The sequence below is a fragment of the Rhinoraja longicauda genome, chromosome 29, assembly GCF_053455715.1.
Source record: "Rhinoraja longicauda isolate Sanriku21f chromosome 29, sRhiLon1.1, whole genome shotgun sequence".
Lineage (NCBI taxonomy): Eukaryota > Metazoa > Chordata > Chondrichthyes > Rajiformes > Arhynchobatidae > Rhinoraja > Rhinoraja longicauda.
The window spans coordinates 16,713,189-16,830,581 of record NC_135981.1 but is presented as its reverse complement, the minus strand read 5'-3'; the positions used below and the strand labels follow the sequence as shown (position 1 = coordinate 16,830,581).

General features: G+C 43.6%; 1 protein-coding gene across 1 annotated transcript; it reads right to left on the bottom strand.

Annotated features, from left to right (window-relative positions):
• Positions 1-13,030: 13,030 nt before the first annotated feature.
• LOC144607472 (G protein-activated inward rectifier potassium channel 1-like) lies at positions 13,031-75,939 on the bottom strand. The gene is made up of 3 exons (XM_078424332.1): positions 74,997-75,939; positions 39,149-39,365; positions 13,031-18,736 (listed from the first exon to the last, which is right to left on the bottom strand). The coding sequence occupies exons 1-3, from the start codon at positions 75,660-75,662 to the stop codon at positions 18,138-18,140; spliced, it is 1,482 nt and encodes a 493-aa protein (XP_078280458.1). The 5' UTR covers positions 75,663-75,939; the 3' UTR covers positions 13,031-18,137.
• Between the last annotated feature and the right edge of the window lie 41,454 nt (positions 75,940-117,393).

The window sequence follows — 117,393 nt, the reverse complement described above, 5'->3', positions numbered from 1 at the left end:
GTTTAACCCCTTGACCGAGTTTAGTCACTAAATGAGAATTGAACTGATATACGACTTACCGATCTCTTAATATCCATGCTTAATGACGATCGTTACAGGTTCAAGAACAGCTTCTTCCCAGCAATCATTAGCCTCTTGAACTCTGCACAACATTAACCTCAGCAACTGTGGCGCAGCGGTAGATGCTGCCTGTCCCGCTGAGTTACTTCAGCATTTTGTTTCTACCTTCGTTCCTGCAGTTCTTTCCTGCACTTCACTTCTTCCCATCTCTGCTTATCCGACATGCTTTTGCCTCCTTTTCACCGCCAGTCATTCTCACTTCTTCCACCCATCTGCTGTCAAACTCCCTTAGCCTGTGTGGTGCATACAGCACTTGCTAGGCTTTGTCCCACCCCCACCTCAATTGTCCAGCTTTCTGCCCCCAACTACAATCAGTCTTAAGATGCGTGCTGACCCAGAAACAGTGCCTGTCCACTCCCTCCACGGATGCTGCCTGACCTATTGAGCTCCTCCAGCACTTTATTTTTTATTTCGAATAGAAAGCCTCTTCTCGGGGTTTGGCAATAACATTCACACAAGAAATTAGATTCAATTAATTCAAACCAACTAATTACCAGCCCATCAGTGTACAATCAGTCATTAGTAAAGTGAAGGATGATTTCATCAACTGTGCCAAAATGAATTTTTAAAGTTTTGTTTGTTAGCTGCTATTGATCCCAGCTGTTTAGGGAGCTTTAATCAACTTTAATCACATTCTTCCACAATTATTTTTGGACTTTTTCCATTTATCTTCAGAATTTTACGCTATTTCACCTCTCGAGCAATACATCTCTTTCTTCACCTTAACCCATGCTAATGCCGGGTGTACTGAGTATTTCCAATTATTTTGCAGTGTATTGTGTCCTTTAATTAATGGTGACTGGTGACTGGTGACCCGAAAAAGGGACCACATCACGCCGATTCTGGCCTCTCTCCACTGGCTCCCTGTACAGTACAGAATCAACTTCAAGCTCCTCCTATTCACATATAAAGCCCTAAATGGACATTCCCCCCCACATCAAAAATCTTCTAACCCACCTCTCTAACTCCAGGTCCCTCAGGTCGGCCGACTTGGGGCTACTCACTATCCCGCGGTCTAGGCTTAAGCTCAGGGGTGACCGCGCTTTTGCGGTTGCAGCTCCTAGACTGTGGAACAGCATCCCTCTCCCCATCAGAACTGCCCCCTCCATCGACTCCTTTAAGTCCAGGCTCAAAACCTATTTCTACTCCCTAGCGTTTGAGGCCCATTGAGGAGGCGCTGTGAACTGTTTTGTATGTGCTGATATGTTTGCGTGCTACTGTATGTTTCATTTTTTTCCTTAGTACCTAAACAGATGTACAGCACTTTGGTCAACGTGGGTTGTTTTTAAATGTGCTATACAAATAAAATTGACTTGACTTGACTTGACTTGACTTGACATAAATAGTAACATCTGTCAGACACAGACTTGTTAAACTGTGAACATTTATTAATAATTTCAGTGAAATTCAGAAAATGTAACAAAAAAGTCCATAGAATGAGGGCAAGCCCATCAGATGGTACTGGCCTAGGTTAAGATCAAGGCTGTGTAGGGAGGAACTGCAGGTGCTGGTTTACACCGAAGATAGACACAAAATACTGGAGTAACTCAGCGGATCAGGCAGCATCTCTGGAGAGGAATGGATGACATTTTGGGTCGAGACTGAAGAAGGGTTTCAACCCGAAACATCACCGATTCCTTCTCTGCAATCCCGCTGAGTTACTCTAGCATTTTGTGTCTATCTAAGATCAAGGCTAATCTGTTAACTAACTACACATCCAGATAATGTCTCTATACTCACTGACTTGCAGCAATTCAACTCGTATCTCAGGTCCAAAATTAATCACTATTTATTTTGGATGAGATATTCAGACATTATCTATCATTAGCATGAAGAAGTGTTGCTTAATTTCAGTCTTGAGTGTCTTGGCTTTGATTTAAGAGTCAAGAGTGTTTAATTATCATATGTACCAGCAATGGAACAATTACATTCGTACTTGCTGCAGCATAACAGGCCTGTTAACGCAATAGCACATAGATAAACATATAATAATCAACAATACAATATCACGGTAATACTAGACAACTATAATAGTGCAAAACTGAAGTCTATAGTACAACCAAATGCACAGTCCTTAGAAGATCATAATTGTTCAGATTGGTGTTGTGTTGTGATCAAGAGCCTGATGGTTGCTAGGAAGAAGCTGTTCTTGAACCTGGTGGTTATGGTTTTTAGGGGCACCTGTAGCTACTTCCCAATGGTAGCAGCAAAATGAGAACATGGCCAGGGGGGTGTGGGACTTTGATGACATTTGCGGCAACACTTCCTATGGATCCATTTGATGGTGGGAGGTCAGTGCCCTGATGGACCAGGTAATGTCTCCCCATCCCTGTAGTCTCATTCATCCCTCACCATGATGCAATCGGGCAGTCTGCTCTCTACGGCACACCGATAGCAGTTCGATAGACTATTTGTCGACATACCAAATCTCTTCAATCTTCTAAGGAACTAAAGATATTGATGGGCTTTCTTTATGATTGCATCGATGTGCTGGGCCCAGGACAGATGTTCAGAGATGTGTACACCCAGGAACTTAAAGCTGCCGTCTCTTTCCACTGCCATCACGACAATTACAGAGAGTGTCACAGGTCAATGATTCTTCATTAGAACTTGTCCTGATGATAGGTCATTGTCCTGTTTTTCTGACCACAAATGCTGCCTGACATGCTGCGCATTTCCATCATAGGACGGCACGGTGGCGCAGCGGTAGAGCTGCTGCCTTACAGCGCCAGGGGCCCAGGTTTGATCCTGACTACGGGTGCTGTCTGCACGGAGTTTGTACGTTCTCCCTGTGACCGTTGTACGTTCTCCCTTTGGGTTTTCTCCGAATGCTCCGGTTTCCTCCCACACTCCAAAGATGTACAGGTTTGTAGGTTAATTGGCTTCTGTAAATTGTGAATTGTCCCCAGTGTGTAGGATTGTGCCAGTGTACAGAGTGACCACTGGTCGGTGTGGACTCGATGGGCCAAAGGGCCAGTTGTCACGCTGTATCTTTAAAGTCTAAGGTCTTTCTTTTTATTCCAGATTTCCAATAACTGCAATTGTACATTTTAATGAACTTTGCTCATGGCATGTTTCACTGTTGCAGTTATTAAACAAAATCATTACGAGAATGATTAAATTCTCTGGAACAACGGAGGCTGAGGGGTGTGTTGATAGAAGTATATAAAATTATGAGTAGGCTAGACAGGGTAGACAGGCAGAACCTTTTCCCCAGGGCGATAATGTCAAAGACTAGAGTACAGAGCTTTAAGGTGAGAGGAGCAAAGTTCGGAGAAGATGTGTGGAGCAAGTTTATTTTTACACAGAAAGTGCCTGGAACGCGCTGCCATGGGTGGTGATGAAGACAGATATGATACTGGCAATTAAGAGGCTTTCAGATAGGCACAAGGATATGCAGGGAATGGAGGGATACGGATCATGTGCAGGCAGAGGAGGTTAATTAAATTGGCATCATGTTCAGCACGGACATTGCGGGCCGAAGAGACTGCTCCTGTGCTGTACTGTTTGTTCAATGTATTACAGCAGGCACATGTGGTTTTGTGAACGATTTCTGTTAAGAAGGCTTTGCCTGTCTAAATATCCAAAATCTTGAGGTCACCAGATTACCTCTTAATCCTTGCTTTAAAAACTCATCTCATAAAAACAAATGAATCTGATTTGACATGATTGGGCGATGACAGCTTTAAGCAAAATGATGCCATTTGTATTCCAGATGTATGTTAACATTTTAATAACGAAGGAAGAAAGACAAGGCAGAATATTAATCTTTCATCTGCATTTTGAAAATCTAATGGTTAAAACTGGGAAGAAATAATCTGATTTATTTACTTTCATTGATATGATACAGATCAAATTAAAGTTGATCACAGCGCTAAAGTTGTTGCCTTACAGATCCAGAGACCGGGGTTCGATTCTAACTACGGGAGCTGTCTGTACGGAGTTTGTATTGTGATAATCTCTTCATTTTACAGTGATTATTGTTGGAGCATTTGACATTCCCTTTTGCAGCCTCACTGTTGATCATATCAAAACCTAATGGCCTGGTCAAGCAATGAAGTCCCGTAACAGTGAGGCACATAGATTTCCCAACGACTCTTGTGGATGTTAAAATATCTAAAGCTGGAGCACAAGACAACTTATTATGACAGAAACTGATTAATATTTGAAATTAAAATGTTCACTAGCATAACATAAAGAAAGAAAAATATAGTAAAAGTGCAAAAAAACAAGATTAAAAAACCCAAAGCTGGTGAAATTTGTCATTTGCAAAAGACAGGTATCGTCTATTTTTATACATTGTTTGTTTGCCACAAAATTGCGCTTCCCCTCCAGTAAGATTGCCGTCTGAGCGAGGCTGATTTGCAGAACAAATGGAAACACTTCAGTCTATGTTGCTTCTATTCTTGAACCAAGATCATCCCAACCTGTCATCAAGCTGCAGTAAGCAGTGATGCTCCATGCATGTGTGCATATGGAGAGTGAGCTCCAAGCTATAAGTGAGCTGTTCACAGAAGCACATGAGAAAATGGGCCTTACAGTCAGCAAAACAGAAGGTCCTTGATCAACTTAACTCTTCCTTACCACACCTCTCCCATACAATAAAGGTCTTTCACAAGACTCGAGGAAACTTGGATCACTTCCTATGGACCAAATATAAATGTCTTGGCAGCATTGATCTCTACTGAAATAGTGTATGAAGAAGAGTCCTGACCCGAAATAGAAACATAGAAACATAGAAAATAGGTGCAGGAGTAGGCCATTCGGCCCTTCGAGCCTGCACCGCCATTCAATATGATCATGGCACCTGTCCATTCCCTCCACAAATGCTGCAAGACCCACTGAGTTCATCTAGCACTTTGTTTCTTTGCTCAAGATTCCAGTTCCTTGCATCTCTCTTGATCTTAGTTTAGATTAGTTTAGAGATACAGCATAGAAACAGGCCCATCAGCCCACCGAGTCCATGCCGACCAGCAATCCCCACACACCAACACTATCCTTTATACTCTGGGAACAATTTATAATTTTACCAAGCCAATTAACCTACAAACCTGTACATCTTTGGAGTGTGGAGGAAACCGGAGCACCTAGAGAAACCCACACGGTCACAGGGAGAACGCACAAACTCCATACAAACAGCGCCCATAGTCAGGTTCAAACCCGGGTTTCTGGCGCTGTAAGACAGCAACTCTACCGCTGCACCACCTCTCTTCTCTTTTTTGCTTCTGAGACCTGCTCTACTTTCAGCAGGCTGTCAAAGTACTGTGGAGTGAAGGAACTATTCTACTGATTAAGCTAAGAGCCATCCCTTGCAATTGAATTAGAACACATTTCTGAATTAGATTCATCAAATGCCTGCAGCTGAAACAGACCATTCAAATGGGATCCAACTTGCAATTCATTCATGACCTTCTAATTTATTAGTTCACCTCTGCATCTTTTGATACTCTTACCCAGAATGGTTTTGGCATCTTGCATTTAGTGCCTACTCTGTTTCCATGCTGTATTTCTAAACTCCAAACTATACGGCCATTTCAGTGCATGACCATTGACATAGAGCAGGTACTGTTACCCAGACTTCCACTGGACTTGCAAACAGATGACAGAAACGAAGGGATAATTTTTCCGTCTACAATGCTACAATGACATGGAGATCCTCAACAAGAAAATATCATCAAACCAGCAATTTTCATCACAAATATATGTCTAAGGGTGAGAAATGGTAACTCAAGATGTTGCTAAAATAGATCATAATAAGTCTCTTTCAAATGATTGCATGACGCATAATCACAAAATCTGTCCTCACAAGAGAGAGAAAAAAATCTTCTGACATCAACGTGCCTGGGGACTGCAAATATCAGAAATAGCAAGAATGACAATTGTGACACTCGGAAGCTAGAAAACAAACAGCTCAATTGTTAAGAGTGAAAAGTGTTTAATTGTCACATGTACTGGCAGTGAAACAATGAAATTCTTACTTGCTGCATCTTCACAGACCGTTAATGAAATGCCACACAAATAATTATACAATAATCAATTCTACAATAAATCAATAATCAGTAGTACTAGATAACCAAACCATAATAGTGCGAAACCTAAGTATGTAGCGCAACAAAAAAAGTCCACAGTAGATTAGAGTTGCTGAGGTTAGTGCTGGGCAGTGGGCAGTGCGGTGTTGGCTCAAATGGCCTACTCCTGCACCTATTGTCTATTGTCTATTGTCAAGAGCCTGATAGTTGCTGGAAAGAAGCTGTTCTTGAAACTGGAAGTCCCGTTTTTCAGCTTCCTGTACCTTCTTTCAGATGGTAGCAGCAGTATGAGAGGGTGGCCAGGGTTTTGTGGTCTTTGATGCTATTAGCAGCCTAATTGAGGCCGCACTTTCTCTAGATCGCTTTGATGGCGGGGAAGTCAGTCAGTGCCTGTGATGCACCAGACATTGTCTCTCTGTAGCCTCCTTTGTTCCTGGGCGTTCGAGTTATCAAAGCAGGATGCGATGCAATCAGTCATTATGCTCTCCTCTGCACTGTACAACCTGGAGATCACGACTCTTGGGCTCTTGTGCCTTATTCCCGATGGTAGTAGCTAGGCGAGAGAATGACCGGGATGGTGTGGGCTTCAATGACGCTGGCTGCCTTTCTGAGGCAGTGATTCCTGTAGATCTCTTTGATGGTGGGGAGGTCAGCACCTGTGATGGACCAGGCAAAGCCTACCACTCTCTGCAGCCTCCTTTGCCTGAGTTACTGAACCTGCCATCTCAATTTTATAAATCAGAATATTTTTATAGACAATCTGTCTTTAAAAAAAAACACCAGTCAAAAGTGTTTGATTGTCATATGCAAAACCTCACCGAACCTGTCCTTGATTACAGATGGTCAAAGCGGATGGGTCCAGAACTAACCTGATATTTTCTTTATTCTTTTACTTTGCAAGGCAACTTTAATTAGTCTTATACACCTAAATTTGACGGTGAAAATCAATTCAGTTTAGAGATACAGGGCGGAAACAGGCCCTTCGGCCCACCTAGTCCGCACCGACCAGTGATCCCCACACATTACCACTATCCTACACACACACACACACACACACACACACACACACACAAGGGACAATTTACACTTATACCAAGCCAATTAACCTACAAAACCTGTACGCCTTTAGAATGTGGGAGATCTCGGTCATGGGGAAAACGTATAAATTACGTGCAGACAGCACCCGTAGTCAGGATGGAACCCGGGTCTACTGCTGCTGTAAGGCAGCAACTCTACCGCTGTGCCACCATGCCTTCCTGTTGAGAACAAAGTAACCAGACATTTGGTGAGGATATTCTTCTGACTTGAATGAGTTTCTCCAGCACTGTGTGAATTCATACAAAAGACACAAAGTTATCTACAAGAATCACGAACAGTACTTCTTTTTTAACAGTATGCACTGGCACTCCTTACCAGGACCTTTAAAAAGTTAAACGTCTTTATTTTGTTTTACAGCTACATGACACGTATGTTTATTAAAGATGTGTACTGACATCTTTCTGTCTATAAAAAAAAGCACGAGTCAAGAGTGTTTGATTGTCATGTGCATCAGGACCGGAACAATGAAATTCTTACTTGCAGCAGCTTTACAGGCACATTAAATGCAAGAACACAGCAAATAAACGCACAATAAATGATCAGCTATTCTCAGTAAAGCAGACAACTTTGCCTGTCTGCTTTACTATGACAATGACTGTCAGACTCTGTCCAGGAGAGAAAGCCATGCAGAAATGGCAATAAACTCATTCGGAATAACTCTTGAATAAAATTCAATGGCAAGTTGGCAATTTCATTCACATCCCTCCTACTTATTCTTCGTGAAGTTGATGATACGATCCATTTACTGGCACTGCTGTGACAAGCTGTACTCTGCAGTACACTTAATGCAGGAAAAAGGTGGCTGAATGTTGGGGGAGTCCAAAACAAGGGGCCACAGTTTAAGAATAAGGGGTAGGCCATTTAGAACGGAGACGAGGAAAAACTTTTTCAGTCAGAGAGTTGTGAATCTGTGAAAATTCTCTGCCTCAGAAGGCAGTGGAGGCCAATTCTCTGAATGCATTCAAGAGAGAGATAGATAGAGCTCTTAAGGATAGCGGAGTCAGGGGGTATGGGGAGAAGGCAGGAACGGGGTACTGATTGAGAATGATCAGCCATGATCACATTGAATGGCGGTGCTGGCTCGAAGGGCCGAATGGCCTCCTCCTGCACCGATTGTCTAAGGTGTTTTATCGAACAGTATCTGACATTGAACTAACAAAGAGAGAGAGAGAAAAATAACAACAGTATTAGGGAGGGCTGGGGCAAAGTTCTCACAAAAGTGGAAACATGCAGAAACAAGGAGCTGCAGTCCTGGTTTATTATTGAAAGCATGAATGCTGAAGTAACGCAGTGGGCAGGCAGCATCTCTGGAGGACATGGATAAGTGATATTTCAGATCGGAATCCTTATTCAGACTCAGAATGACTCCAGCATTTTGGGTGTTTCTCATAAGTGTGAACATTTTCAAGGCCAGAAAGCAATTGTGAGAATTTTACAGCTGAGACGTGTTAAACCAAAAGATAATGCTGCAAAACATTAAAAGATGAACAGGAGACAGAAGAAACTGCAGATGCTGGAATCTTGCACAAAACACAAAGTGCTGGAGAAACTCAACGGGTCAGGCAGTTTCTGTAGAGGGAAGGAATAGGCGCTGTTTTGGGTCAGGACTCTTCAAATTAATTATAGTAGGGGGTAGAAAGGGGGATAAAGAGGTGGCAAGTGAAATGTGGATAGAGGTGGGGGGGGGGGGTTATTGGCAGATGGGTGAATTAGACAGAGGCTAGATATGAAAAGGAGACTGTCAGATAAGGAGAGAAGAGGAGTGAAATCTAAAGCCAAAGGGAGGGATATCAGTGGAAGGGGATGGGGAAGGGGGGGATAGTGGGAGAAATGGTATGCACTGGGGTGAGGGGGCAATAGGAAAGGGAGACGGGATAGGTGGGTACAAAATGCTGGAGTAACTCAGACAGCATCTATGGAGAGAAGGAATGGGTGACGTTTCGGGTCGAGACCCTTCTTCAGATTGAAAGTCGCGGGAAAGGGAAATGAGAGATATAGACGATGATGTAGAGAGATATAGAACAATGAATGGAAGATACGCAAATAGTAATGATGATAAAGGAAAAACAGGCCATTGTTAGCTGTTTGTTGGGTGAAAATGAGAAGCTGGTGCGACTTGGGTGGGGGAGGGATGAAGAGAGAGGGAATGCCGGGGTTACAGGTGGTGGGTGTTACTTAAACTTTTTTTAAAAATTATACTTTTTTTGAAACTTTTAAGTTTTTGATTATTTTGATCTAAATTGGGATAGAATTAAGGATGGAATCAAGAGGTGGCTGTGAGTATATCAGGATTGCCATCATTGTACATTAGAATTGTCTTCAGTAACTGGACGAGAAGGACGAAATCTTCTTAGCAGATAAATACGAAAAGGCAAGATCTGTCCCGGTACCTGATGAAAAGGATAGTTTGAATAATTAAGCAAAAATGCAAGTCTCTTTTAGCCTGAATTCTAACATTAAAGTGTAATGTGCTGTGTAATATAATTTAGGTGTTAGATATAAATCGATTTAATATGGGTGACTGTTTACTTGTAGAGTTGTCATTTTAATATAATTTTATGCATAAACAGATTATCAAAATTGAAATAATATTGAACAGTCTGATCGAATGTAGTTAATCGGGCTTCATGGTAACTTTGAAAATGTAACCTTGGGGCTGTGGAAAATAATAAGTTTACTACCAAACCAATGTGCCAAGGTTGGTAATATCTGCCTTTTATTGGCAGAAAATGTCATTCAGGCAGCTATTTATTTTGTTCAGGGTCCCTAAGGTTTTAAATCAAATACTCAGGCAGCTGCTCCAGCTGGTTCAGTCGCAAGAAAAAGGTTTTATTTTGGCAGCGTTTCCTCATTAAGATTTCATTGTTTCAGTATCAATGCTAATTAAACTTTTAAATGTCCGAAATTACTTCTGGGAGATGCGGGGACCTGTTAAGTCGGTGACTGCATTTAATCAAAACAGCTCATCGTTCCACGAGGTGCAAGAGGATGAACAACAAAAATCACTTCAGAAGCGTTTACCATTGGGAGATTTCTATACACATTTCCTAACATAACTTTAAGATGAAATGGGCAAAAATGTAAAGGTGTTGTGTGGGGCAAGTGTTTTTTTGCACAGAGAATGGTGGGTGCCTGGAATGCAGAGCAAAGAAACTTTGAGAAACAATAATGAGAGAGAGATAAATAGGCACTTTTAGACAGTTGAGCCATGGTGGACTCGGTAAAAGAAAATTATGGATAGACACATCAAGCTGGAGTAACTCAGCAGGACAGGCAGCATCTCTGGAGAGAGGGAATGGGTGACGTTTCGGGTCGAGACCTTTCTTCAGACTGAAGAAGTGTCTCGGCCTGAAACGTCACCCGTTCCTTCTCTCCAGAGATGCTGCCTGTCCCGCTGAATTACTTCAGCTTTTTGCATCTGCGGTTTAAACCAGCGTCTGCAGTTCCTTCCGACACAAAAGCAAATTGTACTTGTTTTCATTCATTTCGATTTTCAGAAGACATTTGATGAAGTCCCAGGAAAGATTGGTTAACAATATTGAGGCAGTAACAGCCTGAATTAAAAAAACCTAACAAAAGAAGCAGAGAGCGACAGAGCTTGTGATTGGTTCTTGGGTAACATTGTGTGCGTAATATTAGATATATGAATAGGAAAGGTTAGAGACTTATGGGCAAAATGCAGGCAAATAGGACTAGCCCAATATGCCAACATGGAAACGCTGCCATGGTGGACCTGTTTCCATGCTGTACACCTCCAAGACTAGGATTCTAATAGACAGTTGTGTTCCCCAGAGGTTGATGCTCAGACCATTATATTCTTTGCACATCAATGATTTGATTGAGGCATGCAGGTAAAATTTTAAAATTTGCTGATGACACTAAACGTAGAAGCATTGTGACTAGTGTGGAGCTGAATAATAGATGTGACGTGGACATAGATTGACTGACAGGATCAGGCAGATACATGGCAAAATAAGCCATTAATTGGGGATTTGACACACTGGACAAGCAACTGGACAAGCAGTCAGCTTGAGTCTGAAGAAGGGTCCCAACCTGAAACCTCTTCTGTCCATCCCTCCACAGCTGCTGCCTGACCTGTTAAGTTCCTCCAGCACTCTATATTTTGCTCAAGATTCCAGCATCTGCAGTCTCTTGTGGCTCCATTTTACTGCCTCTACAAAATCTCCTCAAAGTTTACCAACGTTCTCCTCTCTCCGACGGATGTGCTCCAAGACCCTCTCTCACTGCCCCCTCTCTGTGGTCCCTGCTGCCCAGACTGAAGAACGGTCACGTCCCAAATGGTCATCTGTTCGTTCCCTCCACGGATGCTAACTGACCCATTGAGTTCCTCCAGCACTTTGTGTTTTGGACACCAGCCAGACTGGTTCGCCTTTATTAACATAAATTACTCCAAGAACATATTTAATTTCCTGATTATTATTTCTAAAAGCTTTCCTGCCACCAAAATTAAACTATAAGGCTTACAGTTGCCAAAATAGTTATTTACACTCCTTCTGCATAAGGTTATCATATCGGTTATTTTCCAATCCTCTGCTGTATCCAGAGTGGATAAGAAGGTTATGACAAACGCCTCTACTATCAATGGGCTATTGATCCAGAAGCAAGAATCTCAATCCCACTAAGGCAGCTGGACAACTTAAGCTCAAATAATTAAATAAACCTGGATTTTTTTTAATGGCTTTTAATAAAAGGAGCCATGAAACAACCAACATGTTATATAAACTATGTGGATAAAGGAACTGCAGATGCTGGTTTACACCAAAGATAGACAAAAGATGCTGGAGTAACTCAACGGGACAGGCAGCATCTCTGGAGAGAAGGAATGAGTGACCTTTCTGTTCCAGACCCTTTTTCAGACTGAAGAAGTGTCTCAACCCAAAACTTCACCCATTCCTTCTCTCCAGAGATGCGGCCTGTCCTGCTGAGTTACTCCAGCATTTTGTGTCTACCTTCGGTGTAAACCAGCATCTGCAGTTCCTTCCCACACATTTCCCTGCATGAACAGAGAGCCCTGGATACATTTGCACCTAAATCACTGAAAGTGGCAGGTCCTGTTCAGAGTAGTTAATACAAAAGTAAGGAGTTTATTTGACCCTTTTAAAAACACTGTTTAGAAGCAATTTTAGTGTTACATCCTTCTGTAATTTAGTATTGCATCTTGCTGTAATAGTGCACGTAGTCAAAGGTGGTCATCTCACCGAACTCAGAACAACACTGAGGCGGCCACTCTGTGGATATGTGTTTGCTAAATAATAATTGACAATATTGCATTAATATGGGGATATTGCGTGCATTTCAAAACCAAACAAAAACGTGATTTCTTTTCCAGTAAGTAATTCATCTTTTTATTACCGTATTTTTTTTCCATTGTCACAATTTTGCTGCCATGCATTCATATATTCAAGTGAGCTTATAGTCTACTTAAACGCTGTTCCAGTGATCGAAGATTGAACAAAGCACGAATCCCCAATGATATCATAACAACGCGACTATATAGCAGATAGTCATAGAGAAGTTCAAGTTCAAGGAGACCGCAGTTTCTAATGACACATTTGGTTTGCCAACCGGATTACTAGAGTACTAGAGGAATTGTGTCGTCACTTTGTTCAGGGCTTGGATATTTCTGAAAAGTTTTATGATCAGTTCTTGAAACATTCCAATCATCCCCAAGGTCCATATTTCCCATTATCGTCTCTTTCCCCTCCCTCCCCCCCCCCCTCCCTCCCTCCCTCCCTCCCCCCCACCACTCATATATCTCTTCTCTTTCTTCAGCTTTACATTTAACTCCTTCTTTCACTATTTCCTTATCTAACACCATTTTGTTTCCTTCTCACCTCTCGCCTTTGTCACTTACTCCACCATCTGCCAATCCCTCACCTGTACCTACCTATCACTTGCCATGCTTTCTCACCCTGCCTCATCAGTCCGAAGAAGGGTCCCGACCAAAAACGTCACCTATCCATTCCCACTGTAGATGTTTCCTGACTTGCTGAGTTCCTCCAACAGTTTGTTATCTACAAGGAAGGGTGGGGATACAATTTATATTTATATGTATGTTTGAGTTAATTGTGTTTCATTGAGCTAATTTAAATGCATTCAACTGTTTTAAATCATTACTTCTCAATTCCGTTTTTTTCATTTTACATTACTTTTAAATGCAAACATCCCTTGTTTGATATTTAACGGCCTTCCAATGTTAGAGAAAAGATGATTCCATGGTGAGGTTTTCCACTTCTGATTGGAAAGGCTCTATAGTTCCCTGGGCCTTGCTATCATTGGGTTTGGATCTGTAGACTGACTCCAACAACAAAAAAAACCTAGATTAGAAAATAACCGAACAGCAATTTTAGGAGGATTTTTATTTAATAGAAGCTTTTTAAAAAATGTATTCCGTTTCCAAGATCTGGGCATTGTTGACAAGGCCAGTATTTATTGTGCATCTCTAAAAGCTCTGGAGACGTGGTGGTAAACTACCACCTTGATATATTGCGGTCCCTCTGGTAAAGGTGCTCCCATATTGGTGTTGGGTACGGAGTTTGGGCCACAGTTTAAATCAAATGAGCACTTCACTCAACATAACCATAAATGAAATATTGCTGAAAAGACATAAGTAAATTCAACAAAATGAATCGATGTAACGTTTCTTTTGTAAAATGCTGCTTTAATCCTTTCAGTTTCCAGCAAGAACTAATTGTCTCTTCAATGGCAAACTAATGGATATTTAGTTTAGTTTAGAGATACAGCGTGGAAACAGGCCCTTCGGCCCACCGAGTCTGCACCGACCAGCAATCCCTGCAGAATAACACTATCCTACACACACTCGGGACAATTTACACATACACCAAGCCAATTAGCCTACATACCTGTACGTCTTTGGAATGTGTGAGGAAACCGACGATCTCGGAGAAAACCCATGTGGTCACGGGGAGAACGTACAAACTCCGTACAGATAACACCTGTAGTCGGGATCGAACCTGTGTCTCCGGCGCTGCCTTCGCTGTAAGGCAGCAACTCTACCGCTGCACCACCAAGCTTACAGCTTCATTCCATTTCTTTGTGTGTTATTCAAATATATCGCAGGCATCTTTTTCTGATGAGATTGTTCAAACATTCACCTCTTTGTGAAGAAGGTCATTTGGTTTTCCTCTCCGAACCTCAATAAGAAGTGTTTCAATAGCTTAACTTGGTAGCTGGCACTCTGTCAAATTCCCCTGATTGTTTTAGAATGTAAACCATAGCAACAGAACGTCCCTGTGGTGTGCCCTGCCATTCAAAAAGGTCATGGTTGATCACCTCAAGAACACCATCCCTTCAGATCTTCACACACATTGATTCCCAATGTTCAAAACCTTATCCATCTCAGCCTTGAAGACACTCAGTGACCAAACACTACTGCACTCAGGAGGTGAGAAATGCAACGGCACACAACCTTTTGCAAACCTTTTGTTTTCCTCATCTTTATCCTACATCTTTTGCGGAAAGACAATACATGACTACAATCGAGCGTGATAAAGGAAATAATGTGAATAACGTGAACAGTTATCCCACTTTCGCATCCCGACACTCAAGGGACAATTTACAGACACCAATTAGCTTACAAATCCCTCATGTTTTGGGGATGTGGGAGGAAACCGGAGCACCGTGATGAAACCCACTGGACCAGAATGATTATCCGTCCAGAGGAAATGATATCCACACCAACCTAGACTTTTGATAGAATTAAGTGCTGCTAACAACTTAAAATGAAGCCAAAAAAAAAATCTCTCAGAGAGTCAGGCTATGAGTTTGATTCCTCAAAGGGTGTAAGAAGCAGGAAGGGGATGAGAAGTGATCAATGATAGATGGACAGTTATAGAGTCATACCATGGAAATAGGTCACTTGGCCAATTCCTCCATGCCAACCAAGATGACCATCCAAGCTACTCTAATTTAGCCGCATTTGACCTATATCCCCACAGCTTTCCTATCTATGTACCTGTCCAAATGTCTTTTAAATGTTGCTATTTTACCCAACTCAACTACTACCCTGGCAGCTTTTCCATGTATCCAACATCCTCTGTGAGATAAAGTTGCATAGAAATCTTCATCATCCCCTCTCACCTTAAACCTATTCCCTCAGTTCTTGATTTCCCCTATCCTGGGAAATAACTGTGCATTCCACCCATCTATTCCACTCATAATTTTATGCATCCTTATACTGAGATGTATCTTATGCATCTTAACCTCGTGTGCTCTGAGAAATAAAGTCTTAGTCTGCCCATCCTCTTCCAATAGCTAAAGCCCTCGAGTCCTGGGTGATTGGAGGGACTCAGCGGGTCAGGCACCATTGGTGAAGAGAAAGGACAAATGATGTTTCAATCGGGACCCTCTTCAGTCTGTCCAATCCCTCCACAGATAGACACAAAAAGCTGGAGAAATGCAGCGGGACAGGCAGCGTCTCTGGAGAGAAGGAATGGGTGACGTTTCGGGTTGAGACCCTTCTTCAGACTGGTTTTCTTCGGCCTGTCCTTCGGCCAGTCTGAAGAAGGGTCTCGACCCAAAACATCGAACCAGAACCAGGGGTCACAGCTTAAGGATAAGGGGGAAGTCTTTTAGGACCGAGTTGAGAAAACATTTCTTCACACAGAGAGTGGTGAGTCTGTGGAATTCTCTGCCACAGAAGGTAGTTGAGGCCAGTTCATTGGCTATATTTAAGAGGGAGTTAGATGTGGCCCTTGTGGCTAAAGGGATCAGGGGGTATGGAGAGAAGGCAGGTACAGGTTACTGAGCTGGATGATCAGCCATGATCATATTGAATGGTGGTGCAGGCTCGAAGGGCCGAATGGCCTACTCCTGCACCTATTTTCTATGTTTCTATGTTTCTATCACCCATTCCTTCGCTCCACAGAAGCTGCCTGACCCGCTGAGTTCCTCTAGCACTTTGTGTTTTGCTCACGATTCCAGCATCAGCAGATCATGGTGTCGTGATTCAAATTACACTGTGTAACTACAGGATTTAAAAAAAAATTCAGCTAAGATCTTTAAAAATATATTTAGTCTCGAATATTCTCACCTGTGGTCACAGATCACTGAAGCTGACTGAGAGTTGTTAACTTGTCTATCCTGAACACAATGCAGACCTGTTACTTGCTCTTGCTGCAGCAGAGCTAACACTTATCTGATCACTTGTCACCCTTGTGACTTGTTCATTGCATTACAACCTCATCAACCTCATTGCAACCAAATTAGTTGAAGTTTTCAAGAGTTAGATTTAGCTCTCAGGGCTAAAAGAATCAAGGGATATGGGGAAAAAGCAGGAACGGGATACTGAGTTTAGATGATCAGCCATGATCATATTGAATGACGGTGCTGGCTCGAAGGGCCAAATGGTCTACTCCTGCACCTATTTTCTATGTTTCTATATTTCATCACCTCCATCCCAACCCCAAACTCCTGCTCTTGCTTCAAATCCGTTTTAAAACATTTTAAAATCTGTCTTGACAGCTTTTTCTACAATCGTATTCCAATTGTAAAGGTATTCAATACCTTTAAAATCAAGTTGCCCTTCTGGTTCGTTGCTAATTACTATGAAGTTGCATCCTTTATTTATCAAGCCTTGCACAAGTGGCAGGTTTCTTTGTGTTTAGTCCAGTAACAACCTTCATAAAAGCTTCAAGGCTTTGAAAACTTCAAATTGTTACAAACTCTTTTAGTTTCCTTTAAATGTTGAAATCGTTATTTTATTCTTGACACCATTGTAATAAATCTGCTCAACACTGTCTCTGAGAACTTGGCATTCTTGTTAAAGATCAGTAGATCGGGTAGACGCACAGAGTCTCGTGCCCAGAGTAGGGGAATCGAGAACTAGAGGACATAGGTGTAGGGCGAGGGGGGGAAAGAATTAATAGGAATCTGAAGGGGAACTTTTTCGCTCAAAGGGTGATGAGTGTATGGAACGTGCTGCCCGAGGAGGTAGTTGAGGCAGGTACTATCGCAATGTTTAAGAAACATTTAGACAGTTACAGGTATAGGGCAGGTTTAGAGGGATATGGGCCAAACGCAGGCAAGTGTCCTAATCTTTCTAACACGAACATTGATGACTGAACAAGTTCCAGTGTTTCTGTTACTTTCAGTATGAAATTTAAATGTTTGCTTACCTATTTATTTTGATAAAGCTTCATTTCCTTGACCGACTAAGAAAAAGTATAGCTTTAGGTAGGACACAACGTGGAGATGGTTTGACATGGTGGAATTGCTGCAGTAACCAGTCAGTTTAAAAAATCTTTTCACTTTACCTCAGTTCACTAATGTCGTTGAATCTAGTCAATAGTAAGAACACTACATTAAAAATGAGAGACCTCAATTGGAAGTGAAGATCGGGCTGATTTTTCTCTTCCTTAGCCATAGGATGGTAAAATCAGTTTTAAGCTTCCACTTTCATGTAGTTGAGATAGGTTAACTTGGCACAGGTTAGATATCAACCTTAGGGCCCTGCTCACCAGTGTGACTCAGACTGATGATAGATGATTATAGGTTATCAATCTATCCACAAGAAGAGCTAGACAAATTAGTTTTACTCAAGATTTTAACCCAAAGTAAACTTGGCTCAATATAGCTCAATTGGGCTGCTCTAGAAAAACAACACATTCCTCTTTCATATTTATCCTTACGTTAGGCTAACTGGGTATTCTGACTATGAAGCGTATACAACACATACTTTCATATTGTCCTTCAAGTTAAAACATTGTAGTCACGTGATTTTACAAGCCAACATTAACTAGGTGTATTTAAATCAGAAAGCAGCTCGATCCATTTCAATGCGAGTCTTAAATCTCTGAGGTTTTGCAGATCACCTCCAAGAAAGATTGTGCCTTTTTCCATTGTCCGCTTCTAAATGAGGCAATCAGAATTCATTTTTCTCAGCTTGCCAGATAAATTGCCCTCCATTCGTGACCCTGTAGGCTGTAAGGCATCCGCCCTCTGGGCCAGATCGCCCGTCGATTGGGTGATGGATTCGGAATTGGCATGGAAGGGCTTCAGGGGGAGTCTTTCCTCAACATCAGCGATGTCGGCAATTAAACTTATCTGCTGCACTTTTAGAGGGAGATCCCCCGTGCTGCATGTTTTCTCTCCTATATCTGCAGTCATTCTCAGGACCCTCAACTGCATCTCTTCCTTGCAGGAGCTCATTTTCTGCAGCTTGGCTGGCAGTCTAGTCTCCTCCAGGGTACTGACGCAATCCAGGGAGAAGAGTCTCTCCTTTCTGTACCTGTGGTTGCCGATGGAAGGGGTGGCGCTGAGCGATGTCACGGAAAGCTTCTCCGCTTGTTCCTTTACGCTGTACGGAGAAGTGGGCACCTCGAACGTGGAATGGAACTGGGAATAGTCCACGCGGAAAAAGCCATCTTCCAAGGACATGACCGGAAGGAATCTATGGCCCCAAAGAACTTCGTCTTCCGTGTACGATGTCCTTGCTTGACACGTCATTCCTGCAAAGCAGAATGACAGAGGTTTTAAAATGCTCCAAGCAGATTTGAATTTCAAAAATGACCTTTTATTTTACTGGTGTAGGAAAATAACTGCAGATGCTGGTTTAAATCGAAGGTAGACACAAAATGCTGGAGTAACTCAGCGGGTCAGGCAGCATCTCAGGAGAGAAGGAATGGGTGACCTTTCTGGTCGAGACCCTACTTCAGACTGAATTTTACTTATTTTACTTAATAAGTACCGAAACATGTTAATGTTAGACACATTTGAACATCATAAATGTGCAGTAAATTGGTACAGTTGACCCTAATGACTGATACTGTCTCCTTATTGATCCCATTATAAAAACAAGACATGTCGATTAGGTGACGGCACATAAGTGGCCACACAATGGTGCGACCGGTAGAGGCGCTACCTCACAGCCGTAGGGACCCAGGTTCGAACCTGACCTCAGGTGCTCTCTGTGTGGAGTTTGCACATTCTCCCTGTGACCAAATGTGTTTCCTCCAGGTGCTCTGGTTCCCTCCCACATACCAAAGACATGCGGGTTTGAAGGATAATTGGCCTCTGTGAAATAGTGTGTAGGGAGTGGATGAGAATGTGGGATAACAGAACTAGTGTGAATAGGTGATCAGTGGCCAGCGTGGACTCGGAGGGGAGTGGGGGGGGGGGGGGGGGGGGGGGGTTGGTGAAGAGCTTGTTTCAATGCTGTATCTTTCAATCAATCAATCAAATACCGAGTACTGTTAATTCTGCATTGTTATCAGCTGATCACTACACCAATCGACTAATAAATGTATTCGTTTGGCACGGTCTGAAATTCGACTCAAGATACCCAGCAATTTGCTCATGTATTTATGAATTGCAAATAAGTCGAAAGATAAGATACTTTGGAAAACCTTGGATTGTATTAACTCAAAATTCATCCAAAATTATGAGCAGCTGTGTGAGAATGAACAGTGCACAGATGATTACCAGTGACTGATGAACCAGTAACAGAGCATGTATTTAACTTCAGGATTAGTCTAAGAAGCTTAAAGAGGAGATTAGAAGAAATCCATTCATACATAATCCTCAGAATATAGAATGCATTACTGAAGTTAATTGTAAATTAACTCAATCATAACATTTAGAAGGGAATTAGCTAAATACACGAAGCAGAAAGATATTAAAAGGGAGCAGGAAAAGAGCAGAAAAGTGAGATTGTTTTTTCTGTCTATTCAAGTCGACTGTTTGATTCAAACAACCAGGGTGATGCTTATGCATCACTGCCAATTCTTGAGCAGAAAACATAGTGCTGGAAGAACTCAGCGGGTCAGGCAGCATCTGTGGAAGGAAATGGACAAATGGCGATGTGGTTCCGGACCTTTTAGACTGAAGAAGGGTCAAGACACAAAATGACGTCTGTTAATCAGACTAACGAAGGGTCTTGAGCTGAAACATCGTCTGTCCATTCTCCTCCTTAGATCATAAGACATAGGAGAAGTATCAGACCATTTGCCCCATCGAGTCTGCTCCCCATTCAATCAGTTTTTCCCTATCAACCCCATTCTCCTGCCTTCTCCCAGTAATCTTTGACACCCCTACTAATCAACTAGATCCAGGGACAGGTTCTTCCCAGCCGCTATCAGGCAACTGAACCATCCTATCACCAACTACAGAGCAGTCCTGACCAACCATTACCTAAATGGAGACCCTTGGACTATCTTTAATCGGACGTTACTGGACTTTATCTTCACTGAGCGTTATTCACTTTATCCTGGATTGCACACAACAAAAAAAACTGTTCACTCTACCTCAGTAAACGTGAAAATAATAAACCAAACTAACCCATCAATCTCCACTTTACAAATATCCAATGACTTGGCCTCCACCGCCATCCATTGCAATGAATTCCGTAGATTCACCACCTCTGGCTAAATAAATCTGCCTGCGCTGCCTGACATGCCGAGTTCCTCCAGCAGTTTTTTTGCACAAGATACCAGCATCTGCAGTCTCTTGTGTCTCCATTTTACTGCCAATTCTTGATGCTTTATCACAATCCCACACTGTGAGATCACAACTGAAGGGCCAGATCTCATGGTGACAGAGAATGCTGCAGGAGACCAATTTAACCCAATCATTCCTTTGTTAATTACATAATTACTTCTGTTCAAGCAAAGGATGAAAGGCACACCACCAATATTCCCTCTTAGAAAGCCATATCCATCATAGAAACTGCTGAAGATTAAATGGTAAATCTTTCTTGCCTGTGATTGAGGAGGTTATGGTTTTGCGATGCACACCTGATATCTGGGCTGAGATATACAACAGACATTCCACTGAGGTGATTAAAGAACATGGTTTTGAATAAGGTGATGATTTGCTTGTAGGAGAAGTGCACAACATGACCCAAAACCCAGTGGGACATGTGATGGTACAAGCCGGTTTCAAGGATTCAGATCAATAATGGAGAGAGAACACTTGGAGAGAGAGAGAATATGAAATTTTAAATGAAACATTTATTAAAACAGTGTAATAGCAACAAAACAACCAAACAGTGAGCCTCACGCTTGTCTGTGGCACACTGGGGACTCCTTAACAGTGGGCTGACCTGGAGAGATCAATGGTTTTGCTACCATTCCCCATCCCAGTTGGTGTCCAGTGAGCAGCATGCACTTATATACTCAATAAGTCCTTCACTTCTTCTTAAATCTACAAACAAGAGTCAACCACATTTTCTGAAACTAGGCATGGGAATAGGGGTTTTATAGTTGAGCTAAATCTCGGATGTCACAGGGATTGAAGCTCTGCCTTGTTGTAGCACCACTTTTGGTCCTTGAGGCTGCTTGATCTGAGACCTGATGATTTACCAGTTCCTTCATGTGGGTGAAACTGTTTCGCCGAGCACCTAATTGTTTTTTCTTAACCAGCCTGCTTGCTTGATGTGTGCTAAAAGCAGGCAACTCCATTTCAGCTGAGAAGCCTGTTTTAATACTTACATTGCACATGTGCGATTGTACCCAAGATCACAGAACAGCTTCACATCACATACTTCACATCGAAGGTGTATGGGATCTGTGATGTTAATATGGAGGTACAAGGAAGGATAGAGTTGCTGCCTTACAGTGCCAGAGACCTGGGTTCGATCCTGGCTACACGTGGTGTCTGTACGGTGTTCGTATGTTCTCCCTGTGACCACATGGGTTTTCTCCGGAGGCTCCGGCTTCAAAGACGTACAGGCTTGTGTATTAATTGGCTTCTGTAAATTGTCCCTGGCATCAAGGATAGAACTAGTGTATGGGTGATCGCTGGTCGACACAGACTCTGTGGGCCGAAGGGCCTGTTTCCGTGCTGTATCTCTAAAACTAAATGATGAGTCATGATACATCATTCCTTCTTTTTACTAAAGAAGATGGTCATGACAGCGTGCCAAAAGTGAATCAAAACTTCTTTGGAATTGTACAATAAAGCAGATATCTGCAGACTCTTTTCAAAAAATGATTGATACAGGCATCAGTATACCTGGCATGACACGCAAACACAACAGATGGTGCAGCAATCAATAAGCTCAGAAGGAAATCCTGGTAATATGGATTAAAGATGGAAACTTGAATAATTCCACAGCAGATATGTATATGTCCATTTGATAAAAGGAAAAGATGAGTTATAAACTAGACATGGATCCTTTGAGCCCTGAATACATTGCTGACAGAGTTAAAACAACCAAGTGTAAGTAAAGTGCTGTACATAATCCTAACAAATGTCTTATTTTTGTAAAACTCCATTGCTATATGTTCACAACTCCAACTTTGCACTGAACCAAAATTTGAGCCTGCCAGATTTTGCATATGGGGCTGCTATAAAAATTGCTGAAATGTGAACACTACATTTAAAATGAAGGACAGAAGGAGCATCCGAAACTAATTTGAAATCCGGGTAATTAAGAGCCCCAACCTGCTCTGAAATTGTTGTCCGAGCTAAATATCTACAGGTTGATATGACATTGCAGCAATATCCACATATCCAGCCACCATCTTTCCTTGCAATACTAATGTCCTTTTTAATTATATTCCTGAACGCGACCCCTCTCTGAGACTTACTTTATTTAACAGTGCATCTTCTTTAAACCATGTCCCACTGTTCCCTTCCTTCTGCTGAAGCGGCGGGGTGCTCTGCGGTACTTTATAACCCACATCAGTGCAATTTGCTGTCACCAGCTGCCTCTCTGACTGGTCGTGATAGGATTAATACCCCATGCAGGATGAAACACTCCCCTCCAACACCAGTAAAATGGCAAACAACTAATGAAACCAGTCAGGTAAGAATTGAGACTTGGGGGTGGAGGGGGGAAGGAGATTCACATAGTAAAACTGTCAACAACAATCACCTCATGTCATTTCCAAACAAGAGGCATATTTGATCTTCATGGAGATACCAACAGAAGTCTAATTGCCAACACCTATTAGCTGCATTATACAGGAAAGACCAGAAATTCGTATGCTCTTTTACCTTATAAGTACATGATAGATGGCCACATAAAGGTATTAAATGAAGCAACAAAAATGCAAGGAAACAGCCTAATGTTAAGTCAAAAAGTAAATGTAGAACAAGGGACATGAAGAATAATGTTTCAATATCACTGATGTCAATAAATTTACCTAAATGTGCTTGTCAGGCAGTGCCTTTAAAGAGGGATTGCAACATCAAATGTGAATTCTCTTGTGAATTATTCTACAGACAAGCAGATACTGTCAAGAGGAGACCATTGGCTTAATGGATTGATGATTTCGAAGGGCCATTTTAGAACTAGGTTAACAAATGTGAGAAATTCTACAGCGTATAGAATTTCTCTGATTTGCATTATTCAAGGTTTGCATATCATAATTCAGATTAGGGGGAAACATACAGATAGTTATTTCATCCCTTTGTCTTGTTCAGTACTAAGCAGCCCACAAAGCACTTTAAAACAAAATCCACGTATCAGCAGAATGTTTTGCCGAGCCACCTGGCGAATCTGAATCTGCTGTAAAAGAACATGGTGAATGATCCATTATCATTGCGTTGTGCTGTTACAAGATCAGACACCTGTCTGGAGCAGGGCACCCTGCAACTTTACCATTACTGGTCAATACATTTTAGACCTGTACGGCACTGAAATAGCCCCTTCATCCCAGCTTGTCGGTGGCACAGTGGCACAGCAGTAACGTTGCTGCCTTACAGCGCCAGAGTCCCGGGTTCGGTCCTGACAATGAATCCCGTCTGTATGGAGTTTTAACGTTCTCCCTGTGACCACGTGGGTTTTCTTCGGGTGCTCCAGTTTCCTCCCACACTCCAAAGGCGTACAGGTTTATTGGTTAATTGGCTTTGGTAAGTTGTAAGTAGTGTCCCTTGTGTGTGTAGGTTAATGTACGGAGTGATCGCTGGTAGGCACGGGCTCAGTGAGCTGAAGAGCCTGTTTCCGCGCTGTATCTCTAAAGTCTAAAAAGTAAAGAAAAGTCTAAAAGTATTGGCCATGCCAACCAATTTGGCTTCCTGGGTCAGTCCCATTTGCCTGCATTTGGCTCATTGGCTCTAAATCGTATAATGGCCATGGGAGGAATGTATTTTGGCCTTAGAGACAATTTAAACAGTCCAAGGCTTTTGCAAGTGCTCCTGAACAGAGTTTGTCAGTGAGAACATGGTCTGTCTCTGAAAGCCTGCGCCCTACGAAGTTTAAAGTTCAAGCAAACCAGAGAATTTGATGTTCATACTGCTGGGTTGCTCAGACAGCTTAAAACCTAATGGAATGAACATTGAATCCCCAATGTGCTGGAAAGACCTGCAGATGTTGGTGTAAATCGAAGATAGACACAAATGCTGGAGTAACTCAGCTGGACAGGCAGCATCTCTGGAGAAAAGGAATGGGTCGAGACCTTTCTTCAGACTGATGTCAGGGGAGTGGGCAGTACAGAGATAAAATGTAGTCGGAGACAGTAAGACTGGTCAGAAAACTGGGAAGGGGGAGGGAATGGAGAGAGAGAGGGAAAGCAAGGGCTACTTGAAGTTAGAGAAATCAATGTTCATACCGCTGGGGTGTAAGCTACCCAAGCGAAATATGAGGTGCTGTTCCTCCAATTTGCACTGGGCCTCACTCTGACAATGGAGGAGGCCCAGGACAGAAATGTCTGTGTGGGAATGGGAGGGGGAGTTAAAGTGTTGAGCAATCGGGAGATCAGGTAGGTTTAGGCGGACTGCGCGGAGGTGTTCAGCGAAACGATCGCCAGGCCTGCGCTTAGTCTCGCCGATATACAGGAGTCCACACCTGGAACAGCGGATACAGTAGATGAGGTTGGAGGAGGTGCAAGTGAACCCCTGCCTCACCTGAAAAGACTGCCGGGTCCTTGGACGGAGTTGAGGGGGGAGGTATAGGGGCATGTGTTGCATCTCTTGCAGTTGCTAGGGAAAGTACCTGGGGTCCAATTTTAAGTAACACCCCTCCCCCTTCCCCCTCTCTCTTTTGTCCCCACCTTGGAGTGCACACATTCCCTCATTGTGCCACCCCTCTTCTCCCCCAACCCTCCCTGTCCCCATCCACCGAAATGCCACCCTTTATATTTACATACGGGTGTTTCCGTAAATAAGGGTACCGACCTGTAACATGGGTGGCCAAATTTGAAATGTATTAAATCGTAATGAAATACCACAGGATGAAAAATGGGCCTTCCTATGATCCTTTTGAGCTAATCTGTGATCAGAATCGACCAAAACTTTGGCCATGTCAGGTAAGGAGAGAAGAGGAGTGAAATGCTTTCAAAATTTGAAAAAAAACGAGACAAAAAAAATATTTATAGAACATATAAGACAATAGACAATGGGTGCAGGAGTAGGCGGTGGATGGGGATATGGAGGGTTGGGGGAGAAGAGGGGTGGCACAATGAGGGAATGGGTGCACTCCAAGGTGGGGACAAAAGAGAGAGGGGGAAGGGGGAGGGGTGTTACTTTCGGCCCTTCGAGCCAGCACCACCATTCAATGTGATCATGGCTGATCATTCTCAATCAGTACCCCGTTCCTGCCTTCCCCCCATACCCCCCGACTCTGCTAACCTTAAGAGCTTGGGACACTTACTGATTTCGAAGGTCCCTTACAAAATGTCGGCACCTCACCCACCATGAGGCCCATAGTTCAAGTCAGGGTCATTATAACCGCGTTGTTTGAATTTTTGTTTAAATCGCGACGAGTACAAAAAATAACTCTAAATAGCATTCACAATGTCACTTAACGGAGGGAGCCAACAGAATGAGACATCGCTAAAATAGGTGACCAAACTAATTTTTAGTTCATGATTTTAAATTCTATTCATTATTAAGTATTTCAATGGAAAGCTTGAACACAAAATGTAAACAATAAAAAAAAGAAACAATAAATATAAAAACGGTTACTCTGCTATTAATTCACACATTTCACACGTGACCAAATGGACACCACTACTCACGCTGTGCTGCAAAAACTTGGGGCATCAGAATACCATCTTATCGGGTGATAAATGATAAAAAAAATCATCACCATAATCAGAATTTGGCTTGTTTAGAGTTACTTAATTGCAAAATGAATGTAATCTTTCTGGTATAAATTAGACTAAGGATTTGATGAAATCCTGCTTGAAAAATGTCACAAAAAAAGGCAAGAAATCACAGGGACACATCTGATATTTTTCTTTGTAAAAACAGATTAATTTATTTTCGCTTTATCTCATTATTTTGGCTACACACCATGATCTTTCTATATACTAAAACTCTCGTTTGTTTGTTCCTGAACTACAGCCAAAATGGTACATGATAGCGCGACAATTTTAGGCCCACCTTACTCACCGCTGTCCCTTTGGTGTTAATGGAAGAAGTTTAATTGAAATTGATGTTATATTTTTAAAGTTCTTTACATTTTAAAGTTTAAATATCTATCTCCATGGGAGAGAGGGGGGAGGGAGTGGGTGAATGGAGGGGGGGGGGGGGGGGAAGGGAGGTTCCACTTGGTCTATACTACTTAAAATACAGGATATAAAACAATGGGAATATTACATAAAAAACAGGAAAATAACCTGGCAGTTTGGAGACCTTCAGTCACACGACTGAGTGCTGCATTTACAGACGCACCCATATCCCAGCTCCGTATTTCACTCCTCCTCTCTCCTTGTCCGATATCCTTTTGTCTCCTTTTCATCTCTTGAACTTATCCATCCATCTGCAAATCAACCCCACTTTGCCTGTATCCACCCTTTCACTTGCCAGGCTTTGTCCTGCCCCTACCTCTTTGCCAGCTTCCCCCCCCCCCGACCTTACTACAATCAGTCTGAAGAAGAGCCCAGACCCAAAAAGACATTGTCTACCCATTCCCTCCACAGATGCTGCCTGAACTGTTGAGTTAATCCAGCACTTTGTGTTTTGTTCGCTGTGAAATTAGTTTGACCACCTTCACACTAGTTGCACGCCAAACCAGCTTAAGCCTCCAATTTAAATCTTTTGGCAATTGAGTATTTCCAGGCACGTAATTCCCTCTCGCTCAGAGAAACTACTGATATCTGGTAAGGGAAATGAAAAAAGGAGCAGACTAATACAATACAACATCAGCTGCTGATATTATCTTTAAATTACTTTGCTGCAGGAGAGCAAATGGAATTTCTCCCTATCTCTTGTGTTTCACTCTGCTTGATGCGATGAAACTGGAGTTCAAACAAGCAGAAAAACTCAACAATACACGAACAGTAATAGTTATAGTCATACAGTATGGAAGAAAGGCTGTTTGGCCCAACTCATCCATGCCGACCAAAATGCCACAATCAAGTTTGTCCCATTTGCCCGCATTTGGCCCATATCCCTCTAAATCTTTCCTGTTCATGTACCTGTACAATGCCATTATAGTACTTGCCTCGACTACTTCTGGCAACTCTTTCCACAGGCCCACCACCCTCTGTGGGAAAAAGTTGCCCCCCCAGACTTCTATTAAATCTTTCCCCTTTAGAGGGGAACCTTAGAGGCACCTTATGCCTCTACCCCTAGCTCCTGATTCCCCTACCCTGAGTAAAAGACTCTGTGCATTCTCTGTGTCTATTGTATTATAATTGTATGCAACTCTACGAGATCACCCCTCAGTGTCCTACACTCCAAGGAGTAAATCCTAGTCTTTGCAACCTCTCCCTATAGCTCAGCCTTACAAGTCTTGGTGATATCCCTATACATCTCTGCACTCTTTCCAGTTTAAACTCTTTTCAATTCATCCAAAATAAATTATTTGACTGCTTTCCATTTGCAACCTATATTTCATGTAACTACTGTAATTTTATCAGATATGCTTTATGCAGATGTACAGCGCATATTTTTTGATAGGAACATATGTTGGAGAAGAGGTCATTTAGACCACCAATCACATCCTGGAGGGACACTAATCTCCTTAACACATGATATAATTATGTTCTGGATAACCCAGTGGTTTTGTCTTTATTACATTACATGGCAGATTAATCCAACATACATCTCTCAGTAAGTGCAGGAGATTTTTTTCCGGATATCTGTTATAAATATACTTGTCATAAATTTTCTTTTTAGTGTTTTAGAGTTTAGAGTTACAGTGCGGAAAAAGGCCCTGAGGACCACCAAGTCCGCACCGACCAGCGATCTCCACACACTAACACTATCTTACACACACTAGGGACGATTTACATTTGTACCAAGCCAATTAGCCTACAAACCTGTATGTCTCTGGACTGTGGGAGGAAACCGGAGCACCCGGAGAAAACCCACGCAGGTCTTGGGGAGAGCATACAAACTCCATACAGACAGCACCCGTAGTCAGGATCGAAAACCGGGTCTCTGGCGCTGTAAGGCAGAAACTCTAACACTACACCATCTAAATCCTAACCTCTTGATGTACTTTGATATACTGGATTATTTTATATCTGCTTGTTCCTCTTCTGTATATTTAAACATCCAAAGACAATAAAGTTCATAAACATCTTTATATACAGTTTCTTTCTAACAGTCTTCTGCTGTCTGATATCAGATTGGGTATTTTTTTTATATGACTTTAGTATATGACAACTTAATGCAACCCTCCTAAGTATTCACTTCTACTGTTTAAATAGAGGCATAAATGTCAGACTTGTTGCTTTGTTTTTCTGATAAAAAGTGCAAGTTAAGTGCAGCGCCTGTAAACCAAGGACAATACAAATGATGCACCAGTTAGGTGTTGGGAATTTTGTTAAAACATTTGATTTGAAAGCTTCAGGGTCAGCTCCACTGCAGGTAAAATTTTGTTAAAAGCCTAGCAGCACTCCAGTCACATTTCAGAATAAAAGCTCTCGCAACGACATTATGGAGCTTTTCCAGATATCTCCCAATGCATGAGAAGTGGCTCATATCTTTCTGGTGGAAATCAGCAAGGGGTAAAGCCCTGTTTGTGGACCAAATTTGGTAATTCTGTAACAATGGGGCGCAAGAATCTAATCAGGGCAACCTACCCACAGTCTACAAATTCCACACGCGTGTATTTTTCTGAGTCTTTACAAGGTTTTTTGTCGAATGATAGTATTGTTTAGGTTTCTTCAGTCAATTGCACAGTATTAATGCTGGCCAGTCCCTGGGACCAGAGATTAATGATCATATTGATTGAAAGATACAGCATGGAAACAGGCCCTTCGGCCCACTTGGGCCGACCGGACTTTGGACTTTGAAAAACGGCGCCAATAATGACGGCGCTCGCATGTGTAATATATGCAAAGAGAATTTCACTATGCAGGTGCATACGTGACTACTAAAGCACTCTTGACTATTATTGATAACGTTCATGTCGACCATCAATCACCCATACGCACTCGTTCTCTGTTATCCCACTCTCGCCTCCTCCCCTACAAAGACCAATTAACCCGCAAACCTATATATGGTTCTGCACAGAGGAGGTACTAGATATTTAACCTATGCCCCATGCTTGCTGATATACACGTCCCATGTCAGGCAGTTTTAAAATACTCACTCTCACTTATAAATCACTGTCTGGTCTTTCTTTATCTCCTCAATGCCTTTCAAGCCTACATCCTTCATTGATTCCTTCAATCCTTTAATTCCGGCTTTAGCAAAGATGTATTCCTTTGGGAAATAAAAACCATCTGAAAAGAATGAGCCCCCGGTGGCTTACTAAAGAAGTTAAAGGTTATATCAATTTGAAAGCAAAAAAAGACAAATTACATCGTAAAGATTAATGGTAGGCCAGAAGATTGGAATATTTTAGAAAAAGCAAAGGATTACTAAAATAGAAAAAAAAGAGGGAGAAAACACATTATGAGAATAAACTAATAAACTCAAAGAGGCAGCTGAAATCATCAAAGACCAACACCTCCCTGGCCACGTTCTCATTTCTCTGCTTCTATTGGGAAGAAGGTAGAGGAACCTGAAAATCGTGACCTTCAGGTTCAAGAACAGCTTCTTCCCAGTATCCCTCAGGCTCTTGAATCACCCTGCACCACACTAACCTAGAACCCACTAACATACCGCAAAACTGTGATGTATTTGGCTGCACTACAGACTTTGGTTTTCCACTCTTATTACTATTGTTACTGCTATTAATTTATTGCATTATTAATCATTATATATTTATCTCTCTGTTATTGCATTTATGGGCCTGTTAAGCCGCAGCCAATAAGGATTTCATTGTTCTGTTGTCTGAACATATGACAATTAAACACTCTTGACTTTTGACTCCTGAAGTATAACAAGCTTACATGAGTATGTAAAAAGGAAGAGCTAGATTAAATGTTCTTACTTTACAGAATGAGGGCAGAATTAATAATGGGAAATGGATGACACAGATTTTGAACATTTTCTTTATCTGTCTTCTGAAGATACTAAAGGAAACCTAACAATCACGGAAAATTAGTGAGCAAAAGGGGAGCTGGAAGGAAGAGGGAAGGATCGTACAATAATCTCGATCACTGGGGGGTAAGTGCTCGGCAAACTAAGGGCACTGAGTGCGAACAAGTCTCCCAGCCGGCGTTCTGAGATGTCAAATGAAGAGGCTGCTGAGATGGTTGGTGTGTTTCCTAAGTTGAGCAGTTGGTGGTCTCCTGCACTTTGCACAAGTTTACCGCCATGAGAAGATGGCCCCCTACACCAAGCTGAGGAGCTGGACCATGTGTAGAAAGGTGTAGAAAGGAATTGCAGGTGCTGGTTTAAACCGAAGGTAGACACAAAAAGCTGGAGTAACTCAGCGGGACAGGCAGCATCTCTGGAGAGAAGGAATGGGTGACGTTTCCGGTCGAGACCCTTCTTCAAATGCCTGAGGTCCCACAACAGTAGGTTCAGGAACAGCTGCTTTCCTACAATTAGCAAATTCTTGAAACAAACCTGCACAACTCAAACTCTAATCCTACCTCGTCAAAGGAAAGCCACAGCCCACTTCTTACCGGATTCCCCACTAAAGCCGACAAAAAGCAGTGGGAGTTGTAGAATGGTAAGCACCATTCATTTTAAGACACCACATTTCTAGACTACTGTCAAATAAGCATGAGTGACTATGGTCACTTGAGTAAATGACATAGAAAGTCAAAACAAGGAACTGCAGATGCTGGTTTACAAAATAAGACACAAAGTGCTGGGGTAACTCAACAGGTGAGGCAAGATCCCTGAAGGACGTCAATAGGTGACGTTTTGTGTTAAGATCCTCCTTCAGACTTAAGTGATCTGAGTTGTTTCAGATTAGTAAGGGTGTCTGGGGCTATGGGGAGAAGGCAGGAGAATGGGGTTGAGAGGGAAAGATAGATCAGCTGTGATTGAACAGTGGAGTGGACTTGATGGGTCAAATGGCCTCATTCAGCTCCTAGAACTTATGAACCTCTACAATTTCTGTGAAAACCTTGATTAACAATATCCAGGCTGTTACTATCAATTCTGATAGTAAAACCATACTGATTTTTGTTCTGATTATGAAAAAAAAATCCAAATAAATATCCCAACCTAAATGTGTAAGAAAATAACTGCAGATGCTGGTACAAATCGAAGGTATTTATTCACAAAATGCTGGAGTAACTCAGCAGGTCAGGCAGCATCTCAGGAGAGAAGGAATGGGCGATGTTTTGGGTCGAGACCCTTCTTCAGACTGAACATCAGTCTGAAGAAGGGTCTCGACCCGAAACGTCGCCCATTCCTGAGATGCTGTCTGACCTGCTGAGTTACTCCAGCATTTTGTGAATAAATCCCAACCTAAAACGTCACTTCTCTATTTCCTCCCTAGATGCTGCCCGACCTGCTGAGTTCCTCCAGCGCTTAGATCATAGGCATTTCTGTCCATCTATCAACTATTTATCAACAATTAGGGGATTTGTTCACTCAAAAGAGCCAGCCATCACAACATGAGTTTTGGGTGTCCCGGTTCCCTGTCCTCAGAAGCTTTTAGATCATCCAGATTCATTATTTTGTCCCAGTAAAGGTGTTTGGATAGTCAGGGGCTGTCTTGACAGCTACAGTCTGTAGTTCAATGGAACCTCTTGTCAGACTTAAATATCAAAGTGAGCAATATCATTGCAGCTATTGAACTGGTAATGAATGACCTGCTGCTATCTTTGATCTTAAGAGCACAAATACCTGATGTACTCTGAGTTTGGGAGATTCTACTAATAGGGTTTCAAGAGAATGTTTGCTTCTCATGACGAATAAAGACTTTTATATCGACCAGCTTCAGGCTCCAGGCAGCTTAGTTTACAAGTCACAACGCTCCCAAAGACAAGCAGGTTGATAGGTTAATGCAAATTGCCCCTCGTATCCAGGTAAACGGTAGAATCTGGGGCACTTGGAAGGGAAAATCAGAAAAATAGAAATGGGATTAGTCAAGAGTCAAGAGTATTTTATTGTCATATGTCCCAGATAGTACAATTAAATTCTTACTTGCAGCAGCACAACAGAGTATGTAAATATAGGTCACTGTAAACAATATAATAAACGAGAGAACAAAATTTCAGTGTGTGTATATATAACCATATAACCATATAACTACAGCATGGAAACAAGCCTGTCCGGCCCTACCAGTCCACGCCGACCATTCTCCCTGACCTAGTCTCATCTACCTGCACTCAGACCATAACCCTCTAATCCCCTCCTATCCATATACCTATCCAATTTACTATTAAATAATAAAATCGAGCCAGCCTCCACCACTTCCACCGGAAGCCCATTCCATACAGCCACCACCCTCTGAGTAAAGAAGTTCCCCCTCATGTTACCCCTAAACCTTTGTCCCTCAATTCTGAAGCTATGTCCCCTTGTTGGAATCTTCCCCACTCTCAAAGGGAAAAGCCTACCCACGTCAACTCTGTCCGTCCCTCTCAAAATTTTAAAAACCTCTATCAAGTCCCCCCTCAACCTTCTACGCTCCAAAGAATAAAGACCCAACCTGTTCAACCTCTCTCTGTAGCCTAAGTGCTGAAACCCAGGCAACATTCTAGTAAATCTCCTCTGTACCCTCTCCATTTTGTCGACATCCTTCCTATATGTATATATACATATACTCGCAAATACACATATATATATATATAGATCATATATATATATATATATACACACACATACACACACACACACACACACACACACACACACACACACACACATGTTCACACAAAAAAAACCAAAAATAGTGCAATAAAACAATAATAGTCTTAATAGTCTACGCAGTTCAGAGCTTATTTGAGTTTGTTGTGTTTAATAGCCAAATGGCTGTAGGGAAGAAACTTCCTGAAACTGGACGTTATAGTTTTCAGGTTCCGGTACCTTCTTCCTGATGGCAGGGGTGAAACGAGTGTGTGGCCAGTGTGGTGTGGGTCTCTGATGATGCTGGCTGCCTCTTTGAGGCAACGATTCTGGTAAATCCCTTTGATGGTGGGGACGTCAGAGCCGGTGATGGACTGGGTAGTGTTCACAACTTTAGTTTTGGATGAGTGTAAATGGGTGCTTGATAGTAAGCGAAGCCCCTGTTTCAGTAATGTATGATACCATAACTCTATGACACTCTATCAGGAGAAGCCACTGAGCTGAATCACAACAGATGAATTGATTTCCATGGGTCATAGCAGGAAAGATGTCAGCACCTTCTGCAGTTGTAAAGAAGAGAGACTGTCAGCTTGGGGATGTAAGAAAATAACTGCAGATGCTGGTACAAATCAAAGGTATTTATTCACAAAATGCTGGAGTAACTCAGCAGGTCAGGCAGCATCTCAGGAGAGAAGGAATGGGTGACGCTTCTGGTCGAAACCCTTCTTCAGACTGATGTCAGGGGGGCGGGACAAAGGAAGGATATAGGTGGAGACAGGAAGATAGAGAGAGAACTGGGAAGGGGAGGGGAAGAGAGGGACAGAGGATCAGCTTGGGGGAGATAAGGCAATACATTGCCGACAATCAGGAAGGCTATTTTATTTCCAGTGATTAATCCGACATTGGTCTCTTCAAAGAGACCGTCCCATCTAAAGCCAGTGACACCACCAGGGACGTGCAACAAACAATCACAACATCAGTACAGAATTAAAGCAAGCTTTGTCATATTTTCCATCTGAATAAAATGATTAGCATCAGTCCAGCGCTTAACCCATGCAGTTGAAGTGTTGTGCTTCTTCATAATGCTAAAATGGAACCACATTGTTAACTGAAGTGCTCGAAATCTGATTATTGAGAGTTCACTTATGAAAACTGACGTGGATATTTTTGGAGGAAGCTGTCTGTCTAAATATGACGTAAACCACATACAGTGTTACTCATGCACAAAATATGCCCCTCTGATGCATGGCATAATTTTGTACGATCAAAGCAGCATAAGGCCAGAAATCTAATGCATGTCTAGGGTTAGAAAGATAATGTCTGACTCTCTTATGAAAGTCAATGTTAGACATTGAAGATGGGAATGAGGATTGATGAGATATGTCGGAAACCTTTAGTGTTGTAATGGTGAATATTTGCCATTGAAAAGGAAGTGATTAAAGAGGAAGGGTATTTTCTCAGAGTCATAGAGCTCTTTACGACAGAACCAGGCCCTTCGGCCCACCTAGTGCATGCTGATCAAGTTGCCATATTGGGCTACTCCCTTCCTATTCATATATCTGTCCAAATGTCTTTTAAAAGTCGTAATTGTATTCACTTCAGTAGCTTCCTCTGGCAGGTCACTATCTCGGAGTTTAAAAAGTCGGCCCTAAGATCCCTCTTAAATCTCCTCTCTCACTTAACCCTATTCCTTCTAGTTTTAGAATCCTCTATCCTGGGAACAACACTGTGAATGTTCACTTTATCCATGCCCCTCGTGATTTTGTAGATCTCAAAAAGATTAACCCTCGGCCTCCAATGCTCCAAAGGAAAAAAGGCCCAGTCTTTCCACCTCTCCCTGCAACTCACCCACTAGCCCAGATAAAGAAAAATAGAGACATAGAAAAGTAGTACCCCGTCCCTGCTTTTTCCCCAGACACCTTGATTCCTTTAGCCCTAAGAGCTAAATCTAACTCTCTCGTGAAAACATCCTGGTGAATTTCTTCTGCACCCTTTCCAATGTAATGACATGCGTCCTATAGCTGGGCGACCAGAGCTCCAAGTGTGGTCTCACCAATGACTTGAACAGCTTCTTCTATTGATTTAGTGAAACAGTTTGATCTCATATTGATGATTGGAGATTCCTCACCCATAAACTAACAGAAATGCCTGGAAATGTTGCCTGGTTTGAGCAGGAAGTAAGCAAAAAAAACAAGGGATCCCTCCAATACCTTCAGTGAAGGCACACTGCGAGTGTACTGACTGGTTGCATCGTGGCCTGGTTTGGCAACTCAAATGCCTGTGGATGAAGGTGGCTACAGATAGTGGTGGGTATTGCAGGTACTGACTGACCTCCCCAGCATCGAAGGGATCTACAGGAGGCGTTGTCTCAGAAAGGCAGCCAGTATCATCAAAGCCCACACCATCCTGGCCTCTCAATTTGCTCCTTCCATCGGAAAGATGTTGCAGGAGCCTCCATGTTCAAGAACAGCTTCTTCCCAGCAATTATCAGGCTCTTGAACACTGCACAACACTAACCACCGCCGAACCTCAGCAACTATGATCTACTGTGTACTTTGTTTTGGTTGCACTACGGAATTAAGTTTTGCACTATTAGGGTCCGGTTCTTAATGTATTAATTGTTGTTTTATTATATTTAAATATTTGGTTGTTTGAACATCAATTCCACTTGTGTTGATGCCTTTATCAAAAACAGTCGTTATATGGAAACCAGACTTTACTCATAATTTCAGACGGCTGACTGCACTTTATACAGTTCTAAGCCTAAATTTTGAATTACTTGTACATAACTTGTAAGAGTTTCTCTCTCAGTAAATTCTTTAATCATGTTAGTTTCACCTCTGACAAATATCTCAGCCAGGTTGGTATTTTGCATTCCAATCGATGGCAACAACCGATGCCACATAAACAATAGAGAACATGGACATGAGGAACTGCAGATGCTGTTTTACATAAAAGAACAAAAAGTGCTGGAGTAACTCAACAAGTCAGGCAATCTCTGGAGAACATGTACGGGTGACGTTTTGTGGTCGGGACCTTCCTGAATGGTTCATGTTAGGCCTGGCAGCAATTTGTCCCACAGTACCTTTGTGTGATTGAAATGGAATAACAACCTACATTAGTGCTGATTAAATGGTACCAAGCAACCAGATTCTTCAGATTGACTTTTAAAGCAAAATGATGGATTGCTTTACTTGAAAGTTTATGCTGGGTTACTCATGTCTTTTCACAAGAACAAGAGGATCATAACACCTTTTCATCCACTTTTTACCTATATTCCTCCCTCTGGCTTTACATTTCACTTCCCCTTCGTTCCTTCGTAACTAACACCCTTTTGTCTTCTTTAGATTTAGATTTTTTTTAGATTTAGAGATACAGCGCGGAAACAGGCCCTTCGGCCCACCGGGTCCGCGCCGCCCAGCGATCACCGCACATTATCACTACCCTATACACACTAGGGACAATTTTTTTACATTTACCCAGTCAATTAACCTACAAACCTGTACGTCTTTGGAGTGTGGGAGGAAACCGAAGATCTCGGAGAAAACCCACGCAGGTCACGGGGAGAACGTACAAACTCCGTACAGACGGCGCCCGTAGTCAGGATCGAACCTGAGTCTCCGGCGCTGCATTCGCTGTAAGGCAGCAACTCTACTGCTGCGCCACCATGCCGTCCTTTAGTCACCTTTTGTCTGCTTTTCAGCTCCACCCTTTATCCACTCGTTTGCTAATCACCCCCCCTTACCTATATCCTCCTAGCACTTGCCAGGCTTTGTCCTGTCTCCACCACTCTTGCCCAGCTTTCTGTCCCCTACCACAATCTCTCTAAAGAAGGGTCCCTCCACCGATACTGCCTGATCTATTGAATTACTCCAGCACTCCAGTCCAGTTTAGTTTATTGTCACGTGTACCGAGGTACAGTGAAAAGCTTTTGTTGCATTCAGCAGAAAGCCAATACATGATTACAATCAATCCATTTATAGTATATAGATGCATGGTAAAGAAATAACATTTAGTGCAATGTAAAAGCAGCAAAGTCCGATCAAGGATAATCCGAGAGTCACCAATGAGGTAGATATTAGTTCAGCACTGCTCTCTGGATGTGGTAGGATGATTCAGTTGCCTGATAACAGCTGGGAAGAAACTGTCCCTGAATCTGGTGGTGTGTGTTTTCACACTTCTATACCTTTTGCCTGATGGGAGAGGGGAGAAGAGGGAGTGGCCAGGGTGTGACTCGTCCTTGATTCCATTGGGTGGCACCATCAGCGATGGCAGCCTCGCCAACGGTCTATCTGTCTTTTCGTCTTTTTGTTATTTTTAGTGTGTTTTAAAGGTTTGTGTTAATGTTCACTGGTTTGTTTTATGTGGTGGGTGGGCGGGGGGGGGGGGGGGGAAACATTTTTTTCAATCTCTTACCCTACCGGAGATACGATTGTTTTCCCGATCGTATCTCCGGTCGCTCTGCGGCCTAACATCATGGAGCTGGCGGCCTTGCTCGAGACTGCCTTTGAGCCCCATCGCGAGGCGGTGGACCTATCATCGGAGCGTGCAATCCCTTGCCTGGGATCGACGCTCCAACTGCGGCCTGCAGATTTCAACATCGAGGAGCTCGCAGTCGCGGGTAGAGACCGATGTCGGGAAGCTCCAAATCGCAGAAGGTTCGACTAGACCCGACCCGGGGTCCGATCGCCCAGCACGAGGCAGCTGAGTTTACCCCTGATGCGGGAGCTTGATCGCTCCGACACGGAGGGCCCGACGGCCGGCTACGGGAGCCAAGATCGTCCCGTCAATGGAAGGCTCGAGGTCCCCGACCACGGGAGAACAAAGAAGGGAAGAAGATTGAACTTTTTTTTGCCTTCCATCATTAGTGAGGGATGTGGAGGTGTCACTGTGGTGGATGTTTATGTTAAAATGTAGTTTGTGTGTTCTGTTGCTTTTTATTGGAATGACTGTATGACAAAACAAATTCCTGGTGTGTTGCAAAACATACTTGGCTAATAACATATGATTATGGTCATGATCATGCTGCTGGCCTTGCCGAGGAAGCGTGAGGTATAAATGGAGTAAATAGAAAGGAGGTTAGTTTGTGTGATGGTCTGAGCTGCATCCACAATTCACAGTAATTTCTTGCGGTCATGAATGGAGCTGTTCCCAAACCAAGCTGTGATTTGCTCGATTCCAGCTTGGTGCTTGTTTCATGTACCCACCACCCTCTAAGATTTAGATTTAGAGATACAGCGCAGAAACAGGCCCTTCGGCTCACCGGGTCCGCGCCACCCAGCGATCCCTGCACATTAACACTATCCTACACCCACGAGGGATAGTTTTTACATTTGCCCAGCCAATTAACCTACCAACCTGTACGTCTTTGGAGTGTGGGAGGAAACCGAAGATCTCGGAGAAAACCCACACAGGTCACGGGGAGAATGTACAAACTCTGTACAGACGGCGCCCGTAGCAGGATCGAACCTGAGTCTCCGGCACTGCATTCGCTGTAAGGCAGTAACTCTACCGCTGCGCCACCGTGCCGCCCCTCAGTGCGGATCTAAGTGAGAAAGTTGCCCCCTTAGGTTCCTAATAAATCTTCCTCTTTTTATATACCTCCATAAGATCATCCCCCATACTCCTGCGCTCTAAGGAATAAAGCTCTAGCCTGTCCAAACTCTCACTGTAGCTCAGGCCCTCGAGTCCTGGCAACATCCTTGTAAACCTTCTCTGCCCTCTTTCAAGCTCGTTTAAAAGGTAGGTTCGGTTAAACCTAATGACATTCCACAATGCAAAATCTTGATGAGTAAAAGGACGCAGGAGGCAGTTCGAAGTATTAAGGATTATATACAAAGAAGAAATAAAATATGTTAACGACCTGCAGAAATAAATGGACTTACCAGTAGTCTCGACAATTCCTTCCAGTATCACCACGATCTCAAACTGATCACTTCGGAGAGATCGTTGGGAGAGATCAAAGAACGGGCTGGCAGGAGTTATTTCATGGCATATGGTCAGGGGTGAAACAAGGAACAGCTGGTCGGCACCAGTGCCAAAGCCGACATCCAACTCACACTGATCCAGGGGTAAGAACTCTCCTTCTGGGGTCTGCCTGGACTGAACATATGAGAGATAAAACAATATTATTATTGGAGCCAGTTCCATGTAACTTTCCTGCTTGATTATTAAATAGAAAGTCCCCTCTCTAAACCATGTCAACCTACATCTCATTCATTCACCACCATGACTGTTGTAGTTTTCAGAAAAATTTTTAAAATGGCCAATTGACCTTCGTTTTAACATAGAAACATAGAAACATAGAAAATAGGTGCAGGAGTAGGCCATTCGGCCCTTCGAGCCAGCACCGCCATTCAATATGATCATGGCTGATCATCCAACATCAGTACCCTGTTCGTGCTTACTCCCCATATCCCTTGATTCCATTAACCCTAAGAGCTGTATCAAACTCTCTCTTGAAAACACCCAGCAAATTGGCCTCCACTGCCTCCTGTGGCAGAGAATTCCACAGATTCACAACTCTCTGGGTTTAAACTTGATAACTTGTTTGAGTTTTACAAGTCCGTAATTTTTTTAATCTCCTTTTTCTCCAGGGATGCTGCCTGACCCGCCGAGTTCTCCAGTACTTTGAAGTGAGAGGTAAGTATGGTTGTAGTTGACAGATAGGCCCAATGTTTAACTCACTTCTGGGCAGGAGAGGAGAGCATTCCTTGCAGGCTCTAGGAACAAGGCCCAAGAAACAAGGAACTGCAGCTGCTGGTCTACAAAAGACACAGGGTGCTGGAGTAGCTCAGCGGGTCAGGCAGACTGAAGAAGGGTCCTGACATAGAAACATAGAAACATAGAAAATAGGTGCAGGAGGAGGCTATTCGGCCCTTCGAGCCAGCACCGCCATACATTGCGATCATGGCTGATCGTCCTCAAAAAATTCCAGTAGATTAGTCAAGCATTATTTCCCTTTCACAAATCCATGCTGACTTGGACTTATCCTTTTACTGCTATCCAAATACACCGTTATTACCTCTTTAATAATTGACTCCAGCATCTTTCCCACCATCGAAGTCAGGCTAACTGGTCTGTAATTCCCCGTTTTCTCTCTCGCTCCTTTCTTGAAAAGTGGGATAACATTAGCTATCCTTCAATCCACAGGAACTGATCCTGAATCAATTGAACATTGGAAAATGATCACCAATGCGTCCACTATTTCTAGAGCCACCTCCCTGAGGACCCTGGGATGCAGACCATCAGGCCCAGGGGATTCAGTTCCATTAGTCTACCCAATACTATTTCTCGCCTAATGAAAATTTCTTTCAGTTCCTCTATCCCCCTAGATCCTCTGTCCTCCAGTACATCTGGGAGATTGTTTGTGTCTTCCTTAGTGAAGACAGATCCGAAGTACCTGTTCAACTCTTCTGCCATTTCCTTGTTACCCATAATAATTTCATCCGTGTCTGCCTTCATGGGACCCACATTTGATTTTGCTACTCTTTTTCTCTTAACATATTTAAAGAAGCTTTTACTGTCCTTCTTTATATTCTTGGCCAGCTGCCCCTCTTACTTCATCTTTTAAGCCCGTATTGCCCGTTTTGTTACCTTCTGTTGTCCTATGAAAGTTTCCCAATCCTCTGGCTTCCGACTACTCTTTGCTGTGTTATCCATCTTTTCTTTTAGTTTTATTCCATCCCTAACTTCCCTTGTCAGCCACGGTTGACTCTTACTCCCCTTAGAATCTTTCTTCCTTTTTGGAATGAAATGATCCTGCGTCTTCCGGATTATGCCCAGAAATTCCTGCCATTGCTTTTCCACCGTCATTCCTGCTAGGATCCCTTTCCAGTCTACCCTGGCCAGCTCCTCTCTCATGCCTTCATAGTCCCCTTTGTTCAACTGCAACACTGACACTTCTGATTTAACCTTCTCCTTCTCAAATTGCAGATTAAAACTAATCATATTATGATCACTACCTCCAAGCGGTTCCTTTACCTCGAGTTCTCTTATCAAATCTGGTTCATTGGATAACACTAAATCCAGAATTCCCTTTTCTCTGGTAGGCTCCATTACAAGCTGCTCTAAGAATCCATCTCGGAGGCACTCAACAAACTCTCTTTCTTGGGGTCCAGAACCAACCTGATTTCCCCAGTCTACCTGCATATTGAAATCCCCCATCACCACAGTGGCATTAGCTTTCTTACATGCCAGCTTTAACTCCTGCTGCATCTTACACCCTACACCCGGGCTACAATTTGGGGGTCTGTAGATAACACCAATTAGTGTCTTCTTGTCTTTACAATTCCTCAACTCAATCCACAGTGACTCTACTTCATCAGTCCCTATGTCTTCCCTCGCAAGGGACTGAATTTCATCCCTCACCAGCAGAGCTACCCCACCGCCTCTGCCCACCTGCCTGTCCTTTCTATAGGATGTATAACCCTGAATATTAAGTTCCCAGGCCCAATCCTCCTGCAGCCACTTCTCTGTAATCCCCACAATGTCATATCTACCAACCATTAACTGAGTTTCAAGCTCATCTACTTTACTTCTTATACTTCGCGCATTCATATACAATACTTTTAATTCCTTAAGGGCCTGTCCCACTTTAGGCGATTTTAAGGCGGCTGCCGGCGACTGTCAAAGTCGTAGCAGGTCGCCGAACTTTTCTTTTACTCGACGACAATTACCACGAAAATGCCGAGTCAGGTCGAGATTACAGCGTCTTCAGAAACATCGCGAAATTCCCACGATGTCAATGCTTCTCCGGCGTCCTAATTTTCGTTGAAATCACTGACAAGTCGGTAAGTACTTGAGAGTTGTGAACTATAACATCTTGTATGGGTTACGTAAAAACCAAGCTTCACTGTTCCAAGGCATAAACTGGTTATACTTCCAGTTTACTAATAGTTGTATTTAAAAAAAAATGTTTTTAAAGTGGTTAAGTGGATTTTTTGTGAAAAGTGTGTGAGCATTCTTTGAAAATGTACAGGAGATGCATATCTGGTTTCTGGGTTGCATATCTGGGTTGGGAGCCCACTTTAAATGTAATGGTTGATGGCCATAAACATCGCAAAATTCCTACGCTTACCTGACCGTCAAACTGTTGCCTCCAATCTACCTGTCAAATGTCCTGACGGTAAATAAATTGGTTAAACACAAGCATTTTATGGTATTTTGAAATGACTTTACTTATTTTAATATAATGTGCTTCTAAATGCATCTAAGGGAACCTAGCAAACCTGGGGACAGCAGGCGACAGCGACCGCAATAAGCAACGATACCTGGCGACAAGCCAGCTGTCGCCAAGAAATTTCATTCCGGATGATTTCTCAGCGACGCGCTGAGATCCACTACGATTCTTGGAAGACTCCTCACGATCATGCCCACGAGACCCGGCGAACTGTCGGCGATAGCCTAGTCACTGGCAGTCGCCTTAAAATCGCCTAAAGTGGGACAGTCCCTTTACTCATCTCACCCTTCACATCGATCCCTGTTACATTTGGCCATACCCTCCTATCCCTTTGTGAGCTTTCTTTCCCATTAATTCTGGGGTCATTAACTATCCCTTTACTCTCTTTCCCTTTAACTCCATCCTTGACTATCCCATTTGACACCCCCTCCCCCCCCTTATTTAGTTTAAAACCACCCGTATTTAGTTTAAAACCACCCTTATGAAACCTTATCTATCCATGTTCTCCAGAGGTGCCGCCTGACCTGCTGAGTTACCTCAGCACTTTGTGTCTTCTAGGCCTGCAACCAAGGTTGGCAGAAAGTGAGTTTTAATGGTTCCTGATAGAATCAGATTAGGATCTTAGGAAACTAATTAGGATATACAAATGAAAATTAGGCTTCCACTCTCATTTGGAATTTTTGATTCTGCAAGTGTAGTTAGTGAGTAAATCTCAGTTAGTAAAACTATTAAGGTCGAATTTATTGTCCTAGTTATGAGTTATTGAATGTACAGGTGTTAACCAGCTAGATTAGTTAATAAAGAGGAGTGATAATGGGGTAGAATGACCCCCATGGTTATGAAGCTGGACTGGTAAAACAGAGATGCGTAAGTCAGTGTACAAAGTATGTTTATTTAACTGGGAATCCACCAATATAATTCTAGAATGGCAGTTTGAGAATTTTAATTCAGTTTTAGAACATTGGTGTCAGTAAACTTGACACCAACCAGTCAATAAAACTATCGGTTTATTTTCAAAACCTATCTTTATGAAATCTGGTTTTAAGAAACAGTGTTGAATATTAACTGCTGCTTGAAACGGAGGAGGGAGCCTTTCAATTGCATCAAACCAACCAGCTGGTTGAAGATGGAGCCCATCTTCACTTCTAACCAGGGCCAGACCTACTGAAGGTGGCACCCTAAAGCTGACAGTGAAAGAAACTAGGCTTCCTGAGTTTAAATTTCGTTTTTCTTTTAGTTTTAGAGATACAGCACGGAAACAGGCCCTTCGGCCCAACGAGTCCGCACCGACCAGCGACTCCCACACATTAACACTATCCTACACACACTAGGACAATTTACATTAATACCAAGCCAATTAGCCTACAAACCTGCACGTCTTTGGAGTGTGGGAGGAAACCGAAGATCTCAGAGAAAATCCACGCAGGTCAAGGCGGAAAATGGACAAACTCCGCACTGACAGCACCTGTAGTCAGGATCAAACCCGGGTCTCTGGCGCTGTAAGCACTCTAAGGCAGCAACTCTACCGCTGCACCACTGTGCAAAGCAAGATTTGGAAATTGCAGCATCGTAAATAATCAAAGTGTGAAACTAATCTCTGCGGATTTGAGGCAGAGGAGGAATGCAGCTGTGGCACCCTTCCTTGCCCGCGGTTCCCTCAGTTGCCACCACCCTCTGCCCCCACTGATGGCCTGACTTTGCTCTCTACAGCCCAATCACTGACTTATCACTCGTGAAATTAATTTGTCACTTTCCATTGTAGAAAATATCTTGAATAACAAACACTAAAAAAAAGACCAAATAACCCAATCATCGTTACATATCTTACTCATGGAAATGTGTGTGGTGTCTTTTTGGGAACAGGATGTTCGAAGTACCATCCTTAGGGCTTTAGAGAATCTGTCATTTAACTTGAGTAAAACACAGTGCTGGAGTCATTAAGCCAGTCAGGCAGCAGGGAATAGCTATGCGCTGTATTGAGTCCGGAACCTTCTTCAGATTCTGTTATCCATTTTCTCCACAGATGCTGCCTGACTTGCTGAGTTACACCACCACCTTGTACTTTGCTCAAGATTCTGCTGTTCCTTGTGTCTCCGGCCATTTCACTTACTGACTTCAACCCAAACTAAATATTTCCATTTTATACCCAGGAAGCAGAAAGTTGCATTTTATACCCAAAAGCAGAAAGTTGGTGCAGATCAAGCAACACCTGCAGAGAGACAAACAAAGTCAATGTTTCATTGTGATGATCTTTCATTATGATGATCAAACTCTAGAGTTGTTAGTGATAAAGTACGTTTTAGAACATTGAGAAAGATGGGTGAGACAGGATACCAAGAACACAAGAAAGTTGTATGAGTTAATGACAAATGGCAAAGGGGTGACAGCACAAGATGACGGAGGATTCTCATGGCAACTTTATTTTGCCCTCTCTTCACAGATGCCACCTAACTTGATGGGTATCAACAACATTTTCCATTTCCACATATGCTAGACCAGGCTGAGGGGTGACCTTATTGAGGTGTACAAGATCATTAGGGGCATGGTCAAAGTGAACACTCACAGTCTTTTTCCCCAGAGTAGAGGAGTCTCAAATTAGAGGGCATAGGCTAGTGATGAGAGAGGAAAGATTTAAGAGGGACATCAATGGGAACTTGTTCACTCAGAGGGTAATCCGTATCTGGAATGAGCTGCCAGAGGAACCAATGGAAGCAGATACAATTGCGGCTTTTAAAAGATCTGGACAGGTACATAGATAGGAAGGGGTTAGAGGGCTATGGGCCAAATGCAGGCAAATGGACAAGCCCAATATGCCAGCTTTGTTGCATGGACAAGGTGGGATGAAGGGCCCATTTCTGTGCAACATAGCTCTATGACTAAATGTCTATATGAGCTAAGTCGCTAAGACTCCATGATTCTATAAATGAACGAAGCTTTGCAGAGGGTGCACAAGATAGGATCTAATCAGAGCATTGCACAGATGTAGCAACCGAAGATAAATTAAATACATTTTCCACATTGATACCCTTTAATCAGGTCATTAAAGCTCATTTGCTTAATTATGAAAGATCATTATTAGGATTCAATAATGATTAGAATTGCAGATAACGTCCTTTCTGCCGTCTTGTTTAATGAACTGAAATTTATTTCCCATAAGAAAATCATTTTGAGATAAAATGTATAAAATTAAACAACATCATAATGAATTATTTCTCAGCAAAATAGGCTTTGTTCTAAATTATAGTATTTTAAATTGGAATTTTAATGGATGAGCAGCTGCTGCAGTATCAAATTTAATGTTCTAAATACCTAACACAACCACAGTTGAGTGGTTCAGACAACCACGTCTGAAGAAGGGTCTCGACCCGAAACGTCACCCATTCCTTCTCTCCCGAGATGCTGCCCGACCTGCTGAGTTACTCCAGCCTTTTGTGAATAAATACCTTCGATTTGTACCAGCATCTGCAGTTATTTTCTTACACAACCACAGTTACTGAATAAGTCAAATTGGCTCACTGTAGCCCAGTGCTAAATGTTTATTTTCATCCCATAAGCATGTATTAGACTCTGTTGACTAGTTTCATGTAGACCAGGTAAAGGGTAGAAACCAACGATAATAGAGCAGAGCAAGATAGATCACTCGACCCTAAAAACCGTAGCGTGTCATGGCGCCATTTTAGTAGGCAGAAACTTGCAGAAACATTAAAAAAGAAAAACAAGAAAAATCTGTGAATTGATAGATGAGATATATTCTGCATTTTTATGGTATCATCGCACATGCTGTTCCCCCAAAACACTGATTACACTGCGAGAGGCATAGCGAACGGTGGGGTTTGCTTACTAAAATGGCGGATGTTACGCTCCTTTGCGTACTACACTTCAGTATAGGCGGTTTTGACGGAGTGGTCCATCTTGCTCCTCTGGTATCTTTGGTAGAAACCTTCTGAAGAAGGGTCCTGACCCGAAACGTCACCTGACCAGGTTCTCCAGGGATGCTGCCTGACCCTCTAGCACTTTATGTCTATTTTTCCAAATAAAGGGTGTGATTTTCAGGTTTACCCAGTCTTCTTCATGCCTCAGACAGGGCATGTGACAAAACCCAAGCTACAATATACTGTAATCATTTTGATATTGAGAGAGTGTTCGTGTTGAAAAATACATTCTGTGTTCAAAAGGATTAATCTACACCGTCTCAATTCGTGTGACAGATAAAGATGCACTGGGTTCCTGTTCTGCGGCAATTTACTGCCGTTGTGATGAATTTACTTCGAACATCAATCGCTGAGTTGGAAACAAGCATGATGGGTGTCTGAGCCACAGTAATCAGATCATACTGTTAACAAAGTAGAGTCAATCACAAAATGTGAAGAAAGAAGGTGAGACTATAAAAGAACCTGCAGCAATTTCACCCAATACAATGAAGTAAGCTCCTTCAGAAAAATCTGGTGAGCTGCTGCATATAAAGTAGGCGCATTAAATCAAACTCAGTAATTTATAGCATGGTGGTCACCAGACGTGGCTGACAGGCTAATTCATCATCTTTACACCCATTGGGCATGTCTTTCACTTGAAGGGTGAATGTTCAAAAACTGCATACACTGAGGGGGCAACTCCTCAATAGTCTATCGTCTACAATTTCTCATAGAGTCATACAGGCCTTTCAGCCAACTTGTTCATGCCAACCATGGGAGACTAGTGCCCCATCTACACTAGTCGCACCTGCCTGCGTTTGGCCCATATGCCCCTAAACATATACTATCCATCTCCTTATCTTAATGCTTCTTAACCGTTGCAATAGTACCTGCCTCAACTACCTCGCCCAGCAGCTCATTCCATACACACACCACCCTTTGTCCTTCTAAATCTTTCCTATCTATGACCCTATCCGAAATAGTTGAGCTGGGCAAGCAATGCAGCAGAAGTTTAGTTAAAGATCCTCTGTAGTGAGTGTCACTTGTATTGATGGGGGCAGGGTGTGAACTATCAGAGTGTGGACCCATCATATGGTGGAGAGGACATTCGTTGCCAATGATTGGGGTAACACCATGCTAATTGGTAGTGGTTGGAAGTTGGGACCATTGTTGGAGCCCCCAAGAGATCGCTGGATCAGGGGGTGAAAGTCAAAGGCAGGGTTTTTTTCTTGGAGTTTCCTGAGTACATAGAGTCATAGAGTCATGCAGCGCTGAAACAGGCCTTTCAGCCCAACTTGCCCACTCCGACCCACAAGCTCCTTCTACATTAGTCCCACTTGCCTGCGATTGGCCCATATCCTTCTAAATCTATCCCATCCAGGAACCTATCCAAATGCTCCTTAAATTTTGCCTCAACTACCTCCTCTTGCAGCTCATTCCACACAGCGACAAGCCTTGTTAAAAACAGTTACCCCTCAGGTTCCTATTAAATCTTCCCCCCTCTCACCTTAAACCTATGTCCTCTGGTTCTCGATTCCCCTACTCTGGGCAAAAAAACTGTGCGTTTACCCGGTCTATTCTTCTCATGATTTTTGGATATTTCTGGAAGATCAACCCCTCAGCCTCCTGCGCCCCAAGGAATAGAGTTCTAGCCCGCTTAAAGTAGCTCAGGCACTAGAGTCTTGGCAACATCCTCGTAAATCTTCTAAAAAATTGAGAGCAGCATCAGAGAGTGTGGGGGGTCCCTGTAATGATGGCACTGGGGAAGATCTTGGAGGGATGAAAGCTAACCAGGGCATGCATGAGAAAGGTCCCGATCCAGCTTTGCTTTGAGAAGACCCTGTTCTTCTTGGAGTGACCAATGGTGCTTCGTAAGGACCATTACACGGGCAATGACATAATCACATCAGGTGTGTAAGGGTGACTCGCACCAGGAAGAGCCTGGCCAACTTCATGAAGTGATGCAGGGAAGACGTAGAAATTGTCCTCATCAGAATTCTCCTCGGAAATATGATTGCTATCTAATTACACAGTGCTGAAACATAGCAACGTGCCATCGAATCCCTTAGCAATTCTGCTTTGTGAATATGATTATGCATTTGAAAATTGAATGCAAGGGCTCTCCGCCTTCAATGCAATGCTAATACCCTTCACACTTCTGGGACTTAGATCCCCCACTGTTCGAAGCCGCCAAGCCCAACATACAGTCCCACTTTTGACAGCTTGCAACCCAGTGGTATGAATATTGATTTCTCTAACTTCAAGTAACCCTTGCATCCCCCCTTTCTCCTTCCCTGCCCCACCTACGTAATCGCACTGGTTTCACTGTCGTCCTGTTGAGTTTCACTGTCTGTAAAACTCGTTATCACCTAGCCCACAGCCAACAATGGACCATTGTGGACTCCACCTTTCCCCGATCATTGTTACTCTTTGCATGTATATCATTCATTTGTTCTATATCTTTCTAAATCACCATCTATAAATCTCTCATTTCTCTTTCCCCTGACTCTCAGTCTGAAGAAGGGTCTCGACCTGAAACTTCACCTCTTCGTTTTCTCCAGAGATGCTGCCTGACCCGCTGAGTTACTCCAGCTTTTTGTGTCTATCGTCGGTTTAAACCAGCATCTGCAGTTCCTTCCAACACTTACAGTCCCAGTCAGGTACCAGTTGGGTGGACGTGCTCTCGTTTACTACATAAAGATAAAGGAGCACCAAGTCTACAAGAGGGCTCTCACAGAGTTGTATCCCCTTCTGCAGTCCGTCTGCTACCAATGACCCAAGCAAGGTCTGTTTGTAGACAAGATCAACGGAGCTTTCAACTGCTTCAACCCCTTCCGAAATGCCACACGGAATATCTGCAAGGTCACCAAGTCTGAGATTTGCAATTGCATTAAGCAGTTGGCTGATGCTGCTTTTAAGAGGACATTGACATTCAGCTCTTTCCTGAGGCAAAACTGAAGACAGATCTTATTGAAACATATAAGATTGAAACATATAGGCAGGAAACATGTTCCCAATGCTGGGGGAGTCCAGAACCAGGGGCCACAGTTTAAGAATAAGGGGTAGGCCATTTAGAATGGAGATGAGGAAAAGCCTTTTCACTCAGAGAGTTGTAAATCTGTGGAATTCTCTGCCTCAGAAGGCAGTGGAGGCCAATTTTCTGGATGCTTTCAAGGGAGAGATGGATAGAGCTCTTAATGATAGCGGAGTCAGGGGGTATGGGGAGAAGGCAGGAACGGGGTACTGATTGTGAATGATCAGCCATGATCACATTGAATGGCAGTGCTGGCTCGAAGGGCCGAATGGCCTAATCCTGCACCTATAGTCTATTGTCCATTGTCTATTGTCTATTTGAGCCAAGTTTGAAGTCTGAAGAAGGGTCTCGACTTGAAACGTCACCCATTCCTTCTCTCCAGAGATGCTGCCTGTCCCGCTGAGTTACTCCAGCATTTTGTGTCTACCTTCGATTTAAACCAGCATCTGCAGTTCTTTCCTACACAGAGAGGTTTGAGCTGCAGGTTCACACAGACTGCAGATCTTGCCCGAGTGCAGTCCATGATCGAATGGACTCTTGTTGCTCAGCAATCTCTCTCACAGGATCCGATGGACAGCAGGAGACTGAACACCAAATACTGTACCATGCGGTCTCCACCCTGGTTACATTGCAGTCATCTCCGATGCTCTATGCACCCCACCATCCCCGCAGGAGAAAGAGGCAACCTCATCCTTGAGCTCAAGTACGCCAGGTGACAACTGAGCTTTACGTAGATCCATTTTGCAGCCGTCCACAGTCATTGCAAGGTGGGTTTATTGTCATATACGCAAGTACGGTGAGGTACAGGTACAATGGAAGTCTTGCTCGCAGCAGCACCAGAGGTGCATCAGACAACACTCAAAAACATACATTACACATAAAGTTCTCATACATTCTGCAAGACAGTAAAAAGAAAAAGACTGCAAAAGTGCAAGATCTTAGTGCAAAACATCATTCCAATTACAACCAAGTTCATGGCAGAGCAAGAAGTGGGCTGTAGTGTTCCGTGACCAAGGTAGGATGAGGCTTGAGCAGGTCTGTTCAAGAGAAGCTGATGGTTGCAGGAACGTCCTGTTCCTGAACCTGGTGGTGTGAGATTTCAGGCTTCTGCACCTCCTGCCCGAAGGTAGAAGTGAGATGAGGGCATGGCCTGGATGGTGGGAATCCTTCATGATGGATGCTGCCTTCTTGTGGCAACATCAAGTCAAGTCAAGTCAAGTCAAGTCAAGTCAAGTCAAGTTTATTTGTCACATACATATACAAGATGTGCAGTGAAACAAAAGTGGCAATGCCTGCGGATTGTGCTAAACTACAAAACAGAATAGAAAGAAATTTTTTAACACAAAAAATAAATTAATACAGTAAATTAAATTTCAAGTAAATGTTTTCAATGATGTAGAAGCTATGCTTGTGATGGATGGCACTGGTTCCACCCCACTCTCTGCAGCCTCTGGAATTCTTTTTCATTGGATTTGCCATATCAGGCCACGATTCAACCAGTTAGGGTACTTTCTGCAGAAGATCTGTCGAAGTTTGCTGGAGTATTTGGTGATATTCCGAATCTCTTTAAACTTCAAAGAAAGTAAATGCATCGGGGTGCCTTCTTTGTGATTGCATCTATGTGCTGCACCCAGGACAGGTCATCTGCAATGTTAATGCCCAGGAATCTGAAGCTTCGAACTCTTTCCACTACCATATCTCCTGACTTCCCCTTTTTTAAGTCAACAGTTAGTTCCTTGGTTTGTTGACGTTGAGTGAGGGGTTGTTGTTGTTGCATCACTCAGCCAGGTCTTTAGGACTTCAGACTTCAGAGATACAGCGCGGAAACAGGCCCTTTGGTCTACTGAGTCCGCTCTGACCAGCCATCACCCCGTACATTAACACTATCCTACAAACTAGAGCAATTTGCAATTTTTACTGAAGCCAATTAACCTACAATCCTGCACATCTTTGTAGTGCAAGAGGAAACCAGAACATCCGACGAAAACACACGCAGTCACGGGGCGAACATACAAAATCCGTGCAGACAGCACCCATCATCAGGATCGAACTCGGGTCTCTGACGCTGTGAGGCATCAACTCTACTGCTGCGCCATTGTGCTACCACTGTGCCACCCGGTGCTTTATCTCTCTGCTGTACACTGACTCATCACCATTCCTGATCGAGCCAACAATAATGATGCTGTCGGTGAATTCACACAGGGCATTAGAGTTGTGCATCCCCTCACTGTCTTGGGTGTAAAGGGAATAGAGCAGGGGGCAGAGCATGCAGCCCTGAGGTACATCTGTGTTAATGGTCAATGAGGAGGAGGAGATGTTATCAATTCGCACTGATTGAGATCCATCGATGAGGAAGTCAAGGATCCAGTTTGATAGAGAGATAGAGCCCCAGGTCTTGAAGCTGGGTGATGAGTTTGGATGGGATGATAATGTTGAACACTGAGCTGTAGTTGATGAACAGCAGCCTGACATATGTGTTGAGGTATCCAGGGCAGAGTGCGGGGCCAGTAAGATGGCATCTGCTGTTGACCTGTTGTAGCAATAGACAAATTGAAATGTATCCAGGTCATTTTAGAGACAGGAGTTGATTCACGGCATAACCAACTCTTGAAACATAGAAACATGGAAAATAGGTGCAGGATGCCATTTGGCCCTTCGAGTCAGCACGGCCGTTCAATATGATCATGGCTGATCAGCCAAAATCAGTACCCTGTCCTGCTTTCTCCCCATATCATTTGATTCTGTTAGCCCTAAGAGTTATATTTAACTCCATTGAAGCAATGATCCAATAAAGCACATCATTAAGGTGGATGTAAGTGTTACTGGATGGTAGTCATTGAGGGAGGTCACTTGTGCTCTTTTTGGGCACCAGTACGTTAGATGCCCTATTGAAATTGTGGCAAGTATCTTACTGTTTAGGCTACATTCTTCAACTGTTCATTCTCTGTTGAATTAATTCACATTTATTGTTAAAAAATATTTAGTTACTTCCTACTTTTAAGCCCATTGAAAAGATATTTGAACAGCAGTGCCAAAGCCTATTTCTTATGCCAGGATTGGAAACAAGCATTGGGTCCTCATTAATGATCCAACTGCTATTTGAAGCAGCTTTAAGGGATACAGAGAAATAGCCGAATACATTTTTTTTAGTTTGACTTCATTGCATTTTGCACTTAATGTTTGCTTTTAATAAACCAAAAGCAAGGAAAGCATAGACAACTTTGCAAGAGAAAGACAGATTCAACTACATTCAGATCTTATAACAACCACCAGAATCTTAATACCTTGGGCTAAGTTCCCTGTTGCAGCCAAGGTACTTCAAGAAGGGACAAGATGAAAAGTTTAGTCTAGTTTACGTTAGAGATACAGCATGGTAACAGGCCCTTCTGCCCACCGAGTTGAGCCCACACCGACCAGCGATGCCCACACATTAACACTACCCTGCACACAGATGATACTAAGCTGGGGGGTAGTGTGAATTGTGAGGAAGATGCAATAAGGCTGCAGGGTGACTTGGACAGGTTGTGTGAGTGGGCGGATACATGGCAGATGCAGTTTAATGTAGATAAGTGTGAGGTTATTCACTTTGGAAGTAAGAATAGAAAGGCAGATTATTATCTGAATGGTGTCAAGTTAGGAGGAGGGGAAGTTCAACGAGATCTGGGTGTCCTAGTGCATCAGCCAATGAAAGGAAGCATGCAGGTACAGCAGGCAGTGAAGAAAGCCAATGGAATGTTGGCCTTCATAACAAGAGGAGTTGAGTATAGGAGCAAAGAGGTCCTTCTACAGTTGTACCGGGCCCTGGTGAGACCGCACCTGGAGTACTGTGTGCAGTTTTGGTCTCCAAATTTGAGGAAGGATATTCTTGCTATGGAGGGCGTGCAGCGTAGGTTCACTAGGTTAATTCCCAGAATGGCGGGACTGTCGTATGTTGAAAGGCTGGAGCGATTGGGCTTGTATACACTGGAATTTAGAAGGATGAGGGGGGATCTTATTGAAACATATAAGATAATTAGGGGATTGGACACAATAGAGGCAGGAAACATGTTCCCAATGTTGGGGGAGTCCAGAACAAGGGGCCACAGTTTAAGAATAAGGGGTAGGCCATTTAGAACGGAGATGAGGAAGAACTTTTTCAGTCAGAGAGTGGTGAAGGTGTGGAATTCTCTGCCTCAGAAGGCAGTGGAGGCCAGTTCGTTGGATGCTTTCAAGAGAGAGCTGGATAGAGCTCTTAAGGATAGCGGAGTGAGGGGGTATGGGGAGAAGGCAGGAACGGGTACTGATTGAGAGTGATCAGCCATGATCGCATTGAATGGCGGTGCTGGCTCAAAGGGCTGAATGGCCTACTCCTGCACCTATTGTCTATTGTCTATTGTCTATTGTCACACCAGGGACAATTCACATTTATACCAAGTAATTAACCTACAAACCTGTACGTCTTTGGAGTGTGGGTGGAAACCGAAGATCTCAGAGAAAACCCACGCGGTCACAGGGAGAAAGTACATACTTCGTACAGACAGCACCCATAGTCGGGATCGAACCCAGGTCTCTGGCGCTGTAAGGCAGCAACTCTATCGCTGTGCCACCATGTCACAAAAGATGTGGATTTATACAAGGATTTTCGCAGCCTTTCATTTTTCCAAGCCTTCCACTATTATTGAATTATATCCTGAAGCGCAGTGACGATAATAAAGTAGGAAGTGCAGAAAGCAATTTGCCCCTCAGTGAATTGCTGGATTTAATGATCAGATAATTTGTTTTAATTATGTCAACTGGCAGATAATTATTGGCTAGAACACAGGGGATGACAGCCCTGCTGTGCTTCAGAGTAGTGCCAGGAGATGTTGTGCATTGACTTGGGGAGGGGGGGGGGGGGGGGGGGGCATCCTTGGTTTAACATTTCATCTGAATGGAGGCACCCCTAGTAGTGTGCAGTCTCTCAACAATTCACCACCGTGTCTGCTCGGGCTTTTGTGCTTAAGTCTCTGGGGCAAACCTTGCAACCCAGAAAGTTCTTGCTCACAGGCAACAGTGCAACAGCAGCAAACTGAAGCCAAGAAAAGGGACCCACTTACTCCAAGGGTAGTCCCATGCCACACAGCCAACCTGACTCACAGTGAGGGGATCCTGGCCTCAGGTGTTGACTGTGTGGTGATGGCAAGCTCTTTCTGTGACTGCGTTGGTTTTATCCAGGCGCTCTGGCTTCCCTTCACATCGCAAAGGCACGCAGGTCGGCAGGTTAATTGGCTGCTTTGAAATTGTCCTTTTCGTGCAGGTGAGTGCTAGAATCCTGGGAGAATTCTTGACAATATGAAGAGAATAAAGTTGGGTGAGACGAGTGTGGGATAAGTGTGAATGTATGGTTTGATGGTCAGTGCGGACCAAAGGGCTGTTTAGTTTCCTTGCTGTATCTCTCTGTGAATAAATGATCAAGTAACCCATGGAATAACATAGAATCCATGTGAACAGTTGAACAGCGGTGCAGTTGCTGCCTTACAGCGCCAGAGACCCAGGTTCGATCCTGACTACGGGTGCTATCTGTACGGAGCTTATACGTTCTACCCGTGACCTGCCTGGGATTTCTCCAGGATCTTCCGTATCCTCCCGCACTCCAAGGACATTACAGGTTTGTAGGTTAATTGGCTTGGTGAAATTATAAATTGTCCCTAGTGTGTGTGGGATAGTGTGCGGGGATCACTTGTTGGCGCGGACACGTTGGTCCGAAGAGATTGTTTCCGCGCTGCATCTCTAAATTAAACTGAACTATAATTAATGGTGAAGGATGGTTGGCGTGAACTCGATGGGCTGAAGGGCCTTTTCCCATGCTGGAGTATTGTGTACAGTTTTGGTCTCCTAATCTGAGGAAAGACATTCTAGCCTTAGAGGGAGTACAGAGAAGGTTCTCCAGATTGATCCGTGGGATGGCAGGACTTTCATATGAAGAAAGACTGGATAGACTAGGCTTATACTCGCTGGAATTTAGAGGACTGAGGGGGGATCTTATTGAAACATATAAAATTCTTAAGGGGTTGGAGAGGCTAGATGCGGGAAGATTGTTCCCGGTGTTGGGGAAGTCCAGAACCAGGGGTCACAGCTTAAGGATAAGGGGGAAGTCTTTTAGGACCGAGATGAGAAAACATTTCTTCACACAGAGTCTGTGGAATTCTCTGCCACAGAAGGTAGTTGAGGCCAGTTCATTGGCTATATTTAAGAGGGAGTTAGATGTGGCCCTTGTGGCTAAAGGAATCAGGGGGTATGGAGAGAAGGCAAGTACAGGTTACTGAGCTGGATGATCAGCCATGATCATATTGAATGGCGGTGCAGGCTCGAAGGGCCGAATGGCCTACTCCTGCACCTATTTTCTATGTTTCTATGTTTCTATGCTGTATCTTTCAATTTAATCGTTTAATCAAATCCCCCTCGCATCCTCTGACGACTGGTCTCAGAGTGACACGAGCTGATTCATGAGTGTAAATGATTTATCCATCTCCTCTGTATTTGGTTCACTTGGCGGTGTAGATCAAAAGACAAGAAAAATGAGTACATGCTTGGTAATATTGGAGATATGAGAGTGTCTGATTCCAATGGGACATCGTACGGTACATTCTATCAAAGATCACACAAACACTTCACTGAGACTGTATTTGCCTCTGTAGTGCATTGTCAAATAGCAGTCTTTTCCCATTTCAGATAATGATATCGTAGGTGTCAAAGTACGAATAATGTATTGTTTCATGGTGCAAGCAATAAAAACAGAAGTATTAGCATTTGAACACAGATCTGAAGGAATCTTTGTTGCTATAGCTACTGAATGATTGTTCCACACAGTGCTGCAGAATTAATCGCAACTCAATGATGAGCTTATGCATAAAAAGTAAAAGGGATCTCAGTGAAACTTCCAGCAGCATTTAAGAAAACTACAAAAGTGCAGGAGGCTGAGGGGTAATTTTCAGTGTTGGTATAAAATCATGAGGGGAATAGATAGGGTGAATACAAAGAGTTATAATCACCAGAATAGGGAAATCAAGAACCAGAGGGCTTAAAGAGAGAGTTAGATTTAGCTCTTAGGGCTAAGGGAATCAAGGGATATGGGGAAAAAGCCAGAACAGGGCATTGATCAGCCATGATCATATTGGATGGCGGTGCTGGCTCAAAGGGCCAAATGGCCTACTCCTGCACCTATTTTCTATGTTTCTAAGTGCAACAGAAAATATTTAATATGAACCCGAAGGGCAACTTTTTAATCCAGAGGGTGGTGAGTATATGGAACGAGCTGCCAGAGGCAGTAGTTGATGCAGATATAATATCAACAATTAAAAGACATTTGGATGGGTACATGGATAGGAGAGATATAAGCAAATACAAGCAATGGGACTAGCTTAGATGGGGTATTTTGGTCAGCATGAGTCCAGCTGAAATGGCTGTCTCCGTGCTGTGTGATTCTGTGACTCAAGGTGCGACAATCCTTTTGTTATACTAGTGGGTGCCACCTTCTGAATTAAATAAGTGGTACGTTACATCAGGGATATAAAACAAAATAAGATGCAGGACACACAAATATCACTTTAAATGGTGTATAAAATAATACAGCTGGATGTTCCATGTTGTTGCTCTCAGATTTGCAACCTTTTATTCAAGTTGAAATTGGTCATTACTGGAAAAGAAAGCATTCGGCGCCTTCAACTACTGCTGCTTGAGAACGTGATGTTGACTTGCATTCTTAAACTGTTACAGTCCTTCTGAAGAAGGAAGGCACCTCTACAGTGTTTTTGGTAGGAGCTCGGGATTGTAGAATGCAGAACACAGAACAGTATAGCCCATCAACCCACAACATCCATGCTGAGCATTGTGGCCAGTTAAATTAATCACCTCTACCAGATGTGATCCCTATCCCTCCAATATCCATGTGCCTCTCTCAGTGCCTCTTAAATGCCACTGTTTTATCTGCCTCCACCACCATCGATGGCAGCACGTTCCAGGCACCCACCACTCTCTGTGTAAAAAAACTTGTCCCGCACATCTCCTATAAACATTACCACTCTTACAGTGTTGATGGGGCATCATTCAGACAAATTGCTTCTCCCTGGGTGGTGGTCATCTTCTTTGGTGTTCATTCAACCAGGCAAGTGGGTCCATCACGCACCAAACCTGTGCCATGGGGAAGATGCAATGTCTTTGGGGAGTCAGGAAATGATGGAGAAGCAAAATAGAGTCACGAGAACATGCAGATACTGGAATCCTGAGCAAAACAGCATCAAGGAAGGGAATGCACAGATGCCATTTTGGGTTGGAACCCATCCTCAGACTCTGACTGTTCTTTTATGCTCCCTGGTATCCCCAGGGTGTTATGGGGAGTGACTTAGTGTTTGTGACACTGGTGATGGTTACTGGGAGGTCAGAGTCTCGTGTGGAGGATTTGGACGTTACTCACATTTCTGTGGCACAAATATTTCTTGTCATGCATCGGGACGGAATACTGTCCGTGATTTCTCCAGCCAGACACAGCAGCTTGGTTAACTCAGGGAATTGTCTCGATTACCTGGAGCAATGGCACTCCAGCTTGCAGCAAGAGGTGGGCAACTGTAACCTTCATAAAGCTTTAGGGTGGGGTGGGGGGGATTGAGGTGGGGTGGGGGGGATTGGGGTGTGGTGGGGTGGAGGGGGTTGGGGTGGAGTGAGAGGGGTTGGGGTTGGGGTGGGGTGGGGGGGCAGTGGAGCGGGAGGGGGAGTGGGGGGATGGGTAGGGCTGGGAGTGCGGGTGTGGGGAGGGGAGGCGATGGGGGGGAATGGGGGGAGTAGGGGAGGGAGGGGGGAGGAGGGAGGGGAGGGGAGAGGAGGGGGAGGAGGGGGGAGGGAGGAGAGGGTGCTGCACCAATGCAGGAGAGGTTTGGGCCCAACGGGACCACTTGGTCTAGTATCCTACTAAACCTTTCCTGTCCATGCCCTGTCCAAATGTCTTTTACTTTATTTTAGACATACAGTGCGGAAACAGGCCCTTCAGCCTGCTGATTCCGCTCTGACCAGTAATCATAAACTAGCAAGGTCCTACACACAAGGGACTATTTACAATTTTTCTGAAACCAATTGACCTCCAAACCTGCACGTCTTTGGAGTGTGGGTGGAAACCGTGGCACCTGGAGAAAACTCACGAGGCAGTGGGTTTATGTTCCTATTGTACCTGCCTCAACTATCTCCTCTGTCAGCTCGTTCCATGCACCCATCACCCTCTGTGTGAAAAGGTTGTCCTATTAAATCCTTCCCCTCTCACCGTACATCTATGTTCTCTAGTTCTTGATTGCCCTACCCTGGGTAAAATGCTCTGTCCATTCACCCTGTCTATTCCCCGCATGAATTTTTACCCACTATAAGATCACCCCTTATCCTCCTGCACTCCAAGGAATATATAGTCCGAGCCTTCCCATCCCTTCCCTGGTGCTCAGGCCCTCAAGTCTTTGCAAACTGTAAATCTTCTAAGCACTCTTTTCAGCTTAATGGCGTCTTTGCTTTGGCTGGGTGATCAAAACTGAACACAATTCTCCAAGTGCGACCTCACCAACATCTTGTACATCCGTAAAATAATGTCCCAACTTCTAAACTCATTTCCCTGGCCGATAAAGATCAGCATGCCTGAAGCCTTCTTCATCACCCTATCACCCTTTAACACCACATTTTGGGAACTATGTACTTGCTGTTCTGGATTCCTCTGCTCTACAACACTCCCCAAGGTCTACCCTTCATTGTGAGGTCTGAAGTAAACCTACACAGGACCATGTGTGTGATCCTGACTTCCCAAAATACAACATCTCATAGAAACATAGAAACATAGAAAATAGGTGCAGGAGTAGGCCATTCGGCCCTTCGAGCCTGCACCGCCATTCAATATGATCATGGCTGATCATTCAGCTCAGTAGCCTGTACCTGCCTTCTCTCCATACCCCCTGATCCCTTTAGCAAAAAGGGCCACATCTAACTCCCTCTTAAATATAGCCAATGAACTGGCCTCAACTACCTTCTGTGGCAGAGAATTCCACAGACTCACCACTCTCTGTGTGAAGAAATGTTTTCTCATCTCGGTCCTAAAAGACTTCCCCCTTATCCTTAAGCTGTGACCCCTGGTTCTGGACTCCCCCAACATCGGGAACAATCTACCCGCATCTAGCCTCTCCAACCCCTTAAGAATTTTATATGTTTCTATAAGATCCCCCCTCAGTCTTCTAAATTCCAGCGAGTACAAGCCCAGTCTATCTAGTCTTTCCTCATATGTAAGTCCCGCCATCCCAGGGATCAATCTGGTGAACCTTCTTTGTACTCCCTCTAAGGCAAGAACGTCTTTCCTCAGATTAGGAGACCAAAACTGCACACAATACTCCAGGTGCGGTCTCACCAAGGCCCTGTACAACTGCAGCAGAACCTCCCTACTCCTAAACTCAAATCCTCTTGCTATGAATGCCAACATACCATTCGCTTTCTTCACTGCCTGCTGCACCTGCATGCTTGCTTTCAATGACTGGTGCACCATGACACCCAGGTCACGTTGCATCTCCCCTTCTCCCAATCGGTCACCATTCAGGTAATACTCTGCTTTCCTGTTCTTGCCGCCAAAGTGGATAACCTCACATTTATCCACATTATATTGCATCTGCCATGCATTTGCCCACTCGCCTAATCTATCCAAGTCACTCTGCAGCCTCCTAGCATCCTCCTCGCAGCTAACACTGCCACCCAGCTTCGTGTCATCCGCAAACTTAGAGATGTTGCATTCAATTCCCTCGTCCAAATCATTAATATACACTGTAAATAACTGGGGTCCCAGCACTGAGCCTTGCGGTACCCCACTAGTCACTGCCTGCCATTCCGAAAAGGACCCGTTTATTCCTACTCTTTGCTTCCTGTCCGCCAACCAATTTTCTATCCACCTCAACACTGAACCCTCAATACCGTGTGCTTTAAGTTTGTACACCAATCTCCTATGTGGGACCTTGTCGAAGGCCTTCTGAAAGTCCAGATATAACACATCGACTGGTTCTCCCTTATCCACTCTACTAGTTACATCCTCGAAAAATTCTATAAGATTCGTCAGACATGATTTGCCTTTGGTAAATCCATGCTGACTTTGTCCGATGATTTCACCACTTTCCAAATGTAATGCTATCACATCTTTAATAACTGACTCTAGCATTTTCCCACTACCGATGTTAGGCTAACTGGTCTATAATTCCCCGTTTTCTCTCTCCCTCCCTTTTTAAAAAGTGGGATTACATTAGCTACCCTCCAGTCCTCAGGAACTACTCCAGAATCCAAAGAGTTTTGAAAAATTATCACTAATGCATCCACTATTTCTGAGGCTACTTCCTTAAGCACTCTGGGATGCAGCCTATCTGGCCCTGGGGATTTATCTGCCTTTAATCCATTTAGTTTACCTAACACCACTTCCCGACTAACCTGGATTTCCCTCAGTTCCTCCATCTCTTTAGACCCCCGGTCCCCCGCTATTTCCGGCAGACGGTTTATGTCTTCCTTAGTGAAGACAGAACCAAAGTATTTGTTCAATTGGTCTGCCATCTCCTTGTTCCCTATGATCAATTCACCTGTTTCCGACTGCAAGGGACCTACATTTGCCTTAACTAATCTTTTTCTCTTGACATATCTATAAAAGCTTTTGCAGTCTGTTTTTATGTTCCTCGCCAGTTTTCCCTCATAATCTATTTTCCCTTTCCTAATTAAGCCCTTTGTCCTCCTCTGCTGGACTCTGAATTTCTCCCAGTCCTCTGGTATGCTACTTTTTCTGGCTAATCTGTATGCTTCATCTTTTGTTTTAATACTATCCTTGATTTCCCTTGTTAGCCACGGATGCACTACCTTTCCTGGTTTGTTCTTTTGCCAAACTGGGATGAACACTTGTTGTAGTTCATCCATGCGACCTTTAAATGCCTTCCATTGCATGTCCACCGTCAACCCTTTCAGCATCAATCGCCAGTCTATCTTGGACAATTCACGCCTCATACCCTCAAAGTTACCTTTCTTTAAGTTCAGAACACTTGACATATCTCACACTTATAAACTCAATTGACTTGAGGATTAGTTGAGGGAGCTGCTTAAAGGTTGGCATGGACATGGTGGGTCAGTGGACCTGCTTCTGTACTGAATGGCTCTATGGTTCTTTGATTCGATGAGACACAACTCTGTAAACAGCGTACAGTTTAATTCGGACCTGTGTCAAGACTTTAATAGCTTCAACTAGATTAACTTCATGAATCACAAAGCGAATGATTTTCCGTCTCACACAAAAGAAACCTGAAGTGATATGTGGCACAAAAACATTATTGTACACAGTCCTTCAAATGCAATATCGAAGTCATTCAATTTTGAAAAGACATCACAACAACCCTGGGATTTGAATCAATTGGATCTGATACATGGAAATTAGTTTTTACCACAACTATACAAACAGAAGAGTTCTGCAACTTTAGGAAAGGAGTGCGGAGAAAGATCACGAGAAAATTTACAAGGATGTTGCCAGGAATAGTGCGTCTGAGCTATAGGGAGAGGATGAGGATGAGGACTATTCCTCTGGAGCACAGGAGGATGAGGGGTGATCTTAGAGAGGTATATAAAATCATGCGAGGAATAGATCAGGTAGATGCACAGAGCCTCTTGCCCGGGATGGATGGATCAAGGACCAGAGGACATAGGTTTAAGGTGAAAGGGAAAAGATATAATAGGAATCTGAGGAGTAACTTTTTCACACAAAGGGTGGTGGGTGTATGGAACAAGCTGCCAGAGGAGGTAGTTGAGGCAGGAACAATCGCAACATCTAAGAAAGAGTTAGACGTACATGGATAGGACAGGTTTGGAGGATATGGGCCAAATGTAGGCAGGTGAGACTAGTGTAGCTGGGATATGTTGGCCTGAGTGGGCAAGTTGGGGCGAAGGGCCTGTTTAAATGCTGTATGACTCCATGACTCTTTATGAGAACATTGAGGATATTGGCACAGATGGAGCAGTATGGTGGCACAGCAGTAGAGTTGCTGCCTTACAAGGACCGAGACCAGGTTCGATCCTGACTATGGGTGCTGTCGGTATTTAGTTTATACGTTCTTGCTGTGACCTGTGTGGGTTTTCTGCGGGGGCTCCAGTTTCCTCCCACACTCCAAAAATGTACAGGTTTTTAGGTTAATTGGCTACGGTAAAATTGCAAATTGTCCCTAGAGTGTGTGGGATAGTGTTAGTGTGCGAGGATTACTGGTCAGCACGGACTCGGTGGGTCGAAGGGCCTGTTTCCATGCTGTATCTCTAAACTAAACCGAACTAAACCTCAACCTGACAAACCGACAATAGGTTATGTTAGAGAATTGCAGGTGATTGGATCTCGAGCATAAAACAAAGTGCTGGAAGAACTCAGTGGGTCAGGCAGTATCTGTGGGGGAAATGGACAGACACGCTTTGGCTTGTAACCCTACTTCAGACATCTTCTGAAGAAGATTCCCAAGATTCCCAAACACTGTTCACTCCCCCAGAGATGCTGCCTGACCCACTGAGTTCCTCCAGCACTTTGGGTTTTGCAGTAGGTTATGTTAATAGTGTGGTGTGATCCCAATAGATTGAATGAGACAAAGGACTGCTTATTTTTCTTGGACTATATGCAGAAGGTTACAGTTCAAAGGGAACACATAATAACAGATTTATTAGCACAATAAAAACATGTATGCCTAACTAATAATAACATAGGATGCTTTCCACAAAAGCACTCAATTATGTCTTTCAAAGATCTAATTGCTATGATTTTTATACATTACTAGACCAAGTGGACCCGTTGGGCCCAGAACTCTCCTGCCTTGGTGCAGCACCCTCTCCTTCCCCCCTCCGCCTCCCCTCTCCTCCCCTCTCCCCCTCCCCTCTCCCCCCCTCCCCTCTCCCCCCTCCCTCCTCCACTCCCCTCCCCCGTCCTCCCTCCTCCCCGCGCCCCCCTCCCCCCATCCTCCACCCCCCTCCCCCCTCCGCTCCCCCCTCCTCCCTCCTCCTCCCCCTCCCCTCCCTCTCCCCTTCCCCTCCCCCCTTTCCCCTCCCACCATCCCCTCAACCCCCCTTATCCTCCCTCCTCCCCCTCCCTCCCTCCCTCCCCCTCCCTCCCTAGGAGATAGATTTAAATTTTTAAATGTGAATAACTTTAAAAATATAGCCGATTTCAATGAAACGTCTTCCATTCGCACCAAAGGGACGACGGTCAGTAAGGTGGGCCTAAAATTGTCGCGCTATCATGTACCATTTTGGCTGTAGTTCAGGAACAAACAAACAAACAAATGAGAGTTTTAGTATATAGATTTATTCATTTATAAGGAGCTGGTATCTCTGGTGAGGCCTCCCTAATTCGCCTTGAGCAGATGGTGAGGGACCATCTTCTTAAACCACTGCTGTCCGTCTGGTGAAGGTACGCCCACCATGCTGTTGTGGAGGGAGCTCGAAGATTTACTAGAATATTGCCTGGATTGCAGGGTATTAGCTATCAGGAGAGATTGGACAAACATGGATTGGTTTTCCTGGAATATCGGAGGTTGAGGGGAGATCTATTAGAAGTACATAAAATTATGAGAGTCATAGATAGGGTAGACAGTCAGAACCTCTTCCCGTGGGTGGAAATGTCAAGGCCGTAGCTTTAAAATTAGTCAGGCAAAGTTTAAATGAAATCTATATACTAAAAGTCTCGTTTGTTTGTTTGTTTGTTCCTGGGGGGGGGGGGGGGGGGGGGGAGGAAGTGGGGGGAAGGGGAGGAGAGTGGAGGGGGAGGGGGGGAGGAGAGGGTACTGCTCCAAAGCAGGATTTGGGCTCAACGGGTCCACTCGGTCTAGTCTATTATAAACCCACTGACTCCCTTAGCTATCGAGACTACACTTTTTCCCACTCTGCTTCCCGTAAAGACTCTATCCCCTACTCCCAATTCCTCCGTCTACGCCGCATCTGCGTTCAGGATGAGGTTTTCCATACCAGGTCATCGGAGATGTCCTCATTCTTTAGGGAACGGGGGTTCCCCTCTTCTATTACAGATGAGGCTCTCACTAGGGTCTCCTCGATATCCCGCAGCTTTTCAGGTGAGGCAGTCTTTTCAGGTGAGGCAGGGGTTCACTTGCACCTCCTCCAACCTCATCTACTGTATCTGCTGTTCCAGGTGTGGACTCCTGTATATCGGCGAGACTAAGCGCAGGCTCAGCGATCATTTCGCTGAACACCTCCGCTCAGTCTGCCTAAACCTACCTGATCTCCTGGTGGCTCAACACTTTAACTCCCCCTCCCATTCCCACGCTGACCTTTCTGTCCTAGGCCTCCTCCATTGTCAGAGTGAGGCCCAGCGCAAATTGGAGGAACAGCATCTCATATTTCGCCTGGATAGCATACACCCCAGCGGTATGAACATTGACTTCTCTAACTTCAAGTAGCCCTTGCTTTCCCTCTCTCTCCATCCCCCCCATTCCCAGTTCTCCGACCAGTCTTCCTGTCTCCGACTACATTTTATCTCTGTACCGCCCACTCCCCTGACTTCAGTCTGAAGAAGGGTCTCAACCCGAAACGTCACCCATTCCTTCTCTCCAGAAATGCTGCCTGTCCCGCTGAGTTACTCCAGCATTATGTGGATTGGTCTATCTGAGATTGGTTTAACTTGGCATTATGTTCAGCACAGACATTATCAGGCAAAGGGCCTGTTCCTGTCTAGTACTGTTCTATGTTCTGTTTTAAATATAGAACTGCATAAAAGCCCTGATATTCTTTCACAATTAAGTAATTTTCCAACTTTTACAGTGCCCTGACATACAAGATATATTCAAATGACAATTGTTCATAAGTATATTACTTCGGCTATGTCTGATAATAGTTCAGAAGTTAAATATATACGTACATTAATTCAAAGTTAGAAAATAATTTATCCTTTCCAAGCAAATGTAAATAGTTTAGCCTTCAGGTATGATGTATTTATTAACAGTATGTTATCCCTATGTTCTGTGTTCTACAACAATAGACAATAGACAATAGACATTAGGTGCAGGAGTAGGCCACTCGGCCCTTCGAGCCAGCACCACCATTCAATGTGATCATGGCTGATCATTCTCAAACAGTACCCCGTTCCTGCCTTCTCCCCATACCCCTGACTCCGCTATCCTTAAAAGCTCTATCTAGCTCAATCTTGAAAGCATTCAGAGAATTGGCCTCCACTGCCTTCTGAGGAAGAGAATTCCACAGATTTACAATTCTCTGACAGCAGTGTTTCAGATAGACCAGCCCATAAACAAACACATACCCGTCATTTGCATAGGTAAGGAACCAAACCTTTTATTTCAGGGCTGTCACAGAGATCAAAAGATCATAAGATATTGGAGCGGAATTCGGCCATTTGACCCATGGAGCCTGCTCCACCATTGAATCATGGCTGATCTATTTTTCCCTCCAAACCCCATTCACCTTGCCTTCCCTCCATAACCTATGACACCTTCACTAATCAAGAACCCATCAATCTCCACTTTAAATATTACCCAATAACTCGGCAATGAATTCCACAGATTGACCACTCTCTGGCTAAAGAAATTCCTCTTCTCCATTCTGAAGGTACGTCTTTTTATTCTGAGGCTGTGGAGCTTGAGACAACAGCATAAGCAAAGTCCAGTCCGACATCTTTCAGGCCTCGTGTGCTCCTTGCAATTGCCTCTCACGGCAGCAACTACACATCAGTAATCCAGACACAATCAAGTTTAAATTCCAACTTGAGACCACTTCAGATGAATGTAAACGTATCCATCCCAATGTCTAAAGGACAACAACGTCCCAGTCAATCTTTTTCCTCTTAGTTATCTTAACGGGTCATTTACGGAACTTCTTTCTTTCAGAACTTTAAGTGTGCACTCCGGCGGCTACATTAGAACAATGACTGAACTTCATTGTCTATGAAATGCTTAAAGGAGGTCCTAGGGCCTTCAAATAAGTGTCTTCAGGGAGCGGCTTGCCTTTGGTTACTGGTGTACAAGTGGCAGGATGCAGGTGTAGGTTCATGAGATTTGGATCATTGAATGTCAGGAAGTGAGAGACATCCACAGCTAGTACACTTTCATGTGCTAAGAACCAGTAATCAAAGGCAAGTTCCTCTCAGCTTCCTTGTATAGTATATACCCTTTATCATGTACCTGTACACTCTGGATGGCTTGACGGTAATCATGTACAGTCTTTTCGTTGACTGGTCAGCACACAACCAAAAACCTTTTCACTGTGCCTCAGTACACATGACAATAATAAACTAAGTTAAACTACACTAGTATCAAGGTTCTTGAATGCAGAACATGGAGAGTATTACAATTCGCTCCTGCCTTGTACCTGATAAATGATTGCAAAGCCTTGGGTGTTGGGAGGTGATTTTGTTTCTGGTTTCATTCTGTGCCACAATTAGCAAATAGCAGATTTCAAAACTTCCAATTATTTTTACGGCAAAGTGCTGTCCAGATTAGTTGTAGGAAGAGTAATTCCAGTAAATCTTCTCAAATACAAAAGAACATCACCATGTTTCAAACTTCTCAATATTGCTAACACACAGCATCCTGACTTTGACATATAAGTCTGTGGTCTCTTTTTTTGCTCTGGTTTATTTTCACCCACATGTTTAGACCGTAATGGTGTATCCTTATTGTTTTGATGTGTTTAAACTTTATTCTTAATTGTTAACTGCATGTTTGTGTTGTCATTTGTGAGCGGAGCACCAAGGCACATTCCTTGTATATGCACATACTTGGCCAATAAACCTATTCATTCATTCATTCATTTATTCATTCATTGACAATCCTTCTTCACTGAGTCTACATTCAGAAGCTCCCTAACAGCTTTCACTAAAATGACTGATTGTTTAATTGAAATTGATTGAAAGATAAAGCTTAGAAGCAGACCCTTTGGCCCAACGAGTCCACACCGACCATCGATCAACTGATCACTCTATTTCTACCCACTATCGCATTCACTTCCCTACAAATGAGGAGAATGTACAGAACCTACAAACCCATGCGTCTTTGGGTAGTGGGAGAAACCGGAGCACCCGGACGAAACCCAGGTGGTCACAGGGAGAACGTGCAACCCACACAGGCACCAATTGAGGTCTGGATCAAATCCGTGCCTCTGGCACTGTGAAGCAGCAGCTCTACCATTCGTTCAAAAAAGTAGTTTAACACAACTAATCAGAGATGTATAGTTAATACCAGCCTACCTGGTAACATTCTCATTCCCTCAAGCACTTCCCTCTGAAAGGCGACTCCGGACTGTCAAAGCAGCCACAGCCAAACATAAAAACAGCTTTTTTCCATGAGTGATATTTCTACTCAATAACCAAAGTCTCCAGTCTCTTATTTGCTCTGGTTTATTTTCACCCACATGTTTAGACCGTAATGTTGTATCCTTATTGTTTTGATGTGTTTATGCTTTATTCTTAATTGTTAACTGTATGTTTGTGTTGTCATTTGTGAGCGGAGCACCAAGGCACATTCCTTGTATATGCACATACTTGGCCAATAAACTTATTCATTCATTCATTCATTCATTCATTCATTCAACATCCATATCCTGAAAATAAGTCAATAAACTATCCCTAAATTTAGTATGTATTGGAATAATTTTGAATTTGTAACAAAGATCATGGTGCCACGAGAGAATACATAGTGAGTTGAAGTTTTTTTTTTTAGATTTAGATTTAGAGATACTACGAGGAAACAGGCCCTTCGGCCCACCGAGTCTGCGCCGCCCAGTGATCCCCACACATTAACACTATCCTACACACACTAGGGACAACTTTTACATTTACCCAGTCAATTAACCTACATACCTGTACGTTTTTGGAGTGTGGGAGGAAACCGAAGATCTCGGAGAAAACCCACGCAGGTCACGGGGAGAACGTACAAACTCCGTACAGATGGCGCCCGTAGTCAGGATCGAACCTGAGTCTCCGGCGCTGCATTCGCTGTAAGGCAGCAACTCTACCGCTGCGCCACCGTGCCGCAGTTCCTGTCTAAGAACCAAGGCTCACAGTGTTAAAATGAAAGGATGGTCATTCACGTAATTGTGTGGAGAAAATTCTTCGCTCGGTGGTTGGTGAATTCACTGCATCAGATATTCTAGAGAAAGTTTAATAACTTTGTAGATATTAAGGGAATCAATTCAGTCTGAAGAAGGCTCTCGGCCCGAAATGTCACCCATTCCTTCTCTCCTGTCTGAGACGCTGCCTGTCCCACTGAGTTACACCAGAATTTTGTGTCTAACCGATTTAAACCAGCATCTGCGGTTCCTTCCTACACATTAAGGGAATCAAATGTCATGGGGTCATAGAGTCATAGAGTGATACAGTTTGGAAACAGGCCCTTCAGCCCAACTTGCCCACACCGGCCAACATATCCCAGCTACACTAGTCCCACCTGCCTACGTTTGGTTCATATCCCTCCAAACTTACCCTATCCATGTACCTGTCTAACAGTTTCTTAAACGTTGGGATAGTCCCAGCCTCAACTACCTCTTCTGACAGCTTGTTCCATACACCCACCACCATTTGTGTGAAAAAGTTACCCCTCAGATTCCCATGAAATCTTTTCCCCTTCGCCTTAAACCTATGTCCTCTTTTCCCTGATTCACCTAATCTAGACAAGAGACTCTGTGCATCTACCCAATCTATTCCTCTCATGCTTTTTATACACCTCTAGAAGATCACCCCTCATCCTTCTGCGCTCCAAGGAATAGAGTCCCAGCCTACTCAACCTCTCCCTATAGGCTCAGACCCTCTCAGCCTGGCAACATCCTCGTAAAACAGGTTAGAACAAGAAAATGACACTGAGGTAAAAAGATTATCTTAGAGAATCTCAGTGTTACAGAGGACTGAAAGCCCTTCTCCACTTCAGTTTATTTCTATGAAAGACTGTAACCTCGACAGCTTAAAGGAAAGTGGTTACGATTTGTAGTCAATTCTTTCGTTTGAAAAGTAGAATGGATGTTAGTTTGAAATCAAGGCTTCCTGGACATTGCATGGTAGTCTTGTAGACAGATTGTAAGAAATAGATCCTTGCCCGCATTGTGTTCCCTTCAGCAGAGTGCGTTGCATGTACAATGGGCAGTGCATACGGAGACAGGAAGATGGTTCAATTCATGAGGCAATTAGAAAATAATAGGAAATGCCATTTCTGATTAGTGGACAGAAATGTCAATTCAAGCTTTGAAAAGGTTAAAGAGTTTAAATTATCTTGCCAATAAAAAGCATGGAATCTCATGGTTGTAAATGCTGGATCAATTCTGACATAACTGGTCATGAATCTCATCATAATTGTAATAAACTATTTTCTTGTTTTCCTGACATTTCCTTTCAAAAACAGTTTTGATAAAAATAACCAGTTTCCATGAATACCTCTAATTTTGTATCTATGTCTTATTCCAACAATTTATTTTATGTTAATAAATGGATACAGAAGTCTTAAATGTGAGTCTATCTGACCTATAAATGAAATGGTTCAATTTAAGACAATTTTGATTTATTTTAAATTAAATTAAAAATCTATTACATGCATATTACAAAATAAGTCTGAAACAAAATATATAATTATCACAAACTATTTCTGTAGCTACTATTTTATGTTTCCATAGAGATAGGCACGAATGAATTTCAAAACAATTAGTAATTGTTTTTTTGTGTTGAATTTCAAAACAATTAGTAATTATTCTTTGTCCCTGCATTGGTTTCTATAGTTTCGATTCATACAATCATAAAAAGAAATTGAGACATGAAACTATATTTTATGCCTACTGCACATCGGATTAGCCACATATCTTTATATCAAACTGGCTTAGCAAATAGATTTAAAAACCATACACATTTTATTATAAAACGATTCACAGCAAAATTGAGATGAGAAATCTCAGGTTGTAACCTAAATCAAACTGTACCCTAAATCCTCATCTATTTTCACTCTGTTTAAGTCATACAATTATTGTGATGCATAACGTGTTAGAATGACAGTGCAATGTAAACATTAATTAAACATTTATCCTTTATTTGCCATTTATTATGATCTGTATTTAAGTTTAGGGATTGTTCACATGGTGAGGGGGAGTCACAAACAAGCAACTACAGGATAAAGGGCCGCTCGGTTGAAGCTGAGGATCGTGGAGGTTTATTCTCTCCACAGGTTGTGAATCCCTGGAATTATCTGCCAACGAAGGCGGTGGAAGCCGGGTCATTAGATGTATTTCAGGTGGAGAAAGATAAATATTAGAAAGATCAAGTAATTGAGGTTTTGGGGAGAACTGATGCACAAACGGCCGGCATTAATCAGCCATGAATGTCAGGGCAAGCTTGAGGGGTCTGGTGGGCTAGCATCAATCAGCCATGATCATGATGAATGTCAGAGCAGGCCTGAGGGGTCTTGTCACCCACTCCTCCTTACATAGCTTCTTGTGATAGCTTTATCTTCTCTCGCCCAAGTTGCCTTTGGCACTTTCTTACTATAACATTTTCACATTAGCTAATATTTGAAACTTTAATTAAATTGCTGACACAGCCATGACCTACAAGCATCCTTCCGAATTCCCTATTGATTTTGGTGATTGGAAGGTTCTCAGTTTTCTGTTAGTGCAGTAGATATCTTCACACCTTCGAGCTGTACAAAACAGGTCCTCAACAGGACTGTGAGTCAGCCAGGTAAATGGAAATCAAATAAAAATGCAGATGCTAAAACTCTGATACAAAAAACAGTAAATGCTAGAAAAACTCAGTGGGTCAGAGGCAGTATCTCTGGAAAAAAGAACAGTCAATGTCTCAGGTGTGTGAGCCTTCATAAGTTCATAAGTTCATAAATTATAGCAGCAGAATTAGGCCATTTGGCCCATCAAGTCTACTCCGCCATTCAATCATGGATGATCTATCTTTCCCCCTCAACCCAATTCTCCTGCCTTCTCCCCATAACCCCTGACACCTTCATCAGAAGTGATAGTTCTGACAAATGTTCAGAGCCTTTCTGCAGATCCTGCCTGACTTGCTGAGTTTTTCCAGCATTTTCTCTTTTTATGTCACCCGATGTCATGTTGAATGTGGTGGCCCATAAACTGCCCACTAATTTCACCAGTGGTCCACTGGAAGCTTGGCAGTGGTCACTGGGAAAAAAGGGAGAGACACAGATTAACTTGTTTTCAACTTCAGCTAAAATGTAGAATTCCCATCTGTCCCTTACAAGGAGTAAATTATTAAGCTCAGCTTTGGGGAGAGAGGGGGTGGACTGGTTGAAGGGCAGAAACCTCCACAGGTCGGATGTCCCTGCCAATACATGGTATTGGTATTGATATTAGTTTATCGTTGTCACGTGTATTGAGGTGCAGTGAAAAGCTTTTGTTTGTGTGTTATCCAGTCAAACCGTACAATACATGAGTACAATCTAGTCACACGCAAGTATAACAAATAGCACAGAGAGAAAAATATCAGCGTGCAGAATATAATGTTACAGTGTTTTACAGTTACGGAGGAAAAGTCCTAGGTCTGCAATGAGGTAGTTTGGAAGATTGGGACTATGTCCTAGTTCATGGGTGGTTCTTTCAGTAATCTGAACACGGTGGGGGAAGAAACTGGTCAAGCTTTTGTCTCTTGATGGGAGGTCAAGAGTCATGAGTCAAGAGTGTTTTATTGTCATACGTCCCAGATAGATCAATGAAATTCTTACTTGCAGCAGCACAACAGAATATGTAAACATAGAACGCTGTGAACAATATAATAAATGAGAAAGAGAAAAAAAAGTTCAATGTGCATAGATACCCATACACAAATACACATATATGTAGATCATATATATATATATATATATATATATACATGCACACATATGTATACACAACAAACAAAAAATGATAATAGTGCAATAATAACAATAATAGTCTATGTAGTTCAGAGCTTATTTGAGGTTAGAGTCATAGAGTCATAGAGTGATACAGCATGGAGACAAGCCCTTCGGCCCAATTTGCCTTCACCAGCCAACAATATTCCAGCTACACTCGTTCCACTTGCCTGCGCTTGGTCCATATCCCTCCAAAACCATCCTATCCATGTACCTGTCTAACTGTTTCTTAAACAATGGGATCGTCCCAGCCTCAACTACCTCCTCTGGCCGTTTGTTTCCATACACCCACCACCGTTTGTGTGAAAGAGTTACCCCTAGGATTCTTATTAAATATTTCCCCCCCTCACCTTGAACCTATGTCCTCTGGTCCTCGATTCCCCTGCTCTGGGCAAGAGACTCCGTGCATCTACCCGATCTATTCCTCTCATAATTTTATACACCTCTTTATGATCTCCCCTCATCCACTTGCGCTCCATGTTGTAGTGGTAAGGGAATGACTGGGATGAAAATGGTCCTTGATTATGTTGGCTGCTTTCCCAAGGCAGCGTGGAGCTGATGACGGGGAGTCTAGTCTCTAGTCTACCTGTCCCTATTTGCCATTGTGGTGATACACCACATCCTAGTGTCGGGTATCAGATCAGCCTCAAATCAATAGCTGTGCTCTCGTCTCCAGAGTAGGTTGACCATGGGTTTAAATCTTATTCAGGCCTTCTATTTAAATTGATATTTCAGAGCAGCTCTGAAGACAAGTTGTACTGTTGGGAGTATGATTATTTATACACGAAGCATTAATCAATATTCAGTCCACCCTTTTCAGCAGGATACATAAAGCTCTCCTGGTGAAGTTCCTCAAATGAATCCATCAACATGACCTTATTTTCTGATTGATCTCATTACCGCTGGTAGGACCTTACACAACATGTTGCACTAAAACAGTGATTGCATTTCAAGAACATTACACTGACTGTCAAAGGCATTAGCGTCCGGTAGCTACATCATAAATGCAAGCTTACACGGGCTTTACATCATGTTTATCTAGTCGCTCATAGACCCCAATTCTCCAAGGGTCCCACCCATCATTTAAAAAAAACTTTTTATAGTTGTCGATGGGAGAAAGAATCCATGCACTTTATCACCACTCTCCTCCCCGCTGCCCTTCATCAGATATTCGTGTTCCCACTGACCATGGAACCATGGACCAAAGTGGTGTGCCAGTTAGCGCCTGCATTTGACTGGGCGCTGGCAGTACCTGGCAGTGTGGGCACCTCCCACTCACCTTTCAGTTGCTGGGGATTCCACCCGACAAATTCTGGGGCAATGCCTTCACTTCAATAATGATTAAAGTTATGCATTGGCAATGTTCAGTGCACAGCAGTGTAATGTTATGAAGGTGGTACAGTTTTATTATTGCGCACACTGAATAGCTTTTGGGCAGGAAAGAGAAACAACAAATGAGTTTTGGTAGATTCATTGAAAGATACGATACGATGACACTTTATTGTCAGATCAAGTCTAAAATTTTTCTTGCTTCTCAGCAGCTCCACTTGCAACATCAACAAAGACAAAGAATGTAAGACAAGAAACGAGGATACATATATTCACCATAACATTACAATCACAAATGATGACACATTCAAGACCCTTCAACGTACATTTGATCTAGGATTAAGTTCTATGTTTAGTTTCAGGATTGACTGGTGCACAAAAGAGTGCTTCAGTCTAACCTTATTGAATCTTGGTACCTAGTACCTCTGATTTGATGGTAACAATTCGTATTCACTGTTCGGGACATGGTCGAGGTCAGAGACAATGTTGTTGGCCAACCTTAGCATGTTATTGTGGTAGGCTGATTCATAGAGTTTCTCAAGGGGTTGACTGACGATCTTTGAGCAGAGTTTCATTTGGTGGAGCAGTTTTGACTTTAAAGTGATGGACAAACATTTGTACCATGTAGTGTTACAATACTGAAGAACACTCGTAATCACAGAAGTGAGGAACAAAAGAAGAATTTGTCTACTCGCCCCAAAGGACCTAAGGCGGCGGAGAAAATAAATTCTTTGTTTTGTCCTTTTGCAAACAGATTCAATGTGATCCAGCATAGAAACAGGCCCTTCGGCCCATTGCATCCACTCCCTACACACTAGTGGCAATTTACAGGAGCCAATTAACCTCTAAATCTGAGACGTGGAAAGAAACCGGAGCACCCGAAGGAAACCCACGCGGTCAGAGGGAGAACGTGCAAACTCGATACGGACAGCACCTGAGGTCAGGATCGAACCTATGTCTCTGGTTCCTGTTGGGCAGCAGCTCTACCAGTCGCGGTGTATTAATGATAGCACACTTATTCTGGCCGTCTGCCCTGACATTTTGCTACCTATCCAGATATCCGAAACCAGAGCAGATGCTTGTTGTATTTGACCATATTCTGGAGCGGTCTATTCATGAAAGAAGCACTTGAAGAACGCTTCTGTGGCTGAATTGCCCTGGGAACAATATTGCTCTTCCTTGAGCCTCATTTTATTTTCCACTCAGTAAATTAAATTTGCAACCATCTCCATTACCGAGGACAATAAATAACATCTTGCAATTTAAAAAAAAAAAAAGGTTTGTTTTAATGAACTCGTTCAGTCCAACACTTTTATCTGCAGAACCAAATCTAGTTAGAGAGCCTGGTTTGGCTTAAACACATTCATGCGGGGAAATGAGTTAATGTTTGACAGCGCTTACCGTTATCACTTTGCACCTCATCTGGGCTGAGACCATGTGGCTGTTTCTGAGGTTCCCCACTCGGAACATCAGGCACATTTTGCAGTCCCGTTGGGAGATGACTGCGCTGCGGCTAAACATCAAAGTCTCTGCCCTTTTCTTTGGCTGGGACATTTTGATGAACATGCACCCGATCAGAAAGGCGTCCACGATGGAGCCAAGCAAGGACTGGAACAAGAAGAGGAGGATGCCCTCTGGACACTTCTCGGTGATGTACCTGAAGCCGTAACCAATGGTGGCTTCTGTTTCTATGAAGAAAAGAAAAGCGGATGGAAAGTTGTAGACGTTGGCCACGCACGGAGTGTAGTCCTCGCCGTGGGTCTGGTCTATGTCTCCACGGATGTAGGCTATGAGCCACCACATTGAGGCCATCACCAGCCAGGCTATCGTGTAGGTCATAATGAAAATCAAGAGGTTCCATCTCCACTTCAGATCCACTAAAGTTGTGAACAAGTCAGAAAAGTACCTACTTGTCTCTCCGCCCAAGTTCCCATGCTGCACGTTACAACGGCCGTTCTTGTCCACGAACCTCTGCCTTTTCTTTTTGATGGGAACCTTGTAGGTGGAACCCCTGGAGGTATTGACCACTTGGTAGTCTTCACCGAATTTCCGACGGAGCGCAGACATCCTTCCAGCTGTGCCCTGAGACCATTAACCCTCGTCCACTGTTGCTTTATCCTCAGTCTCTGTGCAGTGACACCGGTCTCCTCTCAAATCTGGAAGTTGGAAAGGCACCGAATGACATTGTTTGGTTGCCTGTGTGGCTCTGGGATTCTCACTCTGAAGGATGTTTTCCCCAGTTGCGAGGGGGGAGCTTAACGTCTCCAGGCAGCGGAGTAGGGAAACTCTCCTCGAATTCAGCTGCCCTGTGATGATCAGAAAAGGCGAGAGGCTCGGGGAGCAAGTGCAGCTTTGTTACAGGAATGCTGTCGTGGTCCAGGAGACTCCCTGGGAACTATTATCCAGCATCACACGGTGCTGGTGGAGATGGGAGCTGTACACGGCAGTGGGCTGGCCAATTGGAGCACACAGCCAGCCTTGCAATCTCCCCACCCCAGAGAGGTGATAAACAGAATGAGCAAACAACAGTGAGGAAGGGAGGCAGACAAATAAAAAAAAGATAAAGTGATGTTCAAATGAGACTGGCAGAGCTGTGAAACAAAAAGAAACACCAAAGCACAGACACGAGTAATTTGAGTGAGGATCACACATCATTTTAACAATACAAAGTTTAAAGCATTCAAAACCCTCGTTTAATAGGATTTACATTTACCATGAAAGAATTTCACTGTGCCTTGTCAGATATGACAATAAAATATTCCATTCCTATTCCATTTTTCTTTGAAGTACGTTCTATTGTACCAGAGGGAAAAAATATCATTGTGACAGTAAAAAGAAAAAGTTATTCCAACTTGAATAAATACAATGTTTAACTTTTGGAGGTATCTTGAAAATATTAAAATGCTGATTAAATAATACAATGAAATATATCAAGGAAAATCAGTTCATACATTATAAAAGCCGTATTCTTTACAAAGCTGCAATTTGTCAAGGATTGCAAACAAAATGAGAATGAGATATGATGCTGCCCCCTACTGATAAAAGTCACCGTAAAATCAAACAACACCAGAGCCCTGAAAGCATATGCCAGCCAAAACTGAGCGGGCTGCTTTGACAGCTTTCTCTCTTGGTTTCAGAAGATCTTTTAAAATTGGTTAATGCCTTGAACAAAAGGGCAGTGAGGAATTTTGCGCATAGATCACAAGGATGGTGTAACGGCAAACTGGAGTTTGCAGTGTAACTGGCAAACTCTAATCTCAGGCCAATTGCAGACCATGTCGATTTTTCCCACCCCTTTACTTATTCAAAAACATAATCCAATCTAAACGCGCAGCACTGGTTACAAAAGACCAGCCCCAACCCAGCTCCAAGCAAGGATGGTGCTGTTGTGGTTTGGCAAATTGCAGAATTGGTTATCCCCCTGAACCCTTCTTCCAGAATAGTCACTTCCCTCAATTTGTCACGAGATCTTCTCTCCCCAATCTCTGGCACCAGCCCTGCATTAGCTGCTCCTACTTCTTCCCACGAACCACCAGCAAACCCATTCTTTCCACCTGCTGTTGCCTCATAGAACTTGTTTCTTCCAAGCTTGCTGTCATTTTTGGTTTGGGAACAGCTCTCCACAAGAATTCGCTGAAGAGATATAGATATCATATCATCATATCATATCATATCATATATATACAGCCGGAAACAGGCCTTTTCGGCCCTCCAAGTCCGTGCCGCCCAGCGATCCCCATACATTAACACTATCCTACACCCACTAGGGACAATTTTTACATTTACCCAGCCAAATTAACCTACATACCTGTACGTCTTTGGAGTGTGGGAGGAAACCGAAGATCTCGGAGAAAACCCACGCAGGTCACGGGGAGAACGTATAAACTCCTTACAGTGCAGCACCCGTAGTCAGGATCGAACCTGAGTCTCCGGCGCTGCATTCGCTGTAAAGCAGCAACTCTACCGCTGCGCTACCGTGCCGCCCCAGCCCATCACTTAGACCAGAATCCCTACCATTGACTCCATCTACACTTCACACTACCTTGGAAAAGCAGCCAACATAATCAAAGACCTTTTTCACCCCTCTCATTCCCTCTTCCCCCCCCCCCCCCCCCCTTCTCATTGGGCAGAAGATACAAAAGCTTGTAAGCATGGACCACTTTGTATTAATGTTTGTTCTCTGAACAGCTAGCATTTTATATTTAACACAACGATGAATGGTAGTCTGGAAGTTAGAGTAAGAGTGAATTATTTTTTATTATAATTAATGAAGTAACTCCACGAATAGACTTTAATTATTTATTTGCCATATTTGCTGCTTGTGCGTCACAAATTTTCCACAATAACTGCGGAGGTGCTTGACAAGTAAGTGCTCCTCTGTTGAAGGATGGGTGGGTGGCTGCATAACTGATGAGAGAACGGCAGGGGATGGAATACTCGATATGAATCTAATCCTGCAGACAGGGCAATGACAATGGCCTTGTGCTCATGGAATACTTCCCGTGCATCTGCAACCTAGACCTTGGACCTTCTAAAGCTTCCCCAATTTTGTTTCCGTGGTATTGCATTCATGGACAATCTATGTCAGAATTTTCCCTGAAGTGACCAGAAGCAAATCAGTCGTGATACCATCTCTGACGATCATTTGCAGCAAATGATTGCAGCAAAATTTCTAATTCTGTGCTGGTCACCAGCACTGTTGAGAACGCACATGATTTGGCCCAGGGTCTCCAACAAATCATGAAAAATACCACATGCCCGAAGGCCAGGTGCTACAGTCTGGGCCATTTGAAGTTACGCCGTGCATGCAAAGGGTGCAACTCAGGGTACTGCTTCTAAACTGCTAATCGGTGTCCCATGTACAGATTGCAGCCTCCAGCATGAATGATGTGCTCATTGAAGTGTTCCCAGGTATGGAACTCAGTCCCTGAATGTAAGGTGGTCCCCTTTAGTAATAGGGCAACTGAGGAGCATCCTTCTCATTGATTGAATTTACTGACTCTTGCACAGTCTAATTGACTCCTAGCTCCTTCCAATGGAGATTTAATTGGGTAGACAATTACGACATTGTTGGAGGACGCAGGGAGGTGCCAAATGGAGAGACGTCATCAAGAGATCACAGGCACGAAGAGAAGATTGCACGAAGAGAAAGAAGATTCAGCAGGTTCAGCACAGATATTGTGGCCCAAAGGGCCTCTTCCTGTACTGTACTACGTTCGTGTTCTATGTTCTAGAATCATGTTCTACATTCCATCCTTCCCTGCAGTTGTGACGTTTCCATTTTAATGTACAATTTGCGAACTTTTTAATAGTCTCTTTAGCAGACAACAGAATTATTCAAACAATTCGTTTATTGCTTAGCAACTATTTCCAAACTGGAGAACTGGTATTCACCTTCATCATGATATTGTACAAGGCTTACCTCATCCAGGAACCCAATGTTAGACTCTTGTAAGGAATACTGCTAAATTTACCGCTACAGTCAAAGACAAATAGCTGCAAAGGAACTGTTTTAATTTCAGACTAATACATCCATTCTTTCTTCTCAAGGACACAACAAACCATGTTAAAAATCAATTTAACATGGGCGGCACGGTAGCACAGCGGTAGAGTTGCTGCCTTACAGCGAATGCAGCGCCAGAGACTCAGGTTCGATCCTGACTACGGGCACCGTCTGTACGGAGTTTGTACGTTCTCCCTGTGACCTGCATGGGTTTTCTCCAAGATCTTCGGTTTCCTCCCACACTCCAAAGACGTACAGGTGTGTAGGTTAATTGACTGGGTAATATGTAAAAATTGTCCCTAGTGTGTGTAGGATAGTGTTAATGTGCGGGGATTGCTGGGCGGCGTGGACTCGGTGGGCCGAAGGGCCTGTTTCCGCGCTGTATCTCTAAATCTAAATCTAAATCTAAAAATTTGTATAGGAAGGAACTGTAGATGCTGGTTTACACCGAAGATAAGCACAAAATGCTGGAGTAACTCAGCAGGATAGGCAGCATCTCTGGAGAGAAGGAATGGGTGACATTTCGGGTCGAGACATTTCTTCAGACTTTAAAATCAATTTTCTGCATGCAGGGCACCAAAATACAAACCACATTTATTTCCATTTTCATATGTTCTTTAATGTGTTGAGTCAATGAGCAATTAGTTCCCTAACCTGTCTGATATTCTTTCATCTGATCTTTCTCTGGGCCAAAACGGAACTAGGAAATAACGCCACCTCTCTCTGTTTTGCAGGCTGTCTAAATATCATAGGATCATAGACATTTCCCTCACAGAATAAGGCTATTTATGCCATTCAGTGGCCTGGGACTTGGGTTCAATCCTGACTATCAGTGATGTCTGTACGGAGTTTGTATGTTCTCCCCGTGACCACGTGGGATTTTCACCGAGATCTTCGGTTTCCTCCCACACTCCAAAGACAAACAGGTTTGTAGGTTAATTGGCTTGGTATAAATGTAAATTGTCACTAGTGTGTAGGATAGTGTTAATGTACCGGGATCGCTGGTCGACGCGGACTTGGTGGGCAGAAGGTCCTGTTTCCTTTCTGTATCTAAACTAAACTAAATTAAAGTAATGAATCTGAAAAATATGATTGGAAATAATAATACTGACAAACAGCACATACGAAGAGGCCGTCTCTCAGTCCATATGCCAGTTATGCTCCACAGTCAGATGTTTGAGCTGGATGAGAAGAAAGTGGGTCGATTAGCCCTTTGATTTCTGTCTCCGTTCCTCTGGGGAATCCTATTTATCTTTTCTCTCCTTGGCAGTGTTTTTAGTGGAATCAAAGATAAGCCAAAAAGCTTCAGTGCACCCAAGACGACATAACACTTATTTCTAGACCAGCACATTGACAACTTTCACATCTAGTGGACTCAACAGATTGATCGGAAATAGCAGGACTGAAGCCCTGATGAAGGAAGTGATGCCGTCTCAATCTCCCCTCTCCACTCTTGGTCCTGATGCAGGGGTTTTGACCAAAATGTTGACCGGTCCTTTCCACCCACAAATGCTGCTCGACCTATTTAGTTCTGGCAGCAGATCATCTGTTGCTGCAGATTCCAGCATCTGCAGTCACTTGCCTCTCCGTGAAACGTTGCAATGTCTTATATGATGCCTGATATTCTGTGCATTTGATTACCAGCCTGGACACAAAGTGCTGGAGTAACTCAGTGGGTCAGGCAGCATCTATGGAGATGATCGATCGGTGATATTTCAGGTCGGGGCCCTTCAGTCTGTGTGGGTGGGGGAGGGGGGAGATGGGGAAGGAGGGATAGAGAGAGGCAGGACCATGTGTGGCAGGTAATTGGTGAACACAGGCAGGTGCTTTATGACAGGCAGAGTGTTGGAACTTGCTCTTGACACCCCAACCTTAGAGGAAAAGACTCTGAAAGAAATGTTTCTCTGTACCAAAAGCCCATTTAAAAAATGCAAACAACAAAAAGAAAGTTCCAACCATCAAACCGACCCTCCCCCCCACCTTGCCTGTATTCACCCATTACCTGCCACATTTTGTCCTACCTCTCCTCTCTTCCAGCTTTCCTCCCCCCCCCTTCCTCCTACAATCAATCTGAAGAAGGGTCCTGACCTGAAACGTCACCTGACCATGTTCTCCAGAGATGCTGCTTGACCCGTTGAGTTACTCCAGCACTTTTTTTGTCCTTTTTTATAAACCAGCATCTCCAGTTCCTTGTTTCTAAATTACCAGCTGACTGATTCACAACACTCCTGGCACAGATTGCTTCGAGACACAAAGACGAAAGATTACACTGTTATCTTACCAATCAATGATGTTTTAAACAAAATCCTTGTTGATAATTACTGGGAATGAAAATGAAACCAAAATTCTGTTCAGCATTCATTTCATGTACCTATATCCAAACACCAATAATGTATGCACATATTTGTTCCCCTTCTGCTCTGTTCTTTATACTTTCACAATAGTGTTGTAATTTATGGCAGATCATCTCGGTCCAAAATTGACAAAACTGCCACATCTGCTATCTTGTAGTAGCCGCCACATTTCGTCAGAGTTCGCTCGCACTGAGCTGACAGTAACATTTTGAGAGGAAAGGATTGAGGGATCCCAGCAAACAAAGGCGACAGACCAACTGATAGCACTAGAGCGAAGTTGCAGAAAGTAGTTTGCATGCAGAAGAGATAGGATCTGGAACTCACTGGCTAAAAGATGATGGAGGCAGAAAGGTTCATTGCACTTAAAAAGTACTTGTGGGTAACGACAGGACTATAGACTAAAAGCTGGGAAATGGATTATGCCATAGCATCATAGAGTCATACAGCTGGGAAAGAGGCCCTTCATCCCTACTCCTCTATGCCCACCAAGATGCCTCATCTAAGCTAGTTCCAATTGCCCGTGTTTGACCTATATCCTTCTAAACCTTTCCAATCCATGTACCTGCCCAAATGTCTTTTAAATGCAATTGTATCTACCTCAACTAGTTCTTCTGGCATCTCGTTCCATATCCCATCACATTTTCTGTGGAAAAAGTTGCCCCTCGGGTTTATTAAATGTTTCCCCTTTTTCATTAAACCTATGCCTGCTAGTTCATGATTCCCCAATCTTGAGAAAATGACTCCATGTGTTCACCCTTTCTATTCCCCTCATAATTTGATACACCTCAAGCAGATCACCCTTCAGCCTCCTACGATTTAAGAAATAGAGTCCAGGGGAACCTGGGTCTCTGGCACGGTAAGGCTGCAACTCTACCGCGGTGCCACTGTGCTGCCCCAAAGTACTTCCTATTTAAGTTGAAATCCCAAGACAACAAGAAAATGGAAAGGTACCAGTGATGAACTAAGTGCAGGAGAAACAGATAGAATAAAAGAATGAACAGGAACAAATTGCACTTTAGAATCATTGAGTTGTACAGCGCAGAAAGAAGTCCTTCCACCTAACTTGTCCATGCTGACCAAGATGCCCCATCTAAGTTAATCCCAATTGTCAGTGTTTGGTCCAAATCCCTCTAAACCTTTCTTATCCATGTACTGGTCCAAAGCTCTTCTAAATGTTATTGCACCTGTCTCAACCACATCCTCAGATTATTGTAATTGTAATTGTAATTAATTTATTAGCCAAATATGTAAAAACATACAGTCATACCAAAAAAGCAACAAAACACACAACTACATAAAAATTAACATAAACATCCACACAGCGCATCGTGATGGAAGGCAATAACGTATTATCTTCTTCCCTCCTTTTCTCCCGCGGACGTGGCAGTCGAACCATCCGCAGTCGGGGCGATCGAAGCTCCCGCAGCCGGCGATCAAAGCTCCCGTGATCGAGGCGATCAAAGCTCCCGTGATCGGGGCGGTCGAAGCTCCCGCGGTTGGAGCTCCCGATGTCGATCCCTGACAAAGGGGCGGCCAGTTCCACGATGTTACGTCCGCAGGCTCCCACGGTTGGAGCTTCCAAGGTCGATCCCCAGCAAGAGGCCGCCAGCTCCACGATGTTAGGCTGCAGTGCGGACGGAGATACGATGCGGAAAAGTTGCATCTCCGTCGAAGAAAGAGATAAAATGTTTTCCCCCACCCCTCACATAATACAAAACTAAAGATACACTAAAACATACATTTAACAACAGACTAAAAATGACACAAGAAGAAAAGGACGAGACAGACCATTGGCGAGGCTGCCATCGTACGGCGCCACCTGGTGGCTCCTTTAACGTCACCTCTTTTTCTCATGTTTTATATTTTCCATTGGTGTCACCAGTTATTTTCGATTATTTTGCCAATTATCTGCTTTATAAGGATAGGTCATTGTGGATGGCTTGGGGTAATGCTGTGAATTTGAATGGAAATATTAATTATCACTCCAGGCATGCTAGCACAAGTATACTAGACACATTTAATTTGTTCGGACCCTACTTTATTTAACATTTCTTCATATCTAGAGTGGGAAACATCTCAATAATATTGGAACAGTGGAAGGAAATAACAATTAGTGGGTGGCACGATGGCGCAGCGTTAGAGTTGCTGCCTTACAGCATCAGTGACCCGGGTTCAATCTTGACTATGGGTGCTGTCTGTACAGAGTTTATACATTCTCCCCGTGAGTACATGAGTTCTCCCCTAGTGCTCTGGTTTCCTTCTACACTCCATAGACGTACATGGTTGTAGGTTAATTGGCTTCGGTAAAGATTGTAAATTATCCCTAGTGCGTGTAAGAAGTGTAGATTTCCACAAATCATTTAACTTCTATATATGTGTTTTATTACAAATACCATGCGGAGAGCAAGTGAGAAAACCTCTGCATGGCACACCTCATGGTTACAAAGTGAAACGAATTTAATCAGCAGCATAATACAGGTAACACTACCAAAACCAGGCATGGACCGTAGATCAGGTCAGCAATACGAAAGTCAAGCATGGATCAATCCGCCTAGGGGATTGATCTACAGTGCTAGTGTACGGGGATTGCTGGTCGGCGCAGGCACGGTGGGTCAAAGAGCTAATTTCCATGCTATATCTCCACGAAATTAAACTAAACTAAACTTGGGATGAATACATTTCTGTGTGTCTACTATTTGGGTAGAAGTCAGGGAAGAATATGCTACAAGCAATATTATACTTACTCTTGCGTTAGTGAGATTATTGTGTTGATAAAGGCAGCTTCTCAAGCAGCCTTGCAAACCTAAGGAATCTAGTCGAATCTAATCAGCAAACTTCATTAGCTCTGAGCTTTGTGCCAATTTTGCGCTGAATGGATCATGAGATGGGACTTGTCTTACTCATGCAGGGTGAAGAGTGGTTACAAAGGAAATAAAAGGGTTGTGGCCAGGTGACAACTCTCAGACACCTCCTCCTGCTTATCCTTGGACCATGATCCCACAGATGAGCACCAGGCCTTAATCTCAAACACCATAACTGATTTCATCACTTGCATTAGATCACTATCTGCCTTCCACGGACTCCAACCTTATCATTTCCCAGCCCCGCACAGCCCGTTTTTACCTTCTCCCCAAAATCCACAAACACAACTGTCCTGGCAGACCCATTGTTTCAGCCTGCTCCTGTCCCACGGTGTTAAAAGGTCTGACGAAGGGTATCGACCCAGAACGTCACCCATTCCTTCTCTCCAGAGATGCTCCCTGTCCCGCTGAGTTACTCCAGCTTTTTGTGTCAACCTTCGGTTTAAACCAGCACCTGTAGTTCCTTCTTACACATAAAAGATTACTACATCAGGTTGAAGCTCACCAATATTAATTATGAAGCCTGATGGAACCACAGTAACTTACACCTTCTAACGGAGCAGCATGTTTTATCATGGACAAGTACATGGGCACATCAGTAGAGTTGCTGACTTACAGCGCAGGAGATAATGTAATAGGCCGTGTGGTCAGTTGTGCCCCGCTGATACCAGGGATTCTTAGTTTAGTTTAGTTAGTTCAGAGATACAGCTCGCAAACACGCCATTTGGCCCATCAAGTCCACACCGACCAACAATCCCCGCAAATTAACACTATCCTATACTAGGGACAGTTTAAAAAAAAACATTTATACTCAGCCAATTAGCCTACAAACATGTACATCTTTGGAGTGTGAGAGGAAACCGAAGTTCTCGGAGAAAACCCACGCAGGTCACGGAGAGAACGTACAAACTCTGTACAGACAGCACCCGTAGCCAGGATCGAACCCGGTTCTCTGGTACTGTAAGGCACTAGCTCTTCTGCTCCTGCACCGTGCCGCACAATCTATGCAAAGAAACTTGCACTGTGCAGTACACACGTGATAATTAAGCACCAATGAATAAACCGCAATTTAAATGTTATCCTGTGGAAGTTTATAGAATTACTATGAAGATCAAATGGAGCCACATGGAACAGCACACACTGGAATCTTGAGCAAAACACAAAGTGCTGGAGTAACTCAGCGGGTGAGAGGGTGTATTGATCATTCCCCTCCATGGATGCTGCCTGACCAACTGAGTAACACCAGTACTTTGTGTTTTGATAAAAAATAAAGCCTTCGTGTGTGGTTCACAGAACTTTCTTCATAATAAAAAATATATATAGAACAAAAACAGTGCAAAACTCTTCATATATTCTCAGCGTGTCTCTACGATCAATATTGTCTGTGCCATGTTGCATCAGATTACAGTAGTGTTCTCTACATGTTTTTATTGCTTTGTGAGTATGGTCGTGACAGCAAGTTCTTCAAGGAATGTTCCACAATACCAAAGGGCGGCACGGAGGTAGAGTTGCTGCCTTACAATGCCAGAGCCCCGGGTTCGATCCTGACTATGGTTGCTGTCTGTGTGGAGTTTGTACGTTCACCCCTGTGACTGCATGGGTTTTCTCCTTGTTCTCCGGTTTCCTCCCACATTCCAAAGATGTGCAGTTTTGTTGTTTAATTGGCTTCTGTAAATAGTCCCGAGTGCGTGGGATGCAAAAGTAGGGTAACATAGAACTAGTGAAGGGGAGATTGATGGTCGGTGAGGATTTGGTGGGCAGAAGAGCCTGTTTCCATGTGTAGGAAGGAACCAGATGTTGGTTTAAACCGAAGATAGACACAAAATGGCTGGAGTAACTCAGCAGGACAGGCAGCATCTCTGGATAGAAGGAATGGGTGACGTTTCGGGTCGAGACCCTTCTACAGGCTGGAGAATGGGTGAAACGTCACCCATTCCTTCCCTCCCGAGATGCTGCCAGTCCTGCTGAGCTACTCCAGCATTTTGTGTCTAACCTGTTTCCATGCTGTATCTCTAAACTAACCTAAACTAAACTAACCTAAACTAAACTAAACTAAACTAAACTAAACTAACCTAAACTAAACTAAACTAAACTAAACTAAACTAAACTAAACTAAACTAAACTAAACTAAACTAAACTAAACTAAACTAAACTAAACTAAACTAAACTAAACTAAACTTAACTTAACTTAACTAAACTAAACTAAACTAACTGAAACAGGGAGATATTGCAACTTAAGGAATAAATGCTATGAAGATGAGATGGGAATGGAAGCTTATATAAACACAAGGTTAAGGGACAATGCCTACAATCAGCGTGTTCTTTTTGTAAGATATCAATAATTGTTTTTACAATCTGGATGTCGTTATTGCACAACAATATTCTCATAAAAGAAACATCAGCATAAAAAAAAATCCAATCATGCCATGTTTAATAGAGCATTGTTTTTAAATTGAACACTTACAGAAACTACCAGGTAGCTTTTCAAAGAACACAAGGCAAAGAAGAGAAAGCCATTCAGCAACAGTGTAGCTGAACAATAAAGCTGGCATGAAGGGATGAGTTGCTAACCTAACTCTAATGGTCAATATTAGTATGTTCCCTTCTTTCAATTTTTTCTAATATTAACTGTTTGGAAGCTTTCAACTACACTATCATGCAGAGTAACTGACAAACTCTAATCTAAGGCTAATTGCAGACCATCCCAATTTTTTCCACCCCTTTACTTACTCGAACGTGATCCAACCTAACTAAACATGCCGTCGTGACTTTTCTGCTCAATGCCCCAAACAATGAAAGCAAGCAAACCAAAAGCCTTCTTTACTACTTCATCTACTTGGGTTGTCTCAATTTCCATTAGAATTAGAAGTCGTAATTCTAACTCCATATGAATACCAAGAAACCTAAAACAAAAAGTTGCCATTCACTACAGAACCACAGAATGACTGTTTGTACGTTGAGGTCACATCAATGTTATCCATTGCCAGGTGTGACTCAGATCCTTGCATCAGTTACAAAAGACCAACCCCAACCCAGCTCCAAGGGTAGTGCTGCTGTGGTTTGACAAATTGCAAGTTCTCGGTCATCTCCCTCTGAGATATGACTCCACCAAACATCGTCATCAGGCTGCGTGAAGTGCAAATGGAGTCAATGGAAGGGAGGTTGGTTTGTGTGATGGCTTGATCTGCGTCCACAATTCTCTACAATTTCTTGCAGTCTTGCTTGGAACTGTTCCCAAACCATGCAATGATGCATCCCGATAAAATGCTTCCTATACATCTGTAGAAGTGAGCCTGAAGGCTCGTCCAAGAAGAGAGTCCAGAGAAAACAAAGGCCGGCAAGAACAAATCTTCTCATCCCACTGCCTTCGTCTGTAGCAAATGGGTCAGATGCCGAGGATCTGAGCCACACCTGACAATGGATAACATTGATGTGACCTCAAAGTGCAAACAGTCATTCTTTGGTTCTGTAGTGAATGGCAAACTTTTGTTTTTGGTATCTTGGTATACTTATGGAGTTAGAATTAATACTTCTGATTCTAATGAAAATTGTGACAGCACAAGTAGATGGGGTAGTGAAGAAAGCTTTTGGTTTGCTTGCCTTCATCGGTTGGGGGGTTGAGTACAAAATCAGCAAGTCATGTTACATATTTATAGGTCTTTGGTTCCGCTGCATTTGGAGTAAAGTCATTCTGGTCGCCCCATTATAGGAAGGATGTGGAACCTTTGGAGGGAGTGCAGAAGATGTTTACCAGGTTGGGGGAGTCCAGAACCAGGGGCCACAGTTTAAGAATAAGGGGTAGGCCATTTAGAACAGAGATAAAGAAAAACTTTTTCAGTCAGAGAGTTGTGAATCTGTGGAATTCTCTGCCTCAGAGGGCAGTGGAGGCCAATTCTCTGAATACATTCAAGAGAGAGCTAGATAGAGCTCTTAAGGATAGCGGAGTCAGGGGGTTTGGGGAGAAGGCAGGAACGGGGTACTGATTGAGAATGATCAGCCATGATCACATTGAATGGCGGTGCTGGCTCGAAGGGCCGAATGGCCTACTCCTGCACCTATTGTCTATTGTCTATTGTCTATAATGCCTTCTGGAGAGAAGGTATTAGCTGCAAGGACATATTTGGATTATTTTCTCTGGAGAGTCAGAGGTTGCAAGGTGACCTGATAGAAATATATAAAAACATGTAAGGCATAAAAAGGGAAGACAATCCCTACTTAGTTCCCTCTTTATCCCAGGATGGAAATGCCCAGGAGTAGAGGCCATAGCCTTAAAGCAAGAAAGACAAAGTTTAAAGAAGACGTGAGAGCAAATCTTTTACACAGAGTGTAGCAGGTGCCTCGAGTGTCTGTCAATGGTGTTGGTGGTGGCAGATATGCTAGAGGCATTTAAAAGTCTTGTAGATTGGCACGAGGATATGCTGGGAATGCAAGGATATGGACCGCACGTAGGCTGAGGAGAAGTAGGGAAATAAACTGCAGATGCTGGTTTGAATCGAAGGTAGACACAAAATGCTGGAGTAACTCAGCGGGTCAGGCAGCATCTCGGGAGAGAAGGAATGGGTGATGTTTCGGGTCGAGACCCTTCTTCAGGCTGATGTCAGGGGAGGGGACGGGACAAAGATAGGATGTGGTAAGAGACAGGAAGATGAGTGGGCGAACTGGGAAGGGGGAGGGGAAAGAGAGGTATAGAGGAACTATCTGAAGTCAGAGGAGTCATCTGGTTTCTTGCCATCAAGTTCAGCATGAATATAGTGGACCGAAGGGCCTGATCCTGTGCTGTCGTGTCTATGTTTTCTATGAAGTGACAGAAATTGAAGAAATGCGTTTGGATATAGAATTTTGCTACAGATGTCAGTGAGTAAATTCAATAATGAGGGGTTTGTGCACGACATTGATGGGGGTCAAGAGGGCAATAATTTAAATTCTATTGCAGGAAGTCTAAATATAAACGTAATCGTTTTTCAATTGTTTTGAGAATTTCCATTACAGGAGTATCAAAAATGGTTCTCTGTTTTTAATCAAACAATGACCCCTTGTGGAAAGATGTTTTTTTTCACGTGGTCAGATCCAATTTGAAACCAAAACTTTCTAGATGATCTGAAATAAGAAGTTACCTTGTGTTGATAGCAATTGCTCTAATGCAGTATTGGACTACTTCTCCAAATATATATAAAGCCCTTCCAATGAGTATTAACTTTCGTGACAATTTTTATTCATCTAGTGTAATGTTTATGAGATATTATTCAGTGTCACCAAGAATGCATTTAACTTATGGTATGCCAAGCATTAAACAAATATTGAACAAGAAATGGCCAAAGTTTATATCCCAGTGCACCATGATTAAAACACAGTATTTCTTAAAAAAGGAATAGACATCAAAGTGCAGAATAAGAAAAAAGTAGTTATTTTTACACACGTTAAGGACACAATCTACTTATCTATTTTCTCAACTGAGCAATTATACTTTGACTGTCCATAATTCTTTTAATTCTTCAGTCTGAAGAAGGGTCTCGACCCAAAACGTCACCCATTCCTTCTCTCCAGAGATGCTGCCTGACCCGCTGAGTTACTCCAGCATTTTGAGTCTACCTATAATTCTTCTAAAGTCAGTAATAGAATCATTGAGTCACAGAGCCAGAGAGCGCGGAAACAGGCCTCTTTGCCCAATGCCGACCAGATTCCCATGGAATTTACCCAGAGCACTTGGCTAGTCCCATTTTCCCTTAGAAAGTGGTTAGAGTTTACCAGAAAAACAAATTATGAGACTGTGTTGCGTCACACTGTCATTCATTTGTACATCTCTGTAATGGTGTACATGCCAAGGAAACTGTGAGCGAGATGCAGAGAATTGGAAGGCCATGAAGCAGAGAGGTTACAAATCCTTCGTTTATTCACAAGGGAGCTGTGCATGGAGAGAAACAGACTGTCAATTGCCCAGGTATCCGCCAACAGTTCGGGATGCTAAATGTCCTTTTGGTCAGGACAGCACACTCGATTCTATTCCTGAAATTCATTCCATTGGTAACTTTCAGAGGCTGGAGTGCAATTGCTGACGCCACTGTATTACGCACTAGGCTCTATAAAGGGCTTTGGATTTCTGAGAAAAGGCGGTCAGGGCGGAAGCCTTCATTTTCTATACCAGTGATGCAGACGCAAACTAACCTCCCGTCCTTTGACTCCATCTACATTTCACGCTGCCTTGGCAAGGCCACCAGCATGATCCAGGACGTGTCTCATCCGGTCACTCTCCCTTCCCCCCCTCTCCCATCAGGCAAGAGGTACAGAAGTGTGAAAAGACACACCTCCAGATTCAGGGACAGTTTGCTTCCCAGCTGTTATCAGGCAACTGAACCATCCTATCAACAACTGGAGAGTGACCCTGAGCTGCCATTTACCTCATCTGAGACCCTCGGACTATCTTTAATTGGACTTTACCAGTATTTATCTTGCACTAAACATTCTTCCCTTTATCTTGTATCTGCATATTGTGGATGGCTCGATTATAATCATGTATAGTCTTTTCGCTGACAAAAACCTCGGTACACGTGACAATAAACTATACTAAACTAAACTGACCACAAAGAGTCACAGAGTCGCAGGGCCATAATGCACCGAAACAGGCCCATCGGCCCACCAAGTCTGTGCTGCCCATCAACTTCCAATGTACACTAATCCAACGTTAATCTCTTTTTCTTTAATGCTCTTTACATTTTTTCAACTTCAGTCCAGATTCCACCACTTACCTACACACACGCAGGGCAGTTTATCGTGGCCACCAGAACTTCCAACCCTTATGTCTTTGGGATGTGGGAGGAAACCGGAGCATCCAAAGGAAGCTGCCATACACTCACCGGGAGAACGCGCAAACTCCACACAGACAGCACTTTATTAATGGTTCAGACCGCGGTGGTCTGTTGTATGGAGTGTTGTATTTAATTAGTGTTCGTGGAGTGTTGTATTTAATTAGCGCCTCTAATATAATGACTATCTCAAGACACTGAACAGGACTGTTATCAAACAACAATGAAATCATTCACAAGGAAGGAAATCAGGAGAGATGACAAACAGACATGTTTTCAGGACAAGCGTAACGGAGGAGAGAGGTGGCAATTCCAAGAGTAAAGTCCAGAATTTAGGGCCAAGGCAACAGAGGATGCAGCTGCCATTGGTGGGCTGATTGATATCAGGAAAGTGCACACTCTCTGCTTCAGAGCAGTGACGAGACAAGCAGTTGCCCAAGGGGAGTTGAGGAAGGCCAAAGAGGGAGTTGATAAAAGGAGCATTTTATTATTCAGATCCCATCAAAACAATCACCAGCATAGCAAGTGGCTGAGCCTTGGAGAAGAAAGATAAAAATAAATAAGTGAATAAAAATCAGTTTGATTGCCAGAAGTGATGGCCCCACAACATGTTTAAACATATTTAAACATTATTTCCCCCCCCCCTCCCCCTTCCCAGTTCTCCCACTGTCTTCCTGTCTCCACCTATATCCTTTCTTTGTCCCGCCCCCCTGACATCAGTCTGAAGAAGGGTCTCGACCCGAAACGTCACCCATTCCCTCTCTCCTAGATGCTGCCTGACCTGCTGAGTTACTCCAGCATTTTGTTTATCTGTCTATCTTCAATTTAAACCAGCATCTGCAGTTCCTTCCTACACATCCATGAACAGTTACTGTGCCCTGCAGCTCTATGAATCGATGACTGCACCTTGGCAGAGCAATTTCCACAGCCCTTGCACCACTTTAAATCCATCCTAAAGTTAACAAAGCACTTCTGAAATGTAGTCATTGTAGCAAAGGATAAAATGCAGCAGCAGAAGGCACCAAGACAGCAGAAACAGCAATGAGGTAAAAATGCAAAGTGCTGAAGTAAATCAGCAGATAAGGCAGCATCTGTGGAAGGAATGGACAGGCGATGTTTCAGGCGATGGTACCTTTTTGGGTGGCTCAGTGGTATAGTGGTAGAGTTGCTGCCTTACAGTGCCAGAGACCCGGGTTCGATCCTGACTATGGGTGCTGTCTGTATGGAGTTTGTACGTTCTCCCTGTGACCATGTGGGTTTTCTCCAGGTGTTCCAGTTGCCTCCCACACTTCAAAAAGACGTACAGATTTGTAGGTTAATTGGCTTCTGTAAATTGTAATTTGTCCCTAGTGTGTGGGATAGTGCTTGTGTACGGGTCAGCATGGACTCAGTGGGCCAAAGGGCCTGTTTCCATGCTGTATCTCTAAAGTCTAAAGTCTAAAAGGTACATGTTCTCTAATCATAAATGTTATTAGCTAGATTTTCAAATTGCATATACATTATATATTTAGTTATTAGTTTATTAAATTGGAAATTAAATGGTTGCAAAATCAAAACCAAAGAGTGGGGTATATTGATAGAAAAAAAATGTTGATAATTGTAGCTGAATTGTTAATTGATGTGCTCACTGGCAGCTTTTTTTGTCAACAGAAAAAAGGACTGGGTGTAAATGTAAAAAAAATGCACAAATCCTGGTGTTGTAGTCTAATCGGTGTATCAAAAGAGTAATAAAGGGAAGAAAAAAAAGATTGAGTTAAGACCAAGAAAGAATGAAGAAAAATATTGAAACAGTTCGTCTACTGTGCTTCCAAGGTTATGCATTGTGACAGGACTTTAAATCACAATGTTCAAATGGACCTTGTTGCATGAAGTACCAACTTGAAACAGCTGCAGTGACATTCATCTGTTACTTATGCCACAAATCCAGCAACTTCACGGCATCCAATGAATATCAATAGGAATCTTGACAGAACTTCAGATTTTTGTGAGATTAATGGAGAAATAACATAAATCATCAAGTTATGACTCATTTCTCATTTCTTCCCATGTTGTAAGTTGATGGTGGAGGGGGGGGTGGAGGGGGGGGGGGGATGGGGGGATGGGTTTACACACTGGTGGGTGCAGATTCCATGAATATGTTGTAAAAATGTATCTGAGGTGTTTATTTACAGAGGTCTCCAGCTGAGAAAGCTGATTTGTATTCACGCAGGCCATTTGGAACAATTTGTTTAAAGGTCCAACTTATTATGGCGGTTCAGTCAGATGGTTCTGTAATGAATAAGTGCAGTTGCCTGTCGCATTGTAGAACTTTGTTAAGGAGTTAAATGAAAACAACCAAGCCATCTGAACATCAATGAGAAAGAGCAACACACACACATGTGCACACGTGTGAGCAGAACGAGTCAGACAGAAAATAGAGGTGAAAGACCTCTACAGAAAAACAAAGAGAGAGGGAGAGGGAGAGGGAGAGGGAGAGGGAGAGGGAGAGGGAGAGAGAGAGGGAGAGGGAGAGGGAGAGGGAGAGGGAGAGGGAGAGGGAGAGGGAGAGGGAGAGGGAGAGGGAGAGGGAGAGGGAGAGGGAGAGGGAGAGGGGGAGAGGGAGAGAGGGAGAGAGGGAGAGGGAGAGAGGGAGAGGGAGAGGGAGAGAGGGAGAGAGGGAGAGAGGGAGAGGGAGAGGGAGAGGGAGAGGGAGAGGGAGAGGGAGAGGGAGAGGGAGAGGGAGAGGGAGAGGGAGAGGGAGAGGGAGAGGGAGAGGGAGAGGGAGAGGGAGAGGGAGAGGGAGAGGGAGAGGGAGAGGGAGAGGGAGAGGGAGAGGGAGAGGGAGAGGGAGAGGGAGAGGGAGAGGGAGAGGGAGAGGGAGAGGGAGAGGGAGAGGGAGAGGGAGAGAAACTGGAAGTGATAGGAAAATAAAAGAATCCGAGAAAGCAAGATAGAGACGACAGACAGATAGAAACCGAGACAGAGAATGTCAATAAAGGTTTTTGGCCAATCATTGATGTTCTTGGAGCATCATTAGCTGAGGAAGGGTCGAAGGTGGAAGGTGATTTTTAACCATTAAATCGTTCTCCATCATAGTTCAACACATCAACTTTAAATATGAAAATAGAGCTTTCTGGCTCACAGTTCAAAAGGATTTTATTTAAATGGAGAGACACTGCAAATAAGCGGTTGGGAGAGATCTAGGTCTTCTAGTGCATGAATCACCACAAGTTAGCAGTCAGGTCCAACAAGTAGTTAAGAAGGCAAACAATATTTTTACTTCAATTGCAAAAGAGTAGGAATTAAAGAATAGTTGAGTTTAGTTTAGTTGAGTTTAGTTTATTGTCACATGTTCCAAAGTAGAGTGAAAAGCTTTTTGTCGTGTGCTAACCATTCAGTGGAGAGACTGCACATGATTACAATCAAACCGCCCACAGTATATGGACACATGATAAAGAGAATAACGTTTAGTGCAAGATAAAATCCAATAGAGTCCGATTAAAGATAGTCCGAGGGTCTTCAACCAGGCTCAGGGCCACTCTCTCTCTAGTTGTTGGTAGGATGGTTCACTTGCCTGATAACAGCTGGGAAGAAACTGTCCCTGAATCTGCAATAGGGAGATTCTGGTACCTTTACATGGGGTGTTGATGAGGCCTCATCTGGAATACAGTTGCCTTCTCTGCAAGAGAATATTAGAGGCAATCCCAAGGACATAATTTCTGAGATGAGAAGTTGTCCTGTCGAGAAAGGCAAGACGGTTGGGATCAGTATTCATGGAGTTATCAGAGGAAAGGGGGATGGCCTTATTCCAACATATACCCTGTGAAAGAATCTTGACAGGGTGCATGTTGAGTGCTCATGACTCTTCCACTAGTGAGAGCAAGGGAACATAGCTACAAAATAAGGGACTGGTCGTTTCAACACTAATGCACGCAGACATTTTCTCTCAGGGGCTAGTAAATCTCTGAAATTCATTGTCGCCAATTGTCGTGGAAGCCAGATCATTGGATATATTTCAGGTGGAGGTAGATAAATATTCGAAAGATCAAGGAATTGAGAGCTAGGGTGACATAAGAGGTGTTGAGGACAGAGTAGATTGTCCATGATCATTTTGAGTGGTAGGGCAAGATTAAGGGGCTTGGTAACCTACTCTTGCTCTTACTATCTTGAGCTCTATAACTGAAGGGATTGGAGATACATAGAGCACTCTGTTGCCAACATAGCCAGCAGACGGCTTGTCATTTGGATTTCGAAGTTCAAGGAGTTAGATCCACAAATCTCCTCAGCGAGAGCCTTCAGTCACAAAGGATGCATGCCTGATACTCAAAAATCACCTTGAGTCTTTTAAAGGCATTTCTGAGATTTTCAGTGTCGGTGGGGAGAGTGAGATAAGTGAGTGGGGTGTAATGAGGAGACAATGGCCTGATTCCAATTTGTTTTTCAAAATATTAACAATGAATAACGAAGAAGTTGAGAATAAAGCCAATTAAAAAAACAATGTCAATTATTAAAATGCGGCTGCCTTGTGGGAGTATATTTTGCATGCTTCACAGCGTGCCCATCTGTCGTGAGGCTTTGTGTACTGTGTTGGTTTATTCTAAAGCAGCTCATGATCAGCTTTCAGTGAAACACAAACATCGCACCAACAACAGTGAGTAACATTGCCAGAATATGACAGGGCACCGCGACGTCAAGCACACGCCAAAGCCACCATCCATTATTAAATTTTGATGTAAATATTTAATGTCTAAGAAGGGAAATGCTTAAAACATGGCAGACTGAAAGCATGCCACACCAACCTCAGGAACAACATCTTCCCCTGGCATCAGGCTACTGATTTTAATTTTTCATTTCACTGCACATTTATGTGTATGTGACAAATAAATTGACTATTGACGATTGACTATTGAATGGTCCTTCCATAAAGCTTAGGGTTCTGTCCGATGCTGAGAGCTAAGGCAGCACAGTGGTGAAACTAAGTTGGGTAACAACGGGTTTCACAAAGTGCCTTAAAAAAAAAGAAAGGTGCAAGTGTGGAGTTGTTTGCAGGGACAATTCCAGAGCGTTACACCTGAGGCACGGTTACTCAGGATGAAGGAAGCAGAGTTAGAGGAACGCAGAGATCCTGGAGCAGCGCTGGGCTGGAGAAGGTTACAGAGGGGGAGGAAGTTGCAAGGACATTGAAGGGAAGAATGGGAACTGTAAAACTGTGGCACTAGGTGGAATTCTCTGCCTCAGAAGGCAGTGAAGGCCAATTCTCTGAATGCATTCAAGAGAGAGCTAGATAGAGCTCTTAAGGATAGCGGAGTCAGGGGGTATGGGGAGAAGGCAGGAACGGGGTACTGATTGAGAATGATCAGCCATGATCACATTGAATGGCGGTGCTGGCTCAAAGGGCCGAATGGCCTCCTCCTACACCTATTGTCTATTGTCTATTGTCTATAGAGGACCCTGGATCAAAACTAGAAGGACTAGAGGACTGTTCACTCATTGCTTTTATATTTGAATGAATACGTTTATTGGCCAAGTATGTGCATATACAAGGAATGTGCCTTGCTGCTCCGCTCACAAATGACAACACACAAACATACAGTTAACAATTAAGAATAAAGCATAACACATCAAAACAATAAGGATACAACATTACATTCTAAACATGTGGGTGAAAATAAACCAGAGCAAAAAAGAAACTATAGACTTTGGATATTGAGTAGAACTACCACTCGTTGTATTTAAGGACAGTCCTTAAGTACAAAAGCAATGGGGGTGAAGAGAGTGAGCACAGCTTAATGAATGCACTGAACACAGACGGTTTTCAAACTGCACTCCTTGTGGAGTATTCTCCGTAGCTGGAGCCTTATTTTATTCTTTTTTTTATATATGATGGAGTCTAGGTATCATTCTGCTCAACATTTTTATATATCGCTTGGTATGTTACCCATCGATGATAACAAGTTCTTTTATTGGAAACAACAAAGTGTCGGTACGTGTATTGTTCCTCGCTGTTGGCATTTAATTTAGTTTAGTTTAGTTTACAGATACAGCGTGGAAACAGGTCCTTTGGACCACCGAGTCCGTCCTGACCAACGATCCCCGAATACTGACACTGTCTGACACACTAGGGATCATTTACAATTTTCACCGAAGCCAATTAACCAATTAATAAACCCGTACGCCTTCGGAGTGTGGGAGGAAACCGGAGCACCCGGAGAAAAGCCACACCGTTCAGGGGACAACATACAAAAGGACAGCACCCATATTTAGGATCGAACCAGGTACTTGGCGCTGTAAGGCAGCAACTCTACTGCTGCACCACTGTGACACCCTAGTGTCTTTGATAGATTGTCATCCTGTGAGCTGCTCAACCTGTTTAAGGGTTTAACCACTTAAATTCATTTAAAAAAAACACTTAAAAAATTTAGTTGTCTTTTTATGATAAAAATTGAAAACATTTGGAAATCTAGTTATTAACTTTTAGAGGCGCTGGGACACTGCGCCAGCGTGTACTGTAAAAAGAAAAGCACTAACGATAATTCAATTCAAGCCACTTATTTGGTGACTTCTAGACTCTGAGCGCAAGATTCAGGGCTTGGAATCAGTAAATAACCCAATCAGTCAGATACAGTTTCAAATGAGAACATAAGGAGTCGTGTTTCTCAACTCTAAATCGACGTACTTGGTGAACGCCTGCTGGCAGGTTTGCAAAAGCATTCCATTGTGGCCCTCCCTCACTCACTCTGATTCACTTCTCCACTCTGCAGGAAGATCATGGTTTCAACCACTTATGTATCGCCATGGCAACATCTTCATTCAGGCGGTAGTCCGTATCCACAATGAGTTGCTAGGGGGAGCTATAGAAGCGGACGCTATTACAACTTTTAAAAGACATTGGGACATTTATATTGATAGAAAGGGTCTTAGAGGGATATGGGCCAAATGCAGGCAAATGGAACTAGCTCAGTATGTACAGGGGGGTCTCGACCCAAAACGTTACCCATTCCTGCTCTCCAGAGATGCTGGAATCTCCAGCTTTTTGTTTATCTGTCTATCTTCAGTTTAAACCAGCATCTGCAGTTCCTTCCTACACATCCATGAACAGTTACTGTGCCCTGCAGCTCTATGAATCTATGACTGCACCTTGGCAGAGAAATTTCCACAGCCCTTGCACCACTTTAAATCCATCCTAAAATGCCTTGCTAAAGTTCACAAAGCACTTCCAAAATGTGGTCATTGTAGCAAAGTATAAAATGCAGCAGCAGAAGGCACCAAGACAGCAGAAACAGCAATGAGGTAAAAATGCAAAGTGCTGAAGTAAATCAGCGGATAAGGCAGCATCTGTGGAAGGAATGGATAGGCAACGTTTCAGGCTGGGACCCATCTTCAGACTTAATGTAGTAACGGGGGGAAAGCTGGAAAAGTGTGGTGGGGGCGGGACAAAGCCCGGCGAGTGATGGGTGGACACATTGTTATCCTTGGTTTGTAGCTACTCTTTCTTAGGTTTTCTCTGTAACTTATCTCGTTTTTCCAGACAATGGAAAGCCAACAGGTAGCTGGGCTTGAAAATCAGAAAGAAACTGGAGATGCTGGAAATCTAAAATCAAAATATAAAATGCTGGAAATGCTGAGTTGGTCAGCCTTTCCATCAGAACTGCCTTTGACATGATGCAAAATGCTGGAGTAACTCAGCGGGACAGGCAGCATCTCTGGGTAGGAGGAATGGGTGACGTTTCGGGTGGAGACCCTTCTTCAGGGTCTGAAGAAGGGTCTCGACCCGAAACGTCATCCATTGATCCGAAGAAGAAAACACCGCCTATTCCCTCTATCCAGAGATGCTGCCAGTCTCACTGAGATACTCTAGCATTTTGCATCTATCGTCGGTGTAAACCAGCATCTGCAGTTCCTCCCTCCACATGCCTTTGACATGAACTCTTTACTCTCTTTCTCTTCCCACAGACACCACCTGCCTTGCTGAGTGTGTTTCTTCTTTTATTAATCAATACAATATTTCTGCAAAGTTAAAAAAATAGAGGGGCACTTGACTCAAATTCCTTGCTTTCTATGTGATTAACGTGCTGTGATAAGTATGGTACTGACCACAAGGGGCAGCAGAGGCTATTTTGAATGTGTTGTCCTAAACTCCTATAAGTAGTCCAAATAATAGTTCAATGTCCATTGGTTCAATGGTTCTTTTATTGCCTCGTGTACAGTGAAATAATTTTTTTGCTTATTGATCAGTGAGATTATTGCCATACATAAAGACAATGCCTGAATAAGTAGCCCATGCAGCCCACTGAACCCATATGCAATAGCCGCCAGATTTTGGCGCCATTTTACACGATCCAAGCTGCAACTGGCCATTAAGGCCCATTGCAGCCATCACCTCATTCGGTTCGCCAGCTCTTTCTCTCCTCTCCGGGCCTTCAGCCTTCGTGCCCTGGGAGGAGCCTCCCTCAGCCGACCTTGATGGTGTGCAAGGTTCAAACCCACCCCCCACAACCCCTCCCCCCGGTTCTCCTACTGCCCCTTGGTCCAGTGTCAGCCGGTGTCACCCATTCTCTCCCCCTTCTGATTCCCAATCTTCTGGATGAGCGGGGAGTTGAGCATCAGACCCACTCCAGACCCACACCAGACCCACTCCAGACCCACTCATACCCACTCCAGACCCACTAGACCCACTCAGACCCACTACAGACCCACTCCATACCCACTAGACCCACTCAGTCCCACTACAGACCCACTCCAGTCCCACTCCAGTCCCACTCCAGTCCCACTCCAGTCCCACTCCAGACCCACTCCAGACCCACTCAGACCCACTCCAGACCCACTAGACCCACTCAGACCCACTAGACCCACTCAGACCCACTCATACCCATTCCAGACCCACTACAGACCCACTCAGACCCACTCCAGACCCACTACAGACCCACTCCAGTCCCACTCCAGTCCCACTCCAGTCCCACTCCAGTCCCACCAGACCCACTCCAGACCCACTCAGACCCACTCCAGACCCACTAGACCCACTCAGACCCACTCCAGACCCACTCATACCCACTCCAGACCCACTCCAGACCCACTCAGACCCACTCCAGACCCACTAGACCCACTCAGACCCACTCCAGACCCACTCCAGACCCACTCAGACCCACTCCAGACCCACTAGACCCACTCAGACCCACTCCAGACCCACTCATACCCACTCCAGACCCATTCCAGACCCACTCCAGTCCCACTCCAGACCAAAGATACTAGAGGAGCAAGATAGACCACTCGACCCTAAAAACCGTAGTATGTCATGATACCATTTTAGTAGGCAGAAACTTGCAGAAACATTAAAAAAGAAAAAATAACAAAAATCTGTGAATTGATAGATGAGATATATTCTGCATTTTTATGGTATCACGCATGCTGTTCCCCCAAAACATTGATTACACTGCGAGAGGCATAGCGAACGGCGGGTTTTGCTCACTAAAATGGCGGACGTTACGCTCCTTTGAGTACTACACTTCAGTATAGGTGATTTCGACGGAGTGGTCCATCTTGCTCCTCTAGTATCTTTGCTCCAGACCCATTCCAGACCCACTCACGCACTCTAGGTGGGCTCCCCTGTTCTGCCGCCGGCTGCCCACACGGCCCAATGATCATAAATAATTTTAAAATTCGGCTCATAAATATAACAACAATAAAAACGGCTTCATCAAGACATATGCACCCGACAGTGATACACCTGCAATCCTCGAATTCTTGGGATACAGGAATTCGATTCTGTCAAGTTTCTGGTACAGATTTTTATTCCAGAAAGATATTTGTGTGGATGCTTTTGTTCTGCACTTTACTTTAGTGCAATGATTTAAACCTACCCTGCGAAAGTTCATGATGGATGCTCCTTTGAATTCAAGATCTGAAAGTGCTTCTCCAGGCTTTCTAACTCCCAGGGGAAATTTCACAGCAACATTATCTCCAGCTGTACTACCTATTACCAATGTATAAAGTCACGAGAGGAATAGATCGGGTAGATGCACAGAGTCTGTTGCCCAGAGTAGGTGAATCGAGGACCAGAGGACATAGGTTTAAGGTGAAGGGGAAAAAGATATTTAATTGGAATTTGCGGAGGTAATTTTTTCACATGAAGGGTGGAAGGTGGATGGAAGAAGCTACCAGAGGAGGTAGTTGAGGCAGGGACTATCCCAACGTTTAAGAAACAGTTAGACAAGTACATGGATAGGACAGGTTTGGAGGGACGTACTAAAGGTGGGTAGGTGGGACTAGTGTAGATGGGACATATTGGCCGGTGTGGGCAAGTTGGGCCGAAGGGCCTGTTTCCACGCTGTATCACTCTATGACTATGACTCTAACACCAAACGAAATTCACAGAACTACATTTAACAATTCATTTTTCAGTACAAAAATACCCAGGCAGATAATGCAGCAGCTTTTGATATTTCATGCTCTTTTTACTTATTCAAAAGTTAAGAGTTTTTAATTGTCATATTTAACGGCAACAGAACAATGATTTTCGTAGCTTAACAGGCCCATTATCACAATAATACTCAGCAATTTCGTCTTTTACGGGGAGAAAAGATGAGGTACGAGGGTAAACTAGCCAATAATATAAAGGAGGATAGCAAAAGTTTTTTTAGGTACGTGAAGAGGAAAAAAATAGTCAAGGCAAATGTGGGTCCCAAAATCATGGATAACAACATTTAAATGTAAATATTGGTGCTGTTAATGTCTGGTTACGACCAACTCACAAACTAGTGATGGAACACTGTGTTCTGTAATGAGAAATAAAACGAACAGTATTTAGACCAATAAATGTCTCTCAGAAGCCACAGTCTTAAGTAGAAGTGGTAACTTTGCTGTTTATAGAACAAAGTACTACAAAAATAGAGGTCGACATTTTAGGGTCTGGCTACGAATGACAGACAGAACACATGGGAGGAGTACAATAAACCGTATGATTTTGCACACAGAATATTATATAATTACAATCATGCAAACAGAACAGGCCATCCATTTCATTGTGGTTGTGCCATTTTTGTGAGGGAAGTATCTAATTAGTCCCACTCCCCTTCTCTTTCCCCTTAGCCTAGAAGCATTTCCTTTTCAAATATTTATCTAATTCCCAGTTGCTTCTGAATCTTCCTCCCGCTATCTGTCGGGAAGTCTACCTCAGACCTAAACAACTCATCACATTAAAAATGAACATTAATATAAAGGGTCTTCCTGTGCAAAAATTCTCACCAACCCTACCTGTGTGTAAAGTGTGGATTTAGTTAATCTTTAGAACACATTTACTGTAAACAAATTCTTACTATTTCCAGTCCCTTTTTTTTTTTCACACAGAGAGTGGTGAATCTGTGGAATTCTCTGCCACAGAGGGTAGTTGAGGCCAGTTCATTGGCTATATTTAAGAGGGAGTTAGATGTGGCCCTTGTGGCTAAAGGGATCAGGGAGTATGGAGAGAAGGCAGGTACAGGTTACTGAGTTGGATGATCAGCCATGATCATATTGAATGGCGGTGCAGGCTCGAAGGGCCGAATGGCCTACTCCTGCACCTATTTTCTATGTTTCTATGTTTCTAAGCAGGGGAATTTATTATGGGGAACAAAGAAATAGCAGACGAGTTAAACCGTTACTTTGGAACTGTCTTCACTGAGGAAGATACACACAATCTCCCAAATGTTCTAGGGGCCGGAGAACCTAGGGTGATGGAGGAACTGAAGGAAATCCACATTAGGGAGGAAATGGTTTTGGGTAGACTGATGGGACTGAAGGCTGATAAATCCCCAGGGCAATAGACAATAGACAATAGGTGCAGGAGTAGGCCATTTAGCCCTTCGAGCCAGCACCGCCATTCAATGCGATCATGGCTGATCACTCTCAATCAGTACCCCGTTCCTGCCTTCTCCCCATACCCCCTCACTCCGCTATCCTTAAGAGCTCTATCCAGCTCTCTCTTGAAAGCATCCAACGAACTGGCCTCCACTGCCTTCTGAGGCAGAGAATTCCACACCTTCACCACTCTCTGACTGAAAAAGTTCTTCCTCATCTCCGTTCTAAATGGCCTACCCCTTATTCTTAAACTGTGGCCCCTTGTTCTGGACTCCCCCAACATTGGGAACATGTTTCCTGCCTCTAATGTGTCCAATCCCCTAATTATCTTATATGTTTCAATAAGATCCCCCCTCATCCTTCTAAATTCCAGTGTATACAAGCCTAATTGCTCCAGCCTTTCAACATACGACAGTCCCGCCATTCCGGGAATTAACCTAGTGAACCTACGCTGCACGCCCTCCATAGCAAGAATATCCTTCCTCAAATTTGGAGACCAAAACTGCACACAGTACTCCAGGTGCGGTCTCACCAGGGCCCGGTACAACTGTAGAAGGACCTCTTTGCTCCTATACTCAACTCCTCTTGTTATGAAGGCCAACATTCCATTGGCTTTCTTCACTGCCTGCTGTACCTGCATGCTTCCTTTCATTGACTGATGCACTAGGACACCCAGATCTCGTTGAACTCCCCCTCCTCCCAACTTGACACCATTCAAATAATAATCTGCCTTTCTATTCTTACTTCCAAAGTGAATAACCTCACACTTATCTACATTAAACTGCATCTGCCATGTATCCGCCCACTCACACAACCTGTCCAAGTCACCCTGCAGCCTTATTGCATCTTCCTCACAATTCACACTACCCCCCAGCTTAGTATCATCTGCAAATTTGCTAATGGTACTTTTAATCCCTTTGTCTAAGTCATTAGGGCCTGATGGTCTGCATCCCAGGGTACTTAAGGAGGTGGCTCTAGAAATAGTGGAAGCATTGGAGATCATTTTTCAATGTTCTATAGATTCAGGATCAGTTCCTGTGGATTGGAGGATAGCAAATGTTATCCCACTTTTTAAGAAAGGAGGGAGAGAGAAAACGGGTAATTATAGACCAGTTAGTCTGACATCAGTGGTGGGGAAGATGCTGGAGTCAATTATAAAAGACGAAATTGCTGAGCATTTGGATAGCAGTAACAGGATCATTCCGAGTCAGCATGGATTTACGAAGGGGAAATCATGCTTGACAAATCTACTGGAATTTTTTGAGGATGTAACTAGGAAAATTGACAGGGGAGAGTCAGTGGATGTGGTGTACCTCGACTTTCAGAAAGCCTTCGACAAGGTCCCACATAGGAGATTAGTGGGCAAAATTAGGGCACATGGTATTGGGGGTAGGGTACTGACATGGATAGAAAATTGGTTGACAGACAGAAAGCAAAGAGTGGGGATAAATGGGTCCCTTTCGGAATGGGAGGCAGTGACCAGTGGGGTACCGCAAGGTTCGGTGCTGGGACCCCAGCTATTTACGATATACATTAATGACTTAGACGAAGGGATTAAAAGTACCATCAGCAAATTTGCAGATGATACTAAGCTGGGGGGTAGTGTGAATTGTGAGGAAGATGCAATAAGGCTGCAGGGTAACTTGGACAGGTTGTGTGAGTGGGCGGATACATGGCAGATGCAGTTTAATGTAGATAAGTGTGAGGTTATTCACTTTGGAAGTAAGAATAGAAAGGCAGATTATTATCTGAATGGTGTCAAGTTGGGAGGAGGGGGAGTTCAACGAGATCTGGGTGTCCTAGTGCATCAGTCAATGAAAGGAAGCATGCAGGTACAGCAGGCAGTGAAGAAAGCCAATGGAATGTTGGCCTTCATAACAAGAGGAGTTGAGTATAGGAGCAAAGAGGTCCTTCTACAGTTGTACCGGGCCCTGGTGAGACCGTACCTGGAGTACTGTGTGCAGTTTTGGTCTCCAAATTTGAGGAAGGATATTCTTGCTATGGAGGGCGTGCAGCGTAGGTTCACTAGGTTAATTCCCGGAATGGCGGGACTGTCGTATGTTGAAAGGCTGGAGCAATTAGGCTTGTATACACTGGAATTTAGAAGGATGAGGGGGGATCTTATTGAAACATATAAGATAATTAGGGGATTGGACACATTAGAGGCAGGAAACATGTTCCCAATGTTTGGGGAGTCCAGAACAAGGGGCCACAGTTTAAGAATAAGGGGTAGGCCATTTAGAACGGAGATGAGGAAGAACTTTTTCAGTCAGAGAGTGGTGAAGGTGTGGAATTCTCTGCCTCAGAAGGCAGTGGAGGCCAGTTCGTTGGATGCTTTCAAGAGAGAGCTGGATAGAGCTCTTAAGGATAGCGGAGTGAGGGGGTATGGGGAGAAGGCAGGAACGGGGTACTGATTGAGAGTGATCAGCCATGATCGCATTGAATGGCGGTGCTGGCTCGAAGGGCTAAATGGCCTACTGCTGCACCTATTGTCTATTGTCTATTGTCTATTGTCTATTGTCTATAATCAACAATAGATTTTTTTAGATTTTAGAGATACAGCGCGGAAACAGGCCCTTCAGCCCACCGGGTCCGCGCCGCCCAGCGATCCCCGCACATTAACACTATCCTACACTATCCTACACTAGGGACAATTTTTACATTTGCCCAGCCAATTAACTTACAAACCTGTACGTCTTTGGAGTGTGGGAGGAAACTGAAGATCTCGGAGAAAACCCACGCAGGTCACGGGGAGAACGTACAAACTCTGTACAGACCAGCACACATAGTCAGGATCGAACCTGAGTCTCCGGTGCTGCATTTGCTGTAAGGCAGCAACTCTACCGCTGCGCCACCGTGCCGCATTAATACGATTAATTAATAATCACGAATACTAAGTAACCAGGCCAAAACAGTGCAAAACTGAACCCTGCATTGCAACCAAACGTAAAGTCCATAGAAGGTCATAGTTGGTGAGGTGGGGTTTTGGTTAGTGTTGTGCAGTGTTCAAGAGCCTGATGGTTGTTGGGAAGAAGCTATTCTTGAACCTGGAGGCAATGGTTTTCAGGCTATTGTATCTTCTTACCTGTGGTAGCAGAGAAATGAGAGCGTGGCCAGGGTGAAATATATCTTATGTGATGTTGACTGCCTTTTTGAGGCAGCATCTCCTACAGATCCCATTGATGGTGGGGAGGTCAGTACCCATGATGGTAGGGGCTGTGTCTACTACCCTCTACAGCCTCCTTCAAACTGGGCATTTGTAATGAAATGGCTGCAGAATTCAAAGATTTGGATCAATGACTGGAGAAAGAACATTTTGACGAGCACAAGCAAACATTTATTAAAGCAAAGTACAGTAAAACTTTTAATAAACTAACTTGTTTCCTGTTCCTCTGCACATCAGAGTTTCCTGACACCGACGCTCTCCATGGTCCAAACTCTCTCAGCATAGACAAGTTGGGCCGGGGGACCTGTTTCCGTGTTGTGTGGGTCTATGACTCTGTGACTCATAGGTTTTCTGCGACAAAAAGTATGCAAAATCTTAAAAGAAATTATCATGCAGAGGTTCAGAGGGAAAATAACCTTTCTAAAATTAAGGGTCTCTGCGTTTTCTAATGTACTAACAATGTTTTTTTATGTAGCACCCTGATCATGTAGCACATGATGGAGTGGTAATCAAAACACGGTTAAACGACTTGCAAGGGCAAGGTGTTTGATTTCTTGCTTTTGATTTGTCAGCCAACTCTTTCAAAGCAACACTTTCAAAATATTGATTCATGTCTCAGTCAATTAATAAAAAAATCGCAACGCAAAACGCTAGTGTTTACTTGGCAGCGTTAGCTATTTCCCATCAATTTATGGCAGCATATCGGTTCCACTACTTATTTCTAAATAATATATTCAAACCCTTGGATTTGCCACCATTGTGGGCGATGCAAAGGAACTGTGATTGTGTGCAATCTGGCTTAATTTAACCAAGCATTATTGTCAAGTATTGGGATCAAATTACTCAAAAGCAAAATGAAAATATCGAAGATCATGAGGGGCATGGATAAAGTGAATGCTCAGAATGTTTTTTTCCCAGCATGGAAGATTGTAGAAGTAGAGGGTGGAGGAGAGAGATTTAAGAGGGGAGGGGACATCAGGGGAATTTCTTTCACTCAAGGTGAGGGTAGTCCATATCTGCAATGAACTGCCAGAGGAAGCTATGGAAGTACATACAATGATAACGTTTAAAAGACATCAAGACAGATATATGTATAGGAATGGTTTAGAGGGCAATGGGCCAAAGTGCAGGCAAATGAGAGTCGTCCAGGATGCCAACTTAGTTGGCATGGACAAAATGGGCTGAAGGGCCTGCTTCTGAGCTCTATCATTCTCGGACTAGTTCTATTACTATTGCAAAAGTCAGGCAGTTTTCAAACAGTAATAAAAATGCCACATGTATTACCACATGTATTCCTTTGAAGTGGTAATATAAAGTTGAAGAGGTAACTAGCCATAATTTCAGAAAAGGTATAAAGGGATGAGAGACTGAATTTAAACTTCATCATAAAGCGACCAATATGCTGAATGTATAGTCCTTTTCACGAGTAAAATTTATTTCATTATCAAAATTGTAACTCTTTGTGGGAGAAACCGGAGCACCCGGATGAAACCTTCGTGGTCACAGAAAGAACATGCAAACTCCACACAGACAGTGCCCAAGGTCAGGCTTGTACTTGGGTCTCTGGAGCTGTGAGGCAGCAGCTCTACCAGATGCACAACTGTGCTGCCCTGAAGTGGCACAAAACACTCTACAGCTAATTAAGACAACATGTTTGAAACTTAGTCCCTGTTCTAACGTATGGTACATGACAGTCCATTTGTCCATAGCCAGGTCATGCGTGATAGGTGAGCGCTCTGTTCTCGTGCATTGATAGAGAGGTGAACATTGGCCAGTTCTTCAGGGTAATAAGGCTGCTCCTTCAAAATAGGATCACAAGATCCTTTCAGTCTACTCGAGAGAGAGTAGATGTCTCATCTAAACATTGGTGCACGTGACAGCTCCTCACTCAGGATTACACCGAATGTCGCCCGATGTGTAGAAACAAGGAACAGCAGATGTTGGTTGACACAAAGGACACAAAGTGCTGGAGTAACTCAGCAGGTCAGACAGCATCTCTGGAGAGTATGGATCGGTAACGTTTCAGGTCGGTCAGACTGAAGAAGTATCCAGACCCGAAACATCACATCCTCCAGAGATGCTGCCTGACCTGCTGAGTTACTCCAGCACATTGTGTCCTTTTGTCAGTCCATTTTCAGCTCAAGTACCCAAAGGTGGAACCGGAGCCCTCAACCTAACGACTCCGACACTGAGTGCTAGCACTAAGCCAAGAGAGGTGCACCTGCTTAGCTGAAAGTTTGTAAGAACACGTAGATAGAACATTAAATTCTTCAATTTCAGGTAACCCTCCCGCCTTCCCTCTATACATATTTCTTCCACTCTTCCACACCCACCCCCTCCCTTCCCCCCAGTCACCCATTTCCGTCCTCCTCTTCTACCTCATCCTTCTGCTCATTACCCAGTCTACCCCTTTGGGTGGCCTATTCCACCTCCTCCCCACATTCCCATCCACGTCATCCCTCCCTCTGGTTCTACATCTCTTTCTTATCAGATTTCATCATCTGCAGCCCTTTACCTTCTCCACGTATCACCTCCAGCCTTCATGGCCATCTCCACCCTTCTCTCCCCCATAATCCAAATCATCTCTCCTCACATGGATCCATCTGTTACTTGCTAGCCTTTACCCCACCCTTTCTTTTACCTCTTTCTACCAGTCATTTCCCCTCAAATCCAGTTTTATAAAAAAGATCCCAATGCAAAATATTGTACAATACGACAGTGGGATTTAAGAGACTTTTGGATAGGCATATGGATATGCAGGGAATGGAGAGCTATGGATTGTGTGCAGACAGGTAAGAGTTGGTCTTGGCATCATGCTTGGAATCGAAGTTGTGGGCGGAAGGGCCAGTCCTGTGCTGAACCTTTCTATGTTCTATGTTGTCTGTCCCTTTCCCTTCACAAATGCTGCCTGGTCTGCTGAGCTCCCCCCAGCAGTCGATGTTTTAGCTTCTTAAATGCAGCTATTGTATCTGCTTCTACCACTTCCTCTGACAGCACATTCCAGGAAACTACCACCCCCTGTGTGAAATAACTTGCACCATAAATCCCCTTGCACCTGAAAGTTATGGACTGTGCTATCTGACATTTCCACCCTGGGAGAATGACTTTGACCATCTATTGAGTTACAAATTGTTGACTCGTATTTACTGGCGGTAGTACAGGCTTCACGGACTTAGATTAATGCCTTCACAAGCAAAAGGGAATTGTGGTGTTTCTCCAATGTGGAAAAAAACACTGATGTCATCGAAAATCTCCTGAATGATTAACGACGCTTTTCTACTGGAGGCCTTCTTTGAACACAATTCATTTCCGCCCTGTTGTAGTTTTGAAATTAATTTGCTGCCCAGGAAAGATATAGAAAATATATATTTCATGAAAGGTTCTGAGTGGTAGGTACTCCTTCAAGAATTGCGGTAATCGGTTTTCCCCGAGAAATAATGTATTCGAAAAATCTCACATTGTGGGCACTGTCATCATCCATTTTGTATTTAAAATCACTGTGGGTCTCGCAAGAAAGACTAAGTGAATAATTTGTCCGAATAATTCTATAGCTGATGGATTATCCAGAAATAGTATGTTATTTATTTTTAATCAACCAGAATACTGTTCTTTAAAAACAGAGCATAACATTGAGCCTTTACAGGGAAATGATTGGACTGCAGTATTTAATGTGGTGGCTGCGATTTATTTAATGCTTTGTCTGATAAAAGTGGGCATCTGAATCCATATGTTCATGTCGGCAGCAGCAGAAGGTTTGGAGTTTAAAGCCGATTAAGCAGTCAGATAATGCAATCAGTTGGTAGATACAATGCAAGAAGTTCTTCACCTGCACATTGATAAATTTAATAGTCAAGCACACACACTTCATGCTGTCTAGTTTACAAGATTAAAAAAATGACTTCGGTGCACAAACTAATCCCATGGCAATGTTGTTCCATCATTGGAACAATGGGCGGCACGGTAGCGCAGCGGTAGAGTTGCTGCTTTACAGCGAATGCAGCGCCGGAGACGCAGGTTCGATCCTGACTACGGGTGCTGCACTGTAAGGAGTTTGTACGTTCTCCCCGTGACCTGCGTGGGTTTTCTCCGAGATCTTCGGTTTCCTCCCACACTCCAAAGACGTACAGGTATGTAGGTTAATTGGCCGGGTAAATGTAAAAATTGTCCCTAGTGGGTGTAGGATAGTGTTAATGTACGGGGATCACTGGGCGGCACGGACTTGGAGGGCCGAAAAGGCCTGTTTCCGGCTGTATATATATGATATGATATGATATTATGCTTCAATGGTTCAATTGTCACATGGGCAAAATACAGTGAAATTCTTTGTCGAGTTGGCGCCAGATTTGGTGCCATTTCCAAAGTCCAGTCCACACTCTAGGTCGTATGGAGCAGCACCTGATCCAAGTCAAGTCAAGTCAAGTCAAGTTTATTTGTCACTTACACATACACGATGTGCACTGAAATGAAAGTGGCAATGCCTGCGGATTGTGCACAAAAAAGAATTACAGTTACAGCATATAAATAAAGTTAATAAAGTTAATATAGAGAAGACAAAATTTAGTCCCTGGAGTTATAAAAGTTAACAGTCCTGATGGCCTGTGGGAAGAAACTCCGTCTCATCCTCTCCGTTTTCACAGCGTGACAGCGGAGGCGTTTGCCTGACCGTAGCAGCTGGAACAGTCCATTGCTGGGGTGGCAGGGGTCCCTCATAATCTTGCTTGCTCTGGATCTGCACCTCCTGATGTATAGGTCCTGCAGGGGGACGACCAGGCTGCTGCAGGGCCTCCAGCCGTCGCCTTCATCTGGATCGTTTAACGAACCGAGGTCCCTCTCCTCGCCTGGTCACCTTTGTGCACCCGGGGCTCCTCCCCTAGCCAACGTAGAGGGCGCGGAAGGTAAGACCCCGTTGCACTTTCCTGCCAGTATTGCTCCTCGCAACCGTTGTTGCTGGTTCCCTCCTCTTTGGTTCTCTGGTCTTTGGGGGCCGGGGCTTGGTGGCTTCCCCTCTAGGGGCATGGACCGCCGGGTCTTTCCGCGTCTGGCAGCACGGTCTGCCGGGTCTTTCTGGGTGAGTTCGCGGTTCCACGGCGGGCGAGACAGGCTTGCTGTCGGTGATGGCCTTAGCTAACCAAGATCATTCTGCTGCACAGCTCGCTGAGACCCATCCCATGCTTTTTTCATCTTTGATGTTGAATATGTAGTGGCCTATCAGCATGGATGAGGAGGGATGCAAAGGCCCATTTCTCCGCTCTATGGCCCATATTTAAAAGAATTCTCTGTTCTATATCAGAAACACAATATATAAGGCAACAAGTCTGAAATTAAAACAGCAAATTCCAGAAATACTCGAGTCGGGTCAGGCAGCATCTGCAGAGAGAAATGCAGATTCACCATTAACCTGATGAACAGTCAATTCCCTGAAAATTCCCTCTCCACAGATGCTGCCAGACTGCCTGAGTGTTTCTGCCATTTTCTGTTGTTGAAATATATAGTATCGTTGTGTGTGTGTCTATTAAACTCTGCTTCCAAAAAGGTGATTCCATTTTAGTTTTAGTTTAGAGATACAGCGCGGAAACGGGCCCTTTGGCCCACCGGGTCCGCACCAATCAGCGATCCCCGCACATTAACACTGTCCCACACCCACGGGGGCCATTTTTTACATTTACCAAGCCAATTAACCTACAAACCTATATATCTTTGGAGTGTGGGAGGAAACCGAAGATCTCAGAGAAAACCCACGCAGGTCACGGGGAGGACGTACAAACTCCGTACAGACAGCACCCGTAATCGGGATCAAACCCGGGTCTCCGGCGCTGCATTCGGTGTAAGGCAGCAACTCTACCGCTGCGCCACCATGATTTCGTTCAAACCCCATTTTGGAAGAGGAATATAATGCACATACAGGACCATAAATGCACAAGCTCACACACACACATGCACACACACGCACACACACACGTACACACACACACATGCACACACACACACATGCACACACGCACCAGGACAAACCTCTACTCCCTCCTTCCTGACTAGTCCTTGTTAAGGGCACCATCACGCAATGGAAATGCCCAAGTCATCCAATATTTTAGTGACGTAATTACTAATTTAGTGGCATAAACAATATCACACGTACTCACTCAGCATTTATCGAATAACGTCAACCATAAATTGCATTAACTGCACTTTTACCTCGTCAAGTGACTCAGACCATTAGCAAGTAAAACACGGCTTTGTGCCACAATATTTCCAAAGTTGCATTTGTGGTGAAACCATCTTGAACAATATCCCTTTTTTTAGGTCAGTTGATCCATACAAAGCTACTTGACTGCTGGGAAAATCATCTCCAGTTACAGTAAGCATCCAGAAATATAGAAACCTCACCAACATGGAAATCCACAGCTCACGATCACTCAGAATGAAGAATTTATTGGAATAGACAGGGAGAAACCTGAGCCCCAAGGTCACGAGCATATAGAAGCTTCAGCCCTCGGGAGGAAGGCATCTGAAAGCTGTGACCACCAGGTTCAAGAATGGCTTCTTCCCAACAATCATCAGGCTCTTCATAAGTTAGTATGTTCATAAGTCATAGAAGCAGATTTAGGCCATTCACCCCATCAAATCTACTCCGCCATTCAATCATGACTGATCTATCTTCCCCTCCTGCCATTCTCCTGCCTTCTCACTATAACCTATGACACCCTTACTAATCAATAACCTGTTGGTCTCTGCTTTACAAATACCCAATGACTTGGCCTCCACAGAGGTCTAATCACCACCATATCAACCATGAACTTCTCGGGACTGTCTTTCGTTGCCCAAAGAATCTTGGAATTTTTTAACTAGCATGGTGGCTATTAATTAATTTATTTATTTTTGTTTATTATATATCATCTGTCTGCTTTTTTGTTCATGCACCTGTCATGCTGCTGCAGATAAGAGTTTCATTATTCGGTTGTTGCTAAAGATGACAATTAAACACTACTAGACCAAGTGGACCCATTGGGCCCAAACCTCTCCTGCATTGGTGCAGCACCTTCTCTCCCCCCCCCCTCTCCCCCACCCCCCATCTCCTCTCCTCGCTCTCTCCCTCCCTCCCCCTCCTCCCCTCCCCCCCCAACTCCATCCCCCTCAACCCCCCTTTTCCTCCCTCCTCCCCCCTCCCTCCCTCCCTCCCCCGTCCCTCCACCCCCCTCCCTCCCTCCCCCCTTCCTCCCTAGTAGATTAAAACTTTTAAATATGAATAACTTTAAAAATATAACACCGATTTCATTGAAACTTCTTCCATTAGCACTAAAGGGATGACAGTCAATAAGGTGGGCCTAAAATTGTCGCGCTATCGTGTACCATTTTGGCTGTAGTTCAGGAACAAACAAACAAACAAACAAACGAGAGTTTTAGTATATAGATTGTTTCTTGATTGTTGAATCTTAACTCTTGAATATAAACATTGGCAGGGTCACGCCACCTCCCAAAATGCCTGCCCAATCAAGGTAAGTTGTGGCAGAGTCTATAGGTTCCTCACTGGCCTTATCAGCTGCTTCAGAACCGACGGAACTGGAGTAGTGTCAAGATTGTTTAATTGTCATTTGTACTGACAACAGAATAATGACATTCTTACTTGCTGCAGCTCAACAGGGCCATAAACACAATAACACGCAGATAAATATACAATAATCGATAATACAATAAAGTACTCAACGTCTCTTGCCCAGAGTACGTAATTCGAGGACCGGAGGACATAGGTTTAAGTTGAAGGGGAAAAGATTTAATAGGAATCTGAGGGGTAACTTTTTCACACAAAAGGTGGTGGGTGTGTGGAACAAGCTGCCAGATGAGGTAGTTGAGGCTGGGACTATCCCAACATTTAAGAAACAGTTAGGCAGGTACATGGATAGGACAGGTTTGGAGGGATATTGACCAAATGTGGGCAGGTGGGACTAGCGTAGCTGGGACATGTGGTCGGTGTGGGCAAGTTGGGTCGAAGGGCCTGTTTCTACACTGTATCATCCTATGACTCTGACTCTAAAACCAAAGGCAAAATCTTAGTTGCTGAGGTTACTGTTATCCTTGATCCAGATGCTCTGCTTCGAGCTCTAGTAGTCATGTCAACACAACACCCTGATCTATGTCTCCAGAGTTCATGTCACTGATGTCAAGGGATTGAATTTTATAGGCAGCACTGTGACTAAAATAGCACATGCAATGTTGCTGACTGGAGATACATTACTAGGGCGCACACATCAATATTCAAGTCACAAAGGGACCATTGCAGCCCATCTGAAAGTACCATTGTGTGATACTTTTCAATCACATTTTCAGCCTCATTGAAAATACTGAGAGGAAAGGAGCACACAGTATATTAGCACAGACTAGTTGCATTGGTGTGAAATGTTAGAGTCCAAGAGCTATACAACATGAAAACAGGTCTTTCGGCCCATCTTGTCTTGCTGACCAAGTTGGCACATTAGACCCGTCCCATTTGCCTATAATTGGCCCATCTATATACTAAAACTCTCGTTTGTTTGTTCCTAAATTACAGCCAAAATGGTACAAAACGCGACAATTTTAAGCCCACCTTACTCACCATCGTCCCTTTGGTGCTAATGGAAGAAATTTTCAATGAAATCGGTGTTATATTTTTAAAGCTATTCACATTTTAAAGTTTAAGTCTATCTCCTAGGGAGGGAGGGGGTGGAGGGAGGGGGGAGGGAGGGGGAGGAGGGAGGGGGGAGGGAGGGGGAGGAGGGAGGATAAAGGGGTTGAGGGGATGGAGTGGGGGGAGGGGGAGGGGGAGAGGGAGGGGGAGGGAGGGACAGAGGGGTTGAGGGGGCAGGGAGAAGAGAGGGGGGGGGGGGAGGGAGAGGGGAGGGGGGGAGGAGAGGGTGCTGCACCAATGCAGGAGAGGTTTGGGTCCAACTTGGTCTAGTAGCCCTCTAAATCCTTTCTATCAATATATGTGTCCAGAAATGCCTCACTGTGGTTTGGAGTCAATATTATTGAAAGAATATTCACTTCCAGCTGTGGACCTTATAATCTGTGTTGAGGTAATGCAAGTTTTAGATGTGATGGCAACTCATTATAAGTACAATGAAGTAATCCTATCCATTTTCAGACCATGCCTTAAGGTTTCCCAAGTTAGGTGTCAAGCATAAAGCCACTAATTTTTGACCATTTGTCAAGCTAATTGAACCCCTAAATTTATTAAACACACCAATAACCAATGTGTCAAAATCCCAATGGGTCAAAATCCCAATGGTTCACTTAATATATTTTGCACCAAGAAATATAGAATTGCTCAATAATTTAGAAGAAAAGTAAATTACAATGTGGGAATTAAGTGCTAACAATTTGAGTCCATGGATAATTTATCAACTTTGGTATGTGTTAGAAATATAACTTGAGTTGGTCACAATAGTGTAGGTAATTTGCCACTAGAGTTATAGAGTCATGCAGCATACTAGGCGAGTAAGTCCCATTTGCTTCCATTTGGCCTACAGCTCTCTAAACTCTTCCTATCCATTTATCTGTCCAAATGTCTTTTAAAAGTCATAATTGTGTCCGATTCTATACCATGTTGAATGACAGAGTCCGCAGAGTTAAATATCAGACAGTTAAAGAAGGACCAAGCCCATAGGATGAAGCTTCAAATGCTAAGTGGCTTTAATGCTGACATGCTGATATCTGCGGGCAATAATGGAGTGAATTCAGCATGTCAAGTAGCATCTCTGAAGGACATTGTTATTTTTTTGTGTGTACATGTGCGTATATATACACACACACACACACACACACACACACACACACACACACACACACACACACACACACACACACACACACACACACACACACACACACACACACACCAGTATTTTGTGTCTACCTTTGATTTAAACCAGCATCTGCAGTTTTTTTCCTACAGCATCTCGGGAGAGAAGGCAATGGGTGACGTTTCGGGTCGAGACCCTTCTTCTGAAGCCTTCTTCTTTACTTCTTTTACACCCACGATTGTGCAGCCAAATACAAATCCAACTCAATTTATAAATTTGCAGACGACACCACAATCGTGGGCCAGATATCAAATAGCGATGTGACGGCATACAGGAAGGAGATTGAGAACCTCGTAACCTGATGACAAGACAACAACCTTTCCTTCAATGTCAGCAAGACAAAGGAGATTGTGATTGACTTCGGGAAGCAACGTAGTGCACATGCCCTGGTCTACGCTGGTGGCAGCAAAGTAGAGGTGGTTGAAAGCTTCAAAATCTTAGGAATAAATGCACCAGCAATTTGTCCTGGACCAGCCACATTAAAGCAATGGCCAAGAAAGCACAACAACGCCTCTACTTCCTCAGAAGACATAGAAACATAGAAACAAAGAAAATAGGTGCAGGAGGAGGCTACTCGGCCCTTCAAGCCAGCACCGCCATTCATTGTGATCATGGCTGATCATCCCCAATCAATACCCCGTGCCTGCCTTTTCCCCATATCCCTTGATTCCACTAGCCCCTAGAACTCTATCTAACTCTCTCTTAAATCCATATCCCTTGGCTTCCACTGCCCTCTGTGGCAGAGAATTCCACAAATTCACAACTCTCTGGATAAAAAAGTTTTTTCTCACCTCAGTTTTAAATGGCCTCCCCTTTATTCTAAGACTGTGGCCCCTGGTTCTGGACTCGCCCAACATTGGGAACATTTTTCCTGCATCTAGCTTGTCCAAGACTGAGGAAGTTTGGCAAGTCCCCAGCAACCCTCAACAACTTCTACAGATGAGCCAGAGAAAGCATTTTATCGGGATGCTTCACAGCATGGTTTGGTAATGGCTCCATCCAAGGCCACAATAAATTGCAGAGAGTTGTGGGCGTAGCCAGACCATCATGCAAACCAACCTCCCTTCCATTGAATCCATCTACATCTCACGCTGACTCGGTAAGGCCACCTGCATAACAAAGGACCAGTCTCACTCCCTCTTTTCCCCTCTCCCATCAGGCAAGAGGCATGGAAATTTGCAAACGCATACCTCCAGATTCAGGAACAGTTTCTTCCCAGCTGTTATTTGGCAACAGAACTGTCTTCTCACCAACTAGAGAACTGTTCTCCCATCTACCTCATTGGAGACCTTCAAATTATCTTTTACTCGGACTTTACTGGACTTTAACTTGAACTAAACATTATGGTAAACATTAACATTATTTCCTTTATCCTGTATCTGAACACTGCGGACAGCTTGATTGTAATCATGTATGGTCTTTTCACTGACTGTATAGCGCACATCAAAAAAGCCACTCACTGTTCCTCTA

Coding starts and splice junctions, on each gene's coding strand:
- LOC144607472 (XM_078424332.1), bottom strand. CDS start 75,662: ATGTCTGCGCTCCGTCGGAAATTCGGTGAAGACTACCAAGTGGTCAAT. Junction 39,366..74,996: donor TGAGGTGCAAAGTGATAACG/GTAAGCGCTGTC, acceptor TCATATGTTCAG/TCCAGGCAGACCCCAGAAGG. Junction 18,737..39,148: donor AGGAATTGTCGAGACTACTG/GTAAGTCCATTT, acceptor TCTGCTTTGCAG/GAATGACGTGTCAAGCAAGG.